Below are 144,179 nucleotides of genomic sequence, written 5' to 3'. Positions count from 1 at the left end.
CCCACATGGAAGAAACACACTAGCCTGTGTGATCACGAGGTGTCAAAGAGATCGGTGTCAAAGGGATCAGATAACCGGCATCAAGGGGAAAAAAATCATATCATTGTGAATAAGGGGGAGTGCAAATTGGGGACCCAAAGCCCATCTGTGGGCAACAGGCCATCCCCTTACAGAAGGGTTGTGGGGAGAAAATGAGCCAGTCAGGGTGCAGCATAGCAACGATGAAACATACAACTTTCCTCTAGTTCTTAAATGTCCGCCCCCCACCCCCATTTTGATCTCAATTCTACCTTACAAATCTGGCTAGACCACAGGATGTACACTGGTACAGATAGGAACTGGAAACACAAACACATGGAATGCAGGACAGATAAACCTCTCAGGACCAGTGATGACTGTGGTGATACCAGGAGGGTGGAGTGAAGGTGAGGTACAAAGGGGGAACCGATTACAAGGATCTACACATAACCTCCTCCCTGGGGGAAGAACAATAGAAAAGTGGGTGATGGGAGATGTTGGACAGTGCAAAATATGACAAAGTAATAATAATTTATTAATTATCAAGGGTTCATGAGGGAGGGGGGAGCAGGGAGGGAGCTGAAACTGAGCTGATACAAGGGCTCAAGCAGAAAGCAAATGTTTTGAGGATGATGATGGCAAAAAATGTGCAAATGTGCTTGACACAAGAGTTGTATGTATGGATTGTGAGAGTGTTGTTATGAGTAAAATGATTTTTAAAAAAGATAAGCCAGGAAGCTTTTATTTTTTATTTCTTTAAAAGGAAATCTTTTTAATTTTAAGTTTCAGATACTAGCTCAATGAAAATATTTTTAAAAAAGAAGAAGCAAACAAATTATTACTGGCTAAACAAATTATATCTGCAGTTCCATATGTCTCCAGTAAGTAACTGTGTTTTAGGCAGATCATCCATTTTTAGTTATTTCTTTCCTAAAATTTAATGTTGATATTAGCTTATTTATATACCAGCATGAGTAAACTATTTTTCTAATTTTGCCTTAACTATTTAAATTAGATTAGATTAATCATCTTAAAACAATGACTGTTAATTAAAATAGGGGCAGTTCTTACGTTATGAGTGAAAAGTGTGAGAAGAAAGAACTATTTCCATGTAACAATTACTATTAAATAAGGTCTTAGGATCAATGTGCCATAGAATTTTTCATCGAATTGAAATGTTCTAGATCTTCTCTGTCCAGTATGTAGCCAGTAATCACATGCAACTGCTTAGAACGTGTAACGTGTCTAATGAGCTAAGGAAGAGACTTTTAAATTGTACTTGATTCTAATTAATTAGCATTTAAACTTAAATAGCCACATGGGTCAGTGGCTATGGTATTGGACAGCACAGCTCTAGAGGATACACTTCAGAAGAGTCTTCTGGATCAAAGAATACAGCCCTTAAGTGCCTCTTTATTAGACATTGTCAAGTTTCACTGGCTTATATGCTTAACATAGTTGTTGAACCTTTTATTATTCCGTCAACACTTCCAAACTAGACTCACTACCACTGAGTTGGTTCCGATTCAAAGAGACATTTGATTATGTCAAAATGTTAAATTTCTGATAGCTGAGTAAGAATCTTATGTCTTACTCTAATCTTAATTTTTCTATTTTGGTAGAATCTACCTTAATATAGCAATCCTTTGTGTGTCCATGTATTTCCATTAATTTGTTCATGTACTTTCCCCTCATTTTTCTACTAGGCTATCTGCTTGCCTTTCTGTTCTCCCTCTCTCATGCCTTCTTCCTTCTCTCCTCATCGATCTCTCTTCTTTTTCTCTTCCTCTCTTTTTATTCTGATGTGTGCAAGTAATTTATAGATTTATAACTTTATTCTCCTGTGTTGTATGAATCCCAAACATTTTCTCCCAATCTGTGTATTGTTCGTTCACTTCCTTTTAACTTATTGTCTTATTTGGTCAGAAGTCAAATATTCTTAATGTAATGTGACCTTTGTGCCTGTTGTTCTCTGGTAATAATATAGCTAATCCAACAATAATTTGATTTAAGGTAACTATATAGTAACTAAAACTACAAATTATTTGGTTTTCAAGACAACAATAAGTTTTCTTTCTTTTTTAAGTGTATTTCAGGCAGGTAATATTTTCAAATTCTCTGAGTGCAATTGGTGACAGCTCTTCTCTACAGATTTAGTAGAAGTCACTGGTTGCAGCACCTGGGACACAACTTTCTTCTGGTGGGATCTTTATAGATGACTTGATCGAGTCCTTCTTTTGTTATGTGTCTCTTCACTCCTTGTGTCTCTTTTCTACTTCAGTTTGTGATAGTATGGGTCGGCAGTTTCTAGAATTTTGTCAATTTCTTCTAGTTTTTCAAACCTGTTGGAGTATACTTCTTCAGTTTTCCTTTATCCTTTTTGTTTCAGTTGGTTCTATTGTAACTTCACCTATTTTGTTTCTTATTCATGTTATTTGCATCTTCTATTTTTTGTTAGAATTTACAGTATTTTTTTTTCAGTATTTTTATTTTATTAATCCTTTCAAATAGTCAACTTCTAGACTTGTTGAGTATATTTATTTTCTGTTTCGTTTTGTTCTCCTGTTATCTCTATATCCTTATTTTCTATTCATTTAGTGGCTTATATTTCTTCTTTTTTGATATACATATTTTTGATATAAATTGGTCTCTGACTTTGCTGTGCCTTAAAGGTTGTGTTTTTATACTTATTTTGTTGAAGGAATTTTTAATTTAATGCTAATTACTTCTAGCAACCAGTAGTTTTTAATCAGGGTGTAATTCCATTTTCCTGTATTTGATTCCATGTCCCATCCCCATCTTCCTATTGATGAATTCTAATATTATGATTGTAACAAAGGATAAGTTTTGAAGTATCTAAAACATTTTTAATTTATCAAAGCTTGTTTTTGGTTTAGCATATGGTCTGTTCTAGAGATGATCTGTGCACAGGGAGAGAAAGTGCATTGTGCCAATTTTAAGCAGAAATTTCTATACATGTCTGCAAGACCAAGTTGGTTGATTGTAGAGTTTTGCTCTCCTATGTCTTTAGCTCTTCTCCATCTTCCTTGATTTTCTTTTTTTTTTTTAATTTTTTATTTTAACAATTTATTGGGGCTGATACAATTCTTTTCACAGTTCATACATATACATACATCAATTGTATAAAGCACATCCCTTGATTTTCTTTCTAGTTGTTCTGTCTTTTGAAAAAGGGGCTCATTAAACTCTCCTACTATTATTGTTGAGTTCTATATTTCTCTTTTGAATTCTGTTAAAGTTTGAGTCATGCATTTTATTGGTTATATAAATACTTATCATGGTTATGTCCTCTAGTTTGATTTTCCTTTCGATCATTATATGATGTTCTGCCTTATCTCTTCTGCTGGTTTTGGCCTTCAGATATATTTTTATTAGAAATTAATACTGCCTATCCTTTATGACTGCCAATCATTTGTTATTTGTTTTTCTCCATCATTTGGTTTTCAGTTTCTGTTTCTAATGTGTGTGTCTTATCAGCAGCATAATGACAGATCCTGTTTTATGTTTATTTGTTTTGTTTTTTTATCTATTTTGTTTCTCTCTGACAATTGATGCATTTAATTTATATACATTCAGTTTCATTATCAAGAAATATGATTTATATGCTGCTGAATTTTTATAATTTTATGCTGAGAGCAGAGTTTTAGTAGGTTTCCTATTATTTTCTTTATTGCTATTGCTTTAGTGTTATGAAATATTTGTGATGTTCTTCATTTTTATTTTAATGAGAAAGTTGATTCATTTCATGTGGTTAACCTGAAATGTATAGTTTTTCTTTCCAAGTTAAAAGACTCCTATCATAGAACTGTTTCTACTCACCATTTGGAAGTTCTATAATGACATATTACTCCTTTTTACTTCGCAGTTGTTCTCATTTACAAAATGGTACCTATGGTTCCCTCATTTCAGTACTCTAGAGTTATTTTACTTTGTAATTTCTATATTTAGGCTGGCTTTTGGTTGACGATATTATATGTGTCCATCTCATGTTGTCTTTGTTGTGCATTCTCTATCTAGAAATCTCCTGTTAGTGTTTCTTTGAAAGCTGTCTGTTTTTATAAATTCCTTTCATTTTTGCTTGCCCAAAATTGTCCTAACTCCATCATCATTTTTTGTGGGACATTTTTATGAGGATAATCCATTGGGTTCTATCTGGGTACGAAGTCTTATTGGTTCTTTTTTTTGTAGATAATTTTCATTTTTTTTCCTGAGCTGCTTTTAGAATTTGTCTTTGGAAAGTTTGAATATCATCCGTGTTGGTTATTTGTGTGTGTGTTATATCCTGTTTGAGATTTGTTAAGCTTCTTTTATGCTTATTTTTCACTTTTTATTATACTAGAGGATATTCTTCTAATACATCTTAACCCATTCTCTCTGTGATATCTATTTATTTATCTATTTATCTATTTATTTATGGAATTCTGATCATATCTATTGTATTCCTCTTGATGATGTCTAACAGATTCCCTAGGCCTTCTTTGGTTTTTTTTCCTGATTGTTCATATTACACATTAGCATTGAGAGATCTAGCTTCAATTTTGCTAATTCTCTTATTGATTTGATTTTAGCACTTTGCATTTTCAATGCTTTATTATTTCTGAAATCTTAATATTAATTATTTGATTTAGTTGCCATTTTTTATGGTTTCTAATTTTCCATTCATTTTGTCAGTTTGTTCTTGTAATGTTTTTCTAAATTCTTCTAAAGTTTTGCATGAGTTTTCCTTGATGTTATGCTCAGCTTTCTTGGCATTTTCTCTCTCACTATGTTGAAAGTGCCAAAATAATTATTCTGAATCCCCTCTCGGGTCATTTCAAGGGCTTTTATCCATCGGGACTGTTTTCTGACTCTGTATTTTTGTCACTTGTTTGAGCAACTCCAACTTGTTTCTTCCTGTGAACTGGGTTGTCTATTTTCTTTGAGAAATTTTGGGTTTGTTGTATTTGCATTTGATTGGTGAGTATATGTGGCGGTGTTTTCTGAAAGTGTTACTTATTTTGCTTTATTTTGTTTTGATATATCCAAAGTAGCCAACTACGGTATGCGACTCTTCTCATGGGCATGACAGACTTTGAACATTCACCACCTGGAAGATGGGACGGAGGATGCAAGTGTATGTGCAATTCTCGGCTCGCAATTGAAGGCTGAGTTGGTGTTGATACTTCATGGAGCCAGCAGTGCAGAGGTAGATGGTAGACGGTGGCCCTCACCGTGGTGAGACTGCAGGGAGTGCAAGAGCTGCTCAGTAGTGTGGGCCTGCTTCCTCTCTGATCACCAGCTCCTGATGTGGGCACATATGCGGTATGGGCAATTGGAGCTGATTATAATTTTGCTACCCCATTCAGTATTCTGCTTGTAAAATTTCAAAATGGCCATACAATGCCAGGCCAGTTGCTAATTTACCTTTTCATTTGTCTCTTGTTCACTGCCTTTATTCAGTTTCTTCTTATAGTCAGTATTGATTCACTTTTTTATCTTTCCCTTGGAAGATCAACTTTCCAGGATTATTATACTTCTGCTTCATTTTATCTGTTATAATGTCTTAATATATTAAGTATGGAATCAATATAATAATATATTAATTTTACTGATCTTTGATGCATTCGAGTGAAAACTGACAAAGCCATATAGGAGACACATTGAGTAGTTTATAATAAAGAATTATATGTATGATAAAATTCTATAATATTATAATGCAAAGTATGTAAATCTAACAAGTGATCATCATTATTACATATCATAAAGCATTTTAGAAGATAATTTAGTGCACAGTCTCTCATTTAATTTTCACCAAATTATTTTGGGATAGGTAAGGTACCTCCATCGTCTATTTGCAAAACAGAACAGAGGCTCTAAGACATTTGATTTTCTTATCTATATATCAGAAAATGTTTTCTTTACCTAAAATATATTTCTAGTATTTCTTAAACCTTAATTCAAATTTCAGGCAGTACTTAATTTGTTATTACAAAATTATAACCCTTTTGTTTTATTTTATTCACATTTTAAACATATCTTAATGAGAAATAAACTTATTTTAATTATGGTTCTGTTTGTTTGTTCTTTTCCTTTGTAAACCTTGCTCGACAGATTGCAATAATGAATAAAGCCACGTTAGAAATATCCTATTTTTAGACTACACGTCCAACATGACCATATATACCATGTTTAAATTAAACATGTTTAAATTAAAATTAAATAAATTATTTTAATTACAGTAAAATAGGCATAATTTTCTTAGCTTAATCATCTAGTAAATAGTTTAATGATTTAAGTTGGTATTTTAATTAAAATATATATTTGAAGCAAAAAAATAAGTGTGTTGTATGCAAGCTGTATTTCCGGTTAAATTCCACAGTGTAATCTGGTTAAGATCCATAGTGTAATCATGGGCTAAGCAACCAAAAATGAGAATGCTGTTCCCCATTAAAAGGCTATCTGAAATGCATACAAATTTTTGTTTCCTAGCAGAAAATAATAAACTCCAATGGTGTTCTTATATAAATCAATACCTATAAAGAGATTTACTTTTCTTAATCAGGAATAAATGCAATTTATCTTTAAAGGATTATTGATAAACTCATACTCTCTATCCCCCTTTCATCCTGCCTCTGCATTTTCTCCAAACTGTGATTTATTATATTTTAATCATTGATAAATAGTCTTCATATTTAGGGTGTTTGATAGCTATATATTCTCTTGAGGATGAGAATCCATTATTTGACCTGTTCCACTAGTAAGCAAGCTACAAGATGGGGGGAAATTGCAAGAAGAAAATATGCAAATGAATTATTTAGCTATCTTAAAGGAAGGTGTATATAATACTGACAAAGAGAGTCACTTCCTTTCAATGTCTTTGAACAAAATATAGGAGTGTAAGATGTACCAAATTAATGTGGCCCTTCTAGCCATAATCTCCCATGTGACGCATTATAAATTATGAACGGACTGTATGCCTGTAGTCATAATATCATTTTGGTGGGAATTATCTGCCATGGTAATGGACAAGATTAAAATGTAATTAAGTCTCCTCTTTAATAGAGAGATTGTTTGACTTAAGTCACCCTCCTTTTTTTCCTTGGGGGTATGAATGCTGAAATACAAAGTCCACATCTCCATCAAAGTTATTTCTCTGTGTATAAGAACCATCTTGGGCACAGAAAGAAAGACCAGGTCCATCAGAAGTAGAGTGCATTACATTCTCTTCTGAAGCGGCAGGGGCCAAGACCAGGAGTGCCAGAGTCTGCAGCACAGTAACCATGGGACAGAACCAAGGAGGCAAGGTAAGATCAGAAGCTGAGTCAAGATCACTAACCAAACAGAGCAGAGGGGCCTTGTGGACATTAAGAGATATAGCCGGGGGCTGGCTTCTTCACTCATGGAGCAGAATCCAAGGGAGCACGTATCTGAGAAGTTGAGGACCAGAGAGAGAGTTGGCTGCTGATGGGGCAAAGGTGCTTATGGGGACTGTTGTCTGTATCTTCAATGCTTACTGATCTTGACATTTGGTAATCTAATAGCTTCCTTAATCAACCTCATAATTGTGAGCATTGTGTATGGATGCTGAGTGGTCATTGGAAGGGATTCTCAAACCTAGCAGAAAAGTAGAGCAAGGGAGAAATAGTTGGTGTTAGAACCAACAAAGAAAGGTAGAGGGGTAAAGTATGTTTGACCTCTGCGCCCTAGCAATAGGAAAGTCAGAAAAGGTCAGATATGATTTCAATGTTGTGTTTTTCTTTTTAAACTCAGACTCCCTGTGTGATGCCAATCACTTGACTACTAGTCAAACCAGAACAAACTCACTGCCCTGCAGTCAATGCTGACTCATAACGATCTGGCTGTGGGTTTTCAGGACTGTAAAGGGGAGTGAAAGCCCACTCTCCCTAGAGCTGCTGGTGCTTTTGAACAGGTTACCATTCAGGTCATAGCCCAAAATGTAAGCCCCACACCACCAAGGCTCCCCAGAAGGTCGTGGTTTCAACCACGCAAGAGGTGCCTTAGAGGACAGGTGTGGTGGTGATCTGCACCAGAAAGATCACCACATTGAAAACTGTATCAAGTGGGTCTCCTGTACACACACAGAGTTATCATGAATTCATCAGAGTCAGCTCAACAGCAACAAAACACAACATGAAGGCAAAGAAGCAAACACTTTCTCTTATGCAGTTCATGATGATGATACGCATTTTTCAGAGACCTTTATCAAACTCTTTTGCTAGAATCCTTCGATTCTCTCTATCAAGCAAAAATTTCAAAAAGTGTTGGTTTTCTTATTTGACTGGTTTTGCATTTCTAGTCATGATGAAGACATGAAGCTTCTCATGTTTCTCAGGATAGGGCCTAGAATTCAGTCTCTTTTGATATGGACTTAGTTGTGCAGTAAAAAACATCTAGGAACATGATAATAACCTAATTGCTACAAATTCGGTTTCACATCCTTTTTGTCCCTGCCTTAGTAGGGCAGGAGAAGCTGCTTTTTACACAAAACCAACAATTTCCCTAGGAAAGGTTCTAAAAGCAATGGTGACTTAAAAAAAAACAAAAACCGAAATCAGCTCCACTGCTAGAAGCAATAGCATCATTTCAACTGATTTCAGGTATGATTGGTGGATTCTACCTGTCATTTCAACTGATTTCAGGTATGATTGGTGGATTCTAACAGTCATTTTAACTGATTTCAGGTATGATTGGTGGATCCTATCTGTCATTTCAACTGATTTCAGGTATGATTGGTGGATCCTATCTGTCAGTTCATTGTTTTAATAAGATTGAACTCTCCATTGAGTTGTCCAAGACAGTAGATGTAGCCCAGGTCTTGCAGTCTTTTCATTTTGTAGAAACAAGGGCAGCAACTGCAAGTAGCAGACCCAACATCCCTGGTCTCCCTGAGTAATTTCCTTATACTCCTCAGAGAACTGAGAACTCAACTGTGAGTTAGTCCTTCACACTGAGAGTGGGAAGCTTAAACAATTTATTAATAGAAGCGATTCTTCCTGAAAACAAAAGAATATAAACACTACACTTTTCCAATAAGATCAAAATAAAAGACTTCATAACAGAAAACACAAGCCTATGTGTAGGTTGTACTCTAGATACAAATAAGAGCTGGGGGAAATGAGCTGCTGATATTAGTGGCTGGATGGATGGTGTGTGATAAGAGTTATAAGAGCCCTCAATAAAATGATTTAAACAATAAAAAGAAAGAAAAAGGCAGTGAGTTAGAGAAGAAGCAAGGGAAGGCAGAAAGGGAGCCAAAATGTTGACTCTCACCAGAGGACAAGCTTTGTCATGTTCATGGAGTTTCATGTTCTCTTCTTCAATCCTAGAGGAGATTCAGTCAGTGCTCCTTCACCTTGTGGCTTTTTATTGCAAACACCTGCGTTCCTTTGCCTTTCTCTGACCACAAGAACATCCTGAGAACCAAAAAGATTTGAGTTTACAAACTGACTTTGCTTTTTATTTCTCATTGGATCTGCAGTAAGTTACTGAGTCACAGTGACCCTCAGTTACCGCCTATGTAGAAGATGGTCAGTAATGCTATCCTTTCAGAGAGTTTTGAGGATGAGGATGATGTAAGGGCAGAAGGGTGTAAGTTAAGTTTGAGAGCTATCAGAATGAGTGTTGGGTAAATGGTGCTTATCTTCATCCCGCTGCCCCTGATCTCTGGAAAGCACTAGAAGAACATTGCTAATGAAATATTTCTTGAAACCATCTGTAAGTGTTGGCTCTTTGGTGTGTATGGATATTGAGAAGGTAAATATTTTACTTAAAATTGGGGTGCCATAATGGGACATCCAACTGGACCTCTGTTATCCAGGACCAATGTTGAAAATAAACAGAATTCTCAGGCACTTGGGATTCTCCCAAGCACATCAAGCTATATGGCCATCCTACTTGAAATGCAAATCCCCATGGAAAACACTGCCTTGCTGACGGTGTCTAAGAAAGGGCATCCTTTTCATCTCCCAGTTGTAGGACAAATCAGTACGAACACCATATTTCATGTTTCCCGGTTTCATATTCAATCATTTCATGGGGCTTCAGACTGGGTTATTCAAGTTCAACTCCAGCTGGGAATTCCCATTTCCATCCCAGATTCTCCAGTGTTTCAACCCAAAATGAACGGAGTCACAGATCTGAGACTGTATGGCTCCACAGACTTGTGCAGACCAAAGGAGGTCAGCTCTGGTACTTTGTTTCTTATACATAGTTACAAAAAATGTAACAGATAAAATTTATAACAATAGCTTGCTTGCAGGTGACACATTGGTGTGTGCGTTTTACAGGTTGGGTTAGGGGACAGAGGGGAGCCATCAATGAGGACCGAGGCCAGTTGGATTAGTTGGCTTCCATCCGGCACCATCACAAGGCTGTGTGATCACGGGGCAATCACGAAACTCTGCTGGGTCTCACAGCAACATCAGCTCCAAAATAAGAAAACTGCCACCTGGTCTAAGTCCCTTCGAGGCGCGTAATAAGATCAAATGAGATGTCAGAGAGAGTGCTTTGAACAAGTGTGACAGAGAACTACATCTTCGTAAGGAACGGAGCCTCCCTTTTTAGGCAGAGAGCGCCTACGCCTCCTTTTGAGCAGCCAAATGGAATGGAAAGAGGCAACATAAAATTCCTGAAAAGCTTAAAAGATCTGGTCTCATGACCTCATCTTCTCCCTCCCAGTGTTGTGGCACATGTTTAATCATCAGGCTTCTTGGCTTCCCTCTTGGCTGGCTGGCCACCCTAGGTTCACAGCCACATTTCACAGCCTTCTTTGGGCAATGCAGCTAACCAGGGCAAAAAGCCTTCCCTAGGTTAGGCCCAGCCAAAGCTGAACCCAGACCCCCATTAGCCTAATTGACAGGATGACTTCCCCGGGGGAGAAGAGGGATAATCTAGCTATTTATCTTGTCTGTAGGTGTCTCACCTCTGTGCTCAGTACGAGCTAAAGCACCTCGGCATTTGCCACTAAAACTAGGTTGGGGATCAGAGGAATGAGAGTTGGAGCGTCTGGGGGCATGGTCTTCTCTGTTGCTGCTGAATGTCTCAAGTGGCCTTGGAGTAAGGGGCTGACTCTTGAGGAAACTGGGCATCTCTTTATAACTGGGAGGGGGATGGAGCTGTGTGGCCACTGCTACCCACAGAGCGCCTGCCTGCAAGCCACTAGGACTGCTGCTTTCCTGCGAGGCAGGAGAGGCCCATTAAAAACATGAAGGTCGGTTTAATTCTGCAACAAGATGTGTACAAATGTCTGCCTCCTATCCAAGCCTATGCAACAGCTTCCAAAGTTAATTAAAAGCTAATTTCTAATGAGGTGGCAACACTAGCAACAACGTACTATCAGTCTGAGAGCCACAGCCAGCAGCCGGTGAGGGAACAGGCAACCTCGCTCTCAGAGGATGGAGCATCCTACCTTGTGTCCATTAATTAGCGTCCAGCTGTATTGCTTGAACGTGGATACCAGGATAGACGGTCATCAAATCCATAAATGGTTCTGGCACCACCAAGTATGTTGTTGATACTTATTTTCTAGCAAAACTATTTCCGGCCCTGATATCACAGGCCATGAAACCCATTCCCGGAAAGAATAAATGTCACCAGGACAATGTCACCGGGAGTCTGGTGTGTCAAGTGCCCCAGGCATTTTAATCCTTCGGGCAACTGTTAATTGTAAGCCAAACTTGCAATTAGCTTTAATAAATGGGGAGAGAGTGCCCTAAATTAACTGCACGTGTGTTGGTTTTGCCTCTTGTTTTGATTTCACGCGCACAGCCAAGCCGGGGGACTTGTGGTCATTATCCTAATGATATGAGTCTCCTGGCCGTCATCAGAATGTGCCAGACACCTGTGGCCAGCTCTTGGCATTCTTCACAGGGAAGGTAGAATGATAGCATGCAAACAGCTGTGGGAAAGTCATATTAAAAATAACAATCCTATAGACATCCCAGGATTCTGGAGAGCTAAGAGGTAGCTTGTTTGTTAAATATCTTGGAGCTAGATTTAGATCTCTAAAATAATCTAATGTTTTTAATGCAGTCGTTTCACAGTGAGCATCAGACAGACAAATCCTCTTGAAATGTATTTCTTCTTGCAGCCCGCTCAACATGGCTGTCGTTTTATTATTATTTGTTCATTTTCCTGCAAAATGGAATGAAGTTAAGTCGTTCCCGTTACCTAGTTTGTATATACATTCTTCTCTGTCTTATTCTCCGATGCTCTTTCTTCGCTTTCTTTTTCTCAGTCTTTCTTTGAGATTCAGTCTCTCCCATTTTCTCACTCGTTCTGATTTTCTCAGTCTTTTGGATTCACTCACTGTTTCTTTTTGTCTTCCTCTTGTTCTCTAGTACATTCAGCTGCGAGGGCGCTCTGTAAAACCTCTAACTCCTATCATCTGTTCTCCCTCCGCTGGAATTGGACTTGACTGCAACTAATAACAATGCCTGTATTGCTATCAGCTCATGGGGACTCCAAGAAATGGCCCTCCATCCCACTGGCCAATATTGAGTCTCATGGTCAGACACAGACCAATCACGATGAATGACATTGAGGCCACCATGGTTTGCTTAGACAGGGCCCTGCCCGAGACCTGGACTGAGCCTGTCCTTCCTGATGTAAGGGTGGTAGGAGAACCCTGGGGAGACACCTGAACAAAAACTGGGTTTTTTTAGGAAGGATAAATTCCTGTTGGATCAGCAAGCAATGGTATCTGCTATAAGAGTCATAAGCAATATTTAGAGCCTGACCAACAGAGAGAGGGAAAAAAGATCTCAACAATATCTCTGTGGTTGGCAGAAGAATAATTAAAGCCTAACTGTCTAGAAGGTGATTAGTACTCAATGTCCTAAGGACTAAGGCTTAACTCTGTTATCGGGTGTGAGGAAAAACCTTTACCTGAGAATAGACAAAATGTACCTTACATATTATTCATTCATCATTTAACCAAATGCATGCCTACTATGGGCCTGGCACAGCAACACAGCAGTGAACAGGAGAGGATCCTCCTTACCACAGAGTGGGCTGATGAGCAAGCTAAACGCCGAAAAGAGTTCAGATCCTCATGACTTTCATACAATTTAATATACTATCCACTGCCATGGAGGCCATTCTCACTCCTAGTGAACCTCTGCTGAGCTTCCGAGGTTATCAGGCTCACGGGAACAGATCACCTCATCTACCTCCCACGGGATCTCTGGTGGGTTTGAACCACTGGTGGGTTTGAACCACTGACCTTGTGGTTAGCAGTCCAATGCTTACCCAACAGTACCACTAGGACTTCTGAGTCCTTGATAATTTATAAATTATTATTTTGTCATATCTTGCCCTGACCGACATGTCCCTTCACTCACTTCTCTGTTGTTCATCCCCCAGGGAGGAGGTTATATGTAGATCTTTGTGATGGGTTTCCTCTTCCCAACCCACTCTCCCTCTACCCTCCCAGTATGGCCACTCACACCGCTGGTCCAGAGTTTTCATCTTCCCTGGATTCCCTGTGTTTCCCGTTCCTATCTGTACCAGTGTACATTCTCTGGTCTAGCCAGACTTGCAAGGTAGAATTCAGATCATGATGGGGGTAGGGGGAGGAAGCATTTAAGAACTAGGGCAAAGTTGTATTTTTCATAGGTGCTACATTGTACTTTGACTGGCTCATCTCCTCCCCTAGAACCCTCTGCAAGGAGATCTCCAGTGGCTGACAAATGGGCTTTGGGTCTCCACTCTGCACTCCCCCCCTTATTCACTATGGTAAGATTTTTTTGTTCTGATGATGCCTTATATCTGATCCCTTTGACACTCGTGATCACACAGGTTGGTGTGCTTCTTCCATGTGGGCTTTCTTGCTTTTGAGCTAGATGGCCACTTGTTTATCTTCAAGCCTTTAAGACCCCAGATGCTATACCTTTTGATAGCCGGGCATCATCAGTTTTCTTTGCTACATTTGCGTATGCACCTATTTGTCCTCAGCTATCGTATCATGGAGGTGTGCACCCAATGATATGATTATTTTTTTCTTTGATGCTTGATAACTGATCCCTTAGGCACCTCATGATCACACAGACTAGTGTGTTCTTCCATGTGGGTTTTGTTGCTTCTGAGCTAGATGGCCGCTTGTTTACCCTCAAGCTTTTAAGACCCCAGATGCTATAGCTTTTGACAGCTGGGCACCATCAGCTTTCTTCACCATATTTGCTTATTCACTCACTTTGTCTTTTTGAAGATATAAATTTTTCATCTTCAAATTATTCACTAAACATTTCAGAACATATTTTAAAACATAGAAGTCAATGAATGAGGGGGAATGGAGAGTTGGGACCTAAAGGCCATCTGTAGACAACTGGACATCCCCCTACAGAAGGGTCCCAGTGAGGAGACAAGCCAGTCAGGGTGTAGCATAGCAACAATGAAACATACAACGTTCCTCTAGTTTTTAAATGCTTCCTTCACCCCTACTCTCATGATCCCAATTTTACCTTACAAATCTGGCTAGACCAGAGGATGTACACTGGTACAGATAGGAACTGGAAACACAGGGAATCCAGAATGGATGATCCCTTCAGGACCAGTGGTGAGAGTGGCGATACTGGGAGGGTGAAAGAAGGGTGGGGTGAAAGAAGGGTGGGGCGAAAAGGGGGAACCGATTACAAGGATCTACATATAACCTCCTCCCTTGGGGATGGACAAAAGAAAAGTGGGTAAAAGGAGATGTCAGACAGTGTAAGATATGACAAAATAATAATTTATAAATTATCATGGGTTCAAGAGGGAGGGGACTTCAATTTGCTTCATTTCAGTTTTCTTAATGTAAAATGAGACAATAATATCTACCCCCATGATTGTGTGGATCAAAGGAAGCATGATGCAGAAAGTGGGACCAGTGAGCTTAGATTGGTATGACCCAATTGCTTCTGACTCTACGTGACCCTACAGAGTGAACCCATAAGTCACAGAGACTATAAATCTTTATATCAACTGGCAGCCTTATCTTTCTCCTGTGGATTTGAACCACTGACTTTACACTTAACAGTCCAACCAGACAGTACCACCAGGCCTCCATGATGGGTATGTGGTGGTCGTTAGGTGTCTGCAAGTCAGTGACAACTCATAGAAACCTTATGTCCAACAGAATGAAACACTACCTGGTCCTGCGTCATCCTTAAAACCGTTATTATGTTTGAACCCATTGCTGTAGTCACTATGTGAATCCATCTCGTTGAGGGACTCCCTCATTTTCGCCGAACTTCCAGGGATTAGTCTCTCTCCTATCCAAATGAGGCAAGGTCTTCTCCGTGCTTCTAAGGAGAATTTTGGCTGTACTCCTTCCAAGACAGATTTGCTTGTTCCTCTGGTAGATCATTCATTGTCCTCTCAATTTTCTTCACTAGCACCATGATCCAAATGCTTCCTTTCTTCAGTGATCTTCCTTATTCATTGTCTAGCTTTCACATGTGCTTAGTAAATGGTAGCTATTTTTCCTATCATTATTGCTAGCCAATTAAATAGAGTAGTTTTCTTTGAGAGTTGTCAACTCAAGTAATGCTCAAGAAAAATGTGCCAATATAATTGTTAAAGATCCCACCAATGAGAAATAGTAGGTCTTAGGTTTAATCCTCCTACATGCTAACATTGCTGTTATTGGGAGGCACCCCTGAGTTATTGCTGACTCATAGCAGCCCCGTGGACAACAGAATGAGACCCGTGCCCAGGCTGCACTGCCAGGTCCTCAGAATTGCTATGTTGTTGTGTTTTAGCCCAATTTTTGCAGCCAGGGTATCACCCCACCTGTCAGGGTCTTCATCTTTTTTGCTGCTTAGTATAATATTCCATTAAAATCTCATGAGTAATCATTAATGTTAGTTTTATTTCAGAGTGAACTCTGCCGAGGTGTTCAGAGAACTGTGAAGTCATACTTAAAAAGTGTCTAAAACCTTATAAAAACATGTGAAATCGCAATGAAGTGCATGTAAATGAGTTATTGAAAGTAATGAAAGAAAGATAACTACCATATTTGCAAATTTCTAATGTGCTTCTATATTTTAGTATTCAGTTTCTCAGAACAGTAAAAAGATATCTATCTCCCAGTCAATGTATGTCATAACCTACACCCACTGAGAAGCTTTGTCAAGCAAGGCATGTTCAGGAGGGTGGTGCTAGTTTGCTCCATTCATAATTTGGGAGTATGCTATGTACTATTTATTTACAAACTATACCTTGTGTCATGATGACATGAGATCTACACTTGATCTTAGCCAAAAGGCCGAGAAGCAATCAATGATATTAGATCATTGCTATTTATTTATTCTAAAGAAAATCCATTTACTTGCTATACCCAATGACAAAACAAGAAAGGGTGACTTAGATTAATTAGATACAGAGCCCTCCTCAGGAGAGATACCATGTAAATAATTAGCCTAAGGTACTAATGGAATATGCTAATCTCAGCCGCAATGACCCAGAGACCAGAAGAACTAGATGGTGCCTTGTTACTGCTACCAACTGTACTAAACGGAATCGCCAAGGTCCTCTATAGACTTAGGGGCAGGATGACAGGATGTGGGGCAACACTTAGATGCATTAAAAATAAAAAAAAAACAACCAGACTTTCTGTTCAGATATTTTGGACTCCCTAGTCTCTGGCCCTTAGTCCCTCTTCAGACCTGTAAATGAAATCACCCCTCAATTTCAGCTTCAAAACACCTAAGTCTACAAAGGGAATAATGACACTAGTGTGGTGCACACACCTAAGAAATACTAACCATTCGAGAGCCAAAGGGCAGAAGAGGTAGGAACGAAGGAGGAGCATAGAGCACGGTCCTTGCGGTTATGGCAGGCAGCACATGAAGCCAGAGAGCTTGTAGAAGTGATGGAGTAGTAGACATTCAGGACAAGTATGGCCTTGGAGACTATATGAACGATTGTTCACTTTCCCCCTGAGATCTCGGAAAACCCTTTCTGAGATTTCATTGTCTTCTCCGATTTCATTGTCTTCTCTTCACTGAACCCAATTTCTTTCAGACTGGCCTCCTTGCTTTGCTTCCACATGCCAGGAACACTCCTGTGTCTGGACGTCTGCACTCATGGCTCCCTCTGCCTGCATGTGCATTCTCAGATAAGCTGCATGGTGCTCAAATGTCATGGTATCTCCGCTCAAAAGAGTGCCTTGCATAAATTTAAAAAGTTCCTTGCATATATTAAAAACTCAATAAACATATATGTATTGAATAAGTAAATTAGAAAGAAGATTGGGGGTATAGCAGGTCTGTTTGTCCCCATTTGTGCATCTTTCAAGACAGAGATGCTTTAGTTATTGCCCTAGTCAAAGAAATTCAGGTATGAGGACAACTACGTTGAATCTATATTTGCACATAAATGCTAGATGGCTGAAACAGCAAAGTGACAAGACTTAAATATCATTAGATAATGGATCTGAATAGTGCAATCTAAGTTGATTTCATTTTCCCCTTTGATTCATTGTTATTATTTTTTTGGTATAATGAACACATAATTGTATACTAAAATGTAAATCTACAATGTATATCTGCAACCTATTTTCTGAATTGGTTTGAACTTTTTAAATAGAGAGAATTGGTCACTGTACATTTAAGCCTTGTATTGGGATCTTCTTATAATTTTTGGTTTGGTAGACTATAATTATGGTATGCCTCCACAAGCCACAATTTAATGAACCTCGATCCTCATTTCCAGGACCAAAGAAGATTGAAAAACCTGGAGCTCTATAATGCTGTTTTGTTTCATTAAATGTTCCGTCTGTGTGGAAATATATGTGACTTGTCTCTGACAGATGATGAAAGACAGCAGACATCATTAGTGTCCATCACATGACTCCTGACACCTGCTGGCAAGAGCACCTCTGTTTGCTCATGATCAGAAGTAAAACCTTTCTACAGATTGATTTGAAATTGCTTCTTAACTTCAACGTTCAGATCTATCCAGGAAGCCAAGAGGGGCTTCCTATTACAACTTTAAAACCTTCTTGTGAGGTTTTAAATCAGTTCAGCTCTGTAGTTCAGGATGCTTCCAGGGGCATCCGTGTTCACAAAGGAAGGAGGCTCAGTGGAATGCTTTATTAGAATTTCAAAAAAGTGCCATCTCTAGAACTGCTCATTACTAGGAACAACCTGATGCCAAGCAATTTATGATTATTAAAACATATCATTTGCATTTAAATTAAATGAATTAATAAATAGCAGAGATCATAATAATGTTATATATTCTTATTGTTTGCTGCTTTAATTTTCTCACATGTTAAAATAAAGAATAAAATTTATAGATTTTAACAGAGGAGTCACTGAGAATAATAAGAATTGGAGAAATTACTTAGTCTTCCTTATTTTCTCCCTTATAGTCTCCCTTATTCAATTTTTAATAAGAATATATGTGCTATTTTGCAGGTGTTCCCCTTAGAACATGGAATCCTTTTAAGAAATTGGACTGCAATTTACAAGCAATTTCTCATAATTTATCCATGTGAGAAGTCTTTTTAAAAGTTATGCAAATAACCTAAATGTGTTTTGCTTGGTTAATTATGTAAGATTTTCTTCTATCAATGAATGATAGTCTTATTAGTAACAAATTAATATTCACTAAGAAATTATTATGTGAAATTATTGTACCTCACGCTAAAATGAAAAAAAACAACAAAAACTACAAAACAATTGCCCTGAAAATATAAGTCTAATTAAGAATATACAACTTAAAGCCACAAAGCTATTTTAAATATAAACAATAATAAATCTATAAAATAGAGACACAACTGATTTTTTTTCTATGTATTTAACTGAGTATGTAAGCTATTCTAATTTTATTTTCCAGGAGACTCTGGGATTAGAAACAATAGTGACTTGTTGAACTTGAATCTCTCCTGAAGTTCTTATCCAAAGCTAAATTGCATTTTTAAAAAGACTGCAAATCCAACAAAGAGAGGACTCCAACCTCTAGCCATACTGTGGGAAATACCCTACTTTTCCAATTTTCTATAGAGCTACAAATAGGACATTCCAACAGATCTCCGGAGAGTGAAGCAAGCCAGTGTGTAAGAAACGTAGAAAGGCAGCAGCTTGCGATGCCATAAGAAGAGTGGGCACGGAGACCACAGAAAGAGCAAGCACAATGCTAAGCGGCAAAGTTCGTGTCTGAGACTGGGTAGTCCACAGCCCAAGTCACCACCACTGGGAAGAGACTCAGAGATGGGTGATTCTGAAGGGGGCAGGAGCATCAAAAGCATTGTTTCTTGGAAAGAATTGTGGAAATAGAGAAACTTTCCTGACTCAACGATGTAGCAGTAATGTGAAAAAAGCAAATATAGGATGAAAATTGAGGATCTTGCAAAAATGAAAAAGATCTGGTCTCTATTTTAGAAACTGGACATCACTGCATGGAGGGGCCTAAACAGTTGAGTTGAAAAGTAAGGGTATTTTTCCACCAACTTTTTGATGCCGCCTTGGATTGGGCATTTCTGGACCAGCAATTCTGTGCCCACACACACAAATGCCTCGGAATTAAGACAAACAAACAAAATCAAGCCAATGCTAAAAAAAAAAAAAGCTAAAGGAAGAAGTACAAAAATGTAAATAACAACATTTAAGGTGATTAAAATGTTCCCTACCAAAATAGAAAAGAAACAAAAAGTATAAGGCTGAAACATAATACTCCAAATTTGGAGATGAGGTCTAGATAGTGAGACAAAACCAAACTCGCTGCTGTCCAGTGGATGCTGACTCAGAGTGACCCTATACCACAGGGTAGAACTGCCCCTGTGAGTTTCCGAGTCCATGAAACTTGCCAGGAGTAGAAAGCCCATCTTTCTCCTGCAGAGTAGCTAGTGATTTTGAACTGCTGACCTTGAGGATAGAAACCCAATGTGTAAACACTAGGCTACCATGGCTCCACAGATATAGATAACACAAACCTACAAATAGATGTAGAAAGAGATATGAGCTAGAATTAAAAATAAATAAATAAGGAGAAAAGACTAAAACAATTCTACTGAAAAAGGGAACTAGACCAGGATGTCCCTTGTCCTATTTATGCCCCACTCCCATTTAATATCGTACTGGAGACCCTAGCTAACAACATAAGACAAACAAAAGACATCAAAGATATTTCCCTGGGAAAGGAAGAGGTGAAACTGTCATTATTCACAGACAATATGATTTTATATATTGGAAATCCCCAAAGCTCCACAAGTGGAGTGTTGGAAGCGATGGAGGAATATGGCAGAGTGGAGGATACAAGATCAACAAACTGAAGTCTGGAATGCTAAATACATCAGACAAGATCACAGAAAAGGCAATTAAAAAGGTAGTACCCTTTATAATAGCCAAGCACAAATTGAAATATCTAGAGATATACCTCACTACAAAAACAAAAGATTTGTAGGAGGAAAACTATAAAACACTATTAAAAGAAACCAAGAGTGACCACAACAAATGAAAAAACGTCCCATGCTCATGAATTGGAAGACTCAATATTGTAAAGATGTCAATTCTGCCCAAGGCACTACATAATCTTAATGCTATCTCAATATGAATACCATCATCCTTCTTCAAAGAATTTGAAAAACAGATTACCAACTTCATACGAAGGGGGAAAAAGCCCAGAATTAGCGGAGAAGCCCTAACGAAGAAGGACAAAATGTGAGGGCTTGCACTACCTGACTTTAGCACATATTTACAGCCACAGTGGTCAAAATAGTGTGGTACAGTTATAATAACAGATATTCAGAACAATGGAAAAGAGCTGAACATCCAGAAATAAAAACACCAGCATACAGACAACCGATGTTTTATAAGGGCCCCCAAAATGGGAAGCAGATGCCCTCTTCAATAAATGGTGCTGGAAACAATGGACATAAAAATGAAGCAAGACCCTTACCCTCACTCCATGCACAAGAATAAACTCAAGATGATCACAGACCTCGAGGTAAAACCCCAAACTATTAGGGCCATTTATGAGGGAATTGGGACAAACCTGAGAACCTTGGCACAGGATACAAATACAGGGGAGGCACAAATAGACAAGTGAGATATACTGAAGATAAGCCACATATGTACCTTGAAAGAATTCACCAAGGGAGTAATAAGAGAGCTCACTGCCTGGGAAAACAACTTCAATAATGACACACCAGACAAAGGCCTTATTACTAAAATCTATAATTCTTTGCAAGCGTACAATAAGAAAAAACCTAGCTGCCAACTGAGGAGCTGGGCAAAGGACCTGAACAGAAGTTTCACAAGGACAGAAATCCGAGTAACCAATAAATATATGAGAAAATGCTCCTGATCATTAGCCATATGAGAAATGCAAATTAAAACAACTACGAGATACCACTTAACACCCTCAAAGATAGCCCAATTCAAAAAAAATCAGAACGTAATAAGTGTTGGAGGGGCTGTGTGGAGACAGGAACTTTCATCCACTGCTGGTGGACTTTTAGGTATGTACAGTCATTATGGAAATCAATTTGGCAATATCTAAAACAGATGGAAATTGAGCTACCATACAACCCAGCAACCCCCCTCCTGGGCATATACCCACGGTCAGACATCTGTGCTCCAATGTTCATCATGGCACAGTTTACAATTTCAAGAAGTTGGAACCACCCAAATTTCCATCAAAAGATGATGGATAAAAAAATTGGTATATATATTCAATATACATTGTACATACATTCCTCAAAAGCAGCGATGAATGCATGAAGCACAGTGCCACATGGGAAGAACTGGAGGAAATCATGCTAAGTGAAGTAAGCCAAGCACACCAGGACAAGTACAACATGAGTCCACTGAGGTAAGCTTTAAAAAATGGGGCAAAGGGGAAAAGCTGCTATATACATACATTCCTGGGGTGAGGTCCAGCTACTATGTGAAGGTCCAAACCCAATCCAGGATACATCCGGCTGCCAACTAAATAGGAGTAGGAAAGAAAGAGGAAAAAAGACTTGGGTAGCAGGGGAGCAGGACACTGACGCACTCAAGGGGAGGGGATTGTTTATATACCCGCAAGAGAGGGAGAGAGACCAGGCATTAACCCAATGCACCAAGAAGTGAAAACAACATACAGGCCTGTACCAGGGAACCAATAGGGAAGTCTGCGGAACTGGGCCCAATCCTGACTCTGTGGTCCCCCTCCCCCCTCCCATCCCCATGCCCAGAAGAACGCACTTCAGAGGACAGCACTGGGCTACAGCTTGGGGAGAGAGGTGCATTGGATTAGAGCACAGGTGAGAAATGAAAAGGATGAAGAGGGAGGCGAGGACATCCTGGCCCACCAAACCCCAAAGATGATATTCCTCCCACAGACAATGCATAGAGAGGACCATAGGTCCGGCCCCACTACAAGACACAATGTCCTTCACTAAACCATAGCGCTACCTGGGACAACACTGGAGACACAGTGCGGGAAATGAGTACAATCTGACCCCATCACGCTGGGCCGAAATGCTAAGGGCATGCAACAGAGCAGCGAGGGGAGCAAAGTGATGAAATTTCCAGGGAATACCAAAAATAGACTTTGGCGATAGCATGTGGCACCCCATAAAATTTGACTGGAAAACACTCTTAAAGGCCAACAAACAGACCTTGAACTATTTAAAGGCTTTTCCATTTTTGTCAGTGGCTTTCTTTTTGTTGTGTTTTGTTGTTGTTATTTTTTCTTAGTTTTGACTTCCTTTGTTGTTTTGTTTGGCTTTGCCTGGTGTTTATGAGCTTATTAATGTGTCTGCATATCTATCTAGCTAAGATAAGCAGGATAAACAATTCAGAGATGAAAAGAATGGGACTAATGGTTCTGGGGAGATACAGGAGAAGGAGAGGTGGGATAAAGGAAGGGGTGCCATGGGAAACCAACTCAGGGACAAGGGAAAAATAAATGAATTAAAATCAATGGAGAGAAGGTTGTAGGATGTCTAGTAGGACTTAATCAAGGGCAATGTATCAGGGAGGAATTATTAAACCCGAATGAAAGCTAAACATGATGGTGGGACAAGAGGAAAGTAAAAGGAAATAGAGGAAAGAACCAGGAGACAAAGGATATTTATAGAGATCGAAACACAGGTATGTACACATGCAAATATATTTATATATAATGAGAGGGGAATAGATCTATATACTCATATCTATATGTTGATAATTAAGGTTTCAGATGGACCTTGGAGCTCAACTCAAGTACTCAACACAAGAACACTTTGTTCTAATAATCCGGCATTCTGTAATGTTCACCTTCCTGGCACGATTGCTGAAGACAAAATGGATGCATAAGCAAATGTGGGGAAGAAAGCTGATGGTGCCCCTGGGGTCTTAAAGACTTGAAGATAAACAAGCAGCCATCTAGCTCAGAAGCCACAAAGCCCACATGGAAGAAGCACATCATCCTGTGTGATCAAGAGGTTTCGATGGGATCATATATCAGGCATCTAAGACCCAGAACAAAATCATACCCAATGTGTTTGGGGAGAGGGGTATGGAGTGGAGATCCAATGCCCATCTATAGACAATTGGACGTCCCCTCACAGAGGGGTCACATGGAAGAGATGAGTCAGTCAGGGTGCAGTATAACACTTATAAAACACACAACTTTCCTTTAGCTCTTTGGTGCTTCCTTCACCCCACTATCATGACCTCAATTCTACCTTACAGGTTGAATTAGACCAGAACATGCACACTGCTACAAATAAGAGCCAGCAACACAGAGAATCCAGGATAGATAAACCCCTCAGGGCCAACAATGAGAGTAGAGATACCAGGAGGATTAGGGGAGGGGAGGGGGAGAAAGGGAGAATCAATCACAAGGATGAACCTATAACCCCTCTCAGGGGGATGAACAATGGAAAAATGAGTGAGGGGCAACAGAGGACAATGTGAGATATGAAAGTAATAATCTATAACTTGTCAAGGGTACATGATGGAGGGTGGACATAGTGGGGGGAAGAAATGGGAAGCTTATATCAGGGGCTCAAGTGGGAAGAGAATGCTTTGAAAATGATGATGGCGGCAAATGTGCAAATGTGCTTGACACAATGAATGAATGCATGGATTGTGATAAGAGATGTAAGAGCCCCCGATAAAAATATTTAATAATAATAATAAACACAACCAAGAACTTAAGTGGAAATGATGAAATAAGAGTAGATTTATCTCAGGATAGAAATGAAAAACAAGATAACAAATGAAAAGTGATCAGAAATGAAAAGTGAATGAAGATCATTGTGCTTGGTAAAGTAGAGGGCAATGAAAGGGAGGAAGGCCCTGGACAAGATGGGTTGACACAGTGGCTGTGATAACGAGCTCAAATAAAAGAGCAATCAAGAGGATGGGAAGGACGAGGCAGTGTTTTATTCTGCTGTACATAGACTTGCTTTGAGTCAGAACAGACTCAACAGGCACCTAGCAACAACCACGTGAAAATATAAGGAGAAAATTTGACTACAAACGACAAAGACAATAAGAATGAAGTGTATTAACATGTAGAGTTAAGAAAAAAGGGTCAGATGGAACAGAGTTCCATATGCATATAATTGAAGTAAAGAAATGAATAAAAAGACATACTGTGTTAAGCTGAGTTGCTTAACCCAGAAACAAATCCAGAGACATAAATATAAGAAAGTGTTTCATAGCAAGAAATAATTATAGGCCGATTCCCTTTGGGCGCTGCATCCCTGCTATGCCCGGCAGGGGAGGGAGGAAGCCCTAGCTCGAGCTAGCAAATAAACTCCTTTTGCCGCTTTTGCCTCTCAACTGGTCGTGGGGACTCGTCCAGGATTGGGAATTGAGAGCACAGTCCTTGCTGCGGATGCACGGACCGACCTAGAGGTAGGAGGTTTTTGTTTTGTTTTTTTTCTTCTCTAAAATTCTGTCCGGACACGTCTATGGGTGGCGCCGTTAATTGGGAGCAGAATACGACAGAGGCGGAAGCGCCAGAGCGGTCACTGGTCGGGTTCAGAGTGGGAGATGTCCTCCTGTTCCCCAGGTAAGTTCCGGTTAGAGTCCAGACCTTATCATGATTCAGCACTTTTTGCCGGAAGCCATGTGGAAACCCCCACCATCCTTGAGATGATTTCCCCTTCCCTGACTTGGTTTTTGCCCTACTCTGGGTCTCATTTTGTCTGTTTGGGAAGATGGTGGAAGATTTTCAGATTGTTGGTGCACATAGTATAATGTTGGAGCTGTGAGCTTTGGCAGCTCTGGGAAGGTATGTTTTCTTGATACGCAATGAACATTTAATTAAACTGCTCTTCATACACGAGTTTCTGTGGATTTGTTTCTCTAAAGTTCCCAAACTATCACACTCCTGTAGTGTGCGAGCCTCCCTTCACTCATATCTGTAGCTATTTGACTTCCTTGACCCCCACATTTTTCCCTACCCACAACATTGCCAGGTGAGGATACTTGACTTCGTTTAAAACAATTGAAGGATGAAATCAGGTGTTTCACCACACCTTTTCCAATAGGAAATGCTTTTACATCAGTTCAGTGGTGCTTCAAGCACGTTCACTTATGTGAGATTCAAATTTTGTGTCAGGAGGTTCATAAATATAAATGAAGAGGGAAACCTACTGGTGTATTGCCTACCTCTATTTAATGGGACTTCAAAATTTTCCCCTTGTCTAAACTCACCCATTACCTCCTGGACTTCATTGGATGTGAAGGAAAACAGTGAATCTTGCATTTCCTGGGGTGCCCTTCTGAGCTTCCTCACCCACAGTTACCTTCTTCATTTCAAGACTACCCCCAGCAAATATCTTATCTGAGGTCAACTAGCATTACATTTCCCATAATCATTAGACTATCGGGATCCTTTAATCCTGCATATTCCTGTATGTCCTAATTACATTAAACAAACGAGCTTGATGTATTTTCCTGTTTTTCCCATCAGGGTTTGTTCACTGAGGAGTTAGCTTAACATCCCAAACTAGCCGATACACACAGGTGGGCTTAATTGAAGTGCGGAGGGATAAATGGCTTGGTCAGCTTGGCTTTTCAAGTTCTCTGGTCTCTTATTTTGTGAAGGTCAGTCTAGTGTGAAGATGCTGTCACCACTTAACTGCTTTTGCTTCCAATGCCCTCTTCTTCCAAGAAATCTCGCAGTAGAAGCCACATGGACTTATTATGTTACAGCAGTTTTTGCTGGAAGCCATGTGGCGACCCCAACCATTCCTGAGATGATTTCCTCTTCACTTACTTGGCTTTCACCCTCCATTGGGTCTCATTTCATCTCTTTTGTGAGATGGTGTAAGATTTTGGGATTGTAGAAAAAAAGGAAATAATTATGTATCAAGAAAGCATCCTAGTCCAGTCCAAATCACCCCATATGTTCAACGCTAGTCCATAAGTCCCTCTTCCGGCTTATCCAGGCACGTTCAGGGTTGCAGAATATAGAAAGACCACAGGCCAGTGGGAATAGAGTCCTGTGGACACAAGGTTGATGGATATGTGCCAGGGCTCCAGCAGCTCTCAGGGTCAGTAGCAGAGAGGGCAGGGGAGGGTCCAGGGCCCTCCTGATAAGAAGGCCTCACCCCCAAGGACACAGCAGCAGGCTGTGATCTGATTGACAGATTTGACCCTATCCCCTCACCAGGAGTGTCTGAGTGACATAAAATCATCTGACTGTCACACATACTATGTAAAACTACAGGAAAACTTTCCAAAAATATGAAACAAACCTTGGTTTTACATACTGAACAGGCCTTGTTTGCCTTGAAAACTCCTACCGAGTGAACTTTGAGAGATAGCCTATTAAAATGATTAGAAGGTCTGACAAAGAAAAAGATTTCAAAGTGAGTAAGATGCTCACATTACTGTATTTTTTTGTAAATAAAATGCTCACATATGTAGCACACACACATATAACATGCACATTGATCAAGGAAACTAGTTGAGATAGTTAAGGTTTATTGTGCCAACTTGGCTAATAAACACATGTGGGGTTAATTGATGGGCAGAGAGATACATGGCTCTGCAAGCTTCGTCTCCCTAGTTCTCTGGTCTCTTGTTGTCTGATGGTTGGACCAGGGTGCAGTTGCCTTAGTCAGTTCCCTGCTTCAGCTAACAAGGATCACTTCCTAAGATATATCCCTGAGGAGAAACCATATGGATCTACCCTAATGCAGCCCTGGGTGTTGGAGAAGCCATGTGGAGACCCCTGCCAGAGCTAAAATGCTTACACGCTTACTGATTCGGCTTTCGTCCTGCAGTTGCTTATATTTTGTGATATTGAGGAGGACTTTGTAGATTGGTGTCAGAAATATGGGCTACTATTGAACTTATGGGCTTGGGAAGCACTGGGTTGGGATGCTTTCTTAATGTACTCTTACCCTTAATATAAAAATCTCTCTTATACATGAGTTTCTATGGATCTGTCTTCCCTAGTTTACCCAGTCCAACACATTATGGTACCAGGAGTGGGGTACTGGACAAACAAATCATAATATGAAGAATAGATATTTGTCTGACCTCTCCCTCAGGGTAGTTTCTCTTCTTTGGCTAGCCAGAGGTCAGATAAAGCCATACTGTTGACTCGGTTGTTTTCTGGAAATAATATGGGAAGTATGAAAATAAAGAGCTTGTAAGCCTACTTGCTTTCAACCATTAAAATTTGATCTTTAGATGAACTTAGTCCATGCCTTCAAAGAAAGCCTTGAAAAGATATGCCCCACCCAGTGTTTTGGAGTACTCAGGAACTAGTGGTCTTTGTCAGAAGCTGGAAAAAATCTGGAACCATGAAGAAAACACCCCTCTGGGACTGAACACCCCTCTGGGAGCCTGTGGACAGGCTGAAATGCTTGCTAGGTGACCACCTAGATCTATTTGTTGAGTAGAAGTGAGAGAAATGCAGCAATAAAGAGATGGGTTGACTTTGGCCACTGACATTCATGGACTTGGTTTACAGGAAAAAGAGAAGACGAGAGCAGCTTGGCTGGTCTAACGTTCATGACCTAGCATGGCGGGGCTAGGCTTGTTGAGTATTGGTGAGAGCCCATGCTCTAAAAGCAAGGAGACCAATGGGCACCCTGAGGAGGCTAAGTGAGGCAGCCCACATTGAGTTGACCAGAACTCGAGCAGATGAAGAGATTTTTGAGGCTGTGAACTGGTGCATGTTCTTGCTGACTTTATGAATGGCCTGTCTGGATTTGACTTTGCTTATGGATGCAGATTTCACAAGGTTCCAACTGGAATGGGTATTCTTCATGTTGAAAAATATGATTGTCTCCTCAGAGCACTGTGTTAATAATGTAAGTGGGCAATATAGAAATTGGATACCCAAAACTGGGGGGATAACGGCATGAAGTGGTTGCCTTACAAACTTTCATAGGTGAGGGAATATATTCATAGGACTATGGGATTAAGATGTAGGTGTTACTTAACTTCAATTGTTAGTCTAAAGAATTGTGTATAGGTGCCAAGTTGGCAAGGGGTGAATTGATATAGTTAAGATATATTGTGCCAACCTGGCCAATAAACACGTGGGATTAACTGAAGGGCAAAGAGATAAATGGCTTGGCGAGTCTCTCCTTTCTAGTTCTCGAATCTCTTGCCTTCTGATGGTCGGACCTGGGTGCAGCTGCCTTAGCCAGTTCCCTGCTTCAGCTGATAAGGTTCTCTTCCTGGAAAACATCCCTGAGGAGAGTCACATAGACCTACCCTGATGCAGCCATGGGTGCTGGAGCAGCCGTGTGGAGACCCCTGCCAGAGCTAAAATGCTTACACATTCATTGATCCGCCTTTCCTCCTGCAGTTGGCATCATTGTTTATATTTTGTGAGATTGAAGAAGACTTTGTAGATTGGTGTCAGACATATGGGTGAATATTGAATTTATGATCTTGGACAGCACTGGGTTGGGATGCTTTCTTAATGTACTCTTACTCTTTATATAAAACTCTCTCTTATACATGAGTTTCTGTGAATTTGTTTTCCCTAGTTTACCCAGACTAACACAAGGGGTCTGTGAAGTTTGAAAAAGCCATATAAAACACGTGTTATTTGCATTAAACTATGGTACTTACAAAAGTACAGTAATTGACTTGCATCAAAATACAAAGAGCAGTCAATGACTTCTAGCCATAATCCCTTTTATGATGCAATATTTCAAGGCTCTATGCCTCTGGTTGTTTTTGGCTTTTGGTTTTGGAGGGAGTTATTTGTTATGAGATTAAGGCAGAATATATTCTGAGTCTCCACCTCAGTAGAAGGTCTGACTCAAGTCCCTGCCCTTTGTCTCCTTGGAGATATGATCTGCTGAAAGACAAAACCCCACTTTAGTATATGAATGAGGCATCTCAGAAGCAGGAACACAGAAAGAGATCACAGGACCATCAAAAGAAGAGCCATGCATGAATCACAGTAAGAGCTCTGTCCACAGTGGCAAAGCCTGTGATCAGGGGCACCAGAAACTATGGGACAGAATCCAGGGGAGAGGGCAAAGGCAGCAGACTGAGACCAGTGACTGAGGCAAGGAGATCATGAGACAGAGCAGAGAAGAAACCAGAGATTTTGAGGCTGTGAAGCAGACCACCTGTGTTAGTCCAGGTTGACTAGAGAAACAAATTCATATGTGTATATGAAATAACTTTATAATGAGTAACTGTACCTTAAGCATCCCAGCCCAGTCCAGATCAAATCCATAACTCTGATATTAGCCCATATGTCCAATACAAATCTATAAAGTCCTCTTTCGACTCATGAAACACATGCATTGACACTGAATGCAAGATGATGGGCCAGTGGGTGGGAAGTCTTGTGGATCCAGTGGCATTGTAAGCAGCTCAGTGCTGACAGGGGTCTCCATGTGGCTTCTCCAGCTCAGGGCACAAGTGTAGCTCTATGTGTCTTGTCAGCCACAGTGTCTCTCAGGGAGTGAGCTTGTGTCCAGCCTCCAATGAACTATTTATCTCCTAAGCACCTCCAAATGAGGTCATCAAGCTGCGATTTGATTGACTGGCTACACTCGACCCCTCTGCTCTTAATCCTCAAATTGACACCAGATTATGTTACTTCCACAGTAGGTTTCTTGATTTATGGAGGCAGAAGCCAAAGGAGGACCATGTGGTTGAGAGGCTGAGGACCATGGGGAGGCACTCACTGCTGGCTGGCTCCCGAGAGACAATGCTGTAGACTCAGTATTGTACTATTACTGTTTACTGAATCAATTTCCTTCCCTAATGTTTTTGTTGTTCTTTGGCGCCTTAATTTGGGTTCTGACTCACAGTGGCCTATGTACAACAGTCTGCACCATCCTCACAATTGTTATGTTGAGCCCATTGTTGCAGCCACTGTGTCAATCCATCTCTTTGAGGTCTTCCTCTTCTCCACTGTTCTTCATTCTGTCCAACATTATGTCCTTTTCTAGCGACTAGTCTCCCTGAAAATATGTCCAAAGTATCTTCCATAACCAACCTCTATAATTGTGAGTTTTGTCTTTGAGTCTGGCATGGCCATTTCAATGAGACATTGAACCTAACAGAGACTTAAAGTGCACCAGGAAGAACAGTTGGTGTCAGATTAGGATATGAAAGGATGGACGGTGAAGACAGATCTTACTGCGCTAGGGGTGCCAGAGGAGGTCAGCTATGACCCACCCTGCAGATGCTGAAGCGAGATTTGTAATAAATTCAAGATAAGTGGGACTTCCTTCCAGGAAGTAACATGACTGTCTAGAAACATGACCATTGACAAGAAACCTAGAAACCAAATTAACATATAGTGATGATAATTCTAGAACACTGAACTTTAAAGGAAAGACCAAAGAAGTTGATCAAACACTAATTGAAAGAAGAAATGGATGAAAACAATGAATACAGGGATCCATCGAACAGTGAATTGTCAACTGACCCAGTGGAACATAGCCATTTGGAATTATTGCAAGCAGTCTTCAGATCGAGACAGGAACCAGGTAAATGGCTCTTCTCACACAGGACTGAACTAGTGTCTACAAAAATGGCTAGCCTAGAGACAAGAAAGGTGAGATCTTCGCTTAATGCCGCGCATTACAAGTGACCAGAAGGCCCCATTCTCACCCATCCAGCATCCAATGACACCCTCTCTCACTGCCTCTGCTTTGACTGAAGTTGGAAGTATGCCCTCATAGATCAGTACAGCATGCCTGTCACCCTTCATTTGGAGACAGGTGCTCCTGAGAGTTGAATCCCCTGCCCTGCTGCCCCTTTACCTGGCAGAGCACACCAAAGTAGACAGGGCGCCTGTCACACAGTCTCTGTGGTAGGCGATATGTGTTGTGCAGGACCAGGTGCCTCACACACTCCCACCCCCTTGACCCAGATACCTCACCACTTGCTGCCCCTTGACTCAGCTCTGCCACTCCACCTTTCCCTTCTCTTTTTCTTTTCCTCTCCTGGTTTTTATTTTTCTTCTTTGTTTTCTTCCCCACCTTCCCTTGTTCTTTTCTTTCTTTTGGGTTTTATTCTCCCACTTTAAGAAAAAAGAGAATATTCTATTTTTGTTTTTGCATTGTTAGTGCCACCTACCGCACCCACGGCTCCTGCCTCCCAGTACACTGAGTGCCACCGTCTGCTCCCATGCCAGTCGATCCATGCCAGATGGCGGCCGGCAGCAGCCCAGCCCACCCTGCAATGCTCTGCACCAAGGTTCCAGATTCGACAAGAGAAAATGGTTCTAAGCAGAGCAAGGAGACAGACATTAACAAAGCCACTTTCCCACAGCACTGTATCACAAATACGCACATGCCAGACAAAGCACCCTAGCAGACCCCTGGACGCTGGTGTAGGTTTTCTCTACCATGCACTACCTTCCCATCTTTTCTCTGCTTGATGAAGACGTCACCATCTCTCAGGACAGCGTGCCATGAGAGCAGGAATATTTCACTGCTGTTGTTTGTTTCTGTTCACTGATTTGTTGCAAGCACAAAGAAGACTGATTGGCATCTAGCACATATTCACTTTTAAAGAATGAACAAAGAATGGGTTCAGATATCAGTTCCTTTCTGATCCTGCAGTTGCTCACTGTGAAATAAGGTTCTCTCTAAAACACATGTTTAATTTGAATGAGAAATTGTGAATGATGTATTATTACCTACACAAAAAATAAAATGGTTCCAGTGCTGCCAGGTTGATTCTGACTTAGCACTTGTTGGGGAATGATTATTGAATGCGTTAAAAAAGAAGAACATAATGGGGAAAGAATTATAATGGAAAAATCCTGCCAGATCTACGAACTCATGATCCAGTTCATCAACGTATTTCCCTTCTAGTGCTTCCTGAAGGATGCACTCATTATAAGGAATAAAGCTCATGTTTACCTCAATATTCAGAGGTCTTCTTTTAAAATATTCTCCTAGTCTACTCATACACACTATCCATAGTTCCTCTTCAGATTCACACTGTCATATACAGTAATGATGCACGATGCAAGTGGATCACAGGGCCGTGGAGCAGAGTTGTGTGGATCCAATGACGGTGGTCGCATCACAGGGTTTGTGCAGGTCTCAGGTGGCACGTAGGCTTGAAGGGGAAGACAGAAAGGGGCAGAGGAGTCTCCAAGGGTCCTCCTTATGAGAAGGCCACACCCACAAGTAGGTACCATCAGGCTGTGACCTGACTGACAGGCTAGACTCCACCCCTACACTTTTATATATCAAGTTGACATGAAACTATGTACCTACCAGAGAGTTTTATACTGGTTTTAGATTTTTCAGTGGGGTGTAGGGGCTCTGGTGGTGTTGTGGGTACACTTTGGGCTGCAGGCTGCACGGTTCGCCCTTTGCTTCCCAGGAGAAAGAAGGGGCTTTACGCTCATTCAGAGCTACAGCCTCAGAAACTCAGAAGGGGAGTTCTACCCTGTCCTGGTGGGGCGCTGTGAGTTGGAATCAGTGTCATGGTAGTGAGTATAGGTGACGGAGGGAGCTCTAGTGATGTGGTTACATGTTGGGCTGTTAACCATTAGGTTAATGGTTCAAAACCACCAGCTGCTCCACAGGAGACGCATGAAGGTTTCTGTTCCCTTAGAGTTATAGCCTCAGAAACCCACAGACACAGTTCGACCCTGTCGTCTGGGGTCGCTATGGATTGGAAGCGACTCAATGGCAGCAAATTTGGTTTGGTTTATGGTTGACATGCTCTCCACATTTTTGCATGCTACAAATTTCTTTGCTTTGACATGCATCTAAAATGTATGTCAAATTGAAATCTATTCAAGTATAATGTAAAATCAAGGCTAGAATGTGTATTCAATTATCATTCCTCCAAGTATTGAATGAGAGATTGCTCTCTGACAACCTCAGTTAACACTGGGTACTGGGCTGCCTTTTAGATTTTAATTCAGTATGCTATCATACAGTAGTATTTCCTTTATGATTTCTGACTCTTGAACCAATACCTGGAAATTATTTTCTCTTGGAAATTTCTGCCTATAATTTCTTGTAACACTTTTTATGTTTTCATGTAGAAATTATAAATTTGACCAGATATTAAGTTCTTTAATTATAATATTTTAATAATATCTGATATATTATTTTGTTTCAACACAGATTAAAATTTATACACATGTTGTTGTGTCATTTGTTTTGCTTTACTATTTTATTGTGTGTACAATATTGAATCCGCCTGTCCTGGAAGTCAGCCTCTAATTAAAGGTCTTTTCATGTGACCATGTACATTTTCCTTTTTTTTTAGATTCATTAAATAGTACATATTTTGTTCTCTTCTAGAGTCAATATTTTGTTTTTAATTATGAGTTTTCTACAAGAACATGTAATTCATTATTATGGTTATTATTTCTGTATTCTCTCTTCATATTTACTTTCTAATGGAAAATACTATCTAAATCTTAATCGCATCTTAGTTTTGTAGTTAATCATACAACCTTTCAAAAATTAGGTTTTCTATTTTTATTGATGGTTCACTCATTTCTGTTTGTTGTTTTATTGCACTGGCTATGATTTTCATAAAAATGTAAGAGCATGACATTTTCACCATTTTTATGAAAATGCCACTAATATTAAGCATGATAATGGAACTTTGGTTTCAGTACTTGAAGCTCAGATAAATTACTTAGTCCGGTCTGATTTATTTTATGGTCTTTGCAACTTCTACCCAAAGAATGGGTTGGGACTATGCAAATGCGATAGAAGAAACTCTAACATTGAGATTGGTCAGGTTTGCTATTTATTTTGCTGGATACAGTGAGCCACCTCAGGAAGATGGAACTGGGAATTTTATGGTTATGAAGAAAGAAGGGTCATGAGCAGAGCCTGTCTTTTGGACCCAATGACTCCCGTGTGAAGAGGCAATGGAGACAGAGGCAGGAGCACCAGCAGCTTAGGACAGAGCATGATGCTTCACAGCCAATGAAATGAGAAAAGTTGAGCACCTTTGGGCAGGAGGCTGGCTTGTACAGTGGGGGCCCTTGGGTGCTAAAGAAGTTTTGTAGTACTTACCAAGCAAGGCAGAGGCCAAGGGGCCGTGTGGTTGGAAAGCGTTTCTGCTGGGGCACTGAGTGAAGTGGGGCACACCTGAGAGCAACGTGTCTGCTGCCACACTGTAAGCAAAAGAACTATTTTTTGACGATAGCTATCTTCTCTCAAACACTCATAACTGTGGTGATTGTCAGAGTGTTGTGTGGCCATTGCAACAGATTATGGAATCCAGAAGAGAAGCCGAATGCCATGGGAGGAAATGATAGAATAAACTGGTGTTGGAATAAGGGTGTTTGGAGGGTAGAGGCATGTCTGCCTCATACAAATAATCTTTAAGCTGACACGGAGTTGGGTAGAGGCATGTCTGTCTCATACAAATAATCTTTAAGCTGACACGGAGTTGGATTCTTCCCCATCCCTGGGTAGCTCAAGCATTGCCCCACACCATTCTTGTGGTACTGGACCTAATAATTACAATAGGCTGAAACACATCGAATATATAAAAATCTATGGGTTTATACCGATAATAAAAGAAACAGCAGTAATAGCAATAGCAAATATTCATTGGCCACTATTAACAAGTGAAAACCCATAACTGAAATTTGCTAAGGATGTAAGAACTTATCCTTGTTTTGTACATGGAATGCATTTTCTTAAATGAGGGAAAAATTAAGAATTACATTTAACATATGCTGAAAAAGGTTTTTCCTGTGTTGGGGATTGGGCTAATAACCATAAGGTTGTCAGTTCAAACCCATCAGCTACTCTGTGGGAGAAAGATGAGGCTGACTGTTCTTATGAAGAGTTATAGCCTCAGTAACCTCATATACAGTTGCTATGAATTTTGATCAACTCATTGGCAGTTTTTTTCTCTTAAATTTTAGAACGATTTTCTCTGATTAAATCACCTTTAAAATGAGTTGTGTAACCACTTTCAATTCTAGTGTTCCCACTTTCATTGTTTACTCCAAACTCTCCCCCTCCTTTCCCTTCCTCCTCTATCCCCATACAGACCCTTGCATTAGTTCTCATCTCAATGCCTCACTCCTGTGCTTCATGAACTGGTAAACACAACAGAAACAAGAAAGAACAAACATGAAATAATGAGGTAAGAATAAAACAGTAGTGATATAACGATAAAAATAAAAACAATGAGCAAAAAAAAAAAAGACCGCCATCAATATTTTAAAAGCCAGGGAAGAAATTTTTGTCACAGAGCCAGCAAGAAATCCTTGCACCTTTAACAAATTCAGGTTGGGTCTAGAGAGAGGTCACCTGAGCCAGTATCCATCTTGTTCCACCATAAACAGGATGACAATGATCTGTTCGATGGTAAGGGATTCCAGACCTTCATCTGTGGCTAGAGGGGATCTGCCAGGTGGATTAATCAGACTAGATATTCTGCAGATGGGTTTTGGGCTCCCACTGACTATAGCCTTCCACAACCCGGGTGCAATACTAACTCCAATTTTAACTCCAATACTTTTCCCTTTGCCATATTTGAATTTTGGTATTGTCATTTTTGTGCTTCTTCCATGAGGACTTTGTTGACTCCTCGCTTAGATGGCTGCTTGTTTGAGTATAGCCATTGAGACCTCAGGCACTATTCTGATTGATAGCCAGGCACCATGTGCTTTCTTCACCACACTTTGCTGCAGCAGCCTTATCTTCAGTGATCATTTCATGAAGGCAAGTATCAAGAAGGGCCCTGTTATCAGAACTAACTGTTCTAGGATTGGGACCAGAGCCATGACATGGACTATGCATGACTAAGGTTTACTTTGGCAGTCATTTTATGACAAAATCCACGCCCATAGGGCCAACCACTAGCACCAGCAATAAATAAACCAGCAAACAACCAAACAATCAAACAAAAGAAAAACAAAGCAAAAAATGAAAACAACTTAAAGGCAGGATAACAGTAAGCCATATAAACAAAAAAAAAAACCGTGCATTGTCAATAATCCCCCTGGTGTAAAGGGTGAGTGCATCAATTTCGCAATGACACACCATTTAACTGGACACTGACAGCATGAGTCTATGTGTGTACATATCCACCTTGAAATGTTGCCCTGAAGTTGTTGCCCCCACAGTTCAATCTCCCCTTATATTGAGCTGTTTCCCCCAAACATAGGGCTTGGTTCCAGGGAGAAACTTCCTGAATCAGTTCCTCCAAGTGAAGATCCCTACCCAACAGATCAAAACCTGTCATGTCACTGGGAGGGGGGTCTTAGGGCACCAAAACACAGTGATTCTGGGTTTCCTTCCATCAGACACCCCCTGAGTTGAGGGTACCCCCCAGGGTCCGATGACTACCACCTCCACAGTCCCCAGGTGACCACCCACCACTTCCTCTCCCATCTGAACATCCCAGTCCCCAGTCCAAGGCTAGAGGCAGGGCTCACTTCCTAGCTGGACCTCTCTGCCAAGCCCTTCTGGTGTAGCCTCTGCGTAGTCAGTGGATGGTCAGTGGTCAGCGTATGGTCAGCATCCAATGTCATCATGTAGTTTAGTGCATGGCATAGTTCACTGGGGTTGTTTAAAGATGTATTCACAGTCTATCAGGAACAAAATCTGGTCCATTATCTCCCAAAGTTCCCTACTATCATTTTTTAGCACCCCTTCCAAGATATGAGGTCACCTCTCCCCAATCATCCACCATACTCACCGACAGAACTGTCAGTACTTTCTTTTGGTTTTAGCTTGGTCTCTGGCAAGGATCTCCTTCCATTTCTATGGGGTCCCCCTTGATACACCCCAGCCTTGTCTCGACATTGTATAGCCTCAAGTGGGTGGTCGTCTCCCATTTCCCCCCTCTCGAGGGATTGACCCCAGACATTTTGAGGTTTCCTCCTTCATGTTAGCTCCAGTGAAGTGCACAAAAGGGAGGTAAAGTATGCTCAATAGCTTTCTCTCCTTTTGTTCAGGAATTGACTCCTAAGATTTGTTTCATGGGTGGTTTTATTTGTAGTAGTGAGCTCCAACAATACTTGTCCTTTTGTGGTTGACTTACTTCACTCAGCAAAGTGGTTTCCAGATCCCTCCATATCATGCGGTGTTCCATGCTTTTATCACTGTTTTTTAGGGATGCATATTATTCCATCGTGTGTATATACCAAAGTTTCTTCTATTCATTCTTCCACTGTTGGGCCGTTGGCTGCTTCCAGTCTCGTGCTATTGTGAATTGTGCTGCTCTGAACACGAGAGCAATCATCCACTCTTGTTGTGTCTCTTATTAATTTAGGGTATATGCCCAATAGTGGTATGGCTGGATCATGTGGGATTTCAATTCCCAGTTGCTTTAGGTATAAATGTATCAATTTTCACTGTGACTGTGTATATTTACAAACCAGCCAACAGTGTGTACAAGTTCCACTCTCTCCACATCCTCTCCAGCATTTGTTGTTCTGTTTTTTGAATTGGGCTAGTATTGTCGGTATAAAGTGGTATCTCACTGTGGTTTTAACTTTCATCTCTCAGATGGCTAGTGATCATGAGCATTTTTTTCATGTGTTAGCCATTTGTACTTTATTTTTTGGTGAACTGTCTGTTCATGTCTTTTTCTCATTTCTTAATTGGGTCTCTTGTTGTTTTTTAAATTATTATTTTTATTGAGCTGTTTTAGAGTACTATATATTGGTGTAATTAGGCCTTTGTCTGACGTGTCATTGGTTAAAAAAAAATGTCCCCCAGTCTGTAGACTTTTGTTTCACTCTCCCGATAGTCTTTTGATGTGCATAGTGCATCTATCTTGTCTTCTACTCAGCATGCTCGTCCATTATACTTGGCAGCGTATGCATGAATTGCATACGGCCCTTAAGTTTGTTCCAATTCAAAAAACAGAACAACAAATGCTGGAGAGGATGTGGAGAGATTGGAGCTTGTGTACACCGTTGGCTGGTTTGTAAATATGCAAGCGTATGTATGAATTGCACAGGGCTCTTAGGTTTGTTCCAGCCTGTGGCTGTGGTTTGTTTTTTTTTCAGTGAAAAATCATAATTTTTCACTCCTGAATAATTTCTCTTTATTTTGTCCAATCCTCCCAGTCTGTTGTCCCATGTAAATCATCCCAATAGGGTATTAGATAATGCGGTGCACTGGTGACGTGCTCAACTTCTACATGATGGTTGGCAATTCCCACCCACTAGCTGCTCTCCAGGAAAAAGATGTAGCAGTCTCTGTGTGTGGAGATTTACAGCCTTGGAAACCCTACGGAGTGACTCTAGACTGTCCCATTGTTTCGCTATGAATCAGACTTGACCTCAACAACTGTGAGGGTCTTTTGATAGCACAGGCTGTTATTTATTTATAAAACCTTCTTTTTAAAAATGAATTGCTGCAAGAGCAGAGACTTGTGTTGGGCTGTTGACCATAGGCCTGTGGTTCAAAGCTGCCCCATGAGGGAAAGATGAGAGTGTCTCATTTCATAAAGATTTATTCTCAGAAATCCTAAGGAGTACTTATCTGTCTTCTAAGGCCATTATGAGTGGATCTGCTGGTTTTTGATGGCAGTGGGTTTAAGGTGTTTTGCTTTTACAAGTAAGAAAATGAAAGCCACCCCCAACCCTAAAATCTGAATTTTCTTTTATCATAGGATGTACCCGGAAGGCAGTGCAATGAAGACCGCCTTGTCAGATCCAATAATGCAACCACGGAAACAATTTGTTAGAAGCAGATGGATAGCTGAACACCAAAAGGGGTGATAAAGTAGAAAGAAATTAGATATTGAAATCAATTTCTTTTAGGCTTACCATGTAATTCAGTTTCACACAAACAATTATATTTGAAGAAATAGGGGGAAAAATGTCGTACTCAGATGGGTGCCCGTGAAAACAGAACTTTACACATGCTATAGCCTTTATACTCACCATTTACTTGATTGGTCCAAATATTTATAGTTCATTGTTATGACTGCCAAAACTGGCAACCACAAGGATTGTTGTCTCAATTAGGACAGTAAACAGATTGTCTCTTTTTTTAATGGAAAAATCTAAAATGTAATACTTCACAGTTTAACATGTTTATTCATCTAAACGAGCTAAAAAATAATGGTGCGACATCTGTTCGAGAGGCACTGGTACCTCAAATTTTGGCTGCCTCCCCACCAATTTGGTTGTTGTTTTAAAAAATGAATAATAGGAGGGGGTTCTGTCATCAAAAAATCTTCTGGCATGTAAAGTATCTTATTTTTCTTGAAATAACAATCTTATGTCTGTTGCTAGGGCTAAAAAGAGTTTGTATAATGAGAAGGCGCTATGCTGAACAGTTTAAGTTCAATTGTTTCAAAGAAATGTACTGACCCATTATGGATATTCTCACCCCAGTGTAGCTCCCTAAATGCTTCTTTCAGTTCCCTTACACATGTCTGCATAGATAAAACCTGGATAAAATAGTGAGAAAGCTTATGCAGGTATTGAATCGGTCTGTGAGAGCCTTTACTACTGGTTGCACTGATTCAGAGTATGGTGTCAATGGGACGGTATCTACCAAACATGATTCTAAGCAGGCCTAATGAAACAAGGTGATGCTGTGAAGGAGGAAATGGTACAGGTCTTTCCAGAAAGGCTCAGGTAAGTGAAAGGAGGCGCATTTGTTGGAAAGGAAAGAATCTAAAATAATGCTCATGGCTCTGGGCCCAACAACCTTATGTTATGGATGAAATGCATTAAAATTGCATCAGGTCAATTTTTAGAAGTGTCTTGTGGTGCTCATCAACAGCACAATTTATTGTAGCATTGTTCACTATGTAATTGTGACATCTGGAAATACAGTGCTGTCATATTTACATAAATATAAACATAATAGTAAAAAATTAGTTTTATTTTCACTTAGAGGGAAGATGTATGCTCAATTGAATTTACAACATTGACTATGATTTCAATGATGCTCAGGAAAAATGGAACTCTGCGTTTCCTAGAAGAGAGCGGTAGCTATGCTCTCCAGCAGCTTCATCCTAGTCCTCTCGCTTTTGACGAGAATCGGGATAGAGCGCATCTATATCCCATGGTCACCGATGATATCAGTATTGTGATTTCAATTTTTCATTTAAGGACTCCAACCAGTTTTTGAACCTCTACTGCATGCAAAGTACTATTACAGACTGAACATACCAAAGGAAAAAAATCAACTTAAACTTTAATGTGCACCATGTACAGACTATTAGAATTACAGAAACTTAGAACAGACTCTCAGAATCCTACAGTAGTACTTGATGGGGGGCAGGGGTATTTCTCTCTATAGGAAAAACTGTTAAGATAGAAAATCATGCATTTTCTTGATTTTTTAATTTTCTTGTGTCACCTTCAAACAACAAACCCCCTTTAAAAATAGGCCTGGTTCCCGGCCCCACTGTTCCCAGACCATGAAATTCTACATGAAGCAATATACTTAAAATATTTCCTCTCATCAGAGGAATCTCCATATTCTTTACCTCAACCTAAACTTGCATGCAAAATAAAAACTAACAGCCTTTTAAGCTTCATCTGTGGTATTCCCCGGGCTTCATTTTATGTCTGCTGCATTCGCTGGAATCGACTCTGCAGAATGTTAACAAATAGCTTCCAACATTCTGAAAAGGCATTATAAGTTTTCTGTTTTTGTCATCTGAACTACTGTGAACAGTGAATTATAGAGGGAAGGGGGAGTTGGAAACTCATGCCTCAAATCTGCGTCTGCTGCCAGTCTCAAATTTATGCCAAACACCACGCTTGGTTCAAAAGTGTGGTCCGCTGAAACGGCAGGCCGGATATCGCCTCTCTGTCCTTAAAGATCCAAACCAGACTTCCAGTCTGAGATTTCTCTACCAAGGACTGGCTGCTTCCCAGTTAATGTGAGTTCACAAAATTTTCATTTCACTAAAACAGTGTTGTATAAACATATACTGTCCCATTTTACCTGATGTGTATTAAGTTCAAAGAATTTAGCCTCTGGGATTTATGGTTCCCTGGGGTCATCAAGGTCAATCAATCAAAGAAATGGACATTGACCCAAACATTCAAACAAATGGTGCCAGGGAGTTTGAATATAATCATATGATAAGTAGGCATTTATCACAATCAGGAACATTTTATTCCCACACAAAAAATGAACACCTTAAAAGAGTCAACGAGGATGCAGAGATTTTTGTAAGATAATACATATTCCAACACTTCCAATAGTGTAAGTCATCAATTTTAAATACTTCAAACGGTGACATACCTCAATTGCTAGGTGTCTAATCAACAATTATTACATCTCTTCCCATTTAAATTACCATTTAAAATGAGAGATAATCTCCATTTTAAAATGACTGTTTTCAACACCATATGGGAGGGGAAATAACTAAATGAAAATTGTTCACGCAAATGTGATGGGAGTGGAGGAAAGCAGCATTTCTTGACATGTGGCATGTCACTCAGGAAAGGAAAAGGCCCATCATATCCAAAGTGCCAGCTTGATATCCCCTTCCTCCCACTTCAGGAGCAGGCACGCCACATGGCACTAAATGCTGCAACCTTCCTAAAAATGCCACTGGGACGGGCCAGCTGTGGGGAGTGTGTAAGAATGCTGGCCTTGGCTCCTGAGTCTGTGACTTGAAGGGGAAGAATCCAAGAGGTAACCCTAATTCAATTCTGTCCTCAATTGTTTGACTTCAATCATCTGTGGGGCTATTGGAACCTTCGGCTGTTTCACACTGCTGAAATAAATCGTGCTACATGAAAAACAAATCTACAGTAAAGAATGCGCCACTGCCATATTTTTTTAAAAAAATAACTGTGCTTATAAATTCCTCTATATTCCCAGGGTAATTATCAAAGTGTTGTTCCCTTGGTCAGTATGGAAACAAGCATCTAATTTTATTCATTTTTCATAAACACAGTACATATACAATAGAACACAGTGTGTACATGCCAATTTTCTATGCATCTTCATCCACTATTGTAGCTGACAACGGTTCTGTGGACACATAGTTCCCCATTTTCTAAGCTGTATGTGCTCATGCATTCTACGAATAAGCCAAACATTTTTTCCCCAGTAAAAAATACTGAACATCTTGGTCATTATGCGCTAAGAAACCAATACACCTGTTGAAGCTACATGGACAGAAAACTAGAGATGAGAGTAATATGAGGCATACCGTTTTCGTTTACTCTTTAACTTCCAGCAAAGAGTCCTATCTGTTCAAATATTAAGGGACAGATGTAATCTTGTTAAACAAATGGGTAATATTCTGATTTAAGCGGTAACCAAAGAAAAATGATTATGGGTAGGTGGAACTTTTGCTCTTACGGCTGTGTGTAAAAGATAACTAGATTCAAAGACAGATTGCTACATATTTTCCTAACAAGTAAAGAGGGGAAAACTAATACCGCAATCAGCCAGAACAACATAATTAAAATAGAATTCCAATTATATATATATATATATTCAATTTTATTTTAATAGAACAATGTTCATTAAAATCAAGATCAACTGAACTTTCTGTTTCTGCCAGTTCAGACAGCCCGAGAGGAAAGGAACTCTATTTGAGAGACATATGTGACTCTTTTCGCTTGTGTCCTCCAGGTGCCATCTCTGACGGCGCACATGTGCACCGAACAGTTGGCAAAGAAGGAAAGATACTACCGTAGATGTATGTGCAGATAGTCTCGCTAATGATATAAACTACGTCTGGAGAAAAACACAGGGCTTCTCAGTAAAATGAAAATTTTCCCACGAGTTTTGTTCTTTCTTGGGCTCTAAATGGGATTTGAGTATGTTTCTGTTCATGAAGATATATAGTTTTACTTATCATGCAGATGGAAAGAAAAATAGATTTAGTAATCTGCAAGTGATAGGAGTTCTACACACGAATTGGCTAGGCCTCTGAAGAATTTAGGGTCTGTTTTCCGTTTTATCTAAATGGACCATGTGTAGGGTGCCTGTCAGAGTAGGAAGATTTATAAAGAGCCCCAGCAGCATGCATCAACTGCACTGCTGGTCAGGCTCTCTTCTCGCTAGCCTATGCAATTATTTAAAAAGATACTTCTGCCCCCTGAAAATGCCAGCAGAAAGAATCCAAGATGTCGCAGTTTTAGTCCTTCAGAAAGAACTGGTCCCAAGAGGCATTTTTATGAAATGATTTCTCTTTCATGTGTCGTTGCCGCACTGCTAATCTTCATCTGGTTCCAGATCAGGTTCAGCATCCGTGGACAGTCTGAGATAAAAGAAAGCATAGAAAGCCAGCAGGAGAGCCAGGAGAGCTGCAAGAACAAGGCCAACTTCCTAGGGAGGGGGTTGGGGTAGGGGTGCAAAACAAACATAAGCCTTGAAATTGAGGAAAAGAGGTTCCTAATGTTATAAGTTTCAACAGATAAACTCATATTATTTCAACATTCATAACGAGTCAGAGTGAACTGTCAAATAATTTGTTTAAAATTTTTGCCATTAAAGAAAGCAGCTTCTTTTACACTCAACAATACCAATCAGAATTGTAAGTGCTTCTGTGGGTGGTTTATTTCTCTTGTTTCTATTTAACGTTATTATATTTATTAATTTCTAATAGCAAAATTAAAACTTATCATTTTAATATATTTCCACAGTTGGATATCAAAGTAACTAGGTGAAAACAATTTAGTTTGTGCCTATGAAATTTATCTGTTCTCTATTTAAATGTGCTTGACTTTTTAAAATCTTTCAACAAATTTATTATTAGTTATAGCCTTGGAACATAGATTTTAAAAAATTTATGACTTTATTTTCCAAATTGAAAGAACCTGTTAGTATAGTTTCTAAGTTATATATTTGTAGCCCAATTTGATATTACTCTTCTGAAATTCTAATTCTTCATTTTAAGTGTCATAACTTATAATGTGGGAGAACAAACTGAGAACTTTTTACTTATAGAGAAACATATAGGAGAATTATAATTGTGGATAATCCTAGTTATGTCATTTGGTATTTGATACAGATGATATTAGTTAATCATATGGAAATAATGACCATAAATATTTGCTAGGTTTATAAAATAGTAAAATATTGTTATTTCCCCCCAGGGTATAGAAAGACATATATATATAGACCATTCAATGTTTATATTGAATATTCTCAATATAAGTATTAAAAAAGGGCAAATATTGCCACCTTAAGATCCTGAAGGGCATAATGTTCGCTTCCAAATTTCACTGGCATCACACACATGACCTGGCAATATCTTTGGAGAAACAACTCATTTGCATTTACATGAATATATTTTACATTTCATAGGAATATAAAATCAATAACTCAACATATGTCATCTAATAAACTTTAAAAACGTTAAAATTAATTTGGTTTATTGACAACATGGAATTTTAACCAGATGGCTGAAATTGCAAGTGGGTAATTCATACATATTGTACCTTCAAATTTTTATTTATTTAGATTTCTAAGCTATTGGAAATAAATTTCTATAAAAGCTATGACTTGAAAACTCGGTGTCTACTCTTTCTGTAAGAATTGATATTTTAAAATCTAATATATCAAAGTAATGTCATATGAAAGTGAATTTTCCTTTGTTGTAGTTGGAACACTTTGGCATCTCAAAAGGGCATGGCAGCATCAGACAGGTTTCATTTATTTTCTTATATCCACAGCTGTGCTCCCAGACCCATCTGGTTACTCAGCTACTAATTTTAAGAGGATGTAATAAACAAGTGACACACAACTGCACACTCCATCTGCTCTGTAGAGTGGACAACAAAACCGTTCAACAGCCGTCACCATCAGATCAGCTCTATGCAAGAATAAAGTTGTTGCTCTTGATTGGGCACCATGATTCTCATCTCGTGGAGAGCCAACTCTAATGCCACTTTGTGACTCCTTCTTGTCCTTTAAAAGGACTCTTTACTATCTTTATACTTCAAGAATATACACTGGCAGAAAACGGGTTTTAGGGTAGGTCACAAAACACATTAAGAGAATATTGCTTCAAAGGATCCATTAATTCAATTAAGTCTGTTTTAACATATGGTGTGGGTGGCATACGAAGTAGTGTGTGGGGAGAAATATAGCAAATTATATTCTTGAAAATGTCCCTGTTTTATTACACAAGCATTGTGGCAGTAGAATACTTGGAGGGTTAAAACAACTTTGAAATTTTAAAATATTGCTTTCAAGATACTGGTGAACCTAGCCATAACTCAGAGACACATAGCCACTTAGGCTTCCCAGGCACTGCTACCGATAGTTTTACATCAGGAAGAATAAACAGGAATAACATAACTTTTTCAAGCTGGCTCATCCTAGGAGATTGTTGAAAAGATCACTTGATGGCTTTACTTACTTAACAGTGAAATTATATTTTTGATTCCTATTCTTTATTATTAGTGTGTCCCTTGCAAAGCCTTATAAGACAAATAAATGACCAAATATTATTATGTATTTTCCTTTTACATACTATTAAATTGTTACTTCTTAAAAATCTAAATGACATAAGTGGAGAGCAAATGCTTTGAAAATGATTAGGGCAAAGACTGTACAGATGTGCTTTCTACAATTGATGTATGCATATGTATGGATTGTGATAAGAGTTGTATGAGCCCCTAATAAAATGTTAAAAAAAATCTAATGACATTTTAATTCTTGAAAACCATCTAATTGGATATCAATGAAATAGTGAACATTGGTTGCTCAATAATTTGAGGTGATACTCATTCTATTACTAAATCTTAAATTATGATCATTTATTTATATATAATAAACAGGATGAAATAAATCCCTTCCTCTTAAAATACCTTCCTGTAAACTCGAGATTTAACACATTTTTATTATTCTGTAATCATTGATTCTCCCAAACATTCTCTATGATTAAATATATAATTATAAAATGGCAGTAAGAGTCCTTCAAGTTAAAGACCTATTGCACAAGTCTTCATGTGACGAGCCCATGATTTATCAATCAATACTGTTTATTTGATATGGTTATGAAATCTGGAAATATTTTTTATGTAAAGTCTCTTAAGAAATCTGGAAATATTTCTTATGTAAAGTCTCTTAAGAAATCATGCTTACATATTTTTTTCTCCACAGGTCCTCCATAGTAATACAGTATTTTCTAAATGAAGGAATAGTTAAGATTTATGTGATCTTTATATAAGATATAGTATAATTATGTAATGCTTTTTAAACTTCAAAACACTAGTATCCATAATATTATGGTCATAGCAAAACCGCACATATTATAAAATGCAATATAGTGTAGTATATTAGACACTGAACATATGTCGCGTATAATATAGAGACATAGTACAGACTCAGGTGGAGGAGGGGCTCTTCAGCCCCAAGGAAACTATCTTAAGGATGCTTTATTCAGATAAATCAGAACTGGCTAATTCAAGCAAATATTTTCCAATCAACTAACAATTCATAAATGCCTTTTATGTCCTAACCATCTATATTTTCAGTTTTTTATTGAAGATTCCCAACAACAGGATGAATAGACTCCATTTTACAAATGTGCTAGATCATGCCAGGAGTCAGGAATGAGATGGCTGTGGCATTACATCATTTTATCTAGTAAGCAGTGTTACTATTCACTTTTTAGTTATGTTTTTCTATTGCACACAGCTGTTTATACTTTCTTTACACTTAAATCATTTTAAGGGCATAAATAAGATTCATTCTAAAGTGTAAATAGTGAAGTGATAAAATATTATAATATTATGGTCATCTTTGATCAACTAGATAAGAGTCAAACATGTCTGATGTTCATTAGTCTTTAGTTGCTTTTCTGACATTATCAATATGGATAAAATCACTCACTAGGGAAATTAAAAGGCATTAAATGGCAATTGCTGAAAGAAACTTCGCTATTTAAAATCCTATGCCTAAATGACAAGGCAATCAAAGTTTGACAGGGCAAACTAATTAGTATGCATTTAAAAATGTAAAACACCTCTATGATTCTGATTCTAAAAAGTTTCATATCATTTTAATGGGCTCTTCACATAAATTTTCAAGCAAAGTAAACAATATTTAAAGTTAAGCTCTTTGTTTTCCACAAGTTGACAGCTGAAAATGATATGCTAGCTTATTAAATAGGAGATAACTTCTAATAGCTATTAAAAACCCTTCTGTAAATACGTTAAATCATTTATGGAACCTAAGGAGCTTTTTTCACATATTAAAAACTAAAAAAAATCTACATTGTTTTAAATATATATCTTAGATAACTACACACTAAAATAGATTTTATGTGACATCAAAAATATAGTCGTTTCCCTAAAAAAAAAATCATGAGCAAATGAAAGATTGCATTTACGAAAACAAAACAAAATAAACTCACTACCATCAAGTCAACTCTGACTCACAGTGATCCTACAGAGCAGGGTAGACCTGCTCCAGTGTGTTTCTGAGCCTGTACCTATTTATAAGATTAAAAAGTCTCATCATTCTCTTGAGGATTGGTTGTTGACTTTGAACTGTTGACCTGGTAGTTAGCAGCCCAATGTGCAACTATTTAAGAAGATAAATATAAATAAATGAGTGCTTGTATTATTATCTCAAATTTTAAACTATGAGAGAGCTTCAGAAACTGCAAGATAATGAAACTCCTCCAGGAGCTTCTGAAGTCCTCTCCTATTTCTTCAGCATATTGTGTCACAAGTCAATGCTGCCGCTTTAATATTAATTACCTTTCTGAAAAAAAATGCCACCCAAAAAAGCAAAAGCAAGCACTTGTTGTAAAAGGTAACACTAAGTGACATATTGCCTGGGAGGAAGATGGCAAGCAATGTTCTCACTTCAAGAGACAATGGTAAGTAACTAAATGTAAAAAAAAAAAAAATTTAATTAAACTTTGCTTTAGAAAGGTCATGATAATATTTTTTAAAGGATGAATGAAATTTCATGAGATTAGAAAAAAAACTTCAAAAGATTAATCATCTCTCTTTGAAACAAAAAGACAGTTTACTTTTCCTCATTAAAAATTGACACACAGCACTAACTGAAGAGATTATGTTGTGAAAACATACCGCATCACACGGCAATGCTTGATCAAAATCAGCAATCAGGAGCAAAAAGGAGGCAGTGTTTCGTGATTATAATAGCAAATTCTGGAAGACAACCAAATATATCATCTGGCAGTTCAACAGCTGTTACAGCTTGGTAGTAATACCTTGGCATTTGCTATAAGCTATAACTTAGAGAAATTGATTTTTCATCTGCCAGATAGAAACTAAAATCTCCTTTAAATATTTTAATATTTAAATAAAATATATGTACAGGTCATTTTTATTTTACACATTTGACAGTAGGTAAGGCTGCCAAATTAATTTTTCTATTAATAATTTAATGTGATCCTAAATACTTGGCAAAGAATAGAATGGGTAATAATGTAAATGTAATTTTGCTGAATTTCATTGTACTAACACATTTGATTAATATCTGCTAAAATTATTCTTAGTTTCATTTATTCTTCATAAGCAGTTAAAATACCAGTATTCTGAATGTGAAAGTTTGGGAACATCCTCAGAATTTCATCAGAGTATAATAATAAGATGTGGAGAATAAAATTACATGTAATAATCATTATACATAACAACTACAATGTAAATACTTGCCAATTACAATATATTGAAAGTGAGGGGAGTTTTTGCCTAAGCTATTATAAATCCCTGAAACATCTGAACAATAGCTACAGTAGCAAGTCATAGTAAGATACAAATGACAACTTGAAGCATAATTGACTCTCTTGGTGGAATGATGTTTTATTTGAAGATTATGTAAGACCTCAGGATAGGCACTATGCTTTTCATTAAGTGAATTCTTAAAAAACAAACAAACAAAAAAACAACCTTGACTCTGGCATTCTACTTATATTCTGAAATGTCATAAAGCATTGAGAATTCAACATTTATGCAATCCAGATTTAGAAAACTAAATAGCATGCATATACCAAATAGTAAAGTTATTAAATAGAAGCCAACCTTTATGCCTATTGCTGTTTTCTTTGCTTCTGCTTTTAATTTGGTTGCTCGTAAAATAGGTTTGGTCTTTTTATAATCTTGTTTACCTGGAAAGAAATCATTTCAGACAATAAGTTATAAGCTTATAGATAACTCAAGTTTAACAGCCCCCTGAAATGTCAAAGAAGATTTAGATATAATGCAACAGGCATTCAGAGCTACAAAGTCATTTCCAGTTGTAGAAACCATAATGTTGTCCCCTTCAGGTCAATTTTCCTCCTAGCTTGCTTTCTTGAGAAGAAGATTCTGATACACATCTTTGATTAGATGTGCCTTGGAGATCATAATCCCATTAATATGTAATTTTATCTCTGCCCTCAAAATTGAAGTATAACAGCTTATTGTAAATTTATTTTATAATGCGCACATTAAGTATTCAAATGATCGATTTAACTCCAAGATTTTTTTCTAAGTAACAGATTAAAGAGAGAATCCGCAAATGATGAACTTTTACTCCCTGAATTAATCAGAAATATGTTTTTAGTGTTTGTTTTCTGCTGATAGAGCATAATAAATATGACTAGATAAAAAACACAAGCCAGCTACATTTCTATATTAGTTGCAACCTTTCTACCACATTTCACAGTCAAAAGTGAACAAAACTGAGTTAGTATCACTAAGCTTTTTTTGTGAACTGGTTAATGTGCTAATGAGTAATAGTAACACAGCCTAAAGAGAATATGTATTCCAAAACAACAAAAGCTAGCTTGCCTGGGCCTGGGGACTTAGAAACATCATCATGGGTGACATCCCAGTCAATCGGTACAGTACAGGGAAGAAAGGTAATGTTCTACATCCTACTCTGGGGACTAGCAACTAGAGTCTTAAGCTTGTGAATAGCCATTTAAAATGCAACAATTGCTCTCTCTGCCTAATGGAGACACATGGAAACAAATTGTTCAATCAACTAAACAGGCTCTGTGAATGTGTGACTGCAAGAATACAAGAACTAGATGGTACCCAGCTACCACTAACAGCTGAGCTTTAAGGGATCTCATGGGAAGGTCCTGATAGTGTGAAAACCCCAAAATCATAAACGAGATCTGGCTCACTAGTTGGACAGAGATTGGTGGAATCCCAAAAATTGCTCTGAGTTATTAGGACTGGAAATCATCCCCAAGGCTCAATTTTCAACAAAACAATGGATAGTCCCCACAAAGGGAACAGCAGTATGGAGATACACACACCCTAGAGTAATCAACCATCTGAGATTCAAAGGGGCAACATTTACCCAAAGACAATGTTCGAAGGGTTAGGAAAGACAAAGTAATGGAGGCAGTCAGAGGGAAGAAGTGATGTAAGTGATATAATATAGGGATTGTAATCAATAACATGAAACAAAATATGTATACACTGTTGAAGTGAAAACTAAATCTTTCCATAAATCTTCACTCAATTCACCATAGGAAGTTTAAGAGTACTATCTTAAATCATATATTTTATTATTGACCAAACTCTTGCTAACTAAGAGTTAGGATAAATGAATCTCAAGTAACCTGTTATACTGAGTGGGGAGTTAATGTATGACCAGAAAGCTCTTTGGCTTTTTCATATTCTCCTTCTCTGTCTATTGTTTCTTTTATTCTTTTTCCTAGTCAATGACCATATATTTTCAAAACTTGCCTATACACCCCCTTTACTTGGATAATACAACTTCTAGCCGTAATTTCCACACTGAAGTAATCTAGAAGCAAAGGAGCTCAAGCACATCATAAACATGTAATGTGCATTGCTAGATTTCTTTAAATCCACTAATAATTTAAAGCATCTGTATGAGTATATACCAAATAGTTTTAGAATTAGAAATGGCAAAGAAAAGCTAGTCAAATGGGAGTAAAAAATTACTGTGCTAGTATTCATCAGACACATACAAGTGTGTATTTCTCTGAAGAGCTATGTAAGAGTATATATAATCTAAAGAAACTGTGAACATTCTTTCCCTGCTAGTGTACAGCAGTTTTTTCTGGAATCTATGAACATTGAGAAGCTTAATAAATATTATTTCATGATGGGGGTTAATGATCTGGAAATGAGCCAATTGTAAAAATGTATATCAAATTATCTAAATTTAAACTACAGAATGAACAAAATACAGAAAAAAAGTTACTCTGACCCATTTTAAATTAGTAACATTTAATTTTGCTGAAAAGACTTTGACAAGTGTTCACTCTGATTTCACATCTCAACAGTCAAACTATTCATATCATTATTCCTGCTGAGATATAAACAGTTCAGAACAATGAAAATGGTGACACATCAAATGCCTCCACTCAGCGTTACAAAGCAAGTTTCAAATAAGAATCAAAAAAGAAACTCAAAGATATAGATTTGAGAACAAAAGGTTATTGCTTGTTGTATCCTATTAATACCCCATGATAATACCTAGGTGTAATAGTTAAAAAATAAACAAAATAAGGATTCTCATAACCCATATTACATATTGATCGGCAATATTTGGGGTGATGTGTCTATCAGTAAAATATTTAAAATATATTAATAAATTATTGTTAAGTGAGAATTTATTTCTCAAATTAAAATTTGACCTATCTATTGGTTAAATCATGTATTGCATTTCAATGCAATTCTGATATTCCCTTGGGCGCTAGGTGCTGCTGAGTTGGTGGTGGCTCATAGAGACCCTATGTGCAACAGAACGAAAAGCCATCCTCACAAAACTGTTGTTCTATTTGAGTCCACTGTTGCAGCCAGTGTGCCAATCTATCTTGGGGTCTTCCCCATTTTTGCTGCCCCTCTAGTTCACCAAGTATGATGTCCAGCTCCAGGGACTAGTCTCGTCTCATACCATATTCAAAGTATATTCTCTTAAATAATATTATACATTTACATGAGAGTTGATATGAACATTTGAAGCCATATTTATAAAGAGGCATAAAATATTGTACACCTGGTAATTCTCCAAACAGTGCATCTGTCATTAACTCAGCATTCACCTACCTATGGTATGCAAAAGAATATACTACAAATGTGGTTTCGGTCTAGTGAGTGCAAGCTTAGAGAAGCACCTGTTAAGTTCTTTATAACTAACTTAAACCAGATCCTTCCATCACACCCAGAGACTTTTAACATTTAAATTTTTATGGTTTCAAGAAATAATACTTTTGCCCAAATGATTGTCAAAACGAAGAATAAAATATAAAAATGCCCCCGTCTTCTGAGTTCTTACAGGTAAGACACTTAGGTAACCTAAAATTTATATACACACAGCTTCTTGACCCTAACGTGGTCTGACTTTGGTTTTAGCAATAATGCAAATACCAAAGAAATGTCTTGGCAATTGCTTAATGATGCCATTCTTGAGTGGCACAAATGGTTAGATACTCAGTGTATTGAATTTACTCAGAGGTGCCTCAAAAGAAAGTCTTGGCAATGTACTCTCAAAGGTGAATGTTTCTGGAAACCCTGTGAAGCACAGTTCTCTCTTAAAAGTGGGGGATCACCATGAGCTGGAATCACACATTAATTGTGGATTTATTTTATGATATAATATAGGGAACTGCAGGTTTTTCCTCCTTTTCTCTAGTTTTCTTGTTAGTATTGTTACCTGCCATTGTGCAGGTTCTGACTCATAACGACCATATGCACAGTCGAACCAAATGCCATCTGGCCCTTCACCAGCTTCACAGTTGTTCTTATGTTTGAACCCTTCATTGCAGCCACTGTGTCAATCCATACAGTCCTGGGTCTTCCTTTTTTTTTTTTTTTTTTTGCTGCCTCTCTGCTTTTCCAAGCATAATGTCCTTCCCTAGGGACTGGTCTCTCCTGATAACAGGTCCAAAGTACGTGAGGCGAAGTCTTGCCATGCTTGGGCCTAAGGAGGCTTTTGGTTGTACTTCTTCCAAGACAGATTTGTTTGGCAGTCCACGTTACCTTTGGCAGTCCAGTCAATGGCACTTTTGGCAATCCATGGTACTTTTAATATTCTTTGCCAGCACCTTAACTCATATGCATCGATTATTTTTCGGTCTTCCTTATTCAGTGTCCAGCTTTCAGATGCTTATGAAGCAACGGAACACAGTAAACCTTAGGTTAGGCACACTGTAGTCCCGGAAAGCACATCTTATTTTCAACTCTTCAAAGAGGTCTAGGATTACCCAAAGCAACATGTCCTTTGATTTCTTGACTGCTGCTTCCACAAGCATAAATTGTGGATCCAAACGAGACGAAATCTTTGACAACTTCATCTTTTCTCCATTTATCATCATGCTATCTATTTATTGGTCCAGCTGTGAGGATTTTGGTCTTCTTTACATTGAGTTGTAATTCATATTCTAGGCTACAATTCCTGATCTTCATAAAGACTTTTTATTGCTCTTATTGACTGATTTATGCTCTATCCCTTTAACATAATCCTAACATAATGTTTTGTCTTGTTAAGTTCTTTGAAATTAAGCTTTTTTCCCTTCTTCCATTTGGTATACATTGTATGAATTAACATATTTTTTATGGAATTGTAACCATAATCAGAATATAAAATAATTCATTCACATTCCAAATCATTTCCTTGGACTAGTCCTTTACAGTCAATATCCCTCCCATAATTTTTGGCAACCACTTACAATCTATATGAATGTATATTTTGAGTGCACTGAAATGATGGATGTTTTGTTGCTTTTTGGTGAAATGTTCCATAAATAGGAGGTATATATATTTTTCCAGTTCTTCTATATTCCTTCCACTTGTTCTGTCTGTTATTGAGAGAGAACTGCTGGCAGTTTCCCAATATAATTAGGATTTATCTCTTTTCACTTTCAGTTTTCCTAGCTTTTGGCTCATGTATTTTGAAACTGTGTCCTTGGGCATAAGAACATTTAGAATTCTTATGTCTTATTAGTGAATTGATCTTTTTTATATTCATATAACAGTATACTATATTACAAGAATTTTACTTTTTGCCTGATCTAAAAAACTCAAACTCACTGCCATTGAGTCAATTCTGACTCACAGCGTCCCACTGTGGGTTTCGGAGACTGCAGCTGTTTAGGGGAATAGAAAGCCCTGTCTTTTTCCCACTGAGCTGCTGCTGCTTTCAACCATGGATAGCAGCCCAACACATAAACACTATGCCACTATTTTGTCTGATATTATATAGTAATTCATAGCTTTCTCTTGAATTGTATCAAAGTGCGATGTAACCATTCCCATGCTTTTTCTTCTAATCACTTTTCTTCTAATAACGAGTTTATTGAGATAGAATTCATATAACTAAAAATACAGTCTTTTAAACTGATGACAAACTCTCTAGTGTATTAATAAAACTCCATAACCATCAAAAATATCTAATTGTAGGACATTTTCACATCCTTATTCCCACACTTCTAGAAAAGAAAAAAGAAGCCCTTTATTCATTTCCCTCTCCACTTCATTTTCTGGAAACAACTCTACTTTTGTTTCCCTTTGGATTTATTTGTTCTAGACATTAAAAAAAACACAATGGAGAGTTTTGCACATGACTACTTCTAATTGGCAAATATAATACGACAACTCTGCAAAATTGCTGCTCTTTGTTGTTCTTTTGGTTTCATCAGTTTTTTGTAACTTTTTTTGTTCAGTAATTTTCTTGGATTATTCTGTAAAGTCTGTATTCTTCCTCATAAGTACCTCCTACAGCTTCTGCTCAATTAACTTAGAAACAAGCGGGCAGCTCTGCTCATCACTATATCACTAATAAGCATCCTTTGGACACTGGCGGGCAAATGTGGGTTGAGGTGCTAACCACAAGCTGGTGGTTTAAAATTGAGGTTGTCTGCTCCCATAAAAACTGACTGCCTCAGAAACCAAATAATAGGACTGCTATGAGTTGGAATCTCTTTGACAACAGTGGGTGTTTTGTGGTTTGTGGGGGTAATAATTGGGAAGCTATGCCTTGAATCAATAAGTCCCGTTGGCTTTTCCACAAGGTCTGTGTGTGAGAAAGTGTTGACATAACCGTTTACATGCACATGCCCTTCTGAGATAGTTAAAGTTTATTGTGCCAACCTGGCCGATAAACACAAGTGGGGTTAACTGAAGGGCGGAGCGATAAATGGGTCAGTGAGCCTCGCCTTTCTAGTTCTCGGGTCTCTTGCTTTCTGATAGTCGGACCAGGGTACAGCTACCTTAGCTAGTTCCCTGCTTCAGTTTGCAAGGCTCACTTTATGAAAGACATCCCTGAGAAGAAGCCACATGGACCTATCCCGATGCAGCCCTGGGTGCTGGAGCAGCCATGTGGAGAGCCCTGCAAGCACCGAGATGCTTATAGGCTCACTGATTCGGTTTTCCTCCTTCAGGAGGCATCATTGAATGATTTTGTGAGATGGAGGAGGACTTTGTGGGTTGGTGTTGGACAAATGGGCTAATGTTGGACTTGTGGGCTTGGGCAACATTGGGTTGGGATGTTTTCTTGATGTGCACTTAACCTTTAAATAAAACTCTCTCTTATGAGTTTCTGTGGATTTGTTTCTATAATGTACCCAGACTAACATACCTTCTAATGTCTAAGAATCTATGAGAGTTTGTAAGGCACGCTATAGGCATTGGATTCTCCATTTTGTTCCTCTTAAGTTTTTGTTCAGTTTATATTAGCCCCAACTACGGACAGCACCTCAGGCAGCCATGATGTTAAACACTTGCTGTTTGTTTTCTCCTCCTGCTATGGGAAAAGAACTGTGTTCAAAAAGATGGGCATAAATCAGGTTAAACATTTCCAATAAATCCGGAGAATGGAGCTGTTCAGTGATTGTCAAGTATACAGTGATCCTCTCTGGAGAAGGAGTTTTTAGGGAATGCCAAACCTATTTTACCTATTCTAGTGGCAGCTGAAGTGCTGTTTTTCACAAACACTGCAGATGCAAACCTAGATGGAAAGGGGTAGGATTAAGGTAACATAAAATTCCACAGATATTCTTTCCAAAATTTATCGACTTACCATGAATAAACACTCCATGGAGGATTGTAAGTTTTAGTTAATTTTCAGATTTCTGAAAAAGCTGATTTTGGCAAATTTTGCTAGTGATCTTGTTGCTCTAATGGATAAACAGAGCTTCAGAGTTTTACCTCTTCAATCCAAATGTATTTCTCTATTATTTTTACTTTAAATATCATTAAATTTGAACTATGTTTGTCTGCACAGATAACAGTGGATTTTTTTTAAAGGGCTTTTAAGTGTCTGTATACGAAGAATTATGGATGGGGCTATTCTACAATAGCATAGGTGTGTTTTTCTAATTAGATGTTAGGCAAAGTGCAGGTGTCTGCTTAAGACATTTTCATATAGATTAATAGTTTTACAATAATATGTGAAGGGAACATGTACAGTTAGGGGATTATCATACTTTGGTTCAAATTTTATATTCATGTCAAGACCACAAGCTGTGCTTAGATAATGACTATGATTGAAATAGTGAATAAAAATTCCTAATACTCTTAAATTTTGTGATCAGTTTAATTGATGAGTATTATCCTGACATTGCTAGATCTGTGCTATTTAAAAGAAAAATTACAATTTTAAACTATTTTTATCAATAGATTCTCTTGATACTCTGCAACCAAATAAAACCACAGCAATAAATGTGATGTTTAGGTTGATGAATGATGACATCTGTCATTCATAATCCCCAAGCTCAATTTTCTTCATTAAACGAGCCCCAATATTCTCTCTGATTTTCTCTAAAATGACTACCTACTATCACTTAAACTTATAAAATTTGTTCATAATGTATTCATAAAATGTCACCATATGTTTAAAATAAATTTACAAAAATGAATTTTATTTAGAAATTCCAATATGAGAAATGCTTATAGCCTAATAAGAATAAAGGCCCTATATTCTACTACATACAGATAGTAATAACACAGTTATATGATTGCTTTATTAAGAATGTCAAACCAAATAAAATATCTTCGACTATAATGAAATTAAGAGTTAAAATTCCTTCATATAAATCTAAGACTTTTAATAAGTGGTGTATGTTTCTGTCAATGTGAATTACTGTAATAAAGTTTCTCAGTTTTGCATGTAAGATTGAAGGCTATTCTTGGGAAAAAATTTGAAAGTCTTCCCTAAATGTGCTAATAATAGAGGTAGTAGGTCTTAGACTTGGGGTAATAAAACACATCTACTTTTGTTTAGTACCATAAAATGTCAGTATTTACAAGAATTTCAGAAAAAACAGATTATGTGAAATTTGCTACGTATGCCAAAATATATCATATATAAATATTCAAAATTCAAAATCAATATGAATTTAATATAGGAATGCTGAAAACTGAGAACCTCAAAATTTAGGAATATTAAAAACTGAATTTCACATTTATGCCATAAAATTCCTTCTGAGCAAATATCAGCACCTATTACCAGCCTTCTATGAGTGTCTGCATATGGCTATCGAGGAGAGGAAAATATGAATAAATTTATTTTGAGATTTCAGATAATAAAACATTAATTATCCCCTAGTAAGAAACAAATTGAAAATACATGGGCATACATATACACACATATGTATAAAGACTATTCGTTTCACCTGCCTCCCAGCTCTTAATGGACTGAGTCATCATTTTCTACAGTTAGCAGAGTGTTGTCACAATACCTGAGAGTGGCATTGTAACTAATGTAATAACAGAACATATAACTGATTGTAAGTCATGTTAGTGAAAACAGTATCTCAGCAGAACTTAAAATTTACACATATGATCAAGAGGTTTTTCATATTCTATTTTCCTGAACAATTCATTCATTAAAAATTATTTAGTGGGCGTTTGTTATGTACCAAACAGAATTCAGGTGCTGAGAACACAGAAACCATTCGCTATTGAATGAATTCCAGCGCACTGCAACCCTATGTATGTCAGAATTAAACCCTGTTCTATAAGTTTCCAATGGTTGATGTTTGGGAACTAGAGAAGCAGACCTTTCTTCCATGGCCTGTCTTGAACTCCCGCTCTTCCAGTTAGCAATCAAACAAGTAAGTTATTTGTGTTTCCCAGGGCACTGAGAATACAGTAGGGTGGAAAAAAAAACAAAACCAAACCAAAAACAGGCAAATACCCTGTTTTCCTAAACCAAATAAAATGATACACACTAATAAAATAAAAACTGTGCTTTTTTTTCAAGTGGTACATAGCACTCACACACATAGCAAGGGTCTCCCTGACAGCGTCACTCTATTATCTATTTGAATGAAGTCAGAGGAATCATGTCAGTCAGTATCTGGTGCAAGAAAATTCCAAATATTGGGAATATTTCAAAGATCACAAAATACGAATTCCTGGACAGCCAATATGTCATAGAGGTCAAATAAAACTCAGAAAGAAAGCTTAATCAACCTGGGAGAAAACAAAAGAAAACAATCTAGTTCCTGATGGCACACAGAGTTGTCCAAAAGAGACCCTGTGTTGACCTTCCCATTTCTGAAGACATGGGCTACAATGATAACCTTGAAAAAACCAGATCTCCAGCTTGGTTCCTCACTGTGTTTAGTTTTGGTTCCCCAGAACTAACATATGGTGCAAGAGCTATGTTGGTCCTAAGGGGTGAAGTGGCAATCTCACTCCTCTTCCTCACTAACATGGTAATTGGTAAATCAAGGGCAAGGAGCACTCCTGGGGAGATTTTAGAGTCTCAGTACATCCTGAAAACCCCATGTAGGCACCTGATGAGGATTTTCACAGAACTACTTGTTTCCTAACAGTGGCGAACAAGTTTCAGAAAGCAACTATCACTAACATTTTTAACTTATGATAGAATTTTCTTACTATAGAATGATAAAGCCCTTAGCAAAAGGTCACAATTAGCTAATTAATCTAGCTAATTTCAATTTCTAAGCGTTAATCACAAATGCCCTACGACGCGTTTTGCCTTTACTAGAAGGAAGAGCAAGCAGTATATTTTCACAGGCCTGCTCCAGACATAGATGAGCTCGCAAAGTCGGTACTACAACCTGATTCTCAGAGATTTTACCTGCCGCGATGAACTCTATAGAACATGTGGAAAGTCTCTAAGATTCCTCAGGCATATATTATATGCATGAGGGAGAAGAAAGAATATTTTGTTAAAATTCAAAGATTTCCATATAAACACCATTCATGAAGGTTCACAATTTAGGACATTTTAGAATTGTCTCCAAGAGTAAAAGTCACGACTGTACTTCCCACTCCAGCTACCATTAAAAAAGTAGTATTGACACAGCTTCTTAAATGACAGAATATTCAACTTTAACATTACAAAATGATATCATACTATCGGTTCCTTATATCCAACATATTACTGTACATATTGTACATTCTACAACAAAGAAACAAATGTTTATAAGTGGTCGTAGCAACATTCATTAAAAAGATAAACAATCCAATTGTTTAAAATCAGGATGAGTAAATACTGGAATAACATTAAAATGGAATCCTATAAATAGATATAGAAAATGAATACACTATGTCTGAGGTCATCAGCAAGAATAAAACTCTAAAAATATAATGCTCACCAGCAGAAGCAAGTTGTATAACAAAGTTTAAAAAGTTACTAAACCACTTATTGTTCAATACATACAGAGATAGTAAGTCCATAGAAGAAGTGAACATGAAAAACACAGTAGTGACAACTCCCAGAGGCAGGGAGAGTACTTTAATTGGAAAGGCACCTAACAGGGGATTTTTAAGACACTAGAGGATGTCCAATTTTTAACAAAGATGGGAAATATGACTGTTTATATATTATTGTTTTAAAATATCTACACACAATTTTATCTATATAGGGGAGCTACACATGTGCTTCCATTGAGTGTGACATGGGGGAAATAAAAAGTTCTCTAGTAGGTTCCTGTGCAAGCTACCCGAATCTTCAGCTTATGAATTGACAGTGAGTGGACCCTGACGTGCTTTTAGCTGAGATGTAACAACAAGTCCTAGCGGGTCCCAAAAGAGAGGTGGCAGTCTCTAGGGCTTGGGATCAGTGCCATGTCTACTTCAGCAGATAACAGCTGCTAAGAAACAATGCCTGAATTGCTATCAAGCTCAGGTGACTCGAGCTATGAGACTCAGGTGACCATCTGGCCCAAGCTACCAGTCATGAATTGGGGGTTATCAAATTCAACAAAGCTTAAAATTGGTTGCACCATTTTAGCAACGTTTGTAGAATGGCTCTTTACAATATGCTGGCACCCACGGGAGTAGACTGCTATAACTAGTACAGTGTCCTTAGAGATGGCCTCGACGGACAATGGAGTAAGGACACCCTCCTCCTGAGCCAAGTGTTAGTTATATTATTCCAAACCCGAACCAAACTCATTGCCATTGAATCGTTGCCAACTTACAGTGATCCTGTGGGGCTGAGTAGAACTGCCCCTGTGAGTTTCCTAGACTAAAAGTCAGCACAGAAGTAGGAAAGCCTGTTGTCCTTTTGCAGAGGATGGTGGTTTTGAACTGCTGATCTTATAGGTAGTATAACCTCCTAACCACTATGCCACCAGGACTTCCAGTGCACTTAATCAAAAAATGCATTAGCCATCAAACTAACAGAGATAACATGCACACACACACACACACACACACACAAACACAAAGAAAACCAACTCATTGTCATCGAGTCGATTCCAAGGTAGTGTGACCCTACAGGAATGAGTAGAACTGATCATAGGATTTCTTTTTGGGAGCAGACCTCTCATTTCCTCCTGCAGAGCAGATGGTGGGTTTGAAATGCCTAGTGGGTAAGCACTGAGCTGAGAACCAAAAGGTTGGCAGTGACAAGGGAGAAAGATGATTCTGTTTGTTCCAGTAAGCATGTACAGGTTCAGAAACCTTACGCAGGGTCATTAGCATCCAGAACTGACTAAATGGCTGTGGATTTAGACAGTATTGGGTTAAGAATTGGGCTGCTGATGACAAGGCCCGCCCATTGCCATCGAGTAGATTTCCAATCAGTGTCCCTATACAGGCATTTCTAGGCTTTACATCTTTATGGGAGCAGGAATTTTCATCTATCTCCTGAGAAGCGACTATGGGTTCGAACTGCTTACCTGTGGTTAGCTCTCCAATGCTTACTTGGTAGCACCAGCAGGGCTCCTTCAATGCAATACTAGTTCTACTAAATTTGAAAAACGGAACAGTTTGTGTTCTTTAGCAATAGGAAAAAATGAAGAATTATAGTAATGGACGACAAAATAAATTGGTGCAGGTTAGAGGTAAATTGGTTAAATACTCAGCTAAAGCTTGGCCCTTTGAGTCCACCAGCTGTTTTACAGAAGAAAGGAGTGGCAGCCTGCTTCTGTAATTCCAGCCTTGGCAACACAATGAGGTCCTGCTGCTCTGTCCTCTCCATATAGGGTCTATCATGAGTCTAAAGAGACTCCAAATCAACTTGATAGCATTGAACTGTGTGTGTCTATGTATGGGTTTGTGTTTTCTCTCAATATGTAGAAAATTGCTTATTAATGCATAATGAAGACAGAGAGAAATATGGAATGATATGGAAGATCCATGGGGGAGTTCTAGAGGAATCCATGAAATACCATGAATTATGGTAAAAATATTGATAGAATTTTCATATAAAATATAGCTAGCAATATCAAGAATGTTTTAGAAACCGCAGGATTGAAGAACTTCAGGAAACTAAGATTTTTATGTCATTTAAAAGTGACAAGAAGATCTAGAATGAACATTAGAGAAGTGAGGTCATAAATTACCATTATTATGACCACATTAAGAAGGGAAACCTGCATCTGTATTTCTTTGCTTGCTCTTAGAGTTGAATACCCATTCCCTACACATTCAATTTGCTTATAAAATTGCCATGGTCAATTTTGAAAAATACTTGTTTCCTTCCTCCAGGCTACACTATAAATCGAACTAAAGGATGACTGAGTGGCACTTAAAGAACAGCAATCCTGGCCTTGGTTAAGACATATTTGTGTAGCTGTGGAGAAGGCTGGGGACCCTCTTAGATTCTATACTGTATTATTTTCATTGTCATGGCAGATATCCAATTTGAACTGACTTGAATGGAGATGAGAATGAATGAATTTAATGACTCCCAATTTGGAAAAGGAAAAATAAGGGTTGACTTGGGGGTGGCATGAACTCACATTTGACTCCAAATAATTTTCTCCTATTTCCTTCAATGGCTTTCATTTTTCTTTGGATTCATGGTTATTTCTTACTTGGGTTCACTTTTTTATATAAAATAAAGAAAATAAGGAAACAGATCATATACCTGGGATGGCCCAATCATGCCTATTAAGTCCTAAAAAATCACCTGTCAGGTTTCTTCTAATCAGAGAAGACTATGCTTCACCTCAGAAGCTCTGATGATGCAGTGGTTAATGTGCTTGACTTCTGACAGCAAAGTCAGTTGTTCAAACACAAGTCTCTGCCTGAGAGATAGACATTACAACCTTGGAAACCCTATAGGTAATTCTACTCTGCCTTACAAGGTCATTATGGAATTGACTAAACAGTAATGGACTGAGTTTGGTTATACTTTATCTCATGAAGGCAGTGGTGTTTCTGGGGTGGAATGCAGAACAGATTTAATTCCCATGCAGAACAGATTTAATTCCTGGCCAGTGTACCTTGTGTGGAATTACCATGCATCTGTGTCTTCTTTGTGACCTTAATGGAAAATAGGTTTCAGTGGAGCTTCCATGTTAAGACTGATGAAGAAGAAAGGCCTAGCAATTACTTCTGAAAATCACCAACGAAAATTCTACATCACACAATGGTCCAATCGCTGAAAAATTATGGGAATGGGGAAAGACCAGGCAATGTTTGTTCCACTGTGAATGGGGTTGCCATGCACTGGGGCTGACTCTATAACAATAATAACTTGCTTCACTTAGTATGTGTATAGATTTTATTTTAGGTAACTTTAATGAGCCTAACTACTATGTTCCTGATATTTATTATTGCTGTTTTTGCTAAATATAGATTAAAAATATATTCTAAGCTCATAGAACATAACAATAGCACTTGTTGTTACATGTAAATACTAATGCAATATAGTTTTCCAATTATGATTAGACTTACTCAAGGCAGAGACAGTACCACAAATAACAACCATTTTAATTTACATATACAAAAGTCAATGAAAAGTTATTGTTGCGAGGGTTCTAGCAGGGAATGTGTGCGTTTTTTTCTAAAGAAAATGTGATTAAATATTTCTCTGCAGTCAGTGGATGGCTGGAGGCACATTCTCTCAGCAATACCCCTAGTCTTGTTAGGTTACCTTCCTCCAAAAGCAGGCAATTCAAAACAATGGGTCCCCAAGGGGCATCTAAATTAAAGACAGAGAGGCCAATTCAGAAACAATTGTTTTTTTTTTGGGGGGGGGCAGATTTCAAAGGGATAATTTTAATAGATTTTCTTGAAAGACACAGGATAATCATTGAGGCTTATTACAAAGAAGTTTTAAGAAAAAAGTGAAAACTGCATTGATGAAAAATTCCAGGAAAGTTGTGGTGAGGAAAGAGTTATCCACCCAAACAATCCCCTGTACATTTACCAAATGTAGCAATGGCTGCTCTCTGAGAATTGCATTGGGAAACCTGACCAGGTCTTTCACTACTCAGACCTCTTGTTCACCACACTGAGAACACATTTCAAAGGCATCCAATTGAGTCCTTCCAGGTTGCCCAAACTGTGTTTCTTGTGTGTTATAAATCGAGAAACACAGTATTCTCTAGGTGAAGGGTAGAAGCAGAAACATCTTTAGAAGGGTAAGCCAACCAGATATAGGATAATTGAGAAACAATAGCTTTACATTTTGAAATTTTGTTTAATAAAGATTTCTATAATTTAGTAGCAACATTTTATTACTTACCCTCATATCTAGTAAACTGTATAGTATATAATTTTAAATGCAATATTTTAGAAGGTATTTTTAATTATACACTAACTCCTCACTTATTGATTTTCAAATTATCTAACATTTAACATTCATGAAAATAATATAAAATCAAATAACCTGTTTTATGCATTAATAACCTACCTCTAGCAGCAACAAACAAGATGCAAAATGAGAAGAAGGTGGCTGTGATTATTATGATTATGTGTCAACTTGGCTGGGTCATGGTTTTCAGTGGTTGGGCAGTTATACAATTTGGAATTAAATACTAATGTAATTTTCCAGTTACATCATAATGCATTTTAGCAGGTACATATGAGGTGATTTGTCAATGATGTAATGATGTAGTCATCTTCCATTTTGTGATTTGCTGTGGCCATCCTCTATTTTTGAATAATGATAATTTTCATGTAATGATCTGGTCTTTGGAACCTAACTATGTTGATAGGCGAGGATTAAGTGAAACGTCTAATCAGTAAATATTATCCATGTTTAAATTTCCTTGTTTCTATATTTATTTTAAATATACTTAAAGATAAATATATTTAAGTTTATAATAAATATTTTTTCTATAAAGAACTATAGCTAGATATGAAAGTATGTCTTTAACAAGATTACAAATCCTGTTGTACCTTAAAGTTATCATTTATCTTTTCTCATATTACATTATTTTAGCAAAGAATACAGTGATGTGTATGTTCTATTCAATTCCATGTAAAAACCTATACATAGTGATGAATTATTTCATATTTAAAACAACAGTCACTTATAACTATGCCACGGTTTTCCTCAAGAGTTTCTTTGGTTTAATAAAAGAAAAGACTGTGTAACTGCTTTTGGCTATTCCATTTTCAATACCCTAGCCTTGCCCAGAAACAAGGCTGCATCTTTGCCCTCGGTTGATATTGCTGCCCAAGCTCATTATCATTTAAATATCTGATTATTGTTTTATAAATGTTCATCTTTCAGAAGCTCACATTGCTTTTCCTCTCCAGAGTAGACTTTACCCGATCCACACTCATTATCATCATGTGGCAGGGCTGCTCTTCCTCTGCCTTGGCTGCTTTAAAAATTAATGCGCTGTTATTTTTTGAATACTGCATAAGCTGCTTATGAGTACATTATGCTATCAAGCAAGCACATGCAGAAAAGCTTCCTAAACTGTTATTCTCTCAATGAAAATACAGCTGGTTCTGCTTCAAAGGCACATCTTTTCACCTGCAAATGGACTTGCTCCTACACTTATTCCTCAATTCATTGTCTTTTATTTGTGTCTGGAAATCTTTAATTGCCTTTAATTAGGAAAAAAGTAAATTCATTGCTTTAATCTTGCAAATACATTCCATCATAATTCTGTCTTGGATGAATACTAAGTTCTATTCAATGTCTGATCTCTATAACAAAGATATATAATTTATTGTCCATTTATATAGACCACACCAATCAAGATACAATAGGAAAGCAAAGAGATAAGAGTCAAAATATTTGAAAAGAAAAACCTGCAATTGAAATTTAATTAGTTGTGAATTATTGAAAGATGAGTTACTTACAGCATGCCAAAATACTTAGTAATAACAAATTCGCTAATCAACAATAAAAACTTCTATATTTCTTTTAACAGTTGTAGAGTGACTTCTCATCAAATCCTTAAAATCCCTTCTCTCCTCTTTAAAAAACAAGACTTGGAATCTTACTATTATTGCATTCCCAAAATACAAGTAAAAAAACCCATCGATATAATTTGGCATATAAATTATATTTCCAATTGTCTTGCTAATATGATTTTTATCGCCATTTTGCAAATTAGAAATGATCATGGAAATTCATTGCAAAACCAAGGATCTGTAGTCTTACTATGGAGCCGGACAGCACACTCCTAGCCACTGTAATAAACAAATAGTCTCCAGTAGTTAATCTGCAATTTGATAGCTATAAGATGAGAAAAATAAAAAAATTGCATGGTCAAAGGCAAATAACTAATCAAAACATTGATCATCAAATGGATACAAAGGCAATTATTACAAAACCAGAAGCACACACACAAAAACACTGAGACAGTGGAGTACCATGAGCATATTATATATTAATGTTTATCTAATCATATAAGATTGTCATCTATTTCTTTAAAGAATATAAAAGATTATCAAAACTAAATTGGAAAAAATATTTTTCTCAAAATCATCATCAGAGATGTGAAAAATAAAATTGGACAGAAATTCTTCCTGCCAGAATGTCCTAAACAAATATATATCTATATCTATCTATCTATACATATATATATGCAGGAAGTGTAAATATCTACTTCAGACCCTGTTACGGCCTAGCAGCCTGTAGTTTATTTCTCATAGGAGAAGCCTATTTCTCCCATACTCAGAGTCTGGAACAGCGACGAGGGGGTCCTGCTGTCCCTCTCCTCCCCCAGTGTCTTTTTATGGTTTGTTCGGTTCATTGTAGATGCTATCTTTATGTGTATATCTCAGTTTCACTTCCTTTGTCATGCTGGCCTGGTATATGCCTGGCAAATAAAAGCCCAAATTCAATCAATCCTTTTAATGTCTAGAACCAGACATTATTTGACCACTCAGCACTGTATCTAGGACTACCAGGATATCAATTGGAACAAGGGGGCTTGAGTGAGGTCTTTTCTCTTCTTGCATCTGAACATTTTAAGTAAGGAAAAAATGTTCAGTGAAACCATTCAAAGGACTTTCCATTCTTGAACAAATATGATACGTTCACCTTAGAGACCACAAAGTAGACTTATTCATGGTGATTGCATGAGTGTCAGAGTAGAACTGTGCTGTAAAGGGTTAAAAGCAGCTGATTTGGGGGGAGCATATTGCCAGTCATTTCTTAGGAGTTGCTTGTGGGTAAACTTGAACTTCCAGACTCTTTTAATAAGCAGTAAAACACATTAACCATTCACACCAGGTATTGATTCTTCTCCAGACAACCTACAACCACAGAGTAGATTGTGACTCAAAGGGATTCTAGACAGGGTTTCTGAGGATGTCAATCTTAATGGGATCAAACAGCCTCATCTTTTACCTGAGGCGAAGCTGGTGGGTTTGAACCACAGACCTTGAAGTTAACTCTATTAGCTTACCCAAGTACCTACAGGGGTGCTTTGGGAAGGGGTTTGTGGTGGAGCCCAGCCTATAAATATTACACACACACACATGCGCACACACAATTACAAAAAATCACACTATATCAATCAATCTCATTGAAGGTCTACCTCTGTTTCACTGCCCTTCCACTTTACCAAACATATGTCCTTCGTTGGGGACTGATCTCTCCTGAATATGTATCCAAAGTTTGAAAGACAAAGTCTTTCCATCATTACCTCTAAGGAGCACTCTAGCCAGACTTCTTCAAGGACAGATCGGTTTGTCCTTTCAGCAGTCCAGGGGACTTTCAATATTCTTCTCCAGCACCACATTCAAATGCATCTATTCTTCTGTGTTCTCCCTTGTTCAATGTCCAACTTTCACAGGCAGAAGATGCAGTAGAGAATATCAAAGCTTGGGCCAGGTCCACCTGAGTCCACAAAATAATATTCTTGCTCTTTAATACTCCACAGAGATCTTATGCAGCAGATTTACCTAATGCAATAGGTCTTTTGATCGCTTGACTTCTGCTTCCATGAGCATAGATTATGGTTCCAAGCAAGGCAAAGTCCTTGACAACTGCAACCTTTCTCCATGTATCACGCTGTTACCTACTAGTCCATTGAGAGGATTGAGGTCTTCCTAACATTGAATTGAATTCATACTGAAGGCTACAACCCTTGATCTTCACCAGCAAGTGCTTCAAGTCCTCCTCACTTTCAGCATGCACAAGGTCGTGTCATCTGCATACCATAGATGTAATAAGACTTCCTCCAATCCTGATGCCACACACTTCTTTATATAATCTAGCACCTCCGGTTATTTGCTCAGCATACAGAGTGAACAAATATGGTGAGAGAATACAACCCTGATGCATACCTTTCCTGAATTTAAACCAAGCAGTATTCCCTTGTTCTATTTTCACAATGAAGAAATATCACAAGTAAAAACTACAATAGAAAATTATAGAAAAATAACCCTATGTATCATTTACAGTAAATAATATATGAAGTTTCCTTGATTGAAAATAGATTCTTGGTATTGTGAAAGATGGCAACAGTAAACTCAAACCCAAACACCGTATATACTCGAGTATAAGCCGAGGTTTTTTTCAAAAAAGTTTTTATGCTGAAAAGCCCCCCAGTTTTTTGTGGTAAAATTAGGTGCCTTGGCTTATACTCGAATATATACAGTACTGCCATTCTGACTCATAGCAAATCTATAAAGAAAAAGTTTTCTTAGACTGTGAATCTTTATGGGAGCAGGGCATCTGATCTTTCTCCTGAGGAGCTGCTGGTAGGTTTGAACTCTTGACCTTGCCATTAACAGTCCAATGCCTAAACCAGAGCATGCCACCAGAGCTCCTTAGGTGAAAGAAGTGGTAAAATTATCATCATACTGTAAAAGAGACAGGTGTCTTATATTTCTCACAATTATACTACTAATATAAAACAAAGGATGCTAAGAAAAATATTAATAAGAATTTTATAAAAACATTAATAGGAAAGAGAAAACAATAAAATAGAGTTATAAATATCCACAGTTCAAGTTGCCTGGAGAAAGATGGGACTATGTGCTACTGGAGAGATTTAGTCTTGAAAACCAGAGAGAGGAGTTAGTTCTATATTTGTGCATAGCGCTATGAGTGAGAATGTACTTGATTGCAGTAAGCAGGTTTTATATTTATTATATAAGGAAATAGACATAAATAATTTGTTGTAATTTCAAACAATTTACCTACCAAATGCAAATGCTTTCTGGTTTTAAATATTTATAACAACAATTAAAAAAATACCTCAATTATGTTAAAATTTATTAATTTACCTTTTCCCCCAATTTTTAAAATACTTCCTCACTCATTAATACATAATGCTAGTCAATATTAAACCATCTATTTTTCAAACATTAATTATTAAAATTATTGAGTCCAAACAAATTTATTTACCATATTAAAAAAAATCTGCTATTTACAACCTCCTGGGGATGGCACTGGAATCCCTAGCTCTTGCTGTTTTGACATCATTCTGTGAACACTTATGGGGGCGTGGGGGGGGGTATGTGCCTAGCATAGGTCCATGCATCTCAACCTGCAATGCAAAGACAAATAAAACTCAAGGTACAAAAACAAAAGATACGATTCATTAAAAAATTAAGTTCTAATTGCTTCTCGGCCTTTTAGGTAAGATCAAGTGTAGTATCTGTTCTTACCAGTTTAAAAAATCCGTTCTTATGACTAATTAAGTTCTGGTGGCACAGAGGGTCAGGCTTGCGAATCGAAAGGTCATCTATTTGAATCCACTGGTCTCCCAAGCAGAAAGGTGGGGCAGCCATGGAAACCCTAGGGGCATGCCCAGTCTGCCCTGGCAGGTTACTGAGTCAGAATTGACTCCAGGGCAGCTATTGAAGAGATAGCAAAATCAAAGTTCATAGGCAGCTAACTAATACATAGAAAGGATTTCCAATTTTTTTTAAAAAAAGGATTAGTATCTAATATACAAAAAAGTATTTTGAAAACATAAAATGGTATTGAGGCAAACTGACCAAAGTGAGACCAGTTTGTTGCCTGTTGAATGACCTGCCTCCTTAAAAAAAAAAAAAAAAGAATCCATTGTTATGAAGTCAGTTTTGACTCGCAGTGGAACAAAATGTTAAGCACTGTACTACGTACAAGAAGCCTGGAAGTCCCGTCCAGAAAACCCTGTGAATCAGTCCTATTTTGTAACTTACGAGGTTGTCATGATTTCCTCTCAGAGCAAAACTCTTTCACAAATCTCAGCTTTTCTTAGTTTCATACTTTAATGTCTAAAGCACTATATTGCAGTTCACTACGCACTGCAAGACCATTCTACAATAATGTAAGTAGTGCAGGGAAATGAAATGATTCTATATCTATAAGGTGTTTTCTGTCACAGTGTTAGTCTATTTGATTTTCACCTGAGCAAAGAATATTGCCAAAAAAAGAGAGAATTTTATAGGAGTCATTAATCATGATCATTTTTGGACATAGTTGAAAGAGAAAAACTCTGTGGAAGATAAATAGTATACAATGATGTTAAAATCATCATTCAAAATAGAATGAGGTTTTGCCAAAATAGAATTACCATAGAAAAAGTATATAAATAAGTGTGATTTCATAGCAGGGAAACAATGTACTCATAAGTATATATATAAAGCCACTACTCTTTATACAATAATACAAACAATTTAAAAATCATGTTATAATTATATGTATATGTGTATGTTGTCCAGGTATACTGGCAAAAAATTAGTAGATAACCCTGCCCCTGTTAGGACTCAATCTAAAACACGCAAGCTCCCTGTTATGTCTCCAAGGTCAATGAGTAGATTTTTTTTCCCATCCACCATTTTATTAAAGTAGAAGCTCTTCAAGCATGCTAGCTGTATGAATCTCCCTATCATCCCCAAAGCCATACATCGAATCTCCAAGCCTTCACTATGACCTCTGGATAGTTTTTTCACTTTTCTAAGATAAGCTCAACTCCCCATTTAAAAGGAAGTATGTTCTGTTGGTTCATATATTTTAAGAAATAAGTTTGAGATTATTAAATTATTGCCATGATGGTCAATTATTGCCACTGAGGGTCAAAATAAAAAAAACCCTTAAAAGTATTTATGTGGATAAACCATTTATTAAATGATTACATTAAGAATATTGAACACTAAAAAGCAGGCTTAAAAAGAAAAATAATAAAATTTAGTTTGGAATTAAATAAGTAAAAATTACAAAGGCTTAAAAAAATCACATGAACTATATTTCTTCATTAATCATTAGGAGACTGTATTTGTACAACTATTCTTTTTCACCCATAGGTAGCAAAAGACAGTGAAGCAATCAAAATGAGAAACCAGCTCAATGAAATGTTAGCCCTCATGGACCACACAACCTCTTAAGACACTGAGACAGGTGATGCTGCCCGGGGCACAACAAAGGGTTCCACATAGAATGGAAGAAAAAGAACAAAACTCAAGAGAGACTAGAGGAACCCTAAGACTAGAGACAACTGCCCTAAGAGAAATTCTCTGGACGTAAGATTGAAGCTATTCTGCAGGTCACCTTTCATCCAAATGCCAGGTGGGCTTAGAAAACAAACTATATGGCGGTAGTCATGTGCTTCTTTAAACACTGAATTCTCACATTGAATATGTGAGACCAAACAGTCAACACTTACTCAAAAGCATATACAAGAAAGCAAGAAGGGGAAGGAAAGAAAGTTAGATGGAAACGGAATGAAACTAATAAGAATGTTGACACATATTATATTATAATATGTATTATAACCAAGTATTATAAACAAGGGCATGGAGCAATTTTGAAAAAAAATTGTTAAAAGGAAGGCAAGTTTGATGAGTAAACTTTCATCTAAAACAAAATAAAATATTATTTTTAAAACTATAAAGTTCTTTTTCATTTATGTCTGTGTATCATATGCATTAGACAGCTTATTTTCTTAGTATCAATGCATAATTGTTTTTTTTCTTTATCTTAATTCACAGGAATATATCAGAGGGAATTCTCAGCTTACCAATTTGCTTTCTGTATTGATCCACAGGAAGTTTTATATTAGAGGCATCTTTTCTACCCATCTTTGATCTCCAAAATGCCTTCTGAAAAGAAAGAAAATAATCACAATGAGATTTTTAAGAGTTAAAGGACTATTTATGAGCTTCAGAAATAATTCATTCCATAAAATTAATTTGTGAAGAAAGGGTTAAAAATGCCACTGATTTATTCCCATGAGCTATAGTGAAGAATATAAATTACAAATAATTTATCAGGGATAAACAATTGCTGGTAATTAAATTTCCACAATATTTGTTCTTGGTAACATTCATCTTACCAAGTACTAATAATCCTCAATTAAACCATACTGTTAGGAAACATTATCTATACGTGAAATCACATTTATTCAGATGAACTGAGGCTACAGAGGTGTTCTTAGCAGCATGTTTCTTTCCAAAAATCTACTATCCTATACAGAAAAGAAAAGTTAAAGTTTGAATCCCCAGTATTTCCATTATTTTAAAATGCATAATATATATTATCAAGGTATATGAATGAGAGTTATAGATCTACCCCTTTTGTTAACAGTAGAGAAAAGTAACATTTAGTACTGTACTAAGTGTGTTTGATCCTTGAATAATTCAAGGCTTAAATGTGTTGACCCACTGCACCTCGAATTTTTGACACCCCTAACCATCACTACTAATAGCTGTACTATAGATAAGAAGTTTACTGATAACATGAACATGAACAGTGGATTCACACATATTTTGCCTAACATATGAGATGGCTTTAAAACGTGCATGGGAAATGATATCAAGGTCATGGAATTTTCCTGTGAACATGGTGTAGCCCTCTTGTATGCAATGTATACTGTATCCATAAAAGGTTGTATTTTCAATATGAGATAAAATGACATTTCTCAAAAGACATTTTAAATAATCTGAGTAAAAGTGAACCCAAGCAGTTCAAACCCATGTTGTTCAAAGGTCAACTGTACTATGCTCATTATATTATATATAGTTCGATTCAGTGCTAAACATATCCTTCAAATCCCATGATTCATGAAAAAAATGCTCTTCTTGAAAATATACACATTAAAACATATACAAAATCAATAGCTTCTACAAAAGTTCTTCACAAAAATTCAAATAAATTTATTCCTTCCACAGGTAAAACTATTTCTCCAGCCCCAATTCCAACAGGTAATCGTGGGCTATGACTAGCTTCAATCAAGAGAATGTAAATGTTCTTCTTGTTGGCCCTGAGGGGTTTATCTCTCCTGGATTCCCTGTGTTTCGGGCTCTTATTTGTAGCAGTGCTCATGTTCTGGTCTAATCCTATTTGTAATGTAGAATTGAGGTCACGATAATGGGGGGAAGGAAGCATTAAAGAACTCAGGGCCAGGGAGACATTAGCACATACAGCCCCAATTTCTAATAAGACTGCTATTTGCTATTTGCAAAGAGAATAGAGATATCAGGAGGATTAGAAGAAGGTGGGATGAGAAGGGGGAGTCCATTACAAGGATCAACATATAACCCCTTCCCAGGGGGATGAATAACAGATGTAAGACATGAAAATAATAATCTATAGGTTATCCAGGTTCATGAGGAGGACAGGGGAAAATGAGAGGCTAATATTAAGGGCTAAAGTAGAAAAAATGCTTTGATAATGATGATGGCAGTGTACGTGCAAATTGTGCTTGACACAATGGATGAGCATATGGATTGTGAGAAGAGATGTGAGAGTCCCCAATAAAAGTACTTAATTTAAAAAAACAGAGAATGTAAGTAAGTTGTTACTTGAAACACTTAGAAAACTGTGTGTTTGTGAATGTACTCATTGATAATGACCCCTAGAGTAGCTTTGAAGATCATGTGCTAAGACAGAGTCTAAAGCAGTCTGCACAAAGTGCCCAGCCCACTGGCGGCGAGTGGATTCCGACTCTCCGTCACTCTATATAGAGTTGGTATGGTAGTTGTTATGTAGCTGAGCTGCACTGGAAGGTCAGCAGTTTGAAATAACCAGTTGCTCTATGGGAGAAAGACAAACTTTCTACCCCCATAAGTATAGTATTATACGCCCACGGAGGCAGTTCTACTCTGCCCTAGAGGGTCGCTATGAATCAAAATTTACCTAATGGCAGTACGTAAGGCTGTACATTTTTTTCTAATCATAGTAATCTTCAGATTTAATAATAATAATATAGTAATATCTGAGAATGAACAAAATAAAACAGGAAGCCAAATAAATTAAATATTTGTGTTTTAAAAACTACAGTTATTATTTTTAAAATAGTACATTCTAAAATTTTAGACATGAAACCAAGTTGCATCCTGAATTTCCATATTCTCACTTGTTACAATTCAGAGTATTAAAAATAATTCTGTCACAGCAAGCAACAAAAAATGGCAATAGACATATTATAATTTATTCATATACCAATTCTATTTGCATAGTGTTTTGCATTTATTAGTTGTGAAAAGGAATCGAGTTATTTTAATCTTGATTTTATGGGACTAAGAAAGATATCACTACATTTTAATAAAGGTGTTAATTGAAATAAATAAACACGCAAGACATCATTCCCTCTACAGCTGAGTTTTGTACACTGACGTTCTGAAATATGCCTTCAGTTTTCAATAGAAAATTATTACAGTTATCTGCTGAATTGGTCTCTCACTATGCTTCCCAAAATTCCTTCCTGGTTATTTAAACTAATATCACAACAGGAATAACACTTTAGAGGCCAATATTTCATTCATATATTCATTAACTGTAGAAAATAAGAGAGAGGTTAATAAGTAGTATATTTTCAGCAAAGTAAAATATATAACTGTGTTAAAATATACTTTGAATAAATTAAATTTCAGAATAAAGGTTAAAAGACCTAAATTTTTATAAGGACCTAACTTCTCTGAACAGACACATCATATATATATAGTAATCTATGGATATAATAATTTTATAATAATTGGAACCAAGAAGTACATTAAAGAACTGCTTTTAAATACTGCTTCTAATTATGTAATGAATGCGAATAGTTACTGTTGGCAAAAATTAAACTTATTTTTGTCTTTGAAAGTATTATGTTATAATCTTTAAGCAAAATACTATCTTACCAAATGATGAAAAAAAAATGATAGAAAATGCTATCACTTATATTTTACTAGCTGCAACACACATAGCAATGTTTAAAATATTGTACATTACTAAGAAAGGCACACTGAGGCTATTTCCCCACTCATCTGTGTGGTGCACTCTGTCAATGCCTCAGCTATCTAGAACCTTCTAAGATGCTCTGACTTCTCTTTGTTCTTCAAAGACTTGCAGTAATCATCATTCATTTCTACTGCTTTGAAGGTTAGATAGCAAATACTCAAGAAATCCAGGGAGACATTAGTACATAAAGCCGCAATTTCTAATAAGACAGTTATTTGCATACACGATCAGCCACAATTTAAAATGTGTTGTGATAGATGCGGAAAGGGAATAACAGATTTATATTAGCATGTACAATACCAAGATTGTTTTCACAATTTAATTCCTTGGAGTCTCTGGCTCATCATCTTATTTTATATTGAATATTGCATTCCCTGAGGAAGTTACTTATTCTGAGATCTAGCTAAACTAAAATATGGATTTATAAGATAATATTTATTATTTATGAATTTTGCTGTAGGAAAAATTTCAGATGAAATCATCATAAAGTTTTAAACACACTGAGAACACGATACATATTCAAAGAAAACGAAAAAATATTTAAATTAGTAATGGAATCATGGATAATTTACATTATTCAAATTAAGTACATATTATTTGGGACATTTAAGATTCAAAATCATCTACATTCTTCCAGCAGGTATTCTTAACATGAAGTTGGCACAGCCATGTTGCCATGTTTCTTTTTAACAATGATATATGACCTTTAAAAACAAACAAAAGCAGTATTATATTCAATTACATTTCCACCAAGTTGTTTTATTGCTCATTTATACTTTTTTAAATGAAATCCAGAAAGAACTAGTAAAGAAATCAGAAACTTGAAGCTTTCACATATGTCTCTGCTTCCAGAAAAAGCATTATATCCAGACTGTGACATTTAAATACATATCAAAACACAGGTTATTAAAAAATTTCAACCCATGACCACAGAAAAAATAGTCATCTCAATTTTTAAAGCTAAAAACAAAGATTGAGAGAAAACTTTTACCTAAGTATGAAGTTGCAATTATACTACAGCGAATGCTTACATGATAGCACTACTCATAACTTCAATTACACTGCTTTACTCAGTAGAAAGCAAGTAATTTAACAAAAGAATGTTAGTCTTGTTTGCTCATTTATCTCCACAAAATAGGACAGTCTCAGTCACACAATTGAAACTCAGTAGGTTTGTTAATTGACTGGAAAATACACAACATTGTAATCACTTTAACACCTATCACAGTTTCATATACCCTATCTAAGCCTAGCTGGAATTTTACGTATGAAAATTAGTACCTATGCAGATAAAACACAAAAAATCTAAAAAACAAAACAAAAGCCCAGTAGCACTGAGTTAACTCTGTCTCCACTAGATCCTAATGGCTTTTCAAAATGATTATTGGGTTAATGTGCACACATTTGTATGGGTAACACCACCAATAACCCTAAAAATGGCTGCTACTCAAAGAAATATGACAAGATAATCTTGAGATAGGTGAAAGAAAAGGAGTTAGGGTTGGAGTTTAATTACGGGCAAGACAGTAATGCATTTTTCTTATGGTTAGGTAACACTGAGTTGTTTGGACTCGTCGAGACCCACTGTACAACAAAATGTAACATCATTCAATTGGGTACCACCCTGTGTTTGAGTTCACTGTTGCAGCCACTTTGTCGATACATCTTTCAGGTCTTCCTCTTTTCCATTCCCCCGCTACCTTACCAAGCACGATGTCTTTCTCTGAGGACTGGTTTCTCCTGATAACAGGTCCAAAGTACATGAGATGAAGTCTTGCCATCCTTGCTTCTAAGAAGAATTTTGGATAAACTTCCAAGAGAGATTTGTTTGTCCTATTGGCAGTCCATGGTACTCTCAATATTCTTAGCTAGCAACATGATTCAAATGCATCAATGCTTCTTCAGTCTTCCTTATTTAATATCCAATTTTTGCATGCATATGGAGCAATGGAAATCACAGTGGCTTGAGTCAGGCATAGCTTAGTCTTCAAAGTAACATCCTTACTTTTAATACTGTGAAGAGGTCTTGTGCAACAGATTTACCCAAGGTAACTCATATTTCAAATACTTTCAAATAAAAATAGTATTACATTCAATTACATTCCAACCAAGTTGCTTTATTGCTCATTTATACATCATTTGTATATAAGAAACAGGCAGTTTCTTCCCAAATAAAATAAAAGTCATTTTATAATGTTATACATGGTTACTTATCTGTACTTACAGAGAAATGTATATATAATAGAAAACTCTATAGCTTGATTAAAAATCACTATGCAGGTAGTAAAATATCTGTTAAATGAATGGCATATCACACGATTACATGTAAAAAAATGTCCCATTGTGGAACTGCTACAGCCTGACATTCCCACCAGCGATGTACACGAGGTCCAATTTCTCTACATTCTCACCAACACTTATAAGTTTTTGTTTTGTTTATTATTATCACTAACTATAGCCATGCCAGTGAGTGTGGTGTATTCACTCATTGTGGTTTTCATTTACATTTCCCTTATTAGTCATAAGTAGTTACTAGGTTAATGCACTTGGCTGCTTTTTAAAGAGACTAGAGGTTCAAGTCTATCTAGGCACTTCTGAATAACAAGCCCTTGAAAAACCCCGCAGAACCGAGTTCTCTGACAAGATGAATGAGGTCATCATGAGCTAAAAGCACCTGGATAGCATCTGTTTCTTTAATTGACTGTAGGTTACTAATCATGGGTACCTTTTCACATGTTTTTGATCATTTAGACATTTTTTTTTGCTGGAGAAATGTCTATTCAACTCCTTTGCCCATTAAAAACAAGAACAAAAAATTGGATTACCATGTTGTTGTTAAATGAAAGATTCTCATTGTAGAAAGCCAAGAAGTAATCAGCTCTCTTCCTAAAGTTCTCAAAGATCAAATAGACAAATTTATCTAAATTAATTTTTTTTAATTAATTGTAAAAGCTTCAGAACAGGTTTATAAATATTGCATATATAAAACAATTCTAAAAGCCTGATTTCCAAGATCAATATTCAAATTCATAACTATATTTAATAATAGACATTTTTATATAGACTCCAAAAGCCAGGAAAGAAAACTTCGTGTTTCAAAATTACCATTAAGTCAAATTATGGAAAGAAAATCAATACAATATAAACAACAGAAATAACTGCATATACTTAGGTGAAAAATTATTTCAAGCTTAATCTCTGTTATCAGACCAGGCACAAAAATCAATCATCAGTAGTAATAAGCAAGTAAAATAAAGTTAGAATGGAGACACCACAGCAGAGCCAAATAGAAGAAACAAATAAAAAAGAGTATTCATTATTGAGCAAGAGAAAGCCATATACAGGACAACTGTTTGGCAGCTTCTTACAAAGGTAACTACCAGTGATTCACTTCTATGTATTTATCTACGATAGATACATATCTACGGGCACAATAAAAGCTTGGCACAAAAATGCACATTGTTGGGGAGGGAGGGGAAAAAATGAGGACCTGATGCCAGGGGCTTAAGTGGAGAACAAATGTTTTGAGATTGATGAGGGTAATGAATGTACAGAGGTGCTTTATACAATTGATGTATGTATGGATTGTGATAAGAGTTGCATGAACCCCTAATAAAACTATTTTTAAAAATTTTTAAAAGAATGTACATTGCAGCTTTATTTATAATAATAAGACATTGAAAACAGGTCTGATAAAATGCTATATATTAATATACTGTAATATTAGTTTGCAACAAACGATGGACAGATACCACATTAATAAACCTTAAATTATTATGAGTGAAAGAAAGTGAACACATCAAATTACAAAAACAAGAACAAAAAAAACCTAGACCTCCATCCTAAGTCTCATTCACAAATGGAGCCTAGTAGTCTATAATTTTAACACGGAATTCACATGATTTTAGCAAAAGACTACCAGCCTCATTTTGAAAAACAGTGAGAGTCTAGAAAGATGATTATACTCACTACACAGTGACATAACTTATTTGAAACTCCTTAAGGAATAATTTTGATTGCAGGTATTTTGTACTTGGTCCATCTTCTTGAGGAGCCCTACCCATCAAAAAGTGGACACTAGGGTCAATCAAGATGTAGCACGTGGAGTGAATTGAAAGAGTGCTATAGGTTGGACTCTCCACATTCCTTTTAAAGAGGGAAGGGGCTATGTACTGTAAAATTACTGTAGAAGACCTATTATAAGAAATGTCCCAACTCTTCACTTCTCCCTGTCTCCATACTCTCTGCAATGTGTCTTTGTAGCTCACCAGCCAGGAGGCAGTCTATTTTTCCACCCCTTAATTCTGGGCTGAACTCCGTGACTTATTTGGCCAGCAGAATCAATGGAAGGGATTGTGTCTTAATGCTGAGTCTAGGTCTCCAAGGACTCAGTGTGCTTCTGATCTCACCCTCCCTTCCCTGCCATTCAGTCAATTTAGTGTGACCCTGTAAGACAGAGTAGAACTGCCCCCTGTGGGTTTCTGAGCCTGCACCTCTTTATTGGAGTAGAAAGCCCCCCTCTTCCTCCCAAGGAGCAGCAGGTGGTTTTCCAATGCTGACCTTGTTGGTTCACAGTCCAACGTGTAACCACTATGCCACCAGATCTCTTCAGGGTTCTCTGGTGCTATCAAACTAGTTCTAACTCAAAATTACTCTACGCATGACAGAATGAAACACTGTCGCCATCCTCACGATTGTTATGTTTGAGCTCACTGTTACAGGCACTGTGCTAATCCATCTTGCTGAGGATCTTGCTCTTTTCTCAGACCTTCTACTTTACCAAGCACGATATCCTCTTCCAGGAACTGTGCTCTCCTAAGAATATTTTCAGCACACATGAGATAAGCTTTTGCCATTAGCAATTCTAAAGGGCATTCTGGCTGTGCTTACTTTTTCCCAAGACAGATTTGTTTATTCTTTTTCCATCTCACAATACTTTTAATATTCTTCACCATAATTAAATGGTCTTCATTATTAATTGTCAAACTGTCACATGCAAATGAAGAGAGGGAAAATTCCATGGCTTGAGCAGGATATGCCTTACTCCTCAAAGTGTTATCCTGGCTCTTCAACACTTTAAAGACGTGCAGCAGATTTATCTAGTGGAATATCACAATACCTAAAACTAGAAGCTTTAATTTACAATAAATTCACAATATGATCTTTCCGTAGGAACACTGATGCTTTAGTGAGCCTTAGCAGCTGAAGATCCTCTGGGCTAGGTCACAAAATATAAGCAAATATAAATCATCATTGCTTTAAGCCAATAAGTAGTATAGTGGTTTATTATATATGAACATATTATTTATAATTGTAGAAGCAGTTATCAGAAGAAATAAAAGCATAGATAATTAAAATAGATTCTTTAGTAAATGGAACTGAGTATAATGTTGGGAGCTAACAATTGTGTATGACTATTCTATATCCTTTCAATTAAATGTTTATTTTGTAACATGTGAATTTTAAAACGTTGAAACAATACAAGAAGAACCTGCAAAAGGGTGTGAAAAACTCAGCATGAGAGAAAGGAGAAACATAAATATAGAAGAATAATGTATCAAGTATGCCAGAGAGCAGGCTTACAGGTAAGTGTGGCAAGAGGGAGAAATCAATCACAAGCTTCAAATGATACCACAAGGATAAGTAGAATTGATGATGCTCATTCAATTTATATCTGAAGAAGCCACTGTTCATCTTAATAAAACATGTTTCTTTTAAGTGGCTCAAGCAGAATCCAAAATCCTCTGGGCTGAATAATAAAAGTGAATGTGAACAGTATAAACAAATCTATTAACAAATAAGTGAAGGGAAGGAGTAATTTAGGACAGGAATCAAAGGGGAACTGATGTTCAAAGAGGTATGGCCATGCTTGATTTTCATTTACACTTTAAGGCTTGTATTTTGTTTGCTTGTTTTAATAAATGTGGAAATTAGAGTCATACACATAATAAATGGAAAAAATCTGAAAAACATTAGTGGGGGAAAAAAAGTCAAAATTTATTGAGGTTTCCAAGCAGGTGGGAAGGGATAGGAATCAGTGCATAGTAGGAAGGAATAATCATAGCAGGAAGGAAATATCATAGGAATAAACAAAACAACTTTAATGTTAAAATAGGGATAAAAAAGGATGAATAAAAATATGTATAGGATTTGAGGTTCGGTAGCCCAAACTAGAGTACATTCATTACTAGTATTTACTATGTTGCTGTTACTACTAGTCTTTGATGTTCCAACTCTTAGCGACCCTATAGGACCCAGTAGAACTGACCTCTGTGGGTTTCTGAGACTGTAACTTTTTTCTTTAAATCGTTTTATTTGGGGCTCATACAACTCATCACCACAATCCATACATACATCAATTGTGTAAAGCACATTTGCACATTCATTGCCCGCATCATTCTCAAAACATTTGCTCTCCACTTAAGCCCCTGGCATCAGGTCCTCCTTTTATCCCCTCCCTCCCTGCTCTCCCCTCTCTCATGAACCCTTGATAATTTATCAATATATTACTTTGTCATATCTTGTCCTGTCTGACATCTCCTTTCACCCACTTTTCTGTTGTCTGTCCCCTAGGGAGGAGGTCACATGTAAATCCTTGTAATCGGTCTCCCGTTTCCAACCCACCCTAACTCTTATGAAGAGAGAAAGTTCCATCTTTCTCCCTTAGAGCGACTGGTGGTTTTGAAATGCTGGCCTTGCAGTCAGCAGCCCAACATGTAACCCCTTACCCCAGGGGTCCTCAAACTACAGTCTGTGGGACCTCATGAGGCCCAGAAGGACATTCATCCAGCCTGCCAGGCGTTTTTGCCTGTTTTCTTTTTTTACTTCAAAATAAGATATGTGCAGGGTGCATAGCAATTTGTTCATAGTTTTGGTTTTTTTTAAACTATAGTCCAGCACTCCAATGGTCTGAGGGACAGTGAACTGGTCTCCTGTTTAAAGAGTTTGAGGACCTCTGCATTACCCATTAGTGCTCCTTGCTGTTAGGTTGTTGTTGCTGTCAAATGTCATCAAGTTGATTATAACTCACAGCAATCATAGATACAACAAAAGGAATCATTGCTCTTCTTTTGTCATCTCTACAATAGTTCAATTGTAACATTTTTTGTTCTTTATATTGAGTTGTAATCCATACTAAAGACTGCAATCCTTGTTCTTCATCAGCAAATGTTTCAAGTCCTCAATTTTAGCAAGCAAGCCTGTTATCTGCATATATCACGGTGTGCCTTCCTCTTCCTCCAATCCTGATACTACATTCTTCTTCATATAAGCCAGCTTCTCAGGTTATTTGCTCAGCATACAAATTGAGTAAGTGTAGTAAAGGATGCAACCCTGACACACATCTTCCTGATTTTCAGCCATGAAGTCTGCTCTTGTTCTGTTCACACTGCCTTTTGATGCAGCTACAGATTCTGCAGACACACACTGTAGTGCTCTGGGATTGTCAGTATTTTCAAGGATATCTATAATTTACTATGGTCAATAAGAAACAAGTCTGGTTTTCTCTGCTTTGATCCAAGATCCACCTGATGTCACCAATAATATCCCTTGTTCCATGTCTTCTTCTGAATCCAGCCTGAACCTCTGTAAAATTTCTACTACAAATGTTGTTAAATGATCTTTGGAGAAACTTTGCTTGCATGTAATAGTAATGATATGGTTCTATAATTCGATCATTCTGTTGTATCATCTTTCTTTGAAATGGTACAAATATGGATCTCTTCCAGTCAGTTAGATACCGAGTTTTCTACCAAATTTCTTTTTCTCCGCTTCAATCTGAACTTACATATAAGCAATTGATGGTCTCCTCCACAGTCAGCACCTAGCTTGATTTTTGCTGCTAATATCGAGGTTCTCCGTGGTCTCTTTCCACAAATGTAGTCAATTTGACTTCTTTGTATTCCATCTGGAGAAGTCCATGTAGGGAAAGCCTTTGTGTTTTTTAAAACAAAGTATTTGCAATAAAGAAGTCGTTGGTCTTGCAAAATTCTATCATGCACTCTCCAGTTTCATTTTTTCATTTCTATCACCAAAGCCATATTTTCTGCCTACTGGTCCTTCCTTTTGGTTTTCATCATTTGCATTCCAATAGCCAATAATTGTCAATGTACCTTAATTGTAAATTTTAGGATTTCAGACTGAGGATGTGGTAGAATTTTTCAACTTCTTCACTAGTTTTGTTTGTTGATGCATGAATTTGAATATGAGTTATATTGATTGGGTTACTATCAATGCTGATAAATTTAATTCTATCACAAATAGTACTGTACTTCAAGATAGGTCTAATTCATATTATTATGAAGTAGGACACAAAATTACCTACAAAAGTGAAAGGGATGGTGGAGAGTTTGTCGAGTTGAGAGTGAAAGCGATGATTAATGCTACTGTTAAAGTAAGAGTTGTCTATGGAAACTTGTATTTATGGTAAATAGCTTGAGACAATGAGTGGTCTTCATGAATCTTTGGTGGACTGCACTATTGCAAATGATCATTGTTCTTTCTGAGTGCTCAGCTTATAAGTGCTGGCATAGAGAAGGTAGACGGATTAAGCAGAGTTTAAGTTTAGACAGGCATGACAGAGAACAGTGGAACATATACGACTGAGAGACCAGGAAAATCCATACTTTTTGCATATACATGGTGAAGTCACTTACAAGGATGGCGGAATTAGGCTTAGGGTGGAATGAAAGACTCTGAGATGGGAAGACTGAGTAGTCACCTGGAGGTGACAGCAAAGCAAAGACAGAAAGAGAGAGGTAGAGAGAACAATATAGTAAAAGTGTGAATGACGCACAAAGGAGTCATACTTAGTATCTGGTTTGCTTAATTTGCTTTTATATGCAAGGAAAACATAAATGGTCTAGAAGTGACAATAAGGAGACAGAAGGATAGCAAACAGACTCTTGACTCACGGGTGTACAGAATTGAAGACAAATGTTCCCACGTCAGAAAACTTCAAAGAAATTATTCCATGGGGAGAACCAAGCTTCAATTATTATCAAAAAGAGTAATAATCAGTGAAGCGCTTGTGGATGAATGGGGTTAAACAGAGATATAATGTAAATACAAATAAGGAAAGAGAGAGAGGGATACTGAAAGACTGCTCTATAAAAACTCCACACAGAAAAAATGGACACAAGTGTTCAGGGGAAGATGAATGACCAAATGAATCCTTATACAATGGTAAAAATAGTGGAGATGTGTCGTTTTTGACCTAGCTTCTCTCAACACTTCAGTGAGTAAACAGGCCGCTGAAGAATCAACTGTGGTTTGGGTAAAAGCAATAACAATCCCTCCACAAAGAGTCAGCAACATATAATTCAGATTTTATAAGAAAAACATCTCAAGAATTTGTCATACTATTTGGCAGGAGGGATTACAGACTAGAGATGTCAACATTTCACAAGACATGGTCAGTCCACGTTTCACCAACTAGCATCAGATTCACCTAGAGGGCTCTCCGCAAGCAGACCTACTGCATTAGAATCTCAAGGGCTAAGACACACGAATCTCCTATTATTAATTTTTTTACCTTCTAAGTGATTTTTAGGGCCATTAAAGTTTGAGAACTCTTACTTTAACTTCAGTAAATTTGCTCGCTGGCATTTGATAGACACTGTAAGGAGGTGCAAAGCCAGCACGGGCAGATCATCCGCCTTCTTCAGCCACTGTGAGAGCTGGTGGGGCTGTATGCTTTATGTATGGAATTCAACAAAAGGTCATTATAAGGTATTGTGCACCAAGCAACCAAATCAAATACATTGTTATAAAGTGAGAAAAATGTGGAAATCTGAGAAAAATAGCTAGGTTTCAATGTGAATCCACTAAGCAAGTACAAAATAGAAAAGAATTGTTTGACTCCAGAATTGGGAACCTCCTGGACAGAGGATACAAGAAACAAGAAAAGTAGAGTGTTTGTTAATTAAAACACAAAGTCTTAGTACTCTGCCTTCAGAGACTCACCAGAGAAGGAAGGGTGAGAGTCAGTTAGATGGGAGTGAGGGCAAGGAACTGCACTTTTAATAATCACTGAATCTTTTCTAATTCTGGTGACTAATAGCTAGCTCATACTTAGTAAAATATTGGGATTAAACAGATGGTAAGACCATGAACAGAAATAGGTGATATATATGGGAAATAGGGATTAGGTGAAGACGGTGGAGGGATGGTCTTTTAAATATGCATTAATATTCATAATGTTATATCTACATTTTATTTAATTTTAAACTTTTCATTGTGAATTAGGTGAAGATTTACAGAGCAGATCAGTTTTATGATCTCCAAATTTAAGGTTATAATGTTATAATCCATTTTTAAATGTATATAACTGCCATAAGAAAACAATGCAAATGTTTTTGTGAGACTCTAATTAGTTGAACCCAACATAACTGTATCACAAATCCCCCAGCCCCCAACAACAAAAATACCCACAAATATTTTACTTACTTTTATTTTAATGCCTCTTTAATGCACAGATTGTTGTGGCATCTGGACACATGACACACTTGAAAACAACACATTAAATTTATACTGCCCAGAATAGACAAAAAGCTGCCTTGCATGTACCATCAACAACACTCATCATTGGGGGGAGGGGGGTACTATATTAGCTAGGTCCATTGGAATGATCTTTTTAAATTCTGAACCTTGCACAAATATCAAAGGGATTGGAACTCTGTACTACATTACGAAGATTTCCATTAAGTAAGTGATTATTTTTGTAACCTGTAAAATTTTTTTTATGATTTTCCAGGATTTAAATTGAGCAAAATAGGAAATGCATTTAATTTCTTGTACTATATTTGAACAACAACAACAACAACAAAAAAGGCAGGAGGTGTTTTAAACCAGGTTGTTCTATAATACAACTTTTAGTAATAGATATAAAAAAATCATAAAGATAATAAATTATACTGTTATTCAAATAAAGATCATTTGATATGCCGACTGTTACTTTCAGAGTTTTATTTTGATTAACATAAGAAAATATCTGGCTCAATTCCATAATTTTATATAATTACAAAGTGTTGAAACAAGAAGAGGCATATTTTCAACCATATAAAAGAGTAAAGGTATCTATCCACTCTTTTACCTTAAAACCAGAATACAGTTAGTTTGTACCACTGCATGCTAAGAGCTACTGAGTTAACAAGAATGTGTAAAAAACAAGGTTTATTTGGCTTTAGAGATTTTGAAGTTGAGAAAGGTCCATTCCGTGTTGGCTTTGACTGTTACCATATTTTCATATTTTGTATCTTCTGAGGAACTAATGGATTATTGAAAACATGGTTATAAGCCTAAAGGCCACACACTTTGATTTTTAAATGCTATAATCCCTTTAATCTGGATTATTTTAAGGATTTATCAGAAATATAAAATTGTTTCAATTATCATCTCAATAATAATAACAAGACTTTATCTAACCAACTGGTATCAAAAACAGGTGGCTAAAGAATGAAGGAAAACAAATTCTAGACACAAACATCTCAGATGGCATCTATTATTATCTCTGTAATTCTTAAGTACACACACAATTCTATTTTATCAGAAATTCTCAATATGAAATCCCTTTCCTTTGATCTACAGGAATATCAGAAAATTCTTATGTTTCAGACAGTTTTCCACTAACTACTCTGAATAATCAGCTAGGAGTGTTTTTTTTAAATGTAGGGCCAAATGTTAAATGTATTTGGTTAGGAATTTTAAATAAATGCAATGTAGATGAAATGTCTGATACTACTAACTCAGTCACTATTACGATAAAGTTTGTCATTTTGAAGCAAAATTTTCTTAATTACATGTATCTACCTTAAAAGAAACATGAATCAACATCCCAAGCATGGTACTTGAAGACAATATATTAATAAGTGTGAGAAGTCTACTGAATTTTTTTCCCGAGTCTCTACTTTTGCTGTCAGTCTCTACGACAGAACTTGAATATTCTACATTTCCCAAAATTACTTGTCCAAATTTAAATTTTAACATATCATCATCCCAAACCATGGACGATTAAGGCCTAGATTATTGGAATGGGGATTTAGGAGAATTTTTAGGTAAAGGAACAAGGAGTTAGTTAATGAACAACAGGCATCTAACTGAAAATTATTACCAATCAACTCCCACCTTCAGCTATGAAAGAGCTATTCTGGCAACATGGCCCCAGTCATTGCTATTGAATCAATACTGTCTCATAGTGACCCTTTACGACAGGATTGAACTCTATCGTGTGAGTTTACGAGAACGGCACTGTTCATGGGAAGAGAAAGACTCGTCTTTCTCCAAGTCCCATAGTAGAGTGATCATATTATTCACCATTCAAACCAGTACACATTTGAGAATAAAAGGCAAAACTATTATACACCAGGACAACAGGTAGCAAAGTGACCAGAATTGTTGCCATACCAATGGATATACTTTTATCCCAACAATAAGGTACACTGAGAAAATTGGCCACACACTGTAACTCAACTATAGCATTCTATACCAGTCTTCTGGAATACTTCTATTTCAGGAAGATCAGTATGCTTGAAGATACTTGCTGCAGACTAACAAATATGTAAGAGAACGTAAGCTTACAGGGCGTGGGGCCTATTTACAGAATCTGTAGCATCACTGAGTGCTCCTTCCCTAAACTCCACGTTACTGATTTTCAGGGCAGGGGCGCTCTTGATTCTCCTACATCCTGATTTCTGCCTGATCTTCATAAGATCACAAGCACTCTTCTATCTGCCTATTATACTATGTTGTCCCCATAATTCATATATTCCATATAAAGTCTCCTTGCATGCCTCATTCCTTTGAAGTTTTAACTATCACATATATTCTAAGAACCTATATCTTCAGACTTAATATTTCTAAAACATACATTCAGCATCATTCCAACTGAGCATATCCAACCTGACTTTCTCATTTCTTCTATTGATTGGCTTGTTTGTTTCCCCATTAGCTACATCATTTATTTTTAAACTTTTTTTATAATTATTTTATTGCGAGCTCTTCATGCCTCCATTGTGCCAAGCACATTTGTACATCATCTTTTTCAAAACATTTTTTTCTGCTTGAGCCCTTGGTATCAGATCATTTTTTTCTCCCTTCTGCACCTTCCCACCCTCATGAACCCTTGATAAATGATAAATTATTATTAATTTCATATTGTACACCATCCATTGTCTCCTTTCACCCATGTTTCTGTTATTCATCACCCTGGGGGGGTATTCATCAATCATTGTAATTGTTTCCCGCTTTCTCCCCCCACCTTTCCCCTACCCTCATGGCATTGCTACTCCCATTATTGTTTCTGAGGGGTTTATCTGTCCTGGATTTTGTGTGCCAAGAACACTTATATGTAACAGTATACATGCTCTGGTCTAGTCGGATATGTAAGGTAGAACTGGAGTAATGATAATAGGAGGAGGAAGCATTGAAGAACTCGAGGAATGTTGTATGTTTTATCAGTGCTGTACTGCACCCTGACTAGCTCGTCCTTTCCTTGTGACCCTCTGTGAGAGTAGGTCCAAGTGTCAACAGATGGGCCTCCCCTTGGTCACATCTAAATGGTTGTTTGAGTCTTCTGATGCCTGACACCTGATCCAGCTGACACTTCATGCTCACACAAGCTGGTGTGCTTCTTTCATGTGGGCTTTATTGTTTCCCAGCTAGATAGCTGCTTGTTTATCTTCAAGCCTTTAAGACCCCGGATAATATATCTTTTAATAGCTGGGCACCATCAACTTTCTTTACAACATTTGCTTATGCACCCATTTTGCCTTCAGCAGTCATGTCAGGGAAGGCAGCACAGAATGCCAAGTTATTAGAATAAAGTGTTCTTGCATTGAGGGAGTACTTGAGTAGAGGCCCAATGTCTGTCTGCTACCTTAATACTTAACATATAAATATATGTACATATATTTATGTCCCCATCACTATATAGGAATATATTTACATATGTATATGCCTATATTTATATCTCTATAAATGTCATTTGCCTCCTAAAGTCTTTCCTCAATTTCTTTTTACTTTCTTGTCCTACTATCATGTTCGATGTTTCAGTAATTCCACTTGGCTACATTGAACTTGATAAACCCCACCAGGCATTCTAGGCCCTTCTTGCCATTGATGATAGATCACTGTTGTTTCCTTGTCCCTGGGTTTGCTGGCTTCCCCTTCCTTTCACCCACCTCACCCCCCGCCATGTCCCCCTGGAACCATCAGTCACAGTCCCGTTGCTTTCCCTTCAGGATTGTTTATCCTGCCTATCTTATATAGGTAGACAAGGGAAAAAAACAGCATATAAATAGTTCCAGGTCTGTCTGTTGACATTTGTTTTTTTCTCACAGAAAACTGTAAGAATAACACAAACAGCATTTTCCCCTAAGTAATTTGAGAGTAAGGTAGCTAATCTTATGTTCTAGAATTCTCCTATACCGAACCAATCATCCAACCATCAAACAAACAAAACAAAAAAAAAAACAAGAAATGAACATTGACACCTCACTATATTTTAAGCCACAGATTGCCCTCATAATGCTCTGTATAGAAAAAATAATCCAGTCCAGAATCACGTTTTACATGTAGTTGCTATGTTTCTTTAGTCTTCTTCAAATTTTCATAATCTTATTACTATTGAAGATTACATGCAATTTATTTTCTGTAATGTTCACCAATTTGAATTGGCAATATTATGGGAGTATCTCCACATTATTTGCTAGAAATGTTAAAAGTACAATGTATTCTTCCTGTTTCATGTTGTCATGCTGTAAATAATTTTGATTTCTTTCAGGTTTTAACTTTGAGCACTTGAATAAGGTGGTAGCTGCCTGACTTCTCCACTGTAAATTTACTGTTTCCCACTGCAATTAATAAATATTTGAGGGGTGGACATTGAGACTATGTATATATAGTGGTTTCTCACCAAATTTGCAAGTAATAAAAGGCCATTTAACATAGTTTTAACATTCCTTGATGTTCTTAGCTCAGTTAATTGTATTCTAATAATTATCCAATTATGATTTTCTAATATCTTAATTCTGTCTACTAATATTGAATAATAATATAGGAAATATCAATATGTAGTACTGATATTACATAAATCATGTATATTATATAAATGATACTGTATAAATAACTCCTGTAGGTACAATGATTTTGCACTCAGCTGAAAAATAAAAGTCTGGAAGGTTGAACCCACCAGTCACTCCTTAAGAGAAAGATGTAGCAGCTTGCGTCCATGCAGAGTTATAGTCTTGGGAATTCTATGGGACAATTCTACTCTGTCTTATAGTGTTACTATGAATCAGAATTTATGCAATGGCAAAGGGTTTTGTTTGGGACTTATTATACTGTATGGAAGAAAGGCTTGATAGCCTGCTTTCAAAAATCAGCCAAAGAAAACGATATGGATCATAACAGTCTGATCTACAACCAATCATTGGAACAGAGCAGGAAGAGGCAACATTTCTTTCAGGTATGCTTAGAGTTGCCTTGAGTCAGGGGCCAGTATTGGCAAGTAACACAACATCCTATTGCATGGAAATGTGTTTCATTCTCTCAATGTATTTATAGGTTTTAAAAAATACATAAATTATTGGTGTAGTAAATGGGTTTTAATGCATTTGCATCATATGTCTATTTGTATGTTCAAAGTGCCCTGTAATTGGTCAGTGGAAAGTCTTTTAGGGGTATTTCTGTGTCTTTTGCCATATCACTATTCTTTTTAACATCTCCTTATTTTCTGACTCTGTAAGATGTTAAAGGTTCAATTTGTATTGTTCCTATACCTCTACTGAAACTAGATAGTTTCATTTAGAAACCAAGATCTAGAGCTAAAGATATCCATTGTTAATGGAGTGACACCATTTCTGGGCTTTCCCAGTGAACAGAGCTAATAATAAATTTTATATATATATATAATATTCCATATTCTATTCCCAAGCCTGTCTTTAATTCTAATTTGAATATAAGTTGAAAATGTTAGTTATAATTCATATCTAATGTTAGTTAGTCCAATGTTTATTTTTAATATATAGTATATAGTGTATGTTTCTTTGCGTAAACATGTCTAGGTACACTACAATATCTTTAACATAAGTCAGTAATAATAACAATTTTGATGTCCATCACAAAGTAATGCCTGTTTGTTATTATGAACCATTGTATGTAACTAGAAATTGTAATATAATAGGCTCTATTAGACATGATTTGCAATTTTGCTTTACAAATTGGGAACAGTCAATGCTCCCAAATTTACTTCTTTTGCCTTTGCTATATTTATATCTATCTTCTCTATCAGGAAAAAAACTACATGACTGTATAAAATATGGCATAGGGGCAACTTCTGAACTCCTCTGACTTCACAAGGAGAATCAAATTTCATATCAACTTAAGACTGATTCCTAAGGCTAATGTCAAATGTGATTTTACTCATCAATTTTCTCTACCGATTCCAATACCAACAGTCCCTCTCAGAGCACACTCTATTCTCATCTAAGTTTAATAATTCATTGCAATGGCCACACAGAACTTACAAACCATACTCATATTTATAAGCACTGTTAAGTAAGTTATCATACTACAATTCAGGATAAGAAATTCTCAAGATACAGTTATTTAGCCAGGACAGCCCTTTTATGCCATGCCAAAAAGCAGGTTTATCTCTAGCCCTCAGTCCTTGGTTTGGCCTCGCTTCTGCCCTGCTCCTGGAATGCTACAAAGCTCTTTTAGTACTGCCACTAACAAAACCCAAAGGGCACTCAACTCCTAGTATGAGTCTCAAATGAAAGGCGCTGGGCTCCAGTTCCATAGGTCAGCAAATCAAGCTGGAGTCAACTAATTGCCTCGACCCACCCCATTCTGCAAGAACGTCCTGCCTGAAAGCATGCAGCTTCCCTCGCTGAAGCCCACCACTATCTCCTGTTCTGATTTTGCTGCTGCCACTCCTTTGCCTCCTATCTGATGTCACAATTTTGTCTCCTGGAAATAGAAAGTCTGTTTGCAAAGATCTCTCATTTCACACCCAGCAGTATGGTAAAATTGACCAAATACCTGGAGGTGCTCAAAGAACTGCTGCCACAACCTTTGTTCTTAAGTGGTTCACGTTTGCTTTGACAGGCCAACTGCCATCTCTTGTCGCCATTGTTTTGATTGCGCTTTGTCTTCTGGATCAGACTAGTAATTCTGTGTTTCATGACTTGGTACAATTCCCTGAGGAAATGCTTCAGGATGTTGACCCGACATGTTTATAATTTCTATTAAATGCTCTGCCTTTATCTGAGATGATCTGGGCAGCACATTCAGTCACACAAGCAGGAAGTTTGCTCAACTTTTAATTTTTCTGTCAGAATTGTGTATTCTGAATTAGTTGAGATGCCTATAGTATTCACCACTCTTATGCTGTTTATTATCAGTCTTCTTCAATTTGAATACAAGCAATATTAGCTTTTCCTCACAAACTGACTTGGATGGTCTGCAAGCTTCTGCAAGCTTCATTTTAATTCCTTCTTAAAATGAGTTTTCCATTTGTAAAGTGCTGGTTTCAGTGGGGATTAGCCCCATGAACTCTTAATAATACCTCTTTGATTTCACTATTCTTCTACTCATGCATCATAATAAACTTGGTGTTTGTTCTTCCTTCAGTTTTAACAGAATTCAGGTTACTCTGATTTACTCCATTCAATATGATACTTTACCCTTCTTAGTGTATCAAATTGGATTCTACTCAGCTAATGTTATGTAACTAGTATGAGTTTATTTTGATATAAATTAAGTTCAAAATCAATGCATAGTTTTTTTATAATATGCATTTTCCATGAATTTTTTTCCAAACACCTTATGTATTAGGGAGGTAAGAATAATCATGCTTCAAAAGACAATCTTGTATATTAAAATCAGCCCAGTAAGTAATATTACTATAAGATTACAAGATATAATTTTAAGTAAATAAATGTTTACTGATATCTAAGTACATTCTGGTAAACAAGCAGCTCCAGAATGCCCTTTATGATCATTTTGTTTCCAGTAGTTTCATAAATCAATTTTCCTTACTAAAAATATATGTAATAGTAAATAAATGCAAACATAAAAATAGTATATATCCAAATTTCATAGCACTTTCACTAAATGCATTCATAATACTGTGTCCCAAGTGATAATATTATCATTTTCTTAATACAAGAGTTTTCTCAGATTGGTAGTTTCCAAACAGATTGTGTTATTAAGATTTATATTTACAAACTATGACACAAATTACATATTTATAAAATCACAAAATTATACTACTGGAGATATTCAATAAAGTATATTGAATTTAAAACTTGAGAAATCAGTGTACAAAAAGGTGCAAATGGAGGAAAGCACTAGGGATTAACTAATATTGTGTAGGAACAAATAAACCATGTATAGTAAAATATGCAATACTTATAAGCATGTTTATGTGTTTCCCTACCAATGGATATCAGAGGAATTATATCCCAAACAGATACCCAAATAAAAATGAGCAAACCACAAATTCTGTTCTGTACCAAGTTTCTTATAATGGATTCTCTAATTCTCACTTTATCAAATGTATTATTTTTCTCACATGGTCTTTTATTTTAAAAGGATATCCAACTGTTACTTGATGACTATTACTTTTAAAAGCAATAAATTTCATAAAAAATAAATACAAGTGAATCAATGAAAATATGGAAAATATTAATCCATAATTAACATTCCAAAAGTTTTAAGACTCCAATTTGCATCGACACTGTAGACTACACATGTTAAAATACTTTAACTGTCAATATACAGTATAAATATACATGCAACAACAACAAAACCAACAATTATGTGATGAAAGATTTGTAGTTTCAATTCCATACCTTTTGTAGAACAACTTGCTTTGTTGCAAGGTGAGTGTATTGAGTAACAGAATGTAACCTCATTCGCTATTTAAGTTCTGTGTCCATTAGTTTATCATTTGGCAATTCCACTTAAAAATTAAGTAAACTCAAAGCAGACAAGTATTCACATGCAAAAAATATGGTATTTATGCACTTATGAAGAAGTTTAGATCATATTGCTGTTATATCATCAAGTTGGTTCTAAGGCATTGCAACCCTTTGTACAATCAAATGAAACACTGCTTAGTCCTAGACCATCCTGCCAATTGTTGTTATGATTGTACCCATTGTTGCTGTCATTGCTTCAACCCATCTTGCTACGTGTCTTCCTGTTTTTCACTGCTCTCCTACTTTACCAAACCTGATGTCCTCTTGCGGGGATTGGTCTCTACTGATAACATGTCCGATGTATGTGAGACGAAGTCTCACCATCCCTGCTTGTAAGGAGCATTCTGGCTGTACTTCTTATAAAATAGATTTGTTTGTACATCTGCAGTCCACAATTCTTTTCATTTTTTTCCAAGTGTCATCATTCAAATGCACTGATTCTTCTTCGGTCTTCCTTACTGAGTGTCAAACTTCCACATGCATATGACGTGATCAAAAATATCATGGTTTGGTTTAGTCCTAAATGTAACTTCTTGCTTTTCAACACTTTAAAGAGATCTTGTGCAGTATCTTTATCCAATGCAATATGTCATTTCAGTTCTTGACTGCTGCTTCCATGAGCATTAATTGTGGATCCAAGCAAGATGAACTCTTCAACATCTTTAATATTTTATCAATTTATCATGATGTTATCATTGGTCTAGTTGAGTTTTTCAGGAAAATTACTGAGTTGTAATCCATACTGAATGACTGCAGCCCTTGATTTTCACCAGCAAGTACTTCATGTCCTCCTTGTGCATATCCCAAGTTGCTAATAAACTGAGAAAACTGTACACAGGCTGCGTATGACCTCCCCTGGTTACACAAAGGAGAAGAATCCAATTTTACAGCAAACCAAGGACAACTTCCACAAGGCAGAGGTCAGACATGTGTCCTACCTCCATCCTTCTTTTACCCTATTCTAAAACCAACATTTCTTCCACAGCACTCTGCTTCTCTGCTGGTTTCGATAATCAATTGCAATGACCACACAGAACTGACACACAAAACTCATAATTATGTGCTAATGGTCTCCTTTTCTCAGCCTCCGTCTCACTGTGTATGGCCTCTACCATTTCAGGCAGGGAGGTATCTCACATGTACACTACTAGTGACTCTCCTTTGATGGTTCCAGAAATTCCCTCTGTTCCTGCTTTTAACACGGCTCTTAGAGCCAGAAGAATAGCAACTAAAAGTGACCAATTCCCTATGTTAGTGTTTCCTACACCCTATTCGATAGTTCCACTCAAACTGTGTACAGTTTGATGAGTGTTATAGAAATATGAATAGAAGAGCCATCTTAAGAAATGTCATTTTTTCCACATATGCCTTTCTTTTATCTTGATGCTGTGCACTTCTTCATATAGTCTACATTCTCAGATTATTAGTTCATCTTACAGACTGAATAAATATGGTGAAAGGATATAACCTTTACACACACCTTTCCTGATTTTAAACAACACAACCTTGCCTTGTTCTGCTCTACTGTCTCTTCAATCATATACAGGATACACATAAGCACAATGAAATGTTCTGAAATTCCTATTATATGCAATGATATCCATGGCTTATTATGATTCACATGATCAAATGGTTTTGCATAGTAAAAAAATTAAACATATTTTTGGTATTCTCTGCCTTTAAGTCAAGGCCCATCTGATGTAATATCTCTTCTTCCACTTTCTCTTCTGAATCCGCCTTGAATTTCTGACAGTGCCTATCAATATACTGCTGCAATAGTTGTAAACTTGATTTCATGTGTTATTAATGATATTATTTGATAATTTCCATGTTCTATAGGGTCACTTTTCTTTGGAGTTAGTACAAATATGGATCTCTTTCAGTCACTGTCTTCCTCATCAGCTGTTGACACATTTCAGTTGATAGTCTGTCAATTCCTAGAGCCATGTTTTTGGCTAATTCCTTCAGTGTAGCTTGGACTTCTTCCTTCAGTATCATCAATTCTTGATCATATACTATTTCTTGAAATGAGTGAATGTGAACAAATTCTGTCCTTTTTGGTACCATAAACTGTGTATTCCTTCCATCTCGTTTTGATGCTTCCTACATCATTCAATATTTTTATCATAGAATCTTTTAATATTGAAAAAAAGTCAAAATTGACTTTTTCCTTCAGTTCTTTGGCTTGATATATGCAGAGTGTGTCCTTTGTTTAGGATTTCTAAGTCCAGGTCATTTAAGATTTCATTAAATATACTTTACTCTTTTTTTCTCAAGTTGACATTTGAAACTTTCTGTTCAGCTCTTTGACATCATCATTTCTTCCATTTAGCTAATTTACAATCAAGAGTACATTTCAGAAACTCTTCTAAAAATCCACTTAGATCTTTTCTTTACTTCCTTCTGCTGTTTTCATGTCTAATGTTCTTACCGCTGTTCCTCAGCTTGTCAGGTCTTCTGACATTAGTGTCCAATGAACTCAACTATTCTTGATATATTAAAAATTTAGGAGGGATATAATCAATTTCCTATTTTTGTACTAGTGGATGTTTTAATTTCCTTAACTTCACCCTGCATTTTATGTATGATCAATTGATGTTCTATTCCGCAGTCTGCCCTTGATCTCATTTTAGCTTCTGTAATTGAGCTTCTCCATCATCTCTTCCAACAGATGTAGTCAATTTCAGTTCTATGGATCCATCTAGGGAGGTCAAGGTGTATAGTTTCCATTTATGTTATGGAAAAACAGTAGATGCAATGCAGAAGTCATCAGTTTTGCAAAATTTTTATCATGTGATTCCCAGTTGGTTTCTATTCACCAGGGCCATGTTCTCTGATTACCTTTACTTGCTCTTTGTTTCCATTTTTTCCCATTCCAATTGCCAATAATTATCAATGCATCTTGATTCATGTTTGATCAATTTCAGATTGAAGAAACTAATTGAATCATTAAATTTCTTTGACACTAGTATTCGAGGGTAAGGTGAAAATTTGAGGACAGGTTGCACTGACTGAATTTCTTTGTAATGCTTATAGATATTATCTTCTCACAGACAGCATGTATTTCCCGATAGATCTTATAATGTCCTTTTTGATGATGAATTTAGTGCCATACCTCTCAATTTTTGTCATTCCTGGAACAGAAACAATGTGGTTGTCTGATTCAAAATGGTCAATACCAGTCCATTATGGCCACTAGTGTCTACTATGTTGATTTTTGTGCAGTTTTATTTTTGAGTACTTTGCTTCCTTAGATTGATAGTTCACCCATTACAAATTCACAGATTATTAATAGATGTTTTAGTTCTTTCTTCTAATTTTCCCCATCAGCAAATGAAGAGCCTTCATGCTATGCTTCATTCACATCATTATGGTTGACCTTACTTTGAGAAGGCAGCCCTTCCTTAGTTGTATTTTGAGTGTCTTCTGACCTGAGGGTCTCATCTTCTGGCACTGTATCTGACAATATCCCACCGCTATTCATAAGGTTTTTAGTGGTTAATCCTTCAGAAGTGGACAGTACATTCCTTCTTTCTAGTCTATCTTTAACTGAAAGCTCTACTAAAAACTTGTCCACTTTGGGTAAACCTGCTGGTATTTGAAATACCAGTGACACACCTTCCAGGATCACAGTCAGACTCAAACCACCGAAGTCTGCCACCTGACTGACAAGCAGGGGACTAATATAGACAAACCAAAATGGAGTTTCCTATATTCTCTGCTAATACTTCTAATTGTGAATATCATTATAAAGAGTATAACAATATGTGGAATAAAATGAACTTATAAGATCTATAACAGATACTTATGTTCAGTATGAATAAAGAAAGATAATCTTTTCTTATTTCATGAAGTTAAGATTGAAGCTTCCAAAGTTTATTCAGAAAATAACAAGAAATCTCCCTGGAGATCATTATATTGTCTGCTACTAAGAACAGTTAAGTTTCATTAATTTAAGCAAAATGCTGTTTAAGTAAATGGTGAAACTATGAACAGTAATAGAGAGGCAGTAGAATTCTTAATTAAAAGTTTTAACTTCAATGATTTAAAATAAAATGTGTGTGGTTGACATATTATTTGCATAATATTTCATATTCAAAAAGGTAATTCCTCTATAAATATTGTTGTATACTTTAACTAAACAATCTGAAAGTTACCTGCATATCAATCAATAATAAATACATTTATTCATAAGAAATTAAGATATTTATTTCAAAAACACTTCTATGTGTAAAACAGTACTCATATGTGTGGGTATGTGTGTACAGATTAATATATGAATAAAGTTGCTATGTGTATGAATAAACTATTCAATCTAGTATTAACATATGTCCAAAGAGCTCTATGTATTGTGTTAACAGAATAAATACCAACTAATTTCCAATTTAATTATAAGAGAAAGTATCTAAAAACCTATCCAGAGAAAAGCTACAGCAGTTTATTGAAAAGAGAACAACAAAAAATCCAAGAGAAAAAAGTAGACATCGTAGCAAATAATACAACCATAGGGAAGAACAAAAAGTTCATTTGGAAAAGGTGGTCTGAACAGAAATAAAAGTAACACAAATATCAAAATGGAAAACGAGAAAGTAGTTTGTATAATATCACAGGCTAACTCTTAATGAAAACAATACTGCAGTTCCTAGAATACTTTGATGAGGTATAGAAAATGAGGAGTAAAATTGTTTCTTAAGTGTGATGTATCTAGGAAATAGATAGTGCAACAAAAAGAGTAATATCCTCACAGCATACAAACAGAAAATTCACATATAGACGCAAAAAATCACAGTTTACATTGCATTCATGTTTAAAATCAAACATCACTTTTTCACATTCTAAAGAGCCTCCCCCCAAAATATGGAAAGAAAAACAAGCCAGGGCTTTAATATAATATTTTTTACAACCTGGAACAGCTGCAAAAAACAAATCTTGCTGGAGATAAGCTTGGTTATAAATATCAACATTCCCTTTAAATAAGGGAGTCCACTTTTCATACCATCTGCCTCTTTCTAAAAGGGAAAAAAATATGAAAATCGCAAACTAGGACATTCCCTTTCAAATGAAATTGAATGTAACAAAATGGCTATGAACTGCTCTGAGACCTGCCTTTAAATGTGCCTTGTTTAGCTCAGATTCGAAGCTGGGGTTCTGTGAAGATAAACAGCTTTTAGTCCATGAATAAACTACCTAAAGCAATTAAAGAAAAAATGTTTTCCAACTTTTCCCCAATTATTAGACATAGTTACACTCTCTGATTGGAACATATTTCTCTCTAATCTGTCTGAGGAGTACGTTAAGGCATCTTGGGGAATGTTACAGCATCATACACCCACCACTGTACATCTTTAAACTACATGTCATTTTTGTTACCTCTACATTACTAAACTTTTTTTCATACTGCTTAAAACACTTCCATGTTATATTCTCATCCTAGTTACTAAGAGAACTGGTTTTTCTTTTAAGTTAGATTCTGTTATCTCTAAAATCCTTCTGTGCTTCTCAATATAGTGGTCTTTTTATATTAAGTTTGGGTTTTAGCTTAGAGCCTTCTTTTTCCTTTGCCCTTCATTATGTTTCTTTCATTGCTAATGACCTTGTGATTGAGCATTTCAAATTTCTCACTGTACAATATTACTACTATTTCAATAATGAAGTTTATAAACCACATTCATTATTTAACTCTCAAAAAGCATTCACAGGAAAGAATGTCCACCCTCCTAATAGTGAGATTGTTTGAGATATAGTAAGAGTCAAGAGAGGGGAAATAGCATTCACTCTTTCAACAATATCTATAGCAGTAACCAAACTACATCCATTGTTGTCGAGTCCTTATGACTTGCACCAACTCTACAGGGCAGGGTGGGACTGCTCCACAGGATTTCTGAGGCTGTAAATCTTTAAGGAAGCTATATAGCTGCTACATTCCTATTCTGTGAAGCTGCTGTAGTAAATGTTTTTAGTCAATTCCATGTATTATAGTGGTGGGATTCTGAAAACAATCACTGGAAGCCCAGACTTTTCTGGTCTTTATTCTCTTCCATCCTCTGTCTCACACACACCTAAAATGTCACACCCAAATACTGTAAACAAAAAGAACAAAAATGAATCTTTAATCATGAGCATTTGCAGTTACTTCAAGGTATTAATACTATATTTAAATATGCCTTTCATAGGAAAATTTGATTCTAGGACTTTTGAAAGCATTCGCTTTTATTCTGCTTTATCGATGGGCCATTTAAGTCTGTTCTTCTAGAAAAAAAAACTCCCTTATAAGTGGAAAATCATATTTAATTGCTTTTTTGGAATGTCATATCTTCAGTGTGTTAGGAGGGAAAAGATAGAAAGATTTCTTCATGGTAATAGTCAACAATATTTAATCTCAAGTCAATTAATTAAAATAACAATTTTATAGCAATCAGTATTTCATCCTTTTCATGTTTTGATGTAGACACCCTGCAATTATGTGAATATTAGATTGACAGTGTGACAACTGAAGTTATTTTACCTTAGATCTCTTTTCAACTAGTAGACTTAAAATACGAAAAAAATTTTCTTCATGCTAAATTTAGTTGATTGTTTATTTTAACTTTCTCTGCAGCTATACTGGAGTACCGTAAAGGATGGTATATAGCACCATGAAAGCAGGAATCTTTAACCTTTGTCCACTAAGGAATCCCAAACAATAGAATAATGCCTTGTATATAGGATATACTCAACATATACTTTTCAGTAGTTAAATAATTGCTAGAATATCATTTTATTAACTTAACACAGCCATATTTACTGTTTATTAATTAAAATGTAATGTTTGGGATTTAATAATGTTAACATAAATTATTTATCTTGTCTACAAATAGATTACATACAGATAGAATCCTGCTCTCTTTCAGAAGCCCTGGTGGTAGTGCTTGCAAGTTGGGCTGACCTGGAGTTCAAAAGTCCCATCTACCCTGTCCTATAGGCTCGCCATGACTCAGAATTGACTGAATCTTATCTTATGTATGAGCCTGAGAAGAAGTGGGTAACTCTTCCCTACTGTAACTTGTTTCACTTCAGTTTCCGTCACTTCCTAGCTGTTAACTAACCTGAACTCATTTTCCATTTTTAAAATTGGTTCAGTAAATGTAATTATCACATATGGCTGTTGTAAAGTTAAATTAAATAGGTAATCTATGTAAAGTAGTTAGCTTAGTGCTTCTCACATAGTCAGTGTTCAATAAATATTAGTGGTATCATTACACCATACTAATCTAATCAATATCTTACTCTTAAGGTGCTGTACAGCCCAAATAGATTTTAGAACCAAAAATAACCTTCACTTGATAAACTCACAAACACACACACACACACACACACAAATCACTGAACTCTTTTATATTTAAGCTTCTATGGCACCAGGATTGTCTCAGAATACCCTGGTCATCTAATTGCTTAATTATAGGAGTCCCGACGGGGTAGTAGTTACACATTAGGATGTAATCCACATGATTGGTAGTTCAAAACCACCAGGAGCTCCTCAGGAAAAAGACGGAGGTTTCTACTCCCATCTATAGTTACAGTCTCAGAAAGCCACCAGGAGGTCACTTAAAATAACTCTAGGCCAAGATAGAATGAAGAACAAGTAACAAAATGTTATAATAATCTTTATATTCCATGACATTCCAAATATCAGTCTTCAAAGAACCTTTGATAAAAATGCTGTAAATGTCATGCTTCTATTTCCTCTTGAAATTAAACTTTACATTAAATTTTCATTACTTTAAGTTTTTTATTAAAACACGACTTTCTAAAATCACTGAATATGACAGTTTTGAAAATGTTTCCTATGGTATAAAATGACTATTTTTTTAATCACAATAACAACTATTCTGGGGTGGAGAGTAGATATACCTTTATAAGCCTTTCTAATGGATACTGAGTGTATTGCTTTTGTCTTGCTTGGATTTTCTCTTTCTTGGATCTGAAATAAATGTCCGTGGAAACAGCAGTCAAAAGATGGTTTGCATTAGGTAAATCTACTGCACCAGAACCCTTGAAAATACTGAAATGTAAGGATGTTACTTAGGTAACAAAAGTGTGCCTGAGACAAGCCATGGTATTTTACATTGCCCATATGCATGTGAAAGTTGGACATCTGGTATACAAGCCCAAAGAAGAATCTATGCATTTGAATCGCATTGCTGGAGAGGAATGTAGAAAGCACAATGGACTGCTACAAGGTCAAACCAATCTATTGTGGATGAAGTATGCCTAGGGTTCACCTTCGAGGCAAGGATGGTGAAACTCCCACTTTGGACATGATAGGAGAGACAAGTCCATATAGAAGGACATCAAGCTTGGTAAAGCACAGGGGCAGAAAACTAGGATTGACACAGTGGCTGCAACAATGGCCCCAGGTATAAGAGAAATTGTGAGGATAGCCCAGGACCAAGCAGTGTTCAATGTTGTTGTGCATAAAGCTGCTAAGGGGAGGAGCCAACTCGATGGTAACAATAGGAAGAATTGGTGTCTTTGAATTATGGTGAAGGCAAAGAATACTAAACTACAGCTACTGTTCATCAAACACTTGAGAGCTTCATTTGTAAGCTGGAAGCAATAATATTGCGATGAATAAATATTCAGTTTTGCAAAGTTCGATCACGTAATCTCTACTACCATTTCTATCAACAAGGGTGTATTTTCCAGCTACTGAGCCTTCTTTCCAATTTTTGCATTTTAAATATCAGTATTTACCAATGTTTCTTGGTTGCATGTTTGATTCAAGCAAAAACTGGTAAAAATCTTCAATTTCTTCATCCTTAGCTTTAGTGGCTCTTGTGTAAATTTGACTAATAGTCGAATTAGCTGGTAATTCTTGTAAGCACATAGGTATCTTGCTATCACTGACAGCACTACACTTCAGGATAGATCTTAAGCTGTATCCTGTATTTTTGGCAATGATTGTGATGCCACAGTTCTTCAATTTGTTATTTGTGACATAGTATAGCATATTATTGGCTGATTCACAATAGAAGATATTAGTCCATTTTCAATCACTAATATGAAGACAATGATTTTTATGTGTTCTCTTTTATTTTTCACAATTTTCGGTTTTCCTAGGTTCATACGTCATTCCTTCCACATACCCATGGGTATTTGCAGCTATTTCTTTTCATTTTGAATTGTACCCCTATCAGCTTGAAAGTCTTACTCCAAACACATAGTGAACGTCAATTCTACTTGGAGGAAGCATCTCCTCCCAGCTATGTTCAGTGCCTTCCAAACTGAAGGGCTCAACCTCTAGTCCTGTATCAGATTACGTTCTGCTGCTGTTCATAAGTTTTGAAGTAGCCAGTTTTTCAGAAGCAGACTGCCATGCTCTTCTTTCTAGTCTTTTTCAGTCTGGACGCTGCACTGAAGCCTGTCCAACATGAGTGTCCCTGCTGGTGTTTAAAGTACCTGAGGGGTGGCTTCCAGCATCACGGCCGCAGCAAGGCCACCATAGTGAGACAAGCTGAAAGGTGCGTGACTGGAAGGCAAGGAGGTTAGTATGGCTTAAAAGGAGCCCTGGTTACACAATGGCTGCTGAACCAAAAGACCACCCAGCGCCTTGCAGCTCCTGGCAGCTCCTTCTGAGAAAAGACCTGGAGATCAACTTGTTCCCCTGCTCCTACAGAGGCACTATGAGTCCAACTACACTCTACAGCACGGAACAAACAACAAGTAAATTGCAACAACTACAGCTACAGCAAATAAAGGAGGAGGGGAAGAGTTCAGAGAAGGCATTAGAGCGATAACAAAGGGACAGACCTCCCAGTGACATGTAGACCAATTTAAGAACTTTGGACCATAAGTACCAATGGAAACCAGTAGGAGATGAGAAACTGGGTCAGAGATATAATGGGGGCTCATGTTCATTCGTTTTCTGCTATATTGCCTCTCCCCACAACCTCTTTATATTATAGATATATCAATTAATGAGTATTTATATTCAAAATTAAGTGAAATAAGTTAAATCTTATGATGACCTTAATACATTCATTACTTATTACCAAGACACTGGTTTTAATGTATCAAATAAATCTGAGACCATACATTTAACCTAGCAATAAATCCTATGAGCAAATAATACCAAATGCTTTCACAAATCAGATATAGATATATAGTACTATTGACTTTGCTTCATTTATCTGAAACTTTAAAATTACAGCAAAATAAATACAACTAAAAACATTTCATCGTTTTTATACCACCGTACATATGAATAAAACTATGTTCCACACTCAAATTCACCACCAGAAGCAAACAAACTAAAACAAGAAAGCAAAGGGAAAGAAAACAAACCACAGCTCAAAACCCCTTCTGCCAAATGTTAAATTAAATAGACACACCTGGAGGTGTGTCCTTGATGCCGCCAAGTCGAAACTCTGGAGGGCTGCCAGGTGGTAATGGTTCAAAGGCCAGGTCTTTCCAGAGTTCTGGATATGTGTTTTGCTCGCTTTTCTAGCCAGGTCAATTGCAGATCCCCAAAATAACAACTCTTGGTTGCTTTTTCTTCCTGCAATTAAAAATAGTGTATATGAAAATATTAAATGGATGATGGCCAGTTCCCTAATTATCCACAAAATAAAGTCACAGGGAAACAGCAGATTAGGATTGGTGTCACCAAGTAGTGTAATTCATGGTGCTAATCCCACTCCACTGTAGACCTATACCAAACTAGATAGAATTCTCAGTAATATTTACTATACATTTTAATCATGGAATACTTTGTGATAAATGTAGTTGTAACTTGTTAAATGTTATATTTCTTAGATTATATAAATACATTAAGTATCATATCTTTCTGCATTGAATTACATTTGTGATCGCATTATTAATAACTGAACAGAAGTACTATATTGCATTATTAATAACTGAACAGAAGTACTATATTGTAACTAGGTAATGATGACAGACCCGAACAGAGCGCATTAGCAGTTTCCAAAAGTAAATTCGTAGAATTTTAGCACTGTAGGTATGAAGTGAGTGTCTTGCTGTAAACAACGAAGGGATACTTTTATAAACCAGAGTACATTTCTTCTGAAAAACTGCACAAATACTGTAGCTAGTCCTGTTAGCCCCTCTCACAGTGCCCACTTGATGCAGACTGCACGCACCAACAGCCCCAGTGAAACCACCGGCCCTGTAGCAGCAGTTTTGGTAATGCGCTACATGTTCAATCCGACTAAGTTTCCATGCTCAAATGTATTTGGAAAATGTTACATGCTATGCCCCTATTTCACAAAGTTAAATAGAATACCTGTTTGAATTTACTTAACCCAGTGTGTCCCCACTTTATTGAGTGTAAGATCCTTCCCAATTTATAATAGCTAGTAGTGTTATTTTTACAGAATACACTTTAAATGTAGTTCAATGCATAGCCATATTTTTTTCCTTCAAGAAAAAGTTTGGTGTAAATAAAGCACTGGTAGGTATATCCCAAGGCATCTATTATTCTTTGTAGGTATGATCGCAGCATTAAATGATTATATGATTTTAGGATGTGTAATTTTTTTTTTAAGTGGGAGAACTACAATTCTAAAACACCGATCTGATCATGGTCCAAAAGCAAAACCAAACTCACTGCCATTCAGTCGATTCTATCAGCTCTACTGTTAAATCCTAAAATGGATCCTCCTATCAGGCCTTATCATCCTGAACCCAGAGATCTTAGGGTCTCAGCTCCAACAACTTTTCTCCTGTTATGTCTCAACCACTGGACTTCTTCACATTTCTGAATCACTCCAGCCTACTGACAGGTTAAGGACTTTGTAATTCGTCTGCTGAAGTAATTCCTAGTATTAGCTTTATCTACTTTGAATTCACGAGCACCATTCAAACTTCTGTTTAATGCTACTTCCTCTGTGAAATTTACTTGTATCTGCCAGACAATTCTTTGATGATTAACTAATTGATATAATATTCCCTTATCATATATTGTAATTCTTGCCTTTAGGAAGTATGTAGAATTTTTGCATATAGTACAAAGTATTCATTACTGCTAACTGGAAAGTTGTAGTAGTAATTGATTTTTGTCTTTAGAAATAAAATTCTAAAATCTCTACACAGTATCTGTTTCATTTAGGGTACAGAGATAGAAAAGGTAAAATGTGGATTAATACCTATAAGAAAAAATAATGAATAACCTCTTGATTTTAACCCCCAATCATATATAATAAAAGAGCAATATAATAAAATATATAATAAACGAGCAAGAATATATAATAAAAGAGTAAGTAGAGCACTGAAGGGCAATCATTGAGTAGGTTTGGACAACCTTGAATTAAAAGTCTAACTCTATGCATTAGATTCTATTGTTTAGGGTAGGAGTGAGGAAGCATCTTTATGTAAAAGTTCAGATAATAATTATAACTGGCATTGAGGGCAAAGAACTGTGTAGTAACATGGACTACAGTATCAAGGGTTAAACTGTGTCCTCAACAAAAAACCTGTTGATGTTTCAATCCCAGAGTTCCTTATTTGGAAATAAGGCCTTTCAGACCTAATTAATTAACATGAGGTGTTGCCAGAATAAGATAGGACTTCATCAGATTAGACTGCTGTTAGTATAAAAGGAGAAGGCATAGAGACACACAAAGGAGGAGTTCGCATGACAAGAAAAGGTGAGAGACATGCTGCTGCAAAACAAAGCACTTCTGAGGCTACATGAACTCATGTGATCCAAAGAAGGAGTCCCCCTATAGTCGTTGCAGATATTATGGTTCTGATGCTCTGGATTTGGACTTCTACTCGCCAAAACTGGAAGAAAATAAAACTATATTGCTTTAAACCATCTAGGTTTGGGTAGCAGGGGAACAGCGCACTAATGCAACCAAGGGGAGGATATTGTTTATATCTCCACAGGGAAAGAGGGACCAGACTTGGACAAGGTGCTCTAAGATGTGAATGCAACATACTGGCATGAAACAGGGAACCAGTGGAGAGGTCTGGGGGGCCGGCCCCAATACCAACTACGTGGACACCTCCTCCTCCCCGCAGAAGAATTTACTTCAGAGGACAGCCCTGAACCTGCAGCTCCAGGAGAGGGTCATGTCAGATTGGAGCACAGGAGAGCAAATGAAGGGGAAGGAAGAGAGAGTGGAGCACACACTGGCCCACCAAAACTTGAGAATGATATTTACGCTCAGAGCAGCTAATCGACAGAGAAGAACATATGGCCTGCCCCACTATGAGACATTACATCCCTCACTGACCCATACCCCTATAGGGGACAACAATGAAGACACAATGTGGGAATTCCGCCTGATCTGATGCCACCACACCAAGGCTTGCAACAGAATAGCAAAGGGAACAGAGCGACAAAGTCCCCAGGGAATACCAAAAATAGACTTTGGGATCAGGACTTGGCACCCCATCAGACTCGATCAGAAAACATTCCTAAGGGCCAACAAACACTTCTTGAACTTACTACAAGCTTTTCTTTCTTATTGTGCTTTGTTTTTTTGTCATTGGTTTGTTGTTGTTTTGTTTTATTTTGTTGCTTGGTTTTGCTGTCTCGTTTTTGTGCATGTTATTATCACTGCAGGTCTGCCTAATAAGATAGGCTGGATGGACAATCTGAAGGAGAAAACAACAGGACAGAAAGTTTCCGGGGAAAATGGGAGAGCAGGAAGTGAGGGGAAAAGAAGTGGTGTTAACAAACCCAGGGACAAGGGAATAACAAGTGATCCAAAGTGAGGAGGGTATAGGATGCCTTGTAGGGCGTGACTAAGGGTAATGCAACTGAGAGGACTTACTGAAACCCAAATGAAGGCTGAGCATGATAGTGGGACAAGAGGAAAGTCAAAGGAAATAGAGGAAAGAGCTAGGAAGCAAAGGGCATTTATAGAGGTCTAAATAAAGGCATGTATATATGTACATATATTTCTATCTGAGGATGTGGAAACAGATCTATGTGAATATATGTATAGATTTAGTATTAAGGTAGCAGATGGACATTGGGCCTCCACTCAAGTACTCCCTCAATGCAAGAATACTTTGGTTTATTAAACTGGCATTTCATGATGCTCACCTTCCCAACAGGATCGCTGAAGACAAAGTGGTGCATAAGCAAATGTGGTGAAGAATGCTGATGCTGGCCAGTTATCAAAAGATATAGTGGCTGGAGTCCTAACGACTTGAAGGTAAACAAGTTACCATCTACCTCAGAAGCAACAAAGCCCACATGGAAGAAGCACACCAGCCTGCATGATCACAAGGTGCTGAAAGGATCAGTTATCAGGTATCAAAGAACAAAAATCATATAATTGTGTGCTCACCTCCCTGACATGATCGCTGAACACAAATGGGTGCATAAGCAAATGTGATGAAGAAAGCTGATGGGGCCCGGCTATCAAAAGATATAGTGTCTGGGGTCTTAAAGGCTTGAAGGTAAACAAGCGGCCATCTACCTCAGTAGCAATAAAATATGGAAGAAGCACACCAGCCTGTGCGATCACGAGGAGCTGAAGGGATCAGGTATCAGGCATCATCAGAACAAAAAATCTTGTCATTGTGAATAAGGGGGAGTATGTGGAGTGGAGACCCAAAGACCATCTGTAAACAATTGGACATCCCCTTATGGAAAGGTCGCAGGGAGGCAGATAGAGCCAGTCAGGGCACAGTGTAGCAACGGTGAAACATACAACTTTCCTCTAGTTTCTCAATGATTCCTTCTGGGTTCCTCCCCACACACACACTATCATGATCCCAAATTTGCCTTAAAAATCTGGCTAGATGAGAGGAGGTATACTGGTACTGATAGGAACTTGAAACACAGGGAATCTGGCACAGAGGATCCCTTCAGGACCAGTACTGAGAGTGCTGATACCGGGAGGGTGGGTTGGAAAGGGGGAACCGATTACAAGGATCTATATATAACCTCCTCCATGGGGGACAGGCAACAGAAAAGTGGGTGAAGGGAGACATCAGAGTATAAGATATGACAAAATAATAATTTATAAATTATTAAGGGTTCATTAAGAAGGGGGTGGAGGGAAAGAGGAGGAAAAATGAGGATCTGATGCCAGGGGCTTAAGTAGAGAGCAAATGATTTGAGAATGATGAGGGCAATGAATGTACTAATGTGATTTACACAACTGATGCATGTGTGGATTGTGACGAGTTGTATGAGTCCCTAATAAAATGACTTATAAAAAAGAACTAATATATGCATTGATCATTTGTACCAAGCAATGAGAGGGCAGCCGTCTCTATCGGGTGGCAGAGATGGTTTATATGCAACAATGATCCTAACAGTTGGCAGTTCAAATGCACCTAGTAATACTGTGTGGGAAGGTCCTGGTAATCTATACTTCTGTATGGACTACAGCCAAGAAAACATTAAGGAGCAGTTCTATTGTAAAACATGGAATGTCCAAGAGTCTGAATTGACCACAGCAGCAAGACAGTACATGAACTAATGTGTGCCTAGCTTTAAATAATTTTACTTAAGAACATGAAATTTGAATTTCATATAGTTTTCACATGTTACAAAATATTCTTCTTCCTCTTGTTTTTCAACCATTTTCAAATGTATAAACCATTATTAGTTGATGGGTTGCATATGAACACGCAGTAAGTCAAATGTGCTCCATTGTCAGATTTAGATAGGCAAGGAGGGCTTCCAAAGCTGTTGGAAAAATAGAATTAAAAGATACTGGAACTCCTTTCTGTGAGCTTTTTGAAGTCCCTGTGTAGTTTGAAATGTATTAGCACTCTCGAATCAAATTTTACTTCTGGCATGCACAAATCAGATGTCAATTTTTAATTTAAATCCAGGTTGCTACTGAATTTTTATATTTCTTATTTCTCCATGCTATGAAGTTTTTACATTTGCAATCACTTTGTAACTAGATTTAACTTAAGTACTACTTGTATTTATCACTCATACACTCACAACCACCCAGTCAACACAGCAACATCCTGTGAGAATGTAAAAGCCATCTTTCTTTCTGGAGGCTGTTGGTGTTTTCAAACTGCCACCATGGGGATCGCAACACAATGCACAACCAAAACATCACCAGGGGCCCTTTTATAGTTACCTCTATATTCTTGGTACAAAGAGTATACTGTTAATTTTACTGGATGTTTCTAGACTAGGGGTTTTGTGTTTATATTGCATTATCACTTAGTTTATGTATGTCCTGTCTTAGATTTTGTTATTCCCCCGTTCCTCCACCCAGTAAGAATATCATTAAAGTAGTTCAGAGTCATGTAGATACTTGGGAATAGTTTTGTTGCCATCACCCCAAAAATGCTAACTGTAATGTGAAAAGAAGAAAAAAAAACACTCTTAAGAACGTTTCTGTTGTCTTCTGGCATTTAAAACTATACAAAAGAAATGAGACAAGACTAATTTTGTTTCCTTGTAGTAGCTTGTGTTTTTTCCCCTGGTGTATGTGAGGAATTTACTTTTTAATCATCTTAATTTGAAATTTCAGTGATAACTGTGTCTTTTGTCATGTTTTACTACAGAAGACTTTCATCTTGCATTATGGCTCTTTGCTCACTCAGCAGTCTTTCTTCCTGTGTTTCATTTTTTTATTACTTTTCTTTGAAATGATCAGTTCTCTTCATTATGAAAAAATATCGATATTCTGGCTTCTTCTTCAGAAACTTCAAATATCCATAGGGTGAAGTTCATTCTTGTCCCACATAGATCACGTTAGTTTCAAGATTTTCAAAATTCTACTAGGAGAGTTTCTCAAATCTTTTCTCAACATTAAACTTTCTACAACAATATCTGTTCTGCTCTTTGCTGCATCCAATATGTATTTTTAATCTTCTATTGTGTTAGGAAGAATAATGACCAAAGGACGTCCAAGTCCTAATTCCCAGAGGCTAAAAAAGTTTACAATGGCAAAAGAGACATTGTAGCTAGGATTAAGTGCATGCATTGAAATAGGGAGATGACCCTGGATTATCTATATGGGTTTAAGTGACCAAATACTTGGTAATTTGTTACATGAGAAATGAAAGCTTATATATCTCTCATAATTTTAGTTTGCCTTCTTTTTTTATTCCCGTCTTCCTCCTGTCCCTTAATCACTGTTTGTTTTATATGGAGTTCTTCTAAACATAGATCCCATGCTTTCTGAATGTGTTAGATGTCACAGAATTTTCTGAAATGTATTCCCTTGGTTTAATTATCTTGGATTTTCAAAGAGGTGATACTGTCCCTAACTACACTACGACAATGGCAAGAATAAGCATGAATCAAATACCTGGACATGGACTCAGGCTTCCCCTTCCCACAAGCTGCTCATTGGCTGTCATTTCTTCTACGGTATTTCTTTCATCTTACCCAGCCAGAGTTAAGTGAAAGTATTCGTGGCTATTGAAGGCCAGACCAACACCCTGGGTACAGACTAGCTAGCTTTTCTTCCTCTAGTCCCTTGGGCTAAGTCATGTCAACTTTCAATGTAGACTTGCTGTCCTCCTGCTACACAAAGTTAGTTCCTAATGAATTAGAACTCTGCCTTAGGACTCTCTAGTTAGGCTCCTCTAAATTATTCATTCCAAGCTACGTCAGAGTCGCATTTGTCTCTGTGGGTTTGTTAATGCTCTACAAGAACTCACAAATTTCACAAAGACTATAGCCTACACTTATTCCCAAACCAAACCCACTGCACCCCAAAGAACAAAGTGAAACTTCCCTAGGCTTTCCAGGGCCGTAATCGTCCTAAGAGCAATCTGCTATATTTTTCTCCTACAGTACCTGGTGGGTTTGAACCACCAACCTTTCAGACAGAAGCTGAGTGTTTTAACCACTGTGCCACCAAGATTCTTTCACCTATATTTTTCATAATCAGAAAAGAAGCCAGTGAAGAGATGCATCAGCTATGCATCAGGAAGATACATCAGGAAGAATTCCCACCCATCCAGGAGGTCCTAAAGATAGGAAACTCCACGGCTCAGGGTCCCTTAAGTCATTTGGACCTAAATAAATATGACTTTGATGCACAAGTATGATGCATACCTATAACTTACAGGTATGATTAGTGCAATCAATGAATAAGTATCTTTAAGTCATGTCCTCTCCCTTACTGAAATTAATTGCCCACATACAGGGGCATATGTAACATCTATTTACATGGCTATTTTCAGAAACAAACAATTAACACTGAACTAAATTCTTAGTCCTACAAAACCGGTATGCCTGTATGTTTTCTGCTGATTGACTTTTCCTTGGTTTGGTGGATTTCCAGTACTTAATTATTTTCTAATGCTAAATTTATGCAGAATATTCTGGGACTAACAAAGTTCTGATAAATGATCTAGTCCTGTGTTTTCCAAATTTGTAAATTGTAGCAGGAGTGGAACGCATTGCTGAGGAAGGGAAGGAAACAAATAACACACTCCTTGGAATACAAATAAAACAGAATGATTACAGGGGAGTTCTTCAAATTAAATGTCTCATTCTGGAAAAAAAAAAACAAAGTAAAAAGAAACTGTTAAGACACTTCCCAAAGAGATATTGTTCTAGTTCAGAAAAACTACAGAGAACAACAAATCTTTTCATAGCTATGGAAAATGTATGCCTAGAAATATTACATAGCTCAGCAAACTATAATACTACTATAGAAACAAAGTCTGAAACGTTTAATCCGGTCACCTTCAACCTACTATGAATTACAAGTTATAATATGAGGGGGCTCTTCAAAAAGTTAGTGGGAAATCCAGTTATCTTTTAGTTCTATTTTCCATAATTTGTACAAAGCTCCATTGTATATAATCAGGACTTTACCAGGACTTTCACATAATTCATTACTCTATATCCTGGAATAGTTTAGTCATATTGAATTAGTCATTTGAATATTACATATTCAGATCTGTAAAACAAATGTTCTTTGGATTATACCAATCTTCCTTTAATCTTTGCCAAATTAAAGTTGTTGAACATAAGTAGTCTGCAAATTTTGTAACTATTGATACGGGATGTGCAATCAAAAGGAGGCATCTGGTCTACAATAAAAATGGCTGACTAATTCTAAAAGTTCAGTGCTAACCTTTGAAATAGACCTAGCTTTTGCGATTAGGCTAAAACTATGCATCTGTAACCAAACGGTACCAAGCGCCTTGTGTTAGATCTCCAGGATATCTCATACTCTGATGAGGCAATGTTTAACTATGTGTTCCCAACATTAACTCCCATGGACCACAGACTCTTAGGTCAACTGGCCTAACATAATCCATAGTCGTGTTGTGAACTGTACTTTGTTGAGCAGATATTGTGGTCTTATATGTACGCTAGTAGCCATGTAAGACATAACTATTAGTCTCTGGCTCCAGACAAGGAAGAGTAGAAGAAACCAAAGATGCAATAGAACAATTAGTCCAGTTGACTAATGGACCATGTGAACATCAGCCTCAATGGCACTGAAACTAGAAACAGCACATGGGTGTCCAGCTACCACTACTGACCATTCTGGAAAGGACCACATTAAAAGATTCTGGATATAGTGGGAGAAAAATGCAAAGCAAAACTCATTTTCAAAGATCAGGATTACTGGTGGAGAGGTTAATTGGAATCCCATAATCAAAGGTCCTTAATCACCCTTCAGACCTAAAACTGAATTCACTACCACTTTTCAGTATTCAACCAAAGAATATACAGGTCTACAAGATGAACAGTGACACTTACGATAAAGAACCATAGAGAACAGAAGGGCAGCATTTCCCCAAAGACAAAATTCAGAGGGCAGAAAAGGTTGGGAAAGGAGATATGCAAATGCGAACACAGAGAAGTGGCTTAAGTGTGGTTACACTGTGGGAATGCAGCCACTGGCCTGAAGTAAAAGGTGAACAAACTAACTGAAAAAGATCACTGGAAAACGTATTTGCTCTGTAGCATTTCAGCCAATTCACAATAAAAAGCTAAAATTCAAGAAAGATAGCTATTTTAAAAGACTTTAACAACCAAGATTTCTTGATACTTTATCAGAAGGGTATTTGTTGATATTCCCATTTTACAGGTGAGAAAAGTTAGGAGAACAAACATTCCCTACCTCTGCCAGTTTCCTGGCCAACGTTCTTTCCTGGGTCAAGAATGTGCACAAGTTTTCTTCCTGGACATTTACACTGTATCCTGGGCCAAAGAAAGCAAAAGCAGACTTTTAGCTCCTGTGTGTTTGGTTTTAGTTGACTCTTTAATATTTGCTCTGCTAAGTCATTTCGGGCCACCCAAGATGAGCAAAAAAGACAAGATTTGAAAGTGGTGATCTCTCTAAATCATCCTGTTGAACATTGTCAAATGTAGTCCAATGGAAACTAACCCTGTTGGGAGGTGCAATACAACCTCTCTATGCAGAAGGGGGAGGAGAAAGAGCGATCTCCTAGGGAAATCCTCCAGGAATGAACTGCCTCCGCTGGCTGTGTGGACTTACTGAGAAGGGAAGAGAAGCAAGATGAAAAAGAACTTTGGGAAGAAGGAGCTGGATTGGGTTCATCCTTTTTGCACTAACCATCCCCCAGGGCACCAGTTATCTTGAGGATTTGGATTTACCAGGCACAAAAAAGTACCGCCCCTTCCATAAAGCCACACCCTCCTGTAAGAAACAACACCCAGGAAACGCGTTTTTGTAGGGAGAGTTGTTCATTAACAAGGCAGGAGGGTAGGAGAGCAGCATTCAGGGATGGACTCCAGCACAGGAACGACACCATGCAGCGAGCAGGAGCGGGGGTCAATGCCTTGAGTTAACTGACAGCGCGCGGGAGCCAATCCCCAGCCAGCCTGGTGGAAGGCCTTTGGAGGAGGGTGGGACTGCTTGCCGGGCCCCGCGGCAGGAGGGAGACACGCTGGCAGGGCGGGAAGTCGCGTGTTCCTTAGCAACAGCGACGGGCACGTCCTGGGTCGCGCGCACCCCACGCCCACCAAGCCCTGCCCCCACGGCGAGAACCCAACCCCCCACCCCACCCCCCGGAAAGGGATCCTTCAATGATTACTAGAATCTAGGGATTCCTGGGTTCCGGGTTCCTCTTTCAAAGCCTCCCACCGCCCAGGCCGCCCGAGGGTCTCTAGTCTCTCAAACGTTTGGGGTTCGCTCAGGAGGTGCGCCCCTCGCAGAGCCAGCGCCCGAGCTTCGGGCAGGGCCTCCCTGAGCCTCACTCTCTCACGCTCGCACACACCTCAGCTCAGCTCAGCCCGGGCGAGGGCCCCCAAACTTCGTGTCCGGCTGACAACGTCGCTGTCCACGGGGCTGTCACTCAGAGGCAGGGGCGGGACGAGGCCGACGCGCGCTGCCACTTCCAAAGGGCGCTTCAGGGGAAAGAGGCGGAGCTCGGCAGGCGGGGGCGGGGCCTGATCTCAGCTTGCTCTCCGATTGGTGGGCCTTTCTCCCGCGTTACGAGCGTTCCCCTCAGGAGTCCACGGGTCCGCGGCTTCCACGCCCCTCGTGAGGTGAGTCCAGCCTTTCTTTCTAGGACTCGATGCCCTCGAAGGTGGTCTCCTCACCGGAGGGAGAGAATGCCCTTCTTATAAAGCCTCTGGGGTTTTTTTTAAGAACTGCTTTGTTCAGGCGCCCTCGTGGTACAGTGGTTAAAGCACTCCGCTGACTGAACAGTTGGGGCTTCAGAACCACTAGCCATGGACACAAGGGTGAGGCCCTCCTTTTCCCTAAGTCTTAACCTGTGGGGCGGCTCTCCTTTGCCATATAGACTCCATGAGTTGGAATTAACTCCACAGCAGTGGATTTGGGGTTTTGTGAGTGACTTGTTTTAGAAATGTAAAATACAAAACCACATTGTTTTGATTTTGAACCCTTAGGCTTTGAAATTGGATCTGTCTCTGTAGGGGGGAAAAATGTTCTTTGCTGGTACCATGAGCAAGAATTTGATTTAAGTTTTATTAATAGACTAACTTCAGGTTTTAGCACTTGATTAACCCAAAGAATGTTGATTCATGAAACATTCAGATTAAGATTTAGGTTAACAAGATTTGGGAGATGTGGGGGATGTGATGAGATACTGGGTAATGGACATGAAATATTAGCCTGTTTGCTATGTAGAAAATGAAGTGTTTTAAATATTATAATCATGTGATGCAACAACCCAGCACTCAGCTGGTAAATGAAGTCGTTCATTTCAAACTTACTGAGCCACGCTGGAAAAGGACCTAGTGATTTGCTCCTGTAAAGATTACAGCCAAGGAAACCCTGTGAAGCAGCTCTGTTTTTGTCACTCAAAATTAATTTGACTTAGAATCAACTTGCTGGCACCCAACAAAATATTTTTACCACAGTTAAAGATGTCATTACTCATATCCCATGTGCTTTAAGGATGTTACATTTACCTAATCAAAGAACATGTATATATGCACCTGCAGTCCTTACTACACCGAAAAATTTTAAATTCTTTATAAAAAATATACAGCTTCCTATTTAATTTTTCTGTTGCTCAAATAAATTATATTACTCTAGCCCTTGAGGGAAGAACAGCATGCAGAATAACTGAGACATACGCAGACTAACTAGAAGGTTCTCTGAAATTCTCCATGATATTATGTGGTAGTTCTATACTGTTGTCAATTTGAGAGGATTAAGAGTGAACAGGTGGAATTTAGTGTGTCAATCAGATCACAGTTTGATGACCTCATTTGGAAGCACTAAAGACATAAAGAGCTCACTGGAGGCAGGATACAGACTCACTCTCTGGGAGACATTTCAGCTGACAAGACACATGGAACTACCTAAGTGCTCTGAGCTGGAGGAACCACTTAGAGACAGTGTTGAGATGCTTGCACATCACTGGATCCACAAGACTTCCCACCCACTGGCCTGTGATCTTCCTGCATTCTGCATTATTGCATGTGTTTCATGAGTCTGAATTTTATAGATTGGTATCAGACATATGGGCTAATATCGGATTTACAGACTTGATCTGGACTGGGTTGGAATGTTTTCTCAATATTCAATTGTTCTTATATATAAAGCTCTTTCTTACACACATACGAATGTCTATGAGTTTGTTTCTCTAGTCTACCCGGACTACCGCATATGACCAGAAATCAAATGTAAAATGAAATTTTATTTCTTGCCTTCCTAAATCATTTACCTGGTTTCCCATGAAATATTATTCTAAAATAAACATACACTCAATTTTGTAGTGCAGAAACTCATTTAGTTTATCGCAAGAAATTCATAACAAGCCACACTCAAACCAAAACTCATTGTTATCTAGTCTTTTCTGATTCATAGAAATCCTATAAGGGAAGTAGAATTGACTCTGTGGGTTTCAAAGATAATAAATCTTTGCAAGAGTAGAAGATCTCATTCTTTTATTGAGTGGCTGTTGGGTTTGTACTGCTGACCTCCTGTTAGCAGCCCAACTCGCAGCACACCACACCATCAGGGATCCAGCGAGGCACAAAAGTCAACCTAATTTTAATTAGAAGAAGAGGACCAGAATAATATAAGGCTTGTTCAATGGTTACAGTACAGAAGTTCAGACTTCAATCATGTATCTTGAATGAGTGGTCTTAGAAGGTAGGCTTGATCATGGCTCTTACCTGGGCTTGAGGTCAGAGACAATGGACAAAGACTCTATCTTGGGCATGGCCGCAATCTTATAAAGTGTCAGAGGCTAGAGGAGATGTGCTACTCTCATTGGGTGAATTAAAGTCCAGAGTTTATATGTGATTTTCTTATCTAGACTTGCACACTAAACGCTGGATTATGCAGTGCCTAAAAAAAGACAACTCTGTTACATTATCCCTGTGAGGTCAGAAATGAGGGAGGTTGTTTACAATGTAATATGTCCGCATGCCAATTTATAGAGAGTTATCGATGGGTTACGTTTTTTTTAATCACAGCATGCAGGTGCAAGGCCAATTTACAGAAGTTGTTTACAACATCTATTTTCTAGGTAATCTAAATTCACATTAGGAGTGACTAATACATATGTGGTTTGAAAGCATTACAGAAACATACATACCATCTGGTCAGTTTCTTTTTCAGAAATAAAGGGAGACTTCTGTTAAATTATTTTAATACTCTTAACCAGAATAATTGTGGGGGCCAAGAAGGGTTAAGGGCGCACCTTACACTACTGAATATGCTCTCTCATTTTATAATAAACCAATATAAAGTAAATATATATTGTCTAATATATTAGTAGTAAGAAACAAAAATGCATATGTGCAAAGTCTTTGAGCTCTAACTACTATGTCCTCTATACTGTAACAAAATTGTTTGAATAAAACAAACACATTCCAACTGCAAATGACTTTATTGTTTTGTCCTGCACAATTTCTGAATTCTTCTGAAATCTTGCTAACTATGAATGCTTCGCTACAAAAATTTCTTGATTTATTTGACTTATGATACCAATTATGTATCTTTAATCTTGTAAAAAATATTTGGTTTTAGAATAAAAAGAAAGCTATAATTGTATATTAATAAGTACATTATATAAATAACTTCTGTATGATTTTTAAAGTGACAAATGTATTTATTTGAATCCTTCAATTTTATATTCAAATAAATACAAAAGAGGCATTTGTTTGAATATTCTCAAATATATAAGAGATTACACATTTAAATAAATGTATTGTATGGAAGTAAATATGTAATCACTAAAATAAACACAGCTGTATATTCCCCATATGTAGAACTCCAGATGTTTGAAGCATACATTCAAATTTCTGAAACTCTATACCTTGGTATCTAGTCAAGCATTCAGTAGGAAATATTATGCTACATATGAATACATTTCAATTTAAAACTGTATATACCATGAAGAAGAAATAAAGTTAGAACACTGAATAATGGGTGTCTATCACAGGATTTTTCTTGATCTTACCCTTATGGATAGTTTTCTTTGGTGAGTTGCTCTGCAGGAAATTTGTTAAATCTATAGAATAGGCACTAGTTACATTATCCTATATGAGTATAACTCAGCAAACTTGTTCCCACACATCTTTCAAAATAAACTCCACATTTTTTTCCCTTTTAGTTATCAAAGCTTACCTGACAGCACCACTAGGGCTTCCTTTCAGAACTCTACAAGTATTTAAACAACATCCTAAAACCTAGAAAATGGGTATCCTTTTCTAAAAGAAAAGAAAGACTTCCTTTGGAAAACTCAGAACATTAGCAAATTTTAACAAGTCATTTTCATTTAATTATATAATTAAATTATATCATAATTGCATAATATATAATTTAATTATATAATAATTACATAATATTCCATATCACATACATGGAATAAACATCATGGGAAGAACAGATCCATCTTATTAAAAATGTGAGTTAGTTTTTGTCTACTTTTAAGAGTTATTGGGCACAAGATTATCTTCTGATACCTAGAATAAAATTTTCTATCTCAAAATATTCCTTAAAAAATATAACAGCAACTATAACTTCATGCAAATGAACGATGGGGTAACATACTACAAATATTTTAAGGAACTAATTTCAAACATAAAGCTAACATATTTTTTAACCCAGCAAATGGCATGTAGATAAAAGGCATACCTTATTTTCCATTTAAAAATACATTGCTTCATTTCAGTTTATTGAAGACTAAATATGACATTCTCAGTGACTTTAAAACATTTTTCCATTGTGTTAGTCTGGGTAGTCCATGGACACATATGTATAAAAAAGAGGTTTATAATCAAGAGCAATTAAACATGGAGAAAGCATCCCAATCCAGTGCAGTTCAAGGCCATAAGTCTGATATTAGCCCATATGTCTGATACCAATCTATAAAGTCCTCTTCAGACTCATGAAACACATGTAATAAAGCCAAATGCAGGACAATCACAAGCCAATGGGGAGAAAGTCTTTGGGTCCAGTGGCATTGTAAGCATCTCAGCTCTGGCAGGGGTCTCTCGGTGGCTTCTCGGCTGTCAGAGGACTAGCTGCATCCATGTGGCTTGTCTTCTGCAATGTCTCCCATGATGTGGAAAGAAAGAGAGGTGCCTTTCACCTCCAAGGAGGAAGTACCAGATTTCCCACTATTCTCAGGAGAAGGCCATGCCCACACAGAAGTCTCATTGGCTATCTCCAGATTGACAGCCTAGACTCTACCCCTACATTCTTAATCCTTAAATTGACACCAGATTAGGTGACTACCACACCCATATTTAAACTTTTATGAAAGCATGATGGCTTACATATATTTGGTGATTTTTTTTCATCTCCACTTATCAAGGATATATTTTCTTTTATGTTCTTAAACATGTTTACAATAACTGCTTTAAAGAGTTAACCTGAGACTAACACAGTTGTACCTTCTTGGAGTCAGTTTCTATTAGACTGTCTTTCTTTGGGGTGGGTTCAATATTTCTGTTTCTTTCCTATTCTTATTGTATACTGGATATAATGAAAAATATACTCAGAAACTCTGATTTATGCTATTTTTCTTTTCAAAGGGTAGGTTATTGTTCTATCAGGCAATTTACTTATTATCAATCACTTTAAAGTTGTACAATCTTGATTTTATGCTCTTTTAAAGTAGATTGGTTGACCTATGTGTTTCTTGGTATTAGTAGATTGTACCAATTTCCCATTATATTTTCCTTTTTCTTGTAAAAAATTCGGTTATAAACTTCTTTAGTAGGGGTCTGGAGCAGGGGATGGCACACTTTCAGAGAGAAGAGATAATCCTGTTCCTTACAACAATTTAAAAGTTATTCAAGAGCCATAAATATATTTTTACAAATAAATGAAATTACCATTATCTGAGTAATAACCGTTAAATGAAACTATCACTGTATTTAATTTTCAGTTTCATGTCATAGCCACATGTGCATACCAAAAGAGACACATATGGCTTGCAAGCTGCAGTTTGCTGACCCCTGGTCTAGAATATGCCTTATTCTAGGGCAGTGGTTCTCGACCTGTCAGTCACAACCCCTTTGGGGGTCAAACGACCCTTCACAAGGGTCACCAAAGACCATGGAAAAACATATTTCTGATGGTCTTAGGAACTGTATACGTCTTTAGGTGTGTCTACCCACATGCAAATACAGGTGTATGTGACAGGGTTGGCACCATAATGTATTTCTGTTGACCAGTCACATTGTGTAGAGAGAAGCTACTGTATAGAGAGCAACTACAATGTAGAAAGCAGCTGCTGTGTTGAAAGCAGCTACTCTGTAAAATCAGCTACCGTGTTTTAAGCAGCAGTATTGGAGGTAAAATGATACTTCATGAAGTATAATTACTGGGTAAATGTAAAATCATGTACTGTACAATCATCAACTACTGAAAAAATATGTATGTATTATTCTGGGTACTGTAGAGAAACAAATTCTCAGAAATTAATGTATAAGAGAGAGTTTTATATAAAGGTTAAGTGTGCATCGAGAAAACATCCCAATCCAGTGCTGCCCAAGCCCACAAGTTCAACATTCACCCATTAACCCATATGTCCAACACCAATCCACAAAGTCCTCCTCCATCTCACAAAACAGATGTAATGATGCCGACTACAGGAGGGAAGCCGAGTCAGTAAATGTGTAAGTATCTCAGTGCTGGCAGGGTCTCCACACAGCTGCTCCAGCACCCAGGGCTGCATCGGGGTAGGTCCATGCGGCTTCTTCTTGGGGATGTCTTGCAGGAAGTCATACTTGAAAACTGAAGCAGGGAATCACTAAGGCAGCTGCACCCTGGTCCGACCATCACAAATTAAGAGACCCGAGAACTAGAAAAAATAGGCTCATTCAGCCATTTATCTCTGCTCTTCAATTAAACCCACGTGTGTTTATAGGCCAGCTTGGCATAATAAACTATATATATTCATACATATATATTTTCATATATTCTTATCTATGTATTCGTGTATATATATATATATATACACACACACACACACACACACACACACCCCATGGGAACTTAATTTGGATGCTCATAGGTCTTTTTATAGTCAGCTGTGGTTGATGTGAATACTGCCCCCTTAGGATAGTAACAGGTATTTTTTTAAAAGCAACACAGAGCATGGCAAATCACAGGAAACTTTAATGAGCTCTATTGACTGAACTATGCCATGTGTCGTCTTTTGTATTATTAAAACTATTGTTATATATTATTTTTATTTGCAAACTATCCCATGACAATGAATTGTGTAGAAAAGGATGTTAAGAAAAAATATAGTGAGGATTTTGTACAGTATGGTTTTACCTCAATAATTACCAAAAAAATTGAGAAACCGCAATGTGTTGTTTCTTGTGGATTTCGATCAGCCAAATCTATGAAGCCGAACAAACTAAAACACCATTTTGACAGCAAGCGTCCAAGCTTTGCCGGCAAGGATACCGACCATTTTAGAAGCAAAACTGATGGACTCAAGCAAGTCAAACTTGACACTGGTGGCAAGTACCACAAACAAAACGTAGCAGCCATTGAAGCTTCATATTTGGGGGACTCTGGATTTCCAGAGCAATGAAACCTCACACCATTGCTGAGGATTTACTGTTGCCAGTGGTCAAAGACATTGTTCTATCAGAGATGAATTTGTTACGAAACTGAGTGCTATTTCCTTATCTAACAACACTGTCCACAGAATAAATGGTACTCTTGATCAGGTAATCCAGGATTTTAAAGCTGCTCCGCTTCCAATATTTAACATCCAGCTTGATGAATCTACAGATATTGCAAACTGATCAGAGTTATGGTTTACACGAGTTATATTAATGATGGTTACTTTAAAGATGAGTTACTTTTTTGCAAACCTCCTGAAATAACAACTACTGCAAGTGATGTATTTGACACAGTTGGTTCATTTCTGAAAGAGCATAAGATCTCTTGGGGAAAAGGTTTGTGGTGTTTGCACAGATGGTTCTCCAGCTATGCTAGGATGCCGATCTGGATTTCAACGTTTGGTACTGAATGAGTCACCAAAAGTCATTGGAACTCAGTGTATGATTAATTGGCAAATATTAGCAATGAAGACACTGCCACAAGAGTTACAAGAAGTAATGAAAAGTGTAATAAGTTCTGTCAATTTTTTAAAGGCAAACACTTTGAACAGTCGAATCTTTTCCCAACTGTGCAACGAATTGGATGCGCCAAGCAATGCTCTACTATTTCACATTGACGTGAGATAGTTGTCCAGAGAAAAAAATTAAAAATGTGTTTTGAACTTCATGATGAACTCAAAATGTTTTTCAATCAGAAAGCAAGACTGCAGTTCGAAGCACATTTCAGTGATAAAAGTGAACTGCAGAAAATAGCTTATTTGGTTGACATTTTTACCATTTTAAATGAGTGAAATTTATCACTGCAAGGAACAAATGAAACATGTCTCGATTTGTCTGTAAAGAGCCTATCATTCCAAATGAAACTTCCACTTTGACAAAAAAAATTGGATGAAAATAAAATTTACATGTTGCCTACCTTCTCTGCTTTCTTTAAGGAGCATGGCATTGAACCAGACAAAAAGATTGCAATAGTTTCTGTGAACGAACTCTTGTACTTGCTCACAGATGAAATTTCATCCTACTTTCCAAATCTACCTGGCACCCCATTTGCACTTGCCAGAAGCCCATTCACAGTCAAAGTTGAAGATGTTCTTGAGACAACACAAGGAGAGTTGGTTGAATTTATTAACAGCAATGCAGCAAGGACTGATTTCTCTACAATGCCAGTTACAAAATTCTGGATCGGGTATTTGCAGTCATATCCTCTTCTGTCTGAGACTGCGTTGCGCCGTCTTCTTCCATTTCCAACAACCTATCTTTGTGAAACAGGGTTTTCCAGCTGGTTGATTATCAAGTCTAAATACCGAAGTAGACTAGTTGTGGAAGATGATCTTCGTTGTGCTATTGCAAAGACTGCCCTGAGAATTTCTGATCTGGTGAGAAAGAAGCTATCTCAACCTTCGCGCTGATGTTGACTTTTTATGCATACGATCACAAAATGCATTGTTTGTGTCTCCTCAGGAAAAGAGGGAGCAGACTTAAAGCCAGTGCCAGATGAATGCAGCATGCCAGCAAGGAGTGGGGGAGCCTGTGGAGGGCCTTGAGGACTCAGCACCCATAACAGCTACATGGACAACTTCCCCTCCCCCCAGAAGAATTTAGAGGACAGCACTGAAGCTGCAGCTAGGCGAGAGGGGCATGTCTGATTAGAACATACTGGAGCAAATGAAGAAGGAAGAGAGAGTGGAGCACATTCTGGTCTACCAGGTCTGGAGGATGATATCACTGCTCTGAAAAGCCAGTGCACAGAGTGGACCATATGGTTGATCGCACTATGAGACACGCCATCACTTGCTGGCCCAGGGCCCTAAGGGGGGCAACACTGGAGACTCAGTGTTGGGACTGGCCCAGACTGACCCCGTGACACCAAGGCAAACCACTAAAGGTGTGCAGCAGAGTAACCATGGGAGCAGAGCAGGGAGCCCCAGAGGGAGTACAAAGGATCAACTCTGGGGCCAGAGCATGGCACCCCATCAGACCTGACTGAAGGACACACCTAGAGATCAAAAATCAGACCTTGATCTATTTACAGGCTTTTCTTTAAAAAACTTTTTGTCTTTTAATTAATTTATTCTATGGGTAATTGGTTTCCTTTTTTTTTGTTGTCATCTCTGTGTTCTCATTCATCACCTATCTTGCTATGGCTTGAGTTTTAGTGCATATTATTATCTCTACAAATCTATCTAGATAAGATAGGCTGGAAGAATAGTCTGGACGAGACAACAATGGGACCAGTGGTTCCCAGGGGAACTTGGGAGAGGGGGAGGTGAGGGTAAGGAGGTGGTGTTGACCAACCCAGGGACAGGGGAGCAACAAGTGATCCAAAATCAGTAGCAAGGAGGGTGTGCGAGTCTTGGTAGGGATTCAGCAAGGGCAATGTAACCGAGAGAAGTTACTGAAAACCAAATGAAGGTTGAGCATGGTAGTGGGACAAGAGGAAAGTAAAAGGAAATAAAGGAAAGAACTAGGTGACAATGGATATTTATAGAGATCTAAATACTGGCATGTATATATGTAAATATATTTATATAGGAGGGTAGTGAAATATATCTACTTGTGTATACTTATAGCTTTAGTATTTAGACAGCAGATGGACATTGGGCCTCCACTCAAGTACTTACTCAGTGCAAGAACATAATCTATTAAATTGGCATTCCATGATGCACACCTTCCCTATACAATTGCTGAAGACAAATGTGTGCATAAGCAAATGTGGTGAAGAAAGATGATGGTGCCCGGCTATCAAAAGCTATAATGTCTGGGGTCTTAAAGGCTTGAAGATAAACAAGCAGCCATCTAGCTGAGAAGCATCAAAGCCCACATGGAAGAAGCACACCAGCCTGTCTGACCACGAGGTGTAGAAGGGACCAATTATCAGACATCAAAAGATATACTGTCTGGGGTCTTAAAGGGTTGCAGGACAAGCATCCGTCTAGTTGAGAAGCATCAAGGCCCACATGGAAGGAGCACACCAACCTGTGTGACCACAAGGTGTAGAATGGACCAGGTTTCAGACATCAAAGAACAGAAAATCATATTACTGGGTGCCTGTCTTCCCTATATGATCACTGAAGACAAAGGTGTGTATAAGCAAATGCGTGTATAAGCAAATGCAGTGAAGAAAACACCAGCCTGTGTGACCATGAGCTGTCGAAGGGATCAGGTATCAGGCATCAAAGAACAAAAAAATATCACTGTAAATGAGGGTCAATGCAGAGTGGAGACTCAAAGTCCATCGGTAGACAAATGGACACCCCCTTACTGAAGAAGGGCTGTGGGGAGGAGATGAGCCAGTCACGGTGCAGAGTAGCAATGATGAAACATATAACTTTCCTCTAGTTCTTTAATGCTTCCTCCCCCCACTATCATGATCACAATTTTACCTTACAAATCTGGCTAGACCACAGGATGTACATTGGTAAAGATAACAGCTGGAAACACAGGGAATCCAGGGCAGATGGCCCTTCAGGACCAGTAATGAGAGTGACAATGCCTGGAGGGTGGAGGGAATGTCGGGTGGAAAGTGGGAACCAATTACAAGAATCTACGTATAGCCTCCTCCCTGGTGGATGGACAGCAGAGAAGAGGGCAGGGGGAGATGTCGGACCGTGTAGCATATGACAATATAATAATAATTTATTAATTATGAAGGGTTCAAGAGGGAGAGCGTAGTGGGGAGAGGGAAAATGAGCTGATATTAAGGGTTCAAGTAGAAGGCAAATGTTTTGAGAATGATGATGGCAACAAATGTACATATGTGCTTGACATAATGGATGTATGTATGGATTGTGATAAGAATTGTATGAGCTCCCAATAGTGATTTTAAAAAATTGCCTTATACATTTTGTCCAGTTGATGAAAGGAGAGGACTTGTGTGATATAAGTTACTTTGTTGTTCAAAAGGCAGAAATGTACATTAACATAACAAAAATTTAGTTTTGTTCCCTTTAATTCTTGCATAAAATTTTAATTGTATTTTTAAACTTTTTACAATGATTTCATTTGTAAATAATGATAATTTTATTTTTCCTATTCAATATTTTATATATTCATGTATATCTTCTAGTACAATGAGTGGAAGTAGTAATGCAAGTATTCTTATCTTGTTACACAAAGAGAATTCCAACATTTTATCATTAAATATTATGCTTGTTCTGAACAATATTTGTTTAAATATTAGTTTAAAATTCTCTCTTATTTATAATTGTGACATTTTTTAAGATCATTACTATTGATTGCATTGTTTTATACACAGTTTTCAGTGATTGTGATGCTTTTCAACTTTATTAAATTGGGTGATGAATTGCATTAATTAATTGTCCAATGTTAAAGTTCACTCCAGGGACTCCTCTGCCATCCCAACAGGTATAATTGAAACTTTGGCTGAGGCCCAGACAAACAGCTGCTTGTATGTAGGGCTTCAGTGGGTCATTGGAAACCAGAAACTCTTCTACATCCATTGGCATGGTGCCACATGGCATGGCCCCAACCAGCAGGGTGACAATATCATCTTCTAGGCTTGAGCCAAGGAGATGGGGGAGTAAACAGAGAATGGGTAAGGCCAGTTACATCAAGTAAAAGCCCAAGTATATCCTTAACAAAAGTCACAACTTCTGCCTGCAAGCTCAGGGCCAGCTTCATGGAGGTAAAGTCATGGTCAGAGGGAGGTTCTTTACTCTTCTGTCCACATCTTAAAATCATTAAAAATTTCATCTGTGAACTTATGTTTTGAAAGTGAGACAGTGGAGCATGTTCACAGAAAAGATATGCACCATCTGCATGTCCACGTCCACCCCTTGATGCATTGTTTGCACATAGCATTTGTGAGTCCCCATCAGCACAGAATTCTGGTGGATCTATGATGCGTGAAAGTTTAATGACACTCAAAGTGAGTACAAGGCACTGTTGATAGACGATGCACTTATCAAGAACTGAAATGAGAACAGCTGAATTAGTTTTGTGCAGGGTGTCCACTCTTCTGGAAAGGACAAAATACAGATGTTTATATGACTTATGACATATAAATAGTGTAATATCAGTGTTTCTGTATATGAGTTAAATGCTCTTATATTTTCATTTAAAACCAACATTGCAAAATACAAAGATTAAAAGCTATACTTTTGCTAATGATTCAATAGGGATTATGAATGAGGGAAAAATGTTTTATATTTTAGTGCCTCTCATAACATTTTTTTCTGCTTTCAGAATAGAGGACCTCGTTCTTTTTATGCAATGGATCAGACAAATTAAGTAGAAACTTACAAGGGAGTACTCCCCCCACAAAAAAAAACACGTAGAAAAAAGCTCCTCTGGGTGGAGTTTCATGACACATTTTTCCCACTAGGTGAACATAGAGCAACTCACTCTGAGTTACTGCACCCAGTGGCATCGCCTGGGTAGGTTCTCTCTGGTCACAATGAATTTTTTCATAAAAGCAGTTTCACTCAAACCATGTTTTTGTGATGGCTGATTTCAGAGAACAGCATGTGGCTGTGAAATTTTGTTTCCTGCTCAGGAAAACAATGCCGCAGAAACTGTTGTGATGTTGAACACAGCGTAAAGGACAGTGCTATGGGGAAACTCAAGTGGTTTTCACATGTTGATTAATGACCAACCTCATTCTGGACGTCCGTCAACTTCTCAAACACCCAAAAATGTCCAAAAAATTCATGCACTTGTGCTTGAAGACAAAGGAAGAACCATTGAAGATATGGGGAAGTTATCTTGTGGAAAAGAACTCCTGATTTGTGGCAGATGGGACATTTTTTTAATACCACATTTCAATAGTTTCACTGGCATATAATTCATGTTTTATATAATTTAATAGCTTAATAATCTCAGGAGGAGTTGTACGATCATCCCCACAATCAGTGTTGGAATGTCTTCTTCGTTCTTTTACTTATCATTATTAGCTCTCCAGTTCCCCGTTGGGGCTTTCACATAGCCGTGTCAGTGCGCCAGTTTGGGGCCAGTAAAATGGCATGCCTCTCTTGCTCCATGCACCTTACTCACCTAACCTCGCTCTGTGTGATTTCTTTTTGTTTCTGAGAATAAAAGGGACAAGCAGGGACAGCTATTTGATGATGTAGAAGAAATGAAGAAAAAAAAAAGGGGAGGTGCTGTCAGCCATTCAAGCAGATGTGCTTGAAAACTGGTTCCAAGAATGGAATTTCTTTGACAAATGTATTAAGTGTGACAGGGAGTACTTTGAAGGTGATAAGGTTTTTTTTTTAATAGTGCATATATAGCTTTGATTAAAAAAATCCATTTGGGGGGACCCCTCGAATACTACTTCAGTCCTATAAGATCTGCTGCAATGAGCCCAGATATTTACAGCTCGGTGAACATAACACCTTGGGTGCAAGAGGAGCAGCAGGAAGACTAAGTGTTTGCAAGCACACACCTGGGCAGTGCTGGAACAGTCCATGGGGTTCTACAGAAGCATGTGCCTACACTTTATCCCGAATGATGGGGTACAGTACGGAAGGCTTTCATTCCCAGGGGGCTGCTGAGTGTCTTTTCTTTTTCTGAAAAAGGGCAGTAGGCTAAATAAGATTGAGATCCTATGCTCTAGAGCAGCAGTTTTCAACCTATCATTTGCAACCCCTTTGGGAGTTGGACAACCCTTTCACAGGGGTTTCCCAATTCACAACAGTAGCAAAATTACAGTTATGAAATAGCAATGAAAATAATTTTATGGTTGGGGTCGCAGCCTTAGGAAGGTGCACAGTCTGAGTCATCCTTGTCCACCCACAACATTCCATTCTTTGTCTAAGAAGGACCTCAAATGACCACTCCTTCTCCAACCATGTGGGGCTAGGTTTCCGTTCTCCGGACCATGCTGACTTCATAAAATGAGTTGGGAAGTTATAATTTCTCTTTAACTTTCTGGAAAAGCTTGGAATTTGTAGGAACATATTTCCTTAAATGTTGAGTGGAAATTTCCATGCACGTCATTAAAGCTTGGAATTTACTTTTGGGAATATCTTTAACTATAACTTCAATTTTAATAATATGCAACACTATTCAGGTTATTTCTTCTTAAGTTAGTACTGGTAGTTGATATATTTCAAGAAATTTGGGAATGTGAAATCACTTATGTTCCCTAATTGAGTGGCATAAATTTGCCCGTGATATTCTTTACCAAACTTATTGGCATCAAGTTGATTCTGACTCATAGTGACCCTGTAAGACAAAGTAGAACTGTCCTGAATGGTGCTCAAGGCTGTAACTTTTTACCCAGCAAGCAGCCCTATCTTTCTACTGTGGAGCAGCTGGTGGATTTGAACTTAAAGCTTTTTCCTTAGCAGCTGAGCGCTTAACAACTGTGCCACCAGGCCACCTTCCTATTTCCTATACTCATTTGAATGTATATATAATTATAGTACTATCACCTCTAATATCATTGATAATGTCAATCTGTTCCATCACTCAGTGAAATAGAAATTATTCTGGCTTTACCACCTTTATTGTTTCTCAAAGAATTAACTTTTAATATAAGTAATTTTCCTAATTTTCTGATTTGTATTTCACTGATTGCTATTCTTATCTTTGTTATTTTCTAAATTCTGCTTAATTTAATCTTGTTTGAGTTACTTTGGGTGAAAGTAGAGGTCACTGATTAGACAATACCAGTAAAAATAGGCATTATACTTACTACTATAACTTCATCTACAAATTTAAACTTGTGTGTTTTCTTTTTCATTTACTTAAAAATACCTCTAATTTACCTTTTGATTTCTAATATGATCAATAGGTTATTTAGAACATATTATCTAGATTTTAGGGGATTATTTTTTTAAATCTTTTTCTAGTACCTGTAGCTTCACAGTGCATTGCTGTCTACCCAAGGGGGAAAGAAACAAACATGTCTGAGGACACAGATGCATGACTCTCAGTAGGAAAAGAGGGAGGACCAACCTCCAGTTGGGGTGAAGAATGACAGAAAATGCTTTTGGGAATCCTAGGGGAGCGTGTTCTTGGTGGTATGCACTGAATAGTCTGCATTGCCCCGGCTTCTGGGTATATCCTGGGGACCCAGGTTGGGTGTTGTGGAACCCCGGATCATTGAATCCCATATCTTTGAGTCACAAGGCATGCTCCAGAGGCTGCATCAATGAGATTTGATGAGGAAAACCCAGTGGGTGAACTGGAGCTACCTCAGACACACTTGTAATCTGAGGACTTAAGACAGAAAATTCATGGTATCTGAGGAACTGAATAGCTGTGCCGAGATTGTTGAAATGTCTGTAGGAGGACAAACCTGGTCTTGCTGCACCAATGCCACATAGGTTGTATTAAGATATACATTATTCCAACAAACCTGTGACTGATATTCTCAGTGAATATTCTTGCAAAATTTCCCTGAAATTTAAACCCCATTAATTGTGTAAATAGTGTCTAGCCACAAAAAAAGATTGATTCTGTACAAGGAAATAATTCAGGTACTGTGAAAAGAAGTTAGCTTACATTGGCCCAATATCCCCCTCTCAATAGGGCTGTAAAAAAATTAGTACCAGGGGCTAATCAAAGACTATATTTACTGAAGATAGTTATTCCCCAGGGGGATGATCAATAAGAATCTCTCCCCCAAAATTAGCAAGGAGGTTGTGAAAGGGAGAAAAAAGCAGGTAAAACACACACACACACACACACACACACACAATCCCATAGATCTAGGAATGGGCTGTGGGCTCACACTAAATCCTAGCTCCAACCTAAGAACAATTAGTTCTTATATCATGGCCCTGCTTGATACTTGCACTCAGGAAGGGACCACAGAAGACATGGGTACTTTAGCAACTAGTGCTGAAGAAATTAGGTAGTGCCAGCTATTGGGTGAAATAATGTCTGGAGTCTTAAAGGCTTCTTTTCAAACAAGCAGCCATCTAAATGAGATGTCCACTAAGTCCACATGGAAGCACACCAACATCGGTCACCGAAGGACTGTAAATCATGTAATCTGAAGTTGAAAGAGGGAATAGTATCAGAGGCTAAGTTGTGAGAATCTGGTTTGCAGAAGGCTGTGATGACAATGGGAGTCCAAGATCCATTTGTGGATCTATACAGGAAATAAACCTCCAGTGAGTTTCCTCTCTCCACAATACAACGGCGGGAAGAAAGTGGTTACTAAACAGAGTACATTGGAGAGATGGGTATAGAGAAGATCAAAGGATAAAACGGACTTGAACAGTTAACAACCTTATCAGTGGGTTCCCTCCTCTGATGCATGTTAGGCCTGATCTGGTTTCAACAGTTTTGTTCCTGTTGTGGACATATTGAAGTTTATGCCAGATTTTTCATGTCACTGGGGCTCACCCTCTTGAATTTTTGTTATTTGTTTTTCTGTTTTACAGTATATGAAGCCCAGAATGGATAAAATTATAGAGACAGCAAGTAGACAAGGGGTTTGGGGTGGGAGGGTAGAGTGATGGTTGTGGGGGGTGGAGACAGGAGTAAAAAGGAGCTGATGTCAAGGAGTTCAGGAAGGAAAAGAATGCTTTGAAGCGGAGTATGGATGCAATTATACAACTCTGCGTCATGTGATTAAACTACGGGGTGATATGATATTGGTATGAACTCCCAATAAAATGGTTTTTTTTAAGTCTCATTTCAGGTTTATCTTCAGCTTCGAACATCACAGGTGTTTCTTTTTCTGCCTCTGAGGGCAACTATTGTCCCTTAAGGATAAAGGCCTGAGTATATTTCTTTTCATTTCCTTCTTACATTGAATCTCCCACCTAAATGATAATTATTTGTTTGATTTTGTACCTTGGGTGGGTCCTGGCCCTTATACGCTGTAACAGTTCCTGAAATTTCTAGTTTTGACATACATCTTCAAGGCAAATACAGTTTCCTCTCTAAAATAAAGCTGTCCCAGTGAACTGTTACTGCATACTACACCACCAAAAAGCTAGTGGCAAAAAACAACAATTATTTATTCTGACCCAAATTCTGTGGGTCAAGAATTTGAATAAAACTCAATAGGAAGGATTTGTCTGTTCCACATTGTCTCAGGTCTCCGTTAAGAATACTCAATACTATTCAAATGTTTGGAGGATGAAATCATCTTTAGATTCTAGTTGTTGGGATGGGACATTTTAAATGCTGCCTTAGGCTTAGCTGGGTCTCTGGGCAGGATTTAGGCATGGCCTCGCGATGGGGTTTGGAATTCTTACAACCCAAAGATTTGTGGAATGGGAAACAATAATTGTGGCCATCTTCATAAAATATTATTTTACACTCACTATTCTATCTTGTAGAGTCACTAGGGATCAGAATTGGCTCAGTAGCAGTGGGTTTACCCACCAGTGGCAGTTACATAATCTCCTGTCAACTTGCCAAGGAGTGGAGTCTAGCCTGTCAATCAGGTTGCAGTTTGATGACCTCATATGGAGGCACCACAGAGATAAATAACTCACAAGAGGCCTGATTCATTCACGTTCTCTGCTTAGTCTTTCTGCTGACAAGACACATGGAGCTATGTTAGAGCCCTGGAGCTGGAGGAGCCACGTGGAGACTCCTGCCAGCACTGAGATGCTTCCACTGCCACTGGATCCACAAGATTTTCCACCCACTGGCCTGTTATCTTTCTGAATTCATCATTGCATATTTTATATGAGTCTGAAGAGGATTTTATATATTGATATTGGACATATGGACTAATATTGGACTTGTGGACTGAATGTAGAGTAGGCTGGGATGTTTTCTCAATATACAATTGTTCTTTTATATAAAGCTCTTTCTTATATACATATGAGAGTCGCTGGATTTTTTTCCTCTAGTCAACCTGAATTAACACACCACCCCTCACAACCATTGAGCGAATTCAGACACAGAGTGGGTGCCCCTCAAGGATGGAGGCAAGCAGCCTCAGAGAGTTTCCAAGCTTGTAATCTATTCCCCCTTGGGTGGTTGGTGTGTTCAAATGATCAAGCTTTTGTTTAGCAACCAGGCACCACTTTTGCACCACCAAGTTCCCCCTTGTCCTACACCTTCTCTTATATTTGTGCCTGGAAAGAATTTTATCAGCTCTCTGAGGAAAACATATATATATCCACCAGGATATATGAGGGGGCACCTGCCAAAAAAATGGAATCCCCCCCCCAAAGCTATGAATTTAACTTTTTTTTACAAAATAAGCTTATCACCTTAAAAGTACTCCCAATTACACTTAATATATTTGTAAAATCTGTGATTCCATTCTTGGAAACATTTTTCAAACTCATCTGTTTTGATGGCTGATAGCACCTCCCTTGTTTTATTCTTCACCACTTCTACATTGTCAAATCTTTGTCTTTTCATGTCCCTTTTTAATCACAAACAAAGGGAAGTTGCATGGAGTGAGGTCAGATGAGTCAAGTGCATGGGGCAGGAGAGGCATTTTGTTTTTTGCCAAAAACTGGTGCACTGTGGTGGCCGCGTGGGCAGGTGTATTGCCATGGTGGCAAAATCAGTCTCCCATCTGCCAGAAATCAGGCCTTTTTTGTCACACACTGTTACACAATCTTTTCAGGATCTCTAAATAGAAATGTTAACAATCTGACCTGGTGGAACATACTCCAAATGCACTGAGTCAACAATTTGGTCTCTTCAGTAAGTTGGCTGACATTCAGAATGAGGTTTGTCATCAAATGACATTTCACCTTTTTTGAAATGAGAAAACCACTCAAACATTTGAGTTTTTCCCATAATACTATCTTTATAAGCTGTGTTCAACATCACAACAATGTGCAGCATGTTTCCTGGTCAGGAAACAACTTTTCACAGCTGCGTACTATTCTCTTAAGTGGGCCATCACAATAAATGAGGTCCAATCAAAACTACTTTTACAAAAAAATTAATTGTGACCAGAGAGAATCTTCCCAGGTGATGCCACTGGGTGCACTAACTCAGAGTGAATTGTTCTATGCTCATCTAGTGGGAAAACAATGCGTACTATTAAAGCTCCGTTCTGCCCAGCAAATTCCATTTGGAAGGAGGGGGTACCACTGCATATGTACTTATGTGTGTGTGTGTGCGTCTTGGTGGCACTATCGCATATGTATTGGACTTGCTAACTGCAGAGTTGTTGGTTCAAATGCACCAGCTGCTATATAAGAGGAAGTTGGTGTTTCTTGTCCTGTAAAGCCTAAGATTTACAGCCTTGGAAACTATAGATTGAAATCAACCATGATCAAAAACAATTCTTTCTGTACCAGTGAGCATGTACTTTTAGTTGTTTTCAGCATGAAAAATTCAGCATAAAACATCCAGAGTCATTGTGGCTATTTTGACCCACCCCGATTACCAAATAATGAAACTACCCTTTCATATATATTTTTAGAATCAATCATATATTGTTTCATATATATTTTGGAATCATTTTGTTTCATAAAAATCTTACTGGCAATTTTTTGGTGAGTGTTCTACTAATATTCATTGTTGATTTATTTAATTATTGAAAAAATTGAGTGTTCTCATATTGAAATGTGAATATCATTGTCCTTATATTTCATTAACTAATGTTATATAACTTTCCTCCTTTCAGGTTATGCAGACCACATCATAAAGTTAGTGGACATTTTCAGGATCTTTTCATTTTTTAAAGAAATGTTTGAGGGTATTTATATTATTTCTTTGCTTGCTTGCTTGCTTGCTTGCTTGCTTGCAGAGATGGGGGGTGTGGGTCACAGAGTACAAGCTGACCCGTGGGGCTGCTCACCACAAGACTGACAGTCAGCAGTTCTATCAGTCTCTCTGCAAGAGAATGATGAAATTTTCAGCTCCCTTAAATAGTTCCAGCCTGAGAATCACCGAGAGCCAGTTCTCCTCTATCCTATAGCATGGCTATGAATAGTATCAATTGGACGGAAAAGAATTGTTTATGGTTTTGTGCTTTTATGAATATCTTCTACAGGTTACTATATTTTCTAACTCATTATTATTGATTTATGGGAAAGTCAATGGAATTTCTCATATTGGGCTTTAATTCAATCATTTAACTTCAATGTTATAGTTGTTGCAAAGTTTGCTAGTTGCCTTGAATTTTTGAATCATGTACACATAATGATAACTTTGGTTCTTACAAAGCTGTGTATACCATTTAATTTTCTTTTTTAAGTCATTTTATTGGGGCCTCATACAACTCTTATCACAATCCATACATGCATCCATTGTGTCCAGCACGTTTGTACATTTGTTGCCATCATCATTCTCAAAACATTTGCTTTATATTTGAGCCCTTGGTATCAGCTTCTCATTTTCCCCCTTTCTCCCCTCCTCTCCCTCTCCCCCTCATGCACACTTGATAACTTATAAGTTCTTATTATTTTTCCATGTCTTACACTGTCCGATGTCTCCCTTCACCCACTTTTCTGTTGTTCCCTACATCTGAGGGAGGTGGTTATATGTAAATCATTGTGATCAGTTTCCCCTTTCTCCCCCACCTTCCTCTTCCCCTCCTGGTATCCCTACTCTCATTATTGGTCCTGAGGGCTTTATCTGTCCTGGATTCCCTGTGTTTCCAGCTCTTAACTGTACCCATGTACATCCTCTGGTCTAGCTTGATTTTTAAGGTAGAATTGGGGTCATGATAGGCGGGGTGTATGTGTGTGGAGGAAGCATTAAAGAACCAGAAGAAAGTTGTATGCTTCATTGGTGCTATACTGCACACTGATTGGTGTATCTCTTCCCCATGACCCTTCTGTATAGGATGTCCAGTTGACTACAGATGGGCTTTCGGTCTCCACTCTGCACTCCCCCTTTGTTCTTTGATGCCTGATACCTGATCCCTTCAACACCTAGTGCTCACACTGTTTGGTGTGCTTCTTCTGTGTGGGCTTTGTTGCTTCCCAGTTAGATGGCTGCTTGTTTATCTTTAAGCCTTGAAGACCAGCCCAGATGCTATTTCTTTTGATAGCCTGGCACCATCAGCTTTCTTAAAAACATTTGCTTATGCACCCACTTTGTCTTCAGTGATCATGTCAGGAAGGTGAGCATCATGGAATGCAAGTTTAACAGAACAAAAGTGTTCTTGCATTGAGGGAGTACTTGAGTAGAGGCCCAATGTCCATGTGCTACCTTAATACTAAACCTTTAAATATATGCACATTGATATATTTCCCCATCGTCATATATAAATATATTTACATATGTACATGCCTGTATTTAGACCTCTGTAAATGCCCTTTCCCTCCTAGTTCTTTCCTCTATTTCCTTTTACTTTTCTCTCGTCCCACTATCATTTTCAGTCTTTATTTGGGTTTCAATAATTCCTCTAGGTTACATTGCCCTTGATCATGCCCTACCAGCCCTCCTACCTTGCCATTGATTTTGGATCACTTGTTCCCTTGTCCCTGGTTTGTTAACACCCACTTCCTTTTCCCTTCCTCCTCTCTCTCATGTCCCCCAGAACTGGAGGTCATTGTTTTCTCCTCCATTTTCTTTTTCCCAGCTCTCTTTTCTAGATAGACTACCATTTAATTTTCACAATTGTCACCTACTGCTCATATACTTGATGAGATATCTCTCTCCAATATGATGATGGTTAATAATGATACATATCTTCATATGGACTATATTTTGAACTATCCAAAGTTTCACCATTAGATATGATATTTGGCTATATTTCTGGTACTTTATCAAGGGAAAGATGTTCTATTCTAAACCTGCTTACTATAATTTATTTTTATTATCTTTAGGATGAATGGATATTAATTTCTATTTAAACATCTGTCATTAAACTTTGAAAGGAAAATGGCTTTTTATTGTCAATGCACTAACATAGAAATATAATTTATCTTGGAAGAAACATTACCTGCTTGGGTTTTTTAAAATATATACTGCTAAATATGACTGGCTAATATTTGATAGGATTTTGTACCTATTTGGAAGCACGATTGACTCTGTGTGAGTGTGTGTGTGTGTGTGTGTGTGTGTGTGTGTGTGTGGTTGTTATCATTGCCCTCTTTTGGCAACTGTGATTATACGAGTTTTATAGAATAAACTAAGTAAATCCTCCTCATTTTCTTGAGAATTCTTGCACAAAATGGGGAATCATTTATTTTTAAAGACTTGACAGAATCTACTATCTGGGTAAAAGTATCTGGACCTGATATTGGTTCAATTTTTTCTATGGTTAAAGGTAGAACTCGGTTGTTCTTATTTCTTTGAACATACTTCAAAAATCACACTTGTCCTAGAAGCATATGCATTTGACATACATTTTCAACTTTATGGCAGGACAGTATGCATGCTCTTACTTTGAACTTTACTTAGTGCCTCTAGTTGCTCACTTTGGGCCTCTAATAAGTTTCTTCCATTTCTAGTGACCATTCTTTCCAGTTGTTTCCATAATAATCTCTACAAAAAGCTCGTTTTCTGCTTCTGTTGATCACCTTTAGAATCTCTTCAAAAAATGTGTATTTCATTCACTATTCTTTTCACTTTTATTTGCCGATGACACTCTCGTAACAAATTCAATGAATAGGGTCTGTATAAATGTGGGTGATTTTATTTAGATTTCTTCAGTAGTTTGATACATGATCAATTTTATTTTCAGTTTTGTGTTCCATCTTGCTTAAACCTTTATTGAGTACAAAATTCTATAAAATGTTGTGTGCATATACTAGATCAAGGCTTTTAATTATGTTATATAAATCTTTCATAATTTTATTTTTATATCCTTAATTCAACAAATCAACAGTCTCTAAAAAAGATACTAAAATTTCTCATTGACTTTGGTTTATCAATTTTGATATTTATCAGTTTCACCTTATCTGTTTTTAACTACATTGATTAGTACATAAAACATTACTATATTATATATAGTAATATAATTGCTGTCAAGAACATTATATTGTTTTATTTCATATAAAATATTCCTCTTCTAATATGTGTCACTTAGTGAAACAAGTTATCAGATTAATATGAGAAAAGGAACATAGTTGTAATATGGCTATGGGAAATTGTAGCAGGTTGATGTGATGGAGAGACCAAGCAAATACTTGTCATGGGTGATTCAGACAGGCCTTCATGGTGGTGATATTTAAACTGAGAGTTAAATGACAGGGAGGATGCAGTCAAGCCAAGCTCTGGATAGTAACCTTCCAGGTAGAACTATCAGCTAATGCAAAGGAGTGGAGAATCAGGAGTACTTTGGGATTTAGTAAGACAAGGGACAGCCCAGGTAAGAATTTTTGCTGGTCAGAAAGAATGCTAGGGAGGCATGAGTGGAAGAAAAGGTTCATTAGGAGTTGGTTGCAGTAGAGATTATGGTAGCTTGGAGAAGACTTTGACTTGCAAACTTACAAACAAAACAAACAACAACCTCTGAATTCACTGACTCATAGCGACCCTACAAGGCAAGGTGGAATTGCTCCTGTGAGTTTCGAGACTGTAACCCTCTGGGAGTAGAGAGCTTTCTCTTTCTCCCAGAGTGTCTGTTGATTTCGAACTGCAGACTTTCGGATCACACCCCAACGCATAACCACCAGGACACCAAGGCTATATAAATATGGTGGCTCATAAATAGAGTAAATTATATTCAAATTTGTTTTGATGATATTTGATATATTCAAATATGTTTCATCTGCTCCACATTAAACTTTCACATAAGAGACTCCACTATTAAATTTTGTTCCAAGTATAAAAAATAAATAGGCTTTTTCTTTTTAAAATACTATTTGTCTAAATATTGTCTGGTCAATATCACTACACATTTAAGAAACAATGTCTGGTTTACCTATTACAATTTTTTTCTTCAATATTTCTGTAATTTTTTTTCCAGATGAGATTTCCTATTGCTGTGAAATTTGTTCTGTTTGAATCTCTTAGTTTCCTTCCTTCAAAATAATTATTTTTTAGTGTAATCATGAATATTTAAAAATATTTTTACTACCAGCCCCAGGAAATTGAAAGAGAAGAGGGAGAGTGAGCATTTCCTTATATATCATTTTGAGCTTGGTTATTTTTAGTTGTTGAGGTTTGGTTTGGTTTTCAGCTCTGCAACTTATTGTGACATTTTAAGATTATTATTTTCCTTATGGAAATGATAACTTTTCTAGTGTGCTGTGAAACATGCAATGAACCCCCCTTTTCAACATATCCAGAAATAAGTAAATAGGTGTTCTGTTTTATAATAGTCTTAGAAAAAGAATTGAGTGGAGGGAAAATAAAAACACTTCAATTTTGCAGTAAGTAGCGAAAGGACATCCAGAGTTTTGGAATATGGCTTTTCTTTGGTGACCTTTGATTTGAAATATGCTAAATTAGAAATTGAATTATTTGTAATTCTACCTTGGTTGGATATTTTTCTATGGAAAATATAATTTTCAGGCTCAATTAGACTTAAAGAAAGAAAGGCTGTACAGTTGGCCCCGTATTAATTTTGGTAATGTATATGCCCTTAATTGAAAAAGCAATCAAGATTTTGTGTATGGTATATTTACTATGGAATATTAACATATAACTACTCTGCAAACCCAATAAAGGTTTGGTCAGTTAGCCAAATGTCTGGACATTGGACAAGAAACAGTTCTTTCAGTAGCCTGGCAAGCACTGAATTAACCATATGTTTTTAGTGGTAGATACTACAGGATGAGGAAGAAGTCATGATTGATTTTAATGCAATGTGTTGTTTTTTTTTTTCATGCCCTGTAGGTGCTAGAACACCAGAAAGACAGGATGCAAAAGTAAGAGAGAAATAAATTTCCATTTCTGGCTGATTAGAGTAAGAATTCTTTGATCCTTCTTAAGTGTTACTGTAGAATCAAATGCTCCGATATCAATGGGAACGATTGTAGCACTTCATGCAACTAAGTGTCTTTCCTTGCTATGCTTCCTGGAGATGGTCACACTAAACCTGTGAAGTGGGATGATATAGTGCCATGATGCCTAGGCTCTTCTCTCTCCTCAGAGGTGTGTGCAACAGAAGGACTACTCTCTAATATATCTTTTAAAGGTTTGTGGGTGTGCATAATTGACTTTTAATACTAGATTATATGAGAGGGTGCTTTGAAAAACTCATAGAAAATGGAATTAAAAACCAATGGAATTTTTCCATGAAAATTTTGAAGTTCCCTCATATAATTAGATTATATGTGATGCCTTGTGTAGATTTTTTAATGTCTCTGAGCATTAGAGCTTTCATGCTTTAAGAAAATGATAATATGTTACACTACATGTGGCTACTAAAAATTAAATAAGATGATGTTTGAAGAGTTATGGCTACAATGAGGCATACGTGTATGCACAGTGTCTTTTTAATTAAAAATTTCCTCTAAATAACATTTACTTAATCCATAAATGCTGGAGTTAGGAGAGCCGCATGGTTGTTGTCTATGTTTGGGGATATTACAATTCTCATCTAACAATTTCACTGGAAATAATGCCATGGCCGAAACAACATATCAATAGGTAGGACAAGGAGAAATCTGATCTCAGTTCAAGTCAAAACACAATATTTGGGGACTGATTAAATGCACAAAGCAAATTATATGTTATAAGAAACAACTTCCAAATTTCAGTGATTTAGCACAGCTAAGTTTATTTCTTGCTGACTGGCCATTAACTGCGGAATCAGTGAACACTCTGCTCCACCCACTCATTTAGGAAACCAGCCTTCTTTCATCGAGAGATTCACCTATCTTTAGGTTCCTGAGGACCTCAGGTGAATCTGTTACATCTGGCAATCAGAAAAATAAAAGAGAGTAGGATTAGAGACTCTCATGGGAGTAATTTTATGAACCACGCATAAAAGCAGTCTGCATCATTTCCAAATTTTTCATATGGTCACAACTAACTTACATGTCCCATTTAGGTGGAGATGAGAGTATATGATGTAATGTAACTGCGTACCTGGGATATGAAGAAAAAGTTTGGGCAACACATTTTGGTAAACACAACATTTTCTCTGTCGCATGTGCAGTGTGATAAGACTCACTGATAATTTTAGTTCCTCAACCCAAGTTCCACTACTTGTCTGTCAGTTTCTTCATACTGTGGTTTCTTACATGTTGTTGTTATGCTGGAAGCATGTCTCTGACATTTCCTTACCACCAGAGTCAACAAAACTGAATATGTTTGAGAAGAAGATTACAAAGAAGGAATCGGCTATCCGCTACAGATAAATTAGCCATTAGAAACCTTTAGAACAGCATTAACATATGGGAATATATAAGAAACCTCATGAGTAGCAGCAGCTCATTATTAGATATTGGGCCAGAAGACGAACCGGTCCATTCGGAAGGCACTCATCATGACACAAATGGTGTAAAGCCTTCAGGAGGAAGGCTTTTGGAACTTTTATTTGCTGGATGGCATGATTCAAAATCAGAAGAAGCACATGCAAACATCTATTAATAATTTGAACTAGAAATGTATAAAGTTTGAATCTAAGAAAATTGGAAGTCTTCAAAAACTAAATGGACCAAATAAAGATTGATAATCTAGGCATTAGTGAGTTTAAATGGACTGGTATTGGCCATTTTGAGTCAGAATAGCATATGGTTTACTGTGCTAGGAATGGCAAATTCAAGCAGAATGGCTTCACATTCATCTTGAAAAGGGAGATTTCAAAAGATATCTTGATGTGCAACACTGTCAGTGATAGGATAATGTCTATTCACATACAGGAAAACCAGTGAATACAATTGTTATTTAAATATATGCACCACCCATTAAAGCTAGTGATGCAGAAACAGAAGAATATGACCAACATTTTCAGTCCAAAGTTGATCAAACAGACAATCAAAATGCATTGGTAATTATGGGCAATTAGAAAGTAAAAGTTGGAAACAAAGAGGAAGGAATAGTAGTGGGAAAGACAGACTTGGTAATAGAAAAAAAGCTAGAGACAACTTTATAGAATTTTGCAAAACCAATGACTTCTTCATTGAAAATACCTTTTTACAGCAGAAATGGTGTCTATACATGTGGACGTCTCTAGATGGAATACACAGATATCAAATTGATTACATTTGTGGGGAAAAAAATAGAGAAGCACAATATTAGAAGCTAAAATGAGGCCAGGGGTTGACTGTGTAACAGTCCATTATTGCTCATATGTATTTTCAGGATGAGGGTGAACAAACTTAAAATAAGTCCGCACGAGCCAAAATACCACTAGAGCTTTGAGAACATCTCAAGAATAGATTAGATGCACTGACCACTAATAATAGAAGACCTGATGACCTATGGCAGGAAATCAAGAATATTATACAGGAAGAAAGGAAAAGGTCATCCAAAACACAGAAGAGAAAGAAAAAGTGAATGCCAGAAGAGACTCTGAAACTTGCTCTTAATCATAGAGTAACTAAGGCAGATGGAAGAATGATGAAGTCAAACGCTAAACAGAAAATGTCAATGGGCAGCTGGAGAAGACAAAAGAAGAGCTGTCTTCTGAAAGTATGTACAAAAACCTAGGGTTAGCAAACCAAGAGAACACATTCAGCATATCTTACACTGAAAGAACTCAAGAAAAAGTTGAAGCCTCAAGTTGAAATATTGAAAGATTCTGCTGGCAAAACATCGGAGGACTCAGGAAGCACCGAAAGGAAAGGGAAAGAATGCATAGTCACTGCGCCAAACGGATCAAGTTGGCATTCCATTTTAAGAGGTGGCATGTGCGCAAGAGCCAGTGATACTGAAGGAGGAAGTCCAAGCGGCACTGGAGGCAATTGCCAAAGCTAGGCTTTAGGAATCGAAGGAAAACCAATTAAAATGTTTCAACAAGCTGCTAAAGCACTGGAAACGTTCACTAGGCCATGCCAAGAAGTTTGTAAGGCAGCTACATGGCCAACTGACTAGAAGAGATACATATTTGTATCCATTCTAAAGAAAAATGACCCAACAGAATGTGCAAATTATGCAAAATTGACATTGATATAAGCAATTAAATTTTGCTGAAGATCATTCAACAATGGTTGCAGCAGTACATTTACAAAGAACTGCTAAAAGTTTAGGTCAAATTCAGAAAAGGGTGTGGAACAAGGGATCTCATTGCCAACACTGGATGGATCTTGGCTGAAAGCAGAGAATAACAGGAAAATGTTTCCTTGACTTTCATGGACTATACAAAGGCATTCAATTAACCGGGTCATAACAAACTATAGATAGCCTTGAGAAGAATGAGGAGTCCAGAACCCTTCATTGTGCTCATTCAGAACTGGTACATGGATCAAGAATCAGTTGTGAGAACAGAACCAGGGTTCTGTTCTATGCTGTATGGTTTAGAATCAGGAAATATGAGTGTCAGGGTCGTATCCTCTAACCATACTAATTCAATCTGTACATTGAGTAAATACTCAGAGAAGCAGGATTACATGAAGAAGAGCAAAGCATCAGGATAGTAGGAAGGTTTATATACAACCTGCACTATGCAGATCACACATCTTGCTTGCTAAAATTGAAGAGGACTTAGAGCACTTACTGACGACGCTCAAGGATTGCTGCCTTCAATATGTTTTTGAAATGTAATGAAAGAATACCAAAATCTTCAAAACTAGAACAATAGGTAGCATCAGGATAAATGGAGAGAAGATTGAAGTTGTCAAGGATTTCAACTTGCTTGGATCCACCATCAGTCTTCATGAAACAGCAGTCAAGAGAGCAAAAGACACACTGCATTGTTTAAATCTGTTGCACAAGATCTCTTTGAAAAGCAACGGTGTTACTTGAGATACTAAGGTGT

At 37.4% G+C, this 144,179-nt stretch overlaps 1 protein-coding gene and 1 pseudogene across 1 annotated transcript; one reads left to right on the top strand and one right to left on the bottom strand.

Annotated features, from left to right (window-relative positions):
- Window positions 1-40,547: 40,547 nt before the first annotated feature.
- TRIQK (triple QxxK/R motif containing) lies at window positions 40,548-115,348 on the bottom strand. Its single transcript, XM_075549496.1, has 6 exons — window positions 115,210-115,348; window positions 114,090-114,169; window positions 104,430-104,596; window positions 71,874-71,955; window positions 49,354-49,439; window positions 40,548-43,672 (listed from the first exon to the last, which is right to left on the bottom strand). Exons 4-6 carry the CDS (start codon window positions 71,932-71,934, stop codon window positions 43,559-43,561), a joined length of 261 nt encoding a protein of 86 aa, XP_075405611.1. The 5' UTR covers window positions 71,935-71,955; window positions 104,430-104,596; window positions 114,090-114,169; window positions 115,210-115,348; the 3' UTR covers window positions 40,548-43,558.
- On the top strand, window positions 69,489-69,629 carry LOC142449418 (U2 spliceosomal RNA; annotated as a pseudogene).
- Window positions 115,349-144,179: the final 28,831 nt, after the last annotated feature.

Source organism: Tenrec ecaudatus, chromosome 5 (assembly GCF_050624435.1).
Source record: "Tenrec ecaudatus isolate mTenEca1 chromosome 5, mTenEca1.hap1, whole genome shotgun sequence".
Lineage (NCBI taxonomy): Eukaryota > Metazoa > Chordata > Mammalia > Afrosoricida > Tenrecidae > Tenrec > Tenrec ecaudatus.
Note: the sequence above shows the minus strand (reverse complement) of the source record. Positions and strands in the feature narration are given on the sequence as shown.

Bases quoted from the DNA above. Each gene is read 5' to 3' on its own strand.
- TRIQK (XM_075549496.1), bottom strand. From the start codon at position 71,934: ATGGGTAGAAAAGATGCCTCTAATATAAAACTTCCTGTGGATCAATAC. The intron at 49,440-71,873 runs GTAAGCTGAGAA...ATTTCTTTCCAG, and splicing joins TCAATACAGAAAGCAAATTG to GTAAACAAGATTATAAAAAG. The intron at 43,673-49,353 runs GTTGGCTTCTAT...CCCCCTCCCTAG, and splicing joins AAACAGCAATAGGCATAAAG to GAAGTTGGCCTTGTTCTTGC.